The 144,179-nt window shown below is 36.2% G+C and overlaps 1 protein-coding gene across 3 annotated transcripts; it reads right to left on the reverse strand.

The window, feature by feature from the left end:
• Positions 1–323: 323 nt before the first annotated feature.
• LOC132110063 (5-hydroxytryptamine receptor 4-like) lies at positions 324–100,904 on the reverse strand. 3 transcript variants are annotated; one of them, XM_059516647.1, is made up of 8 exons: positions 100,568–100,904; positions 84,400–84,481; positions 66,090–66,203; positions 57,587–57,787; positions 42,243–42,396; positions 37,227–37,783; positions 24,203–24,287; positions 324–968 (listed from the first exon to the last, which is right to left on the reverse strand). In XM_059516647.1, the coding sequence occupies exons 1-7, from the start codon at positions 100,641–100,643 to the stop codon at positions 24,224–24,226; spliced, it is 1,248 nt and encodes a 415-aa protein (XP_059372630.1). In that variant the 5' UTR covers positions 100,644–100,904; the 3' UTR covers positions 324–968; positions 24,203–24,223. The 3 variants fall into 3 exon arrangements, with proteins under 3 accessions (XP_059372630.1, XP_059372631.1, XP_059372629.1); XM_059516648.1 differs by lacking the exon at positions 24,203–24,287 and adding an exon at positions 36,422–36,515; XM_059516646.1 differs by lacking the exon at positions 24,203–24,287.
• Positions 100,905–144,179: the final 43,275 nt, after the last annotated feature.

Raw genomic sequence — 144,179 nt, forward strand, 5'->3', positions numbered from 1 at the left:
ACAGTAAGAAAATGGAGATTTTATGCTTTCCTCTAGCCAGATTTCATGGCTAGAAGAAAAGCAAGTTTTTATCTAGAAGTTTTGACTTCTTTTCTCAGAATTGTGAGATATAAATTTGCAATTATAAAGTCCAGCTCTGAGGGGGAAAGACTTGCAAATGAATTGCGAGATACAGAGTTGCAATTACAGGAAAAAAAGTTTATATCACGTAATTCTTATTTTCTTTTACAATTGCAAGTTTATATCTTGTAATTCTAAAAAATCAGAAAAGTGAGAAAAAAATGTCAGAAACAGGATTCCAAATTTTTTTGAAAAAAGGCCTGTTGTTTTTAACATTTAAATTCATGTGACAATCCTATACTAGATTCATTATTCAAATTCATTAATGGAACAGTTAAAAAATAGAAATTGGAGAAATCGCTCAGCAATGCACCCAACTCTTAATACTGTGGTATTTTTTCCTTTATAGAATAAAAATAAATCTTTCTTTTAAGTGTCATCTTAGCTGTTCAGCACTTGTGCCGTAGCTTTCAGGAAGTGTTATTCGGACTCTAGAGCTAATAAAAGCCTCTCTGGATAAAGCTTGAATGATGTGTTTTTGGTTTGGAAATAGTATTCCAGGAGAACCAAAAGGAAACAAACACATTGGGAAAACCCTTACCAACATTCCTTTGCAATGGAAATTTGTATCCTAAAATACAGACCAGATACCTTTGGCAACATTGTTCTTTCCCTCATTGTTCAGCAGCTCTTTGAGCATATAGTTGAGTCCAGCTCCCCGTTCTCGATTCGTTGAAGGCTCTGGTCAGGTCTGAGCTGCAGGCAGGGCGGTGAGAAATGGCACCTTCCAGTGATGTTCCTCATTAGAGGCTGGCCTGTGTCAGAAACATGACTCCTGGGACTCTGTGTCGTTCTGTATTGACAGTTTCTCCTGTTCAGTATGCTTTCCATTGTGAAGAACTGAATACCTGGAAGGAATAAAACAGGACACAATTTCAAGCATACTGTCACAATGTCATAATAATATCTTTACAAGCTTTTAGATTTATGTTCAAGCTAAATGAATTATCATTTAAACCATACAGTGCTGAAACATTGGCTTGACTAAAACCTTCCAACACTGAGAATATTAAGAGCACTTCTGATGGTCAAAGGGTAGATTCCCAGAGAATGTAAGAACTGATAAAATATATAACGTAAATGTAAGTCACTTCAGATAAAAGTGCCAGGCATATGCATTAAAATCCATGAACAGTAGAGTAACTGAGATAAACCTTATATCCAGGCCCAACTTCCTGCTTTAACAGGAAACAAAACTGCTCGTCAAGCCATTTCATGTAAAACACAAAAGGTACAAAGCCGTCACTGGGGCAGTATCCCAAGGTACAAAAGCTAAGAGGTACATCTTATTTACCCCTAAATAGAACACGTGGTACCTTAAAAACTGTACTTTAAAAGTACATATTAGTACCTAAAGTGTATATATTAGTACCTAAAGTACACATATTAGTACCTATAGTATACTAGTACCTAAAGTTTATACAGTGGGTACGGAAAGTATTCAGACCCCTTAAAATTTTCACTCTGTTATTTTGCAGCCATTTGCTAAAATCAAGTTAATTTTTTTCCTTATTAATGTACACACAGCACTCCATATTGACAGAAAAACACAGAATTGTTGACATTTTTGCAGATTTATTAAAAAAGAAAAACTGAAATATCACAAGTATTCAGACCCTTTGCTGTGACACTCATATATTTAACTCAGGTGCTGTCCATTTCTTCTGATCATCCTTGAGATGGTTCTACACCTTCATTTGAGTCCAGCTGTGTTTGATTATACTGATTGGACTTGATTAGGAAAGCCACACATCTGTCTATATAAGACCTTACAGCTCACAGTGCATGTCAGAGCAAATGAGAATCATGAAGTCAAAGGAACTGCCTGAAGAGCTCAGAGACAGAACTGTGGCAAGGCACAGATCTGGCCAAGGTTACAAAAACATTTCTGCTGCACTTAAGGTTCCTAAGAGCACAGTGGCCTCCATAATCCTTAAATGGAAGACGTTTGGGATGACCAGAACCCAGAGCTAGCCGTCTGGCCAAACTGAGCTATCGGGGGAGAAGAGCCTCGGTGAGAGAAGTAACCCAAAGATCACTGCGGCTGAGCTCCAGAGATGCAGTCAGGAGGTGGGAGAAAGTTGTAGAAAGTCAACCATCACTGCAGCCCTCCACCAGTCGGGCTTTATGGCAGAGTGGCCCGACGGAAGCCTCTCCTCAGAGCAAGACACATGAAAGCCCCCGTGGAGTTTGCTAAAAAATACCTGAAGGACTCTGGTCTGATGAGACCAAGATAGAACCTTTTGGCCTTAATTCTAAGCAGTATGTGTGGAGAAAACCAGGCACTGCTCCTCACCTGTCTAATACAGTCCCAACAATGAAGCATGGTGGTGGCAGCATCAAGTGGGGGTGTTTTTCAACTGCAGGTACAGGACGGCTAGTTGCAATCGAGGGAAAGATGAATGTGGCCAAGTACAGGGATAACCCTAACACCTTCCAACAAGACAATGACCATAAGCACACAGCTAGAATAACGAAGGAGTGGCTTCACAACAACTCTGTGACTGTTCTTGAATGGTCCAGCCAGAGCCCTGACTTAAACCCAATTGAGCATCTCTGGAGAGACCTGAAAATGGCTGTCCACCAAGGTTTACCATACAACCTGACAGAACTGGAGAGAATCTGCAAGGAGGAATGGCAGAGGATCCCCAAATCCAGGTTTGAAAAATTGTTGCATCTTTCCCAAAAAGACTCATTGCTGTATTAAATCTAAAGGGTGCATCTACTAAATACTGAGCACAGTGTCTGATAACTTACGACCATGTGATATTTCAGTTTTTCTTTTTCAATAAATCTGCAAAAATTTCAACAATTCTGTGTTTTTCTGTCAATATGGGGTGCTGTGTGTACATTAATGAGGAAAAATGAAAGGAAAGAAATAGGAATAAGTGAAATAAGTGAAATGAATAAATGAACTTAAATGATTTTAGCAAATGGCTGCAATATAACAGAGTGAAAAATTTTAGGGGGTCTGAATGCTTTCCATACCCACTGTACCTAAAGTATACTGTACATATTAGTCCCTAAAGTGTATATATTAGTCCCTAAATTATACATATTAGTCCCTAAAGTGCATATATTAGTCCCTAAAGTATACATATTAGTACCTAAAGTATATATATTAGTCCCTAAAGTGTATATATTAGTCCCTTAATTGTATATATTAGTACATAGAGTATACATATTAGTACCTAAAGTGTATATATTAGTCCCTAAAGTATACATATTAGTACCTTTGGAAAGGATACTACCTCAATGACAGTTTTGTGCCTTTTTTCTAAAAGTGTTTGCAGAATTTTGTTCATTTTTGTATTTCCTATGGAAATCTCAACCTCTTCTGGATTTCACCATCTTCAAAGAAATCTTATGACATGGTTTGAAACTAGCCAGCAAAAAAAAAAAAAAAAAAAAAAAAACCCGTACACACTGTACATTTAAGTATCTAGACCGAACTACAGTACAGTGTGTCTCTTGCTTTGTTAAAGTACTGAAGCAGAACACATTGCCCTGTGATTGCTTCTTTTCCTTTGTATCCACATCAGCCATGAACCTCCTTTTCTTCCAGGCCAAAAAAAAAAAAAAATCATTACAATCTCTATTCATAAACAAGCAAACTAAAGGCAATTCCTGTGGAGCAATTGGGCATGAAATTTACCTGAAAAAAAAAGGAAAACGTAAAAAAGAAAACCAATGATGTTCCGGGATTTAGAAAGGAAACATGCAACAAGCTTTCAATGAAGCAGAACCCAAAATTGCTGCCACATTGCCGCTTTATAAATGTACTGTCGGCCCTGCACAGCATGAGATATCTGTCAAATTAACATGATCTAGTGCAAACATACTATAGTCCCCAATACACTCCAGTAATAATGTCTTGATCATGCTGGTACATCCAGTCTAGACATTAGCTGGCCAGATTAGAGGCAGAGCTCATTAATTTACATGAACATGAGCTTTGGGACACACACACACACACACACACACACAGAGGCAGGATCTACATCACTCATTCTTACAACTTCATTCTTAATTATTTGTACCAGACATCAGGGAACTGCAGCGCTAGTCACCGAACAGAGCCTGAAGACCGATGGAAGAGACAGCAGCGCCGCAGGGTTTGGTTTAACCCCTAGAAAGTATTTCAGGAAGTAGTGATGTTTATTTGCCTTCACTGAGATTATACAGAAATCCACATTTAAACTGAGGCCTACAGCAGTTGCCTTTACTTTTCTAAACGAATTCCCAGTAGAAGGCTGAAACAATGTTCATTTCACACCAGTCCTGTGACACGATCTGACGTTTCATTAGGTTGTGTCAAAAATAAACTGCAACGTCTATCTGTCATTTACCTAAAATTTTAACTGTTGCAACTTTACATATACATTTTTACCTTTATTTATACACTATTGTTCAAAAGTTTGATATCTGTAAGATTTCTGTTAACATTTTTGAAAATAGTCTTATATCCTCACCAAATTTGCATTTATTTGATTAAAAATACTGTAAAAGACAAAAATAGTGTGAAATGTTATTACAATTTAAAAGAACTGTTTTCTATTTGAATATATTTTAATATATAATTCATTCCTGTTATGCAATGCAAGCATTTCAGCAAGCATTAATTTTATAATCAATGTTGAAATGCAACAGCTGTACTGCCTTATAATAATAATAATAATAATATATATATATATATATATATATATATATATATATATATATATATATATATATATATATATATATATATATATATATATATATATATATATATATAGATTTGTAAACCAAGATACTTTTTTCAGAATTATTTGATAATTATAACATTCAAATTCAAACCATTTATATAAGATATTATTATTTTTAATGTGTTTCCATCCCTTTTGTTTTACATTTCTTCTTTTGAAACTGTAGAACAGTACAATAAATAAATATACATGAAAGTATATAAATACTATATATAAAGTTTATTCTCATAAATGCCACCATATATTGCATTGTGGTTTATTAGCTAGTGTATTTTCTGGTTGTATTTGCTTCATGTGACAAACTAAATATTTACACTTTACATAAACCAAATTTTTGATACTAGCATTTTAATGATAGGCAGACAATGAAATATTGTCTCACAACTTTTAAAATCACCACAACAAACCACCTGTTTCCCTGTTGTGCCATCTGCACTCCTGCTTTGATGGTCTTGCTCTAATTTATTAAGCAATAAATCTCCTAATTAATGTATGCATGCTGTCTGCATTATTTATATGACTTTTTAATTAACACAATATTTGGTTATCAGCCAGGAGACACAAAGTTCCTTAGCTCCCGAGCCATGGGGTTTGCACCTAGACTTCATCCAACAGTAAACATCTGGAGCAGGGTTTCCAATAAGTGCAACAACAATATGCCTTGCAGGTCCAGATGGCCAAGCAGCAGCGACGACTTCCCAGGCATCAGTGCTTCTCCACACTCACTGACGTATGAAATAGGCAGCAGCTTACCTTAAATGCCTACAAATTCAGATCCGAGCCGTGCCATTAGCTCTGGAGCAACCACAGCAACCAGAGCAAAGAAATGACCAACCAACAGTGAAAAAATATGTTCAAGTTCATCACAAATACAGGGTTTGTTTGACAGTGATATGTGCACGATCACACCACTGTTTTAGATGAACAGCAGACTCTGAAACGTGTGGCAAAATCTACAGATTTCCTGAACAAATGGATGGCATTTCAACCGGAGTCCGTTTCGATGTGCATTGATTTTCAGTACAGAACTGAAGCTGTCAGAAATGCCATACATGGAAATATGCAGAGCTGATTATTTTGCGCTGCATCCTACAACAGACGTTCACAATAAACAGAATAATGATAAATAGCCTAAAGAAGGAAGCAACGGCTCTGCGTTAGATGACTTTTATAGAAACTTGTTCTAAATACCTTGGCCAGGTCTCTCTTGTAAAAGAGATTCTGAATCTCAATGGGACCTCCTGGTTAAATAAAGGTATAAAAAAAAAATAAAAAAAAAAATAGTATTGGCCAGATCAATCTTGAAATATCAATAATTCTGATATTGATGGTTTATTAGGAGGATATGGTTTATAATAATTTCTTTCTTTACATTAATACACACTACTATTCAAAAGTTTGGCTTAGAATGCAGTAAATACTTTCATTCAGTAAGAACATATTAAATTGATGTGACAATAAAAAGACATTTCTAATGTTACTAAAGGTTTCGGGTTTTCAAATAAATGCAGAACTTTGTTCATCAAAGAATCCTGAAAAATCAGTTTCCACAGAAATATATATATATAAAAAAAATCTTGTGACACTGAAGACTGGAGTAATGATGTTAAAAATTCAGCTTTGGTCACAGGAATAAATTACATTTTAATATACATTCACATAGAAAAGGTTTATTTTAAATTGTAATAATATTTCACAATTTAACTGTATTTTTGATCAAACAAATGCAGCCGTTCAAGCAGTTACTGGCATTCATATTTTTATTTGTATATTTGTATGTTGATTTTATTTCCTTTTAAGTAAATCAGTTTGAATTACCATTGTGTTTGAAATGTGCTGAAAAAAATAAACCTGCCTTGCCTTAGTAACTGTCTGAAATGAAAATAAATGCCTATGCCCACAAGAAATAGATTTTACTTAGCAAGAACAAAACCAGAGGAAATATATGTCCCAGCTGCCCACTCCAAATCTACACAAGACAGAGAGAGAGAGAGAGAGAGAGAGAGAGAGAGAGAGAGAGAGATTAGTTAATTCTTACTTCTACTCCATTGTTTCCTGACAACATTTAAGTCAGAACTTTAGCTGTGCAAGTAACAGTCATCTGGAGTGCAGAAAAGCAAAAGTGCAATGCGTGAAATTCTGTAGAAATCTGATCCATTATAAGAATTTAATAAAAGTGTCAGCAGAACAAAAAAAAAGTGCACCAGCTAATTGCTCAGAGAAGTTCTGGATTGGCTGTTATAATCAAAAACTAAATGGCATCTTGCTATTTATAATTTTTTAATAATAATGTTTTATTTTAATGTAATTCATTTTCCAATTATTGCCTCATTCTGGGGTTTAATGAATGTAATGGACACAATTATCATGATCAAAAAATAAATATATACAAATAAATAATGAACTTTTCTATCCTTTCAATGAGGTTTAATGATGGCCTGCCAGAATGAGGACTGACATGTCTCTTTACTGAATAATTTTGTTTGTAGGGACAATTCAATGTTTATGTCTCTGTTTTTGTCTACTTCAGTCAGTGTCTGTTGTGTCTGGCATCACACTGATGGGAGGGTTTTGATTGTTTTGATTAGTTAAATCTTAAGTTATATGTTCAAATACCTGATACATTTGGCATTTCCTTTTTTTTTACTAAAACTATCATTTTCCAAAGCTGAGTGCATGAGTTTGTGCAGGCAAATGTTGGCACAAAAACCAAGAGGCATGAAAGTTTTATCTGACTGCTGATACAAAAGGTCTTCTTAATTAAAATCCACTCGTCAGAATCAAAAGAGTACTGACTAAAATTAATGCTTCCAATAAATAACCTGTATCTCCACAGCACATCATTATAAGCAGAGAGCTGCAAGACAAACTATCCTCCTGTTTAAAACACATATATCTCATGCAGGTGCTGATAACAGAAGATTCATTTAATTGGAGACCTAAAGCCTGTTTATAAAGATCTCTTATCTGATAAAATGACCTTTCTGCGATGCAGTTTGTGACATGATCATTTCACTTGGAGAGAGAAGAGGCAATCCAGGAAAATTTCCCCTCACTGAACTGTTCATGATTAACCAGTATAGGCAAGACAAGAGAACTTTCTTTCGTGTCTGATAGCATCTGCAATTCCAGGCCACTTCACAGGAAGAGTGGCTAGGCAATCTATTACCAACTTATCTATTCAGACATATTCCAGTTCACGTCAGGTCAGGCAGAGCACTACAAAATGAGTCCAATCTCAGAAGAGCATGACGCATCGCAGCTCTCGTTCAGCGACAGACTAACAGGCCAAGAGAAACACCACTCACATGCAACTTTATGACATCTTGACATGAACTGAACATGGAAACATGTTACCATGCCTTCAGCATTTACTTTTACCATTCAGGTAGTGGAAAGAAAAGAGGAAGCCTATTAAAAACAAAGGAAATCAAGAGTTTGGAAACCACCATCACCACCATTTTGGACATCACCAACCAACAACGACCTGATCGGCAGAGAAAAACAGCAGTAGTTGATAACAGACAAATCATAAAAGCTGTGACAAAGAACCCTAAAATATGTGTCTGTAAAATCATGTCAAATCAATGTCTTAACTCCACAGCAAACTGAGCAATTTTGTCTTTACTGTTCAAATACTTATGGAGGGCACTGTGTATGCACCCCGCATTAACAATAGGGCTAGGCGGGGCTTAAGCCCCGGGGCCCTGAGCAAGGAGGGGGCCCGTGATTGGCTGTGGAGCAGATTGACCACTAGCCATCTGCTTGCAAAAGCCTTACCACGTCCCTCACAAATTAGCCCTGTTATTTAGTGGCGCTTTGCCGTATATTCCATGCATTATCATGGAATCATTATCATTAATATTATAGTGACCGTTCGCAGAGACCCACCTCGTTTAGTTACTTTGTGACAAACCAGGCCACTCTCACGAGTTACACACATCATGTTCTCACTCACGCAGTGAAAAATACATCATGGGGGAAAAGACTAACGTTACACTAAGTGATTACGCGCCGACATACAAGAGAGAGCTCAGAGCAGCTTACTGGGTTGCCAACCGTTCCATATTTGACACATAAAAGTCTTGTTCCATATTGAACTGATACAGAACGCACTTTGTTCCGTATTTTTCAGAATCAATTCAGTGCAAATCCATGACAGACACACACATAGCTTTTAATATATATGTCAGACTATTAACGAAGACAGTTGTAGGCTCATACAAGACATTTATAAATTTTTTTTAAAAAAACAACGGTGCGCTAGATAGGCCTACTAATTTCTCCCGTTTGTCTATGATCAGCGTAGCGTTGTTAACATCTTGGAACATCATCAGAGAATCCCCTTTTAGGTTGTTTCAGTCATTGTGAGTCACGTATCTTAGCAACGATGACGACAAATGACAACGGCGGGAAATGTAAAAATGACTACCTCCGAGCAACCGGCGAAAAAGAAAAGAGCACAAAAATATAGAATTGAATGGGAAAATAACTACCCGTGGCTGGAATGCGTCAGGGACAATGAATACAAGGCCAGTTGTACCATATGCCGTCGCGTTGTTTCGGTTTGTCATGGCGGAGTGTGTAATATTAAGCAGCACGCATCAGGCGATAATCACAAGAGGAGCGAGAGGCTGCGGGCGCAGGAGGGAGCGAGGTCAAGGTTCCTTATCTGTCAGATGACTCCAGAGGCTGATATGGTTGGCTATGTAATCATGTGGATTTTTAAAACTCAAATATAGTTGATAAGAAAGTGATTATATTAAAAGAGATAGTACAGGTTTAGCCTAACATTCCATATACATCTCCCCAGTGTCCCCCTTGTTGTGTTCCTCTCTCCCGCTCCCTAATAATGTGGCAATCATTTCTGATGGGTTTCTTAATAAGGTATCTGGAGGAGGGAAATAATATTATTTAATTAATAATAGTTTTTTATGTATTATTGTTTTGCACTGGAAAGAAAGTTAATTATAATGGCAGTATAATTATATAAAGATATTTTCTCTACACTTCCTTAAAATGTTTTCTAATTAAATTGCAAATATTATTTTTTTTGCACTGGAAGTCTAATTCTAGTGAATAAGTTTGCACAAGGCTACAGAAAACTGATGTGTTTATTTTTCTTCAAATGCAGTCTAAGCCAATGAGTTTTGAATGTTATATGTTGTATTTGTTTAAGTTAAAATTAAAACGTATTATAAACTAAACAAATCCATGGTTCATTGTTGGCAAAATGATCATGATAGTGTTTAAATTTCACATTTATGTGGTTCAGTCTTGTATATTGATTAGGGCTACTTTGCTATCCTTAAATATAAAGAATTATATTACTGGTTAATGGTTAATATAATTCTTAATGGATACTGGTTAATCATGAACAGTTCAGTGAGGGGAGATTTTCCTGGATTGCCTCTTCTCTCTCCAAGTGAAATGATCATGTCACAAACTGCATCGCAGAAAGGTCATTTTTATCAGATAAGAGATCTTGATAAACAGGCTTTAGGGCTCCAATTAAATGAATCTTCTGTTATCAGTAATCAGTAATTAATTATCCTAATAAATTGTATTATAATATGCTATATTTGTGTTGAATTTATTTGTATTGTATAACTATGTATTGTATAATTGATTACTTTATACAATATAATATTATTCAGTGCTTTAAGTTTTTTAAGTAGCTATTTTCTTAATTGTATATTGTAAAGGAATTGGCAACTGTTATTCTGAATGATTCTAGATTATATTTATGTACGCACGCAATGACTATCCATCATTACATTTTTATATTTATGTAGCCTACACAATAATTTTCTTTCACACTGTAATGTGTGTAATAAGCAAAGTCAACACGCACTGTGGTCCCAACCAGAGGCGCATTTTCTACCAATGCGCTCTTTAAATAACAAAAATATATTGCGCGATTGACTTTAGACCAGGTTTAAGTTGGTCTATGGCGTAGTCTATTTTCAGCTCCTTAAAATAGCAATGCGCCTGAACAAATCTCTTTTTTAGACCAGCACGCCCATGGGTGCACAAATGGGCGCAAATGCATTTGCTAATTAAAAGATGTGACGCTGGATGGGAAAATGCGAACGCGCCGTACTGAAATTAGCAAACACACTTGCGCTGCGCCTTGCTTTGCATTGCGCCGGGTGTATGATAGGGCCCTAGTCCTCCACTGTCAGCCAGATGGTAATGTCAATCCAGCCGGATCATGCCATTACCTCTGCCGGCACGTATACATGTGTGTGTTTGTCTTCCCAGAACTGTGTGAGGCTCCTCAAACACACGCGCACAGATAAGAGACCTGATTATTGTGCAGCTGAGTGGCACCAGAAAAGGACCATGACCTGATTGTTTTCTGAGAGAAATCAGACACTGATATGCAGTGGAGGAAGCTGGCGGCAGGACTGAGAATGAGACAGAAAGCAAAAACTACTAAAGAATCGGTGTCAACATTCACCATACAGGCTTAACCTGTGTGCAGGTCCCATTTTGCCCACAGTGTGCATAGTAAATTACAAAATATACACTTAATGATCCTACAAGGGCAGAAAACAATGATCTGCACCCCTCAAGAAAAAGAAAACAATATATATTTTTTATTTCAACGTAATGAATGAACTATATTTTAGTTCAATAATGTTAGTTATCATTTGGTAGGGTAATTTATTATATTTCTCAAATAGTAATAATCCATTTATTACCGGTTAACTACTTTTTGAACAGACCTGAAAGCAAGATTTATAGCATAAATCTTGATTGCTCTGAAGCACAGACTTAAGTTTGGTCTGAAAATCTAAATGAAAATCAAGGGCATATATCTAAACAAGTTGTGTTCCAAATTTGAGGTTGATATCTTAAAAAGTAAGCTTTTTTATTTAAATGAAACGAATGTACTGTATTTTATTTTTTATTTAATCATTAGTATTTTCAGGTGATTTTATAGTGATTTTACACTAAATTAATTTAATAATTAATTTATTACCTGTCACAAACCTAAAAAAAATCTAATTCCCAAATCTAAACTCACAAATCTTGAATGCTTTGAAACACAGATTTAGTTTGGTTTCAAAGAAGACCAAAGAAAAAGAGAAACTAAAAAAGTTTACAGAAGTTTATTATCATGAAAAATGCACAAAAAATTAGTCATAAATCTAAACAAGCTGTGTTCCAAATTTGAGGGTGATATCACAAAAATAAGATTTCAAACAGCAAGTGGAAAAATTTACCATTACGACGAAATACAAAAATTCTAAAAAATCAAAATGTAATTATTTTTTGTAAAAAATGAGAGCACTAGAGGGTTAATAAACATGGTATAATCGGAAACCTTTAAAACATATCTAGATTTAATCAGTATAAAAACGCTAGAAGTCTGTGCATATTTCAAAGTAAGTCTGTCAGAACTCACCGAAAGAACCAAGACCAGAAGGGAGTCAAAATCTCGAGGTCAATGTCTGATTCATTTTTCCATGATATAAACCATGCAGAGCAAAATCTACTAATAAGATTGCAAGCGTACCTCTGGCTAAAGTTACCAGAAGGACAGCATCAATGCAGAACTCATAATACCTTTCTACAACATGCACGGGATTGATCTACCCTTCCAATCTCAGCAGGCCACTCTACATACACAGGATTATCCAGCAACTGCCCCAGGTAAGAACCGATGAATAGCACATGAATAATGGAAACAGCTAGAGTAGTGTGTTATCAGTGAGGAAAGCCCTGTAAGCAGGAGAGAACGAGAACAGCTGGTGTTTACCTGTCTGTAGTGTCTTAGATGACGACTTAATCTTAGCATTTAGAATTCAAAAGCATCAGTGTTTGTTCTGCATTTGTAATGTCATTTAACCAATAAATTCCTCACTCTACAAGCATTTACAAAGCATCTTCCATTGTTCTTTATTCAAGTGTTTATCCTCTAAAATCTAGTTATGCTGTCTACATTAATTTAAACCTCTGTTTGTTAAACCCTGACTCATTTGTTTCTGTTTTTATTAGGGCTGTTAAAGTAACTAAAGTAATGCTTGTGATTAATGTGTTTAACATTGGGAGAAATAACACAGTTAACACATTTATTCCATTAGACATTATTTACTGTAACTGAATCATTCTGTTCAGTGTGATTTCTCCAACCATTCTAAATGTCCAGTTTTTCCTTCGCTGTGTGATTATTCCATTTTATCCTTTTGGAAACATTATGGCAGTGTTAAGGCCTGTTCACACCAAGCACAATAACGATATATATAAAGATAATGATAAAGATATCGTTCTAAAAATTGTTAAAGTATAGCAGAGTCCACACCACAGCTATAATGATTAAGTCACAGAGAAACTATATCGTTGGAATCACTTTCAGAAGGATTTTTTTCTAGCCGATGAACGATATAAACACTGAAAGCCAATCAGAATCAATCCTACTATCATGAGCTCGAGAATTTAAAGCGACAGACGAGTGTGTGCTGAAAATAAACAGACGATATCGTTCACTGGTGTGAACGCTAATATCTTTATCTTCATAGTTATCTGTAAAGTTATCGTTCTTGGTGTGAACAGGGCATTACTTTTGAATGTTGTCTGAACATTCTGAAAAAAGGCAACATTTAAACAAACAAACAACCAATGTTAGATGAATGTTATATGATATATGAAAGATATGTAAATAATGCTTGTGCTAAGGTTTTGAGAACATTAAAGACCAGAAAACTTTCAATGAATGTTCTATTTATGTCACTGGAAGAACGTTCAAAAGTTTCAAAAGTCAGCCAAAGTTGTTGTTAGCTAAACACTGTCATTTATAGAACTGTTTGTTTGAACACTCTCAGAGGACTGTACCTTTACAAATGTAAGATTACATCCATAGAGTGTGAGGAAAGTGGTTTTATTTTTGAGTTATTGCATATTGCTTAACCTGATTTCTAGGAATTTTAGGAGAAACATCTGAGACAAAATTGATACTTATATTAACCAGAGCAGCTTTGGAGAGATAAGGTTTTTCCTTCATAGAAAAAAAACAAAATAAATACATAAATACTATATTCTCAGTCATTACTCAGATGTAGCAAATACACGTTTGTAATAATACATAATACATTACTTAAAATTCAGTTCCTGATTTCATAAGTATTTTTATTCCTGTTTAATCTTTCATAAAAATAAAGTGTTTTCAGATTTTTTTTATTATATACATCCATGACCAGGTGTGTTCCTAAGAAGTGTTTGTGTTTTAACCATCAGTCAAGGATCATTTATATTCAGTCTTCCTCTTACACAAAAGCCAGTGATGCAGACGACAAAACAGCTTGCCATTTTCTAGAAATATTACATGAAAGCAGCAAAAAATACTCTCTGTACAGTATATTCATCCATTGCTATTATGAGATTCAAAAGGCCTTCGAGTTTATGATTCAATCAATTAATAAGTCAGCCCTTTATTTTCAAAAGAATTGGCTTGGGAATTTGGGAGACATTTTAGACTATCATGTCTATTATATTTTCAGTGAAATTAATTATTAGAAATCTAATAATAAGCTAAATGAAGCTTGATGAATCTATTGTAGCTAAGTGTTTTTCATTTCTGCATTTCAGTGCATTTCCAGAGCACAGGATGAAATATTAAATACAGCAACAAACATCTTTCAGAAGAGAACAAATAAAGATATTTACTTCACATTTGATTGAAATTGGTCATTTGCTGAATTATGCTGCATGATTATTATCTGCTAGCTTTGAGATGTGAGCGTGCCATCAAACACAGATCATCTTATAATGGCTTGTTTATTCTGGCTGTGGCTTTATAGCACAGCAGGACAGAGGCACCGCCACATTATTACAACACTCACAGACCGAAGCCAGTCAGACCATAAACACATCAGTGCTCGAAACTTTACATCTTACAGCTGTGTGCAGACGCTTACATCAAATCACAGAGCTTATAAATGTGCAGTGTATGCAAAATGTTTAAATGTTACAATTTAAAATAACGGTTTTATATTTAAATATATATTAAAATATATTTTTTAAAATTTTTTGCAAAGCTGTATTTTCAGGTCGGTTATTAGTGGTGTACAGTAATTATATTTCTTTTGCATTTCTTTTTTTTTTTAGGATTCTCTGAAAAATATAAAGTTCAAAAGAACAGCATTTGATTTATTTATAGTTGTTTTTTGTAAAATGAAAATAAAAAAATCACATGAATCAATTACATTAATATTATATTCAAATAGAAAACAGCTATTACAAATTGCAATAACATTTCACAAAATGATGGTCTTTTTTTGCCTTTTTCTTTATCAAATAAATGCAGCCTTGGTGAGCATTATTTAAAAAATAATATATATATATTTAAAAAAAATAATAATAATAATATATATATATATCTATCTATATATATATATATATATATATATATATATATATATATATATATATATATATATATATATATTTAAGTATTTCGTAATGGCAGTTAAATTATTTAGTATTATTATTTAATTATTTAGTTAAATGGCAGGTGGCATGACCATGAGAACCTCAATTAGAAGCATAGCAGTGGTTTATGAGAGTGAGAGAGCACAGAGGATCGTGCAGAAATTAGAAAACAAACCATCAACAAGCTTAAAAGTTTGGCTCTAAATCCCAAATACTGCTAGATGAAAACAAGGAATGCCAGGCATGGCTGGACTTCTCTAAGTGCCCCATTATTCTCATGCAATGATTGCTGTTACATAACTTATAAGAGCTAATAATAGAGTTGCCTCTTTGTTTTTACTTTATGACCTGATATAGAAACAGCACTCAAGCACACCAGCTTTATCAGGGTTCGTCCCGTCCTGTCGAGTTAATGCACTCAGGGGACAGGCACAGCGCTGAACGCTTTCCAGACGTTTACTTTTAACTGCTGAGATTTGAGAGCACTTTGAGCTGTTCACTGTGAACAGACCTAATGTTCAGCGCATTGATCTGCTCCTTGAATACTCATTTGTTAGCATTAGGGAACAAAACAGAACAGACACGGGAGGTGCCTTTTTGACACGTGTAAGTATTAAAAGGGGCTTTGAGTATGTATAGGGGGGTATATAAAGGGGAAAGCAGGGTAAGCACTCCGCTGTTTTACATCTGCTGTTGCCTCTGTAAGAAGAAATGATAATTATATTGTAAGGTGTCTGCTATCAACATCAGTTATAAGAAAGCATCTATAACACAGGGTTAAGTATTATACAAAATTTTAGTTCCTTGACAAGGATGCACTGAGTGATCAATAGTAACATTTAAAATGTTACAAAAGATTTCTGTTTCAAATACTGTTCAGTGGACTTTCTACTGCAGCAAATCAGCAATTATACTGATTTCTGAAGGATCATGTGACACTGAAGACTGGAGTAATGCTGAAAATTTTGCTTTAATCACAAAAATCAATTACATTTTACAATATATTATTGCAATAACAAAAAAGTTATTTTAAATTACAATAATATTTTACTGTAACCACTGTTTTGGATAAAAGTATATGGCCATGTGACAAAATGATACACACTTTGTGAAGTTAAGGGTGCGGCACATCTTACCCCACTGTGTCCTGCAAGCACGTGCTCATTAGGAGAGAAACACGAGCTTGTCTCATGGAAACAAATACCCACACCTCGTCTAATGGCCAGATTCAATGCTGGTTATTAAAAATGATTAAAACCGAGTTAGAGAATAGTAACTTAAATTAGAGAGCATCGATAAAAAAAAAATCATTAAACTAAACTTTTGGATTTTCTGTGGCAAATGTGAGTGCAAAACACAGCTAAGGTGCTGAGATACATTTCAAATGAACAAAAGAAACAAGAACAAATTAAGAAACAGATACAAACAGTTTAAATGAAATAAAAGCGAGACAGAAAGGTGGAGATGCTCGCTGAGGAGCGAGATGCTGATAGTTCAGTGCATATGGCAGTACCATTCAAAGAGCTATGACAACATGATGCTTATAGCTCTGGAAATGGCGCTGCTATCTGCACCACACAAGATCTTCCTGACCCTCTTCCTCTGGGTCTCTGCTGCGTCTCGGCCGTGCAAGAAATTCACCAACAGCCATGAAATAAAAACACAAATCACACACGGTGCACTAAAACTGCATTGGCTTTTAAGAGTTGATTCCTGAAAACTGGCCTATTTCCAGCTGAGGGGGTGGAAATCAAAATGTGTGCTGGCAGATGGGGTTATGAGTACCAAAATCCACACTTTAATCCAGCTGTTTATGGACGCAAAACACACCGAGCCGAGTGACATCATTTCTGGAGTGGAATAATATTCCTGCCTGAAGCCACTCTCAGTGAGCTTGTAATCAAATAAATGAAACATTGAATAATCAAATCATTTCAGCTCTCTTACCACTGTATAAATATTTTATTAGGCTAATCCAATTAAACCACCGATTACCACCCACTGCTGAAAGTCATTGTGGCACGACAGTGAAATCATCTTCCTCGTTCAAACAAGAGCGACATGTTTCAAGATTAGTTTAATCAGGCGAATTTAACACGTCAAAGCAGAAATAAGATTAAAATAAATATATAAAATAATGTGATAATAACATATTTATACTATCTAATAAATTAGTTATTCATAATAACAGTATCTAAAGATTAACTATCTAATAAGTATATACCAATAAATATATGAATATATCATTTTGTTAATAATTAATAGGGCTGTAGCTATCGAATATTTTAGTAATCGAATATTCTACCAAATATTCAATCGATTAATCGAGTAATCGGATAAAATTTGTTTTTGCTTAATTAAAGTGTAATATTAATTATGCAAGAGAAAATAAGACTCCTGGGTCTCTTAAAATTAACAGCTAAGTTTCCTTTTTTTAAAAAAAATATTTTTATTTTTTAAATGAATAGAATGCAATGCATACATCAAAAATAAACATTTAATTATTACCCATTGTTTCTCTGTCTGTACTTGTACTGTGAACAATGACAATAAAGTTGACAGATGAATTAAGTGCATTTAAGTGCCATTCAGTTGGGGTTTTAAATAAAGCATTTTCTGAGATGCACATTAAACATTAAACACATAAAACATGAATTTAATTTATCTTTTAATTATTGAAAATTAACTTAACTTTTTGGTAAACTTAGTTTGGATTTACTATTAAAAAAAACATGGAAGAAATGTTGTGAGATTAAACCTTAAAAAAATAATGTTTGATTTTTTTTTTTTGTAGTAGTAGGCTATGTACATTCTGCTGAACAATAGTCTTTAACCAGACTTTTATTTTGACGGGTTGACGTACCTTTACAGTTCTGTGTATGTGATGTGACAGTAGTTTTACTCAAATCAAACGGTCAAATGCTCATGAAGTGACTGTCAGAGCAGTTCTGGAGATGTTGTTCATGTGTTCATGTCCTTATTTAGTGAGACAGCAGACGCTGAAATTACCGCGAGCATCACGTGCGCTTCAGTGTGTGTGATAAAGGAAGACGCGCTTCTGCTCCATTCATTAACAGAGACACGCAGAACATGCAGGATTCATATTTAAATAGACTGCGACCTATTTTTGATTAATTCATTAAAAATTTGGCAAATTCCGTGCCATTCCGCGTTAAACTGTAAATTCCGTTTTTATGACTGGATTCCGCGATTCCCTCCGCGTTTTCTGCATCGCGTAAATCATAGGGCCCTAGTTGTGGTATGCCAGCTCTATCTTGCAATGGACACACACCACGACGTTCTCTTTACGTTTGCCCGCGCCCTCAAATCAAAACACTGCTGACTCCTTGCAGTGTGAGATTTCGGACGCAGCGCTTGTGTCTCCTTCCGCTTTGTGAGTGACGTAAACACGTTGTGTCACATTAAAAAAATCATTGCGAAAGAACCTGAAGTCAGATTTACCTGATTGCTTCGAGGCAGAGGAATTTGCCTCGATCATTTTTTGTAATCGAGTTACTCGAGGAATTGTTTCAGCCCTAATAATTAGTACATAAACAAAAGTAAAAATAGGGGGATATTTGTTAGGAAAATGTGCTTGATTGTAATAAAGATGATATCACAAAGCAAAATACATTTCCTAATGCAAAATAAAAGTAGCTGTGAAACAGTGGTGTAATTGCAGTAATTAGATGAGTTTTGATCACTGGGTCAGATCCATGTTCTCTCAGTTTTTCATGATCTACAGTCAAGACATCAAAATAGTCTCACGTTTTGAGGGCTATGGGTCAAAGATGAGTCAAATTAAATTTACTAGTGTTTTGATATGTAACATGAACATAAAAGTGATTTTATTTAAATAAAAAACACATTCGATGCAAGTTTAATGTTTCAAATATCTTTTGAAAATAAAATGTCAAAATATGGATGAATTGAAACACACTCATTCTTAAATATATTCCAGTCTTAAGTCTCTGGGGTGTATTTGTAGCAATAGCCAAAAAACATTGTATGGGTCAAAATAATTTTTTTTTATTTTATGCCAAAAATCATTAGGATATTAAGTAAAGATTATGTTCTATTAAGATATTTTGTAAATTTCATAACGTAAATATATCAAAACTGAATTTTTGATTACTAATGTGCATAAGAACTTCATTTGGACAAATTTAAAGGTGATTTTCCCAACTATTATTTTTTTTTTTGCATCCTCAGAATCCAGATTTTCAAATAGTTATATATCTGCCAAATATTGTCATAAACTAAAAAAACATACATCAATGGAAATTTTATTTATTCAGCTTTCAGATGATTTATAAATCTCAATTTCGAAAAATTGACACTTAAGACTGGTTTTGTGGTCCAGGGTCACATATTATATACAACCCGAATTCCGGAAAAGTTGGGACGTTTTTTAAATTTTAATAAAATGAAAACTAAAAGACTTTCAAATCACATGAGCCAATATTTTATTCACAATAGAACATAGATAACATAGCAAATGTTTAAACTGAGAAAGTTTACAATTTTATGCACAAAATGAGCTCATTTCAATTTTGATTTCTGCTACAGGTCTCAAAATAGTTGGGACGGGGCATGTTTACCATGGTGTAGCATCTCCTTTTCTTTTCAAAACAGTTTGAAGACGTCTGGGCATTGAGGCTATGAGTTGCTGGAGTTTTGCTGTTGGAATTTGGTCCCATTCTTGCCTTATATAGATTTCCAGCTGCTGAAGAGTTCGTGGTCGTCTTTGACGTATTTTTCGTTTAATGATGCGCCAAATGTTCTCTATAGGTGAAAGATCTGGACTGCAGGCAGGCCAGGTTAGCACCCGGACTCTTCTACGACGAAGCCATGCTGTTCTTATAGCTGCAGTATGTGGTTTTGCATTGTCCTGCTGAAATAAACAAGGCCTTCCCTGAAATAGACGTTGTTTGGAGGGAAGCATATGTTGCTCTAAAACCTTTATATACCTTTCAGCATTCACAGAGCCTTCCAAAACATGCCAGCTGCCCATACCGTATGCACTTATGCACCCCCATACCATCAGAGATGCTGGCTTTTGAACTGAACGCTGATAACATGCTGGAAGGTCTCCCTCCTCTTTAGCCCGGAGGACACGGCGTCCGTGATTTCCAACAAGAATGTCAAATTTGGACTCGTCTGAACATAAAACACTATTCCACTTTGAAATAGTCCATTTTAAATGAGCCTTGGCCCACAGGACACGACGGCGCTTCTGGACCATGTTCACATATGGCTTCCTTTTTGCATGATAGAGCTTTAGTTGGCATCTGCTGATGGCACGGCGGATTGTGTTTACCGACAGTGGTTTCTGAAAGTATTCCTGGGCCCATTTAGTAATGTCATTGACACAATCATGCCGATGAGTGATGCAGTGTCGTCTGAGAGCCCGAAGACCACGGGCATCCAATAAAGGTCTCCGGCCTTGTCCCTTACGCACAGAGATTTCTCCAGTTTCTCTGAATCTTTTGATGATGTTATGCACTGTAGATGATGAGATTTGCAAAGCCTTTGCAATTTGACGTTGAGGAACATTGTTTTTAAAGTTTTCCACAATTTTTTTACGCAGTCTTTCACAGATTGGAGAGCCTCTGCCCATCTTTACTTCTGAGAGACTCTGCTTCTCTAAGACAAAGCTTTTATAGCTAATCATGCTACAGACCTGATATCAATTAACTTAATTAATCACTAGATGTTCTCCCAGCTGAATCTTTTCAAAACTGCTTGCTTTTTTAGCCATTTGTTGCCCTTGTGCCAACTTTTTTGAGACCTGTAGCAGGCATTAAATTTTAAATGAGCTAATTAAGTGGATAAAAGTGTCAAATTTCTCAGTTTAAACATTTGCTACGTTATCTATGTTCTATTGTGAATAAAATATTGGCTTATGTGATTTGAAATTCCTTTAGTTTTCATTTTATTAAAATTTAAAAAACGTCTCAACTTTTCCGGAATTCGGGTTGTAATAATGATCATACTAAATTAGATTTTGAATGGGTAAAACCTTGTGATTTGAAGTATAGTGGAAAAGACTTTTTAAATGAAAAAAAAAAAAAAAAACTATTAATACACTGAATGACATTTTAGTGGGTGTCTTATATTATGTTTTTCTCAGAAGAAATAAAATGAAACAAGACACATTCTAATGTATGTAAAAAAAATTGCTAAAGATGTACCTAACTATTATTGCTTTGATGTTTGATTCAAGCATCAAAACAATAATAGTATATAGTCAAAGCATCATTACTCCAGTCTTCTGTGTCACATGATCCTTCAGAAATCATTCTAACATGCTGATTTGCTGCTGCTTATTATTATTAACATTAAAAACAGTTGTGCTGTGTAATATTTTAATGGAAGTGCAATTTTATTCAGAACACAGAGGCAGAAGGCAGCATGTTAAATAATAATAACACACGCCAAACATCTTATTAGATGCACTGGTCTCTCGGCTCTGGCTCTTCAGTAACCTGCTTGGCCATTGATTTACTATAATAACAGTCAAATTACCAGAGGCTCAAGGCTCTGAGCGTTTCATAGCTCTGGATACATCAACCCAGACGATTAGAGGAATATTGATGCGTGTTGTGTGTTCACCAGAGGCCCTGCGTGACGCTCCTCTGAGGTACGTTTGAGCGTGTCACGTTCAACCAAGTCAGTTCGTCCAGCACAGGGACTCAGGGAGGAAATCATTCACTCTCAATGCTGAATTATTATGTTGTGTTATGCTAACACAGACCCTGCTGCCCCTGACTTCCTGTTTAAAAGCCGTCTTCTCAATTTATCGCACCTATTGATCTTTAGATAGTTGTGATCTGAGAAGAAAGCGGTGATGAGGCATCAACACGGCATGAAAACGGGAGAGAAACTGCAATTATTGCCAAAGGATAATTTAGTGAAACCTGCGCGAGAGGAGTGTGCTCATTAGGAGGAAAGCGGGAGTCTGTCTCAATGGAAATATGTGACGAGCACACGACATCTCAATCATAACGCTCAGATCTGTTTTTAATGCTTTCATATAGAGGTGGGCGATATGAGCAAATTCTTGTATCATCATATATGAGTAATGTATGTCATGAAAAGCTGATAATTATATAGTTGATTTTGCAGGAAATTAATGAAAAATGTGTTTGCTTGTTAAATCCACAACACTTTGGTTTACAATTAACATCAGTTAATGAATGAAACCAATTATATGTAACTATTTAAAGCATTTATTAATCTAGATTTACATTTATTAATAAACATATGTGACCCTGAACCACAAAACCAGTCATAAGGGTCAATTTTATGAAATGTATACATCATCAAAGCTGAATAAATAAGATTTCCATTGATGTATGGTTTGTTAGGATGACAATATTTGGCCGAGATACAACTATTTGAAAATCTGGAATCTAAGGGTGCAAAAAAAAATTTAAATAATGAGAAAATTTCCTTTAAAGTTGTCCAAATGAAGTTTAGTTTTGATATATTTATGGTTGGAAATGTACAAAATATCTTCATGGAACATGATCTATACTTAATATCTTAATTATTTTCGGCATAAAAAAAAAAATCCATATTTTGACCAATACAATATACCTGTGCTTCTTATGACTGCTTTTCTAAATTATTACAATAAATATACATTATATCTATTGTTCACTGTAAACTAAATGACAAATATATAAAAAGTTTATAATTTTAGATTATATATTTTTACATTTATTTATATTAATAAGAATATACAGTAAAAATAGTAATATTGTGAAATATTTTTGCAGTTTAAAATAACTGTTTTGTATTTGAATATATTGTAAGATGTAATTTATTCCTGTGATTGAAGATTAATTTTCAGCATCATTATTCCAGTCTTCAGTGTCACATGATCTTCAGAAATCATTCTAATATACCGATTTACTGCTCAAATAACATTTCTGGTTATTGTCAATGTTGATAACAGTTGTGTTGTTTAATATATTTGTGGAAACTGTGACATATTTTATTCAGCATTCTTTGATTAATACAAGTTCAAAGGCTCTCACTTTTGATCAATTTAATGCATACTGAATAGAAGTCTTAATTAATTTAATAAATAAATAAATAAATAAATCTTACTGACCCAAAATATTTGAACAGTATTTTACATATAAATATAATCAATAATTAATTAATCAATACATTAATGTTAATAAATGAATCCCTGGGTATTTAAATTATTTAATATTGCAATATTTTGCGAACAATGTATTCAATAAAATATTTACAATCTCTTTTGCCCTTTATATTTGAACTCAGTTTACAGTACACAAAACAAAAGCGGATTGTAACCACACATCATAATTTTACAGTAATGCAGGCAGATGTGATGTGGTTTCTTCATCACTCTCATGTCTAAATAACATCAAACAGTCTTATAATGAAAGGCAGTGCACTTACAGCACATTTACTGAGCTATAAAAATACACCACAAGGTCTCATATCCCTTACCCCCAGCGTCAATAATATTAAAAGTGTTTTTTTTTTTAATGGAAATATTATTTCAACCTTTTGAATGTACCATAAAGAACATAATGATTGGGCTGCATGATTAGCAACTGTGATCCACATGTATAAGAATACTGAATGAACCACCATTCATAGCAGCAATGGTAAACAAAAAAAGCTTGATAATGAAACCGCCATTATTTTCCAGGATCATTAAAGCATGAAGATGTACCTAATGTAGAATAAATCTGCATATACAAATACACAGTTAAACGACACATGCATTGCAAACCATTAAGCTTTTTAAATGTAGATACCACGCTGAACGAATGAGGCGAAGTCAAGTGCTAAAAGAAACCTTGAAGTGATGAGAAAAGAAAAGAGTGTGTGTGAGTGTGACAAGGACTCACTTGAAAACTCCCCACACAGCACTAGACAGGAACAGGCCTAGTATTGCAGAACCAGAGGAGCAGTTTGGAGGCAGAGGAGCAGCCGCTGGAGAAGAGGACGACAGGGGAAGCACACAGAGAGGAAGAACAGCAGGAAGAGGAGGAGAGAAGAGGACAAGCAGGTTATTTCAGTCCTGACTGATTCGTTGCATACTTTTAAACAACAACAAACACTGTAGGAGAGAGGATAAGATCATATATATATACATGTGCCTTGGTCAACAAAACCAGTCTTAAGTGTCAATTTTTCAAAATGTAGATTTATACATCATCTGAAAGCTGAATAATTAAGCTTTCATTGATGTATGGTTTGTTAGGATTGGACAATATTTGGCCCAGATAAAACTATTAGAAAATCTATCAAAAAGGTATCTGAAAATTTTGAATCTGAGGGTGCAAAAAAATCTAAATACTGAGATAATCACCTTTGAAGTTGTCCAAATGTAGTTCTTAGCAATGCATATTACTAATCAAAAGTTAGGTTTTAGATATTTACGGTGTGAAATTTACTTTAAAATTTAATTTAATTTAAAATATCTTCTTGGAACATGATCTTTACTTAATATCCTAATGTTTTTGGCATAAGAAAAATCAATAATTTGACCCATACAATGTTTTTTCAGCTATTGCTAAAAATATACCCCAGCGACTTAAGACTTAAGGTGTTGTGGTCCAGGGTCACATATATATTATATATATATATATATATATACCAATTTTTTTTTTTTTTTTTTTTTTTCTTCGGCTCATTTGGAAAAATGGATTAACCAAAAATAAAAAAAATTGGCTCTTCTGTCAAAAAGGTTCCCACTTCGCTTTAAAAAACTCCAAACCCAAAATGTGTTCAATAACAGTATGAGCTTTCCCAATTATAGACAGACATTGAGAGAAAACACAGAGGAGAAAGAAAGAGAGTTATGTTATAATTAGGAAATTAGTTTCACTGTAACAAAATGCGGGTGTTATTCTTTGGGGTGTCGTATGTAATGCTGTATTGTAAATTAATTAGCTGAGAAAGTCTGAGGTTACTGTAATAAACCAAGAAATTGGCAAGAAGCAACCAACCAGAGCACATGTCAGTTGGGCATGACAATGAACAAACTGGGACAACTTTGATACTTTGATACTCTGTTAGGTCAACACTGGACATTTTTTTTCAATGTACACAAAGAATATGAGTGCTACTGTATCTCTCAATAAGAGATGACGTTTATCCCACTTTATGCAAAGTAAACACCTCTCACTGAACGAGAACTTGAAAACTCACGAGCCTCCAGGTTGATAGATTGCCGTGGCTTTTATGTACCATGTAAACAGCTCTTTTCCTGGTTTTAAGTAGGCGACACTTAAAATACACAGTATCTATGGTTCCTTGTTTGCTGGCTTCATAATAGGCTCATAACATAAATTACTCAAACACAGATGCTCGCAGTGGACCCGAGAACCAATAGATGAATCACTGAGCCGCCTCTCATAAAGGTTACAGATCAACATTCACTCTCCTAGCTGGTGATAAGGATGCCATTTATATATGTGTGTTTAATGCAAACAGTGCTGACGCGGAGAACCCCTGTCCTTAAGAAGTCTGCCATCAATAAATACAAGTGCAAATCAACTATCCCTGCAGGAATCTTAAGTCAGGCATAATAATAAAGTGGGCAGATGCACACCGCCAGTGTGAGTATGAGAACTGTGAAGGGTGAACTGTGGGTGAATCTATCTCAGACGTTTCGGATGATTAATAAATCAGAATCTATACAAATATTTACCATATTCTGAAAAACCTAGTGTGTTAACCATTGGTTTGATCATTCACTATAAAAGCCATTGGAGTGTCTGGTGAAATGTGCATTCAGTTAATCTCAATTCTTGCTAGCGCAAGCACACTGACAGCACCAATCAGAATAAAACTCACTAAAATGACAGATATTGTTTCCTTCTCAGTGGGCATTTTGTTTGATCTGCCTGTCAGTCCTTGTTTCATTTCGAGGAAGTTTATTTTCGAAAAGCAAAGCACTGGAGGCGCGCTGCTGGCCTGCATAAGAGCTGACATATGCGTGGTGTTGTTTCAGTCTGAGGTTTGTTAAAGAAAACATCCTGTCCTGAGTGAGACAGTGTTGAGAGATCGCTAATGTAACATAACATATGCTTATTATCAAAATTCAGAGCCAAAACGGGAAAGTACTTCATCAAGTGCAACAGCAATACGATGGCTTGAAGATAAGCCCATAGACGTGACCCTCTGTGACTCATACTGTACCACATGAGGCATGCTTCCATAACCCTTCAAATTGTGCAAATTGAAATTGTGAACTGAAAATATCCATAATGGAAACGCGTCAAATTGCAAAAATACTCATATATCTCAAAAAAGTTTTTATGCTCACATGAGGTGGTTTTTCAGGCAATGCGAAAAAGAAATAATTTCGCAAAACTGCAATGGAAACGTTATGTACACGCATTTGCCTCCTTTGAATAAATATAGCCAAAATTCATCAAAATCTGTTGCCATGACTTATCGCGGAAGGCAAAAGGCTCCATTTTAGTTGCATAACATTGGTTAATGGAAACAGAGTCATTTCACAATACTTTTTTATCAATATCGCCAAAGTTTTGCGCAAATCTGTAATGGAAGGCGCTGCTTCAAGTCGAACAAACCTCTTTACTCTTGCGTGTTACATGACAGAGTGTAATCGCAGCCTTTGTGGTAGAAAAATCACGTTTTTTTTCTAGTGCTGTCAAACGATTAATCATGATTATCGCAAATGCAATTAATCGTTCAGCCCTAATTCTGACGACACCCATTAACTGCAGAGGATTCACTGGTGAGCAAGTGATGCAATGCAAACCAGAACATTATTTTCTTTTGGTATGGACGCTAATATGGTTATCTTTATTGTTATTATTATTGGTGTGAACAAGCCTTTAATTAATCCACAATCAAAAACACCTTAACAGTTTCCCTTCATAAAATGCACGGCTAGTACCTCAATGTTAATGTAAAAAAATTTACAAGCAAGCTGGGTTGTTTTATAGAAGTTGTAGACAAGAATCATAACTTTAAAATATGAGGCATGAGCTTGAACTGCCATCAGTTTGAGCATAAAGCTCAATTAGACTGAGTTTTGAGTTTGCTTCTGTATGACTGATAACGTGCACAAAAGCCAGCTGTCATTGGCATATCTGCGTGTTGTGCTGAGAAACACATGTCCATCACTGCAGACACGCATGCAATCTCTCTCACTGAAACTCATATATTACTGCAGCTCAAGCGCAGCTAACGCGTGAAACTGCTGTTGGTTTTAGTAACGCCACCCGTGTCTTATATAGTTAACGTTCGCTTCACATGCACAGTGAGCTGAAGTTTGCACAGGTCAAAGCTTTTCCAAACCCAAATCTAATGAGCTACCTTGCGGTCTTACCTTTGCAGTGCTCCTCACCTGAAGTGCATGGGAGATTAATTTCATAACTGCTGCCAATTGAGCTTGACATTAGCATGAGCTAAGCTAAAAACATTACACTTATGTGAACCATTGTTTGGAACAGCCTTTTCCTACCAATGATGATGTCTAGATAGGAAGAGCACTAGGTTTTAGTGAACAAGTCATGTTTCTGTTAAAGTCAATGCATCGCAAGCTTTTAGTATAAACATCGTTGCCTTATATAAGACCGCTGTAGTTTTGTCATCTAGATGGTGTGTCAGGGTGAGGATAGGACTAATCTTTCAGAAGAAGACAGCTTTAAACTGAAATGTGCTGACTGCTTTATTGTGATGTGCCCTCAGACGTCTAAAGGATTGATATCTCAAGAGAACAGCAGCAGACTGCGCTGAGGCTCATGTATAATATGTAGGTTTCATGCCTCCCCAGACCTAATTTCAGAACCAGCTCAATGCCCTCATCTCTCACAAACCACTAATGTGCTGAGTGCATAACGTGTTTATGGATCAATGACAAATAAAGATGCCCAGGACATTGGCAAGGTGAAATCCTTCAGAAATCTGCTTAAAAGCATGCATGTGCTAAGTTATTAGGAATTACATATTTGTTTTCATGTTGGTTTCATACATATTAATTGACCAACTAGTAAAAATGTCTAAAATATTATTTCCATGCACCTTAAATATTATTATTGTACACCATATTCAATTATTTAATTTATTCTTATGATTTATATTTATATATATATATATATATATATATATATATATATATATATATATATATATATATATATATATATATATATATATATTTATATGCTGTATATATATAGTGACAATATTGTGACAATATATTTATGCCTATTTATTAAGATTTGTTTTTAGGATTTATATTATTAATGAATTAATTTATTTATTTTTATAAAACCATAAAAGTTACACCACTTACAGATTTCAACACTAAGCTCCCAAAAACAACAAAATTACCTCTAATTTAGAAACTGAATGTTCATCATAAAAGACGACTGTATTCAACTGCCTGTGTGAATTTTTAATGCATTTTTGAACAATCTAGACAAATACAAAATAAGTGTCACATCACTGACTCATATTTAATAGCTCTACATGTTTATTTTAGCAGTAGATTTTGACGCACACTATCAGAAACCCTTCCTCTGTAAGCCAACCATAATTTCACAAATAAATCTTAATAGATGTGATTTATGGCAGGCTGTTAGAGCCAGAGACCTCAGTCCAACACAAACAGTCTCTCTGAGAGCAGCAGACATTACATGTACTTTTCTGCCTGGCCTTCAGAAGATCATCCTCACAGAACCGCAGTATGTTTTGAATTAGACGTATGTGCCATTGTCCTGAGAGAGTCACACTCAAAGAACAACTAAGAATCCACTCGATCAAGTACAGTGCTGATGTTAGATCAGGACTCTGGAGTGTTTCGAAGCATTCATGACTCCACATTTCTCCTATAGCGAGTGCTAACTCAGTAAATATTTCTGCTTTCCATGTGCTTCATCAGTTAAATAGCAGAATCAAATTTAAGGTGAATAACACAACAGGAAAAAAAGTTTTGGTTTGAGAAGCTTAGACTACAGTGAATATGAAGTGAATAGCTGAAGTGTGTGTTTGAGGTCCTTTAAATAAAATAAAAATTACATATAATAATGATTTTATATTTCATATACCGTATATAGAGACGCTATAATGCACAATGCCTAGACTATGCATTTGACGATGTTGAACGAGGATTTACAAATTAAACCCCAGCTATTAATCCATGATTGTTTAAGACAAGCAATAAACTGATAAGAAACTGCTTCGTCATGCACGTAATCAATAATGTCTGACCTACATCCCCACTAATAATTCATTAAAGTAATGCAGCTGACGGCCATTATTAACCATACCACAAAACAAATTAGAGCCGTAATGTATGCATACATACAGTATATATAACAGATATAGATTTTATTGGTCTAGTATGCTTGAAGGATATTCAGTGCCCTCAGATTGTAATCCATAATAATATGAGATGCCTGTTGTGGATCTTTGCATAATTTTGGAGTTTAAGACAGTGTGAAACAAAATATTGGGACAATTTTCAACAACCCACCCTGAGGAGACGGGATCTAGGGAGCTGGAGTGCCCTGGTGTATTATTGTTACTGCACCAATATTTAAGACAATGGCAAATAAGAGTGTTTGAGATGATGAAAATAAACAATCTAGTTCAAATTACAGTACATTTGTCAAGTTTACTCTTCGTATTCATGTTTATACTTATTTTAAGACCAAAAATGACATTTTCCACTTAAGGGTCAAGTAAATAATATTTTGTTTCACACTCTCTTAAATGTACAAATCCTGCCATAAGGGATAAATATATATATATATATATATATATATATATATATATATATATATATATATATATATATATATGTATGTATTTTTTTTTCTAAATTTCAAAGTTTTCTTGAGGTTATATAATTTTATCAATAAAAAAGTCAAATAATTGGATATTTAAAAATCAGATTCTGTCATGATGGTTATAACACAAAGAGTTTAATGTGGCAAACACATACAAATAATAATAATAATAATAATAGTTGTACAAATTTAATAATAATAATTATAATTCTTCTTCTTGTTGTTGTTTCTTGATAATAAGAAATGATAAAAGTACTACACTAATTTCAGCCTTTTTAATTTCACATTTACGTAGTTACCACAGCTAATGTTTTGTTTTTTATAAAAAATTCATTTTACATGCTAAATTTAAACTTTGGTGATTTAAAGAGATATGAGAGGTGATTTCCAGTCTCATTCGGCATTCATTTTTAATTTATTTTGAATAAACAAGGATTCCGAATAGAACAATACGTCATTGAATCATTTACCTTATAGTGCTGATCTTTAACAGCAATCATATTTAAATCCATGTTTGATATGCTAATTATAACCACTAAGACACCGAGACAGAACCCAGAGGAGCCTTCGATACCCAGATGAGTTGAACATCTCCATGTTGAGCTGTGGGTTAATTAGTGAATAATTAAGACGGAAGACAGCAGGCCTGTGTATAGATGTGTGTGTCGTCTGTGTTAATCTGTCTGGATCCCTAAACTCAATTGCCCGTCCCACAGCTCCTGCCTTCAGCGTCTCCGGCTCTCCAAAGCAGCTGCCCCTGAGATCCCAGCAGACTTCACTCCAATGTTTATCAGCCAGATTAACATGTTGACAGCCCTGCCATTTGGAAACAGTTCCACGATTTATGTCCCGGGCAGGTTTCCAAAGGGCTGTGAAAAACAAAGAGCGGCCGGACAAACTGGAGAGCCTTTACGGTCATTTGCACAGCCCGATCTGGACCCGTTTTCGGTGGGACATGTTTAGACATGTAAAAACTTCTGTGGTGGAGAGGCCTTTGGAGACGTTCAAGCATCTGTGGGTTCCTTGTTCAAGCCAGTGTCTCTGATCCTGTGTATCTGTATATAGGAAGGCGATGATATCTTGTTTTTTTTTACATGATAGTGTTATGATAGCGCTCCTGCTATCTGTATTAGCTCTAGTATGAAAAAATGTGCTGTGTCAATGCAGTTGATTTGACATTAGATGAACTACTTGCTTGTTTAGTTAAAGATGCATCAATGATTTCGGTTTAGAATGATAATAGGGGAACAATAGAAACTGTTAAGTTCACACGTCTCGAAGCGGAACAGCAGTCTCCGCCAGTTTAAGCAAACATCCTGTTTGCATTGTTTGCAGATAATGAAGCAACCGAAACAGCTGCTTTTAAAAGAAGATGTATTTGATTAACAAGTATTACAAAGATATGTCCAAAACCATCTTTCTGATTCATATTTAGTGTGATGAGAGCATAAATAAATATGTGCATCATTTCAATTATATTTCTCACTAGTATATTTGAAATTTTGGGATCAGTAAGATTTTTTACGATTTTTAAAGAAAAAAATGTCATACAAATATAGTAAAAACAGCAATATTGTGAAATATTATTACAAAGAAAAATAAAGGTTCTCTATTTTAATATACTTTGAAATTAGTACTGTCAAACGATTAATTGCGAATAGTCACATCCCAAATAAAAGTTTTTGTTCACATAATATGTATAATGTGTATATTTATGTATGTATGTATATAAGATTTTTTTTTATATATATATAAAATGTATTTATATATAATATAAATTATATGAATATAAATATATACATGTAAATACATGTAAATAATTTCAAAATATATGCTGTATCTGTGTGCTTTTATATATACATAACAAATATACACAGTACACAAACTTATACTATGTAAACAAAAACTTTTATTTTGGATGTAATTAATCGCGATTAATCTTTTACTCCTGTGATGCAAAGCTGAATTTTCAGCATTATTTCTCCAGTTTTTAGTGTCACATGATTCTTTTAACCTTAATTTGTTTTCTTCAGGAATCTTTAATGAATAAAAAGTAAAAAACAACAGCATTTATTCAAAATATAATTGTTTTGTAGCAGTATACACTACCTTTCAAAAGTTTGGGGTCAGTATGTTTTTCTTTTTTTTCTTTCTTTCTTTTTCTTTCTTTCTTTCTTTCTTTCTTTCTTTCTTTCTTTCTTTTTAAAGAAATTACCACTTTTATTCAGCAAGGACGTGTTAAAAAGTGATAGTAAAGACATTTTGTTAGAAAATATTTTGAATAAATGCTGTTCTTTTTTAACTGATTCATAGAATCCTGAAAAAAAAAATTAAAAAAATGATCTCAAACTTTTGAATGCTAGTGCATGTATTTATTTAAGTGTAAACCTTTAGAAAAAAGTGCTTCATTTATCCAGTCTGAGAATGGAAAAAATGACATGAAAAAAAATAAATAAACAGCAGTAAATTGCGACATGATGTCTGTGACATGTAAATGACAGTGACATGCCACTCAGTAATTGCTGTTCCTCTAAGACTCCCACTGTTGACAGCACAGTGTGTCTCATTCCCATGAATCATCTGGTCTGAGGGCTCATGGAGAGACCTGGAGCTGAAAGGACACTGGAAACTGTCAAAAACACATTATTATGACCATGTTAAACTAAGGTGTCACAGACAAGGGAAATAGCAAATGACTTTTCTGGACATACATATTGTGTGGGGCCGAAAAGATTTGAAAGTAATAAATAATCAGAATAAAACCAGCTTTTAAATTCAGTACAGCAAATAATATTGTGATGAAACACTATTATTCAAAAGTTTGGGGTCAGTACATTTCATTTACATTACCAAAAATACAAGTGTATAATCAAAATCATATTCACAGTCATGCGCCAAAACATAATTACAATCAAACTTTACAGTTTAAACGTATTACATATTTGGGAAATTAAAGAGAATGAGTTTTTGACGTATTAGAGTATGCAAATTACATATGTAAATGTGCTTAATCGTCATGAAAATTATATCAAGATACAACAAAAACCTCAAAATAGCTTAATGTCTTTAAGTTAAATAAAATATTAAACATGTTTCTTGACAGTTTTCAGAGTCAACCGAGCTCTGCTGACCAAATTCCATTTAGTCTGTGAACTAATTTCCATTACTTCTGGGAACAACTTCCATTTCACTCGTCCTCTTTAAATGCACAAACAAAATGCTAGATTAACTGGCGCATTATGGCTGCCTCGCCATGCAAAGTGTAGAGTGAGATGGCCAAAAACAAAGACATTGTCTAAATGGCTGCTTCCATGGAAACAGAATCCACAGATCTCTTTTGACAAAAGTGATTTAAAAGACTTGCAACATATGATTAGAAGAAACAGCACACCAATATTCAGCGAGTGCTCATTATTACCACCACTAAAGAAACCATCAGAACTGTAAGAACGAGGTCAAAACCAAACAGGCTCAAATTAAACTTTTCGGATTAAAAATCTGACAAATCTACATTTTTGAAATGATCTCCCTGTTTCTTATTTTGCAGAACTGGCAACGTGTTATAGTTTCCAGCAAATGAAATCTAAGAGAAACTCTAGTAATGTGCAACAAAGTTAAGCTGCTGACATACTTGGCCTCTGTGAGAGTTTTTCTTCTCTTCCCAGCAGGCCGACCACTAAATGTCACCAACAAACCATGCATAAAAGTACTCTTACGTAAAAACAAACTCTAACCATAAATTATTGAAAAAAACAAATCATTCATCTATTGATAACAGCTTTTGCTTTCATTTCACTGCTTTGAATTTACTAAGGCTCAAGTTCTGCATTACAAAAATTCACAATAACCGATTCAAATAAACATATCTGATAATAGATGATTGTGAAAGACTAAAACCACATGAATGAATATGAGCATGTTTCTGAAATACTGTAATGAAGCGTTAGGATCTGTAGAGCACAATTAGCAAGACAGCCTTTTATAATGCTGTACACATTGCTTGAAAAACAAATGGCCAGGTCAGCCATAAAAAACAAATAATAATAATAATAATCTTTAATCACAAGAAAAAAATATTTGAAATGAAAAAATGGTCAGCTGCTCCCACACTGACACTATATGTATGGCTCTCAACAACACAGTGTTACATCATATTAATATCTTTAATATATGCCCTTCACTTAGCATATAGTATATTTATTTCCATGTCTGGTTGCATTAATAACAACAGTCAAATCCCTGCAATCTAGATTTCCCTTGAGAGATTTGACCAGCTGGCTTAAATCCTTAATCTTTGCTGTATCAAAAATCACATGCTTGGTTTTGTGGTTAGATCCTGAGAGAGCTGTCCTCCACTGACCCTCATCCTCTGATCTCCTTCATCAGAGCTGTCATCAACTCTGAAGGGTCAAATCATGACAGATTGAACTTTTATTTTTAAACAAAGTAATATTTTGAAACTAAATCCCTAGTCAGGTATGGTATTTTTATATGGGCAAGTGGGAAACTGTAAAAACGATCCAAATTTCTGGATAATTTAGCTAAAATATGAATCTGTCTATCTATGATATTGCTTTTTCCAATGAAAAAATCACCTCGACTGAATCGGGTGAGAAATCTAAACAGATCACGCACTGTTTATAAGCAAAAAGAGAACAAAACAAAAGTTCTAATTAAATATGTCAGTGGATTTTGACTTGAGAGGAGAACAGAGGATGGACTTTTTCACTGGAGGAAGCGTTATTATGAATAATGGATGCATATTTTAGCTGGAAGCAATAGTTCAATGTTAAAATGCCTTGGTAATGGATTTGTTTCTTACAAACATGCACCTTTTCACTTCACAATATATTAACTGATGGAGTGGAGAGGAGTTGAGTGGATTACTTGTGGAATATTGTGATGTTTTTCTCAGCTGTTTGGACTCTCATTCTGGCGGCACCCATTCACTACAGAGGATCCATTGATTCAATGCTACTCTCCTCCAAAACTGTTCTCATGAAGAAACAAACACATCTTGGATGGCCTGAGGGTTTGTTTATGTCTGAGTCAGTAAAAGAGAGGAAAATGGACATAAAATACTATTTTTGGCTCGAAAGACATTACTAATGGACCCCTGTAAAATAATAATAATAATACTGAATATTGTGACATGGCCAAACAACAATTTTGGGCAATCTTTACACCACAGTCTTGAAGGACAGAAAAGTTCTGTTTTAGTCTGTCTTAGTGAAACAGTAAACTTTCTCTGTCAAGAAATTTCTGCGAAGAGTTTAAAAATAAAGCAGACAGGGAGCAAAAGAGTTTTAAGGGTTCTAGCAGACTACGTTCGATTTTCTGTTCCCATGTGACACATAACAGCAGAAGCTTCAACATACAGATGTTCATGGTGTGCTCTTTTCTGAGTAAATGCTGTTAGGTCAAGGAGGAGGCTAGCAAGCTAGAAAGGTCAGATGAAGTAGTGCAAAGGAAGAAAATTAGACCTGACAGTAAATGTAAAAGGTGTACAAAATAAGACATGGACTTATGACTTGCTGCCCGTTGCTCCAAGAACTTGTACAGATGACCACAAAACATCAAATATAAGTCAATACAACACGCAAACAACCAAAAGGGGTGGTATATGAGAATGAATCAATCTAGAAGTCCTCTACTTTACTGAAAGTGAACACCTTTAAGTGTGTTTTCATACTAGGTTTGAGTTTGATTGCTCTCCCTGTTCCCACTGGACTACTTTTTCTTTTTTTTTAGGTCAAAACCACAGTATATTTGCATCATCAGAAGAAAACAGCATTCACATCATCTAAACACACACAGGTACACACCAAAAGGGCTAGTTTAAAAGCATCGCAAATTAAAGATTGATTACGATACAAGGATTTTTTTAGCAGCCTTCCTTATGGTGATTTACATCATTTACAAGTGCAATTGATTATCGAAAAATAAAAGAAATTTAGGATGAACACTTGGTTTTATGTATGAGTTTGTTGATTGAAGTTTTGAATTGTGGGCATTAAACTAGAAAATGATTGCAAGCTTGCAGTGGATTGTGGGTGAGATTTACGTGGACTAAATTATAAAAAATTTGAATTAAGACATTGTGATTAAACATATAGGCCTACATGGATGAATCTTTCAAAATAAGATCCATGACATGAATTTACAATTTTTTTTTTTTTTAAATCTCGTTAAATCATTCCCCCTTTCTCAAATCAAGCCGATCTCAGATGGCCCTCCCACGATAGTTTGATTGACAGTAGCGTTTCAGCCCAGACTGGACTGGTGTCTTACCTTAGCTCCTCTCTGAGTGACTGTCATCAGTCTGCCATTGTTTCACCGCCGGAGCAGAAGTAGACAAGAATGACTCCTAAGCGATTGAGGTTTTCTGTTGTTGGATGTAATAATGAACATAGCAGACGTCATTTACTCCCGACATCTGAGCTGAAGACAGCTGAAGATGCAGTGGAATATGTTTGTTTTTGAAGGGAATGAACCCTCGATCTACATAAATGTGTCTATGTTCGCACTTATATATTGATATGACTTCAAAACAATATAACATGCTGTGAGATTTAAAAACTGATACTTTTGAACATTAGCATATCATATACAGCTTCATGTTTTCTAAGGTTTGCCTGGTAGCTCAAGTGATACGCTGTTGCACTTTTGAGAAGAAGCACTCCGGTATAAACACTGTGAAGCTACAGTTTGACAAAACAGCTCAAACTTTTGCTTTTGTGAGTGCTATCGGGTAACTTTAATGTTGGGTTTGGTGTAGAGGGTGTGTTATTTTCCTACACGATAGAGCATTAATCTTTTAGGGACACTCCCTGGACATGTGAATTATGAACCGCTGCAATGCGTACCAAAACATAAAAACACTACAATATTTGCCCGTACCAGTGTAATAAAAACATGGACATGGTCATGTACTGAATGCACGTTTTGTGGTCCAGGGTCATATATTTTCAATGTGCCTGGCTTGATTTTGTTGATGAGATTAACACTGATTGACGGCACCATTACTGTTTCTGACCACAATTTGTTCTCGTTTCATCAGAACCACATTGGTAAATATAACACTTTTCTCACTTACTTCAGGACGTGTGTCGAGCCGTTGATCTGCGTGGCTGTGCAGGTCGCTCCAGGGCCCAGGATGGAAGGTCGGCGGTAGCGCTTGTGTCCGCAGCAGAGGATGATGAGGAAGGCACGGCGAAAGGACTTGTTGAGGAAGGCGTAAAGGATGGGGTTGAGCATGGAGTTGATGTAGCCCAGCCAGAGGCAGGCCACCCACAGCTGCTCAGGAACACTGTAGTCTATGAAGGGGTCCACCACGTTCGTGATGAAGAAAGGGGCCCAGCACAGGCAGAAGCAGCCCATGATGATGCACAGAGTCTTGGCTGCCTTGGTCTCGGTGCGCATGCGGTGGTTTCGTTGGTGGTCCGCACTGTTCGCGTTTCCCGCTCCTCCGGCCCGCTGCAGCATGTTGATCTGTCGAGCGTGTGCTCGCGCCGTGACATAGATGCGCTGGTACGCCAGCACCATCAGGATCAGCGGTAAGTAGAAGGCCACGACTGAGCAGGTCAGCGCATATGGCTTGTTCACCATAAACACACACACCGTGGAGTTGCCAGAGAACTTCCGCTTCTCTATCTGTCAAGAGGGGGATGTTGACACATTCAGATCACACACACACTAAAGAATGTACACTCAAAAAAACAGATTCCAAAAGCGGGTTTTCTCAGCAATTGAGGAACAAAAAGAATTATTAAAATCTTAAGAACTTTTATCCACAATAAAGAACCTTTTGTGCAATTGAAAGTTCCATTTCAATTCCTTGATGTTAAAGGTTCTTCTTGGAACCACAGAGAAACGTTATTGTTATTTATGGTTATTCAAAGCACCTTTCAGTGAACAATTCTTCAAAGAACCATGTAAAAAACATATTTTGAGTTTAATTGCTGAATTGTGTTTCTTTCTAAAGCTGATTTACAGCAGAATTTGTTTCACACTGATTCTTTTTTTTTTCAGTTTATTAATGTGAAGCTAAAATATAGAAAAAATCTGTATTTTAAATTACACTTTATTCTGATATTCTTACAATAAGTAACTTTGCTATAAGTAACTACATTTCAACTAACCCTCATTAGACTATTATTAGACTGTTAATAGAATAAGTTGATATGCACTTGCAAAGTTACTTATAGTCAGTAAAATGCCATCAAAATAAAATGTTACCATACATTAAGCGGACAGTCTACTAATCTTCTAATGACTGCTAGTTGACAAAGTTACTTAAAGTTAGTAGAATGTCTAAAGTGAACTGAAAATAAGATGTTTCCAAATTGTATGAAGCATTATATAAATAAAGGTGACTTGAAAGAATCTAAAGAACTGGTTTTCACCATAAAGAACCTTTTGTGAAATGGAATATTAAAGATTCTATCACAGATTCCAATAAAGAACTTTCATTTTTAAAAGTGTAGGATGTTCTTTCACTAGTCTTCAGTGCTCAGCAGCTTCTCCCTCTGTGTCTGTTCATTAATATTCAACTCCGTGTGTCTTTGGCTTCAGGGAACAGTCATTTGAGGAGACATATTAAGAGCAGAGATGACTACTTACAATACTTCATCTGGTCAAACACAAGCACCTTTAGGTGTAAACGAGACCTCGGCTAGAGGGCATGAGTCTGTAAATATCTAGCTCACAAAATACACTATTTTAATCCTCAGCACTTCATATTAATAAAACATGCTTGGCATTCAAATCATGTGAGGTATGGCACTATGTTAAGTGCATGAAGTTTGTAACAAGTAAATTAATTACACATTAAATTCAGATGCATGATGTCCTCTAGTGTTGAAAGATTTTGAAGTCATTCAGGGCATGATGATAAACCATCATGTGTGATGACCTTTGACCTTTACTTATAATTCTATATGAATGTAATCTTTATGACAACATTTACACAGCAGTTGTGACTCTTCATACTTATTACTGTTCTTTGGTTATTTTGGCGAGTAACATGCACATCCAACTCATTAAATCCACACAGTGTGAACAGACAGTGACGTCACTCTCTTGGACGCTGACAGCTTTTCTGAGGAAAATCACAGAAACAGAGGTAAGTGTCTGTCAGTCTCTAGCATGCTTTCATCAGCTCTGCAGGCTTCATGTAATCCATGTACAGTGCAAAGCATAAAGACAGTGCTGTTTAAAAGCAGCAGCTTTGATTTAGAAAACTTTCGGGGTGACTAAGATTTTTAAGTTTTATTCTTTTATTAAGCAAGCATGCGTTAAATTTATTCCACAAGTGGAAGACATACATGTATAATGCTTAGCAGCAAATCAGCATATTAGAATGTTTTCTGAAGAATCACGTGACACTGAAGACTTTCAGGTTTGCATCACAGGATTAAATTACATTTTAAAATATATTACAATAGCAAATAGTTATTTTAAATTGTAATGATATTGTAAAGTTTTTACTGTATTTTTCATCAAATAAATGCAGCGTTAGTGAGCATGAAAGACATTAAAAAACTAATTCCACTCACCCCAAACTTGCACATCTTAAATACAAACATCTTTATATAAAAAGCATGCTTCACATATTTTATTGGCTGGATAAGCCATTAAAAAAACACAGAGAACAATGTCAGACTGTTATCCCATTAAACTATGTTCCAGTTAGAAATGTTACTGTATTTAATTAATGTGCAATTAGTGACATACATTAGAAAAACAGTGGTTAACCCCACAATTATCTTGAACAATAGCTAAGACTAAAAATTGTCATTGTAAGTGAATAGAGCTTGATGAGAGAAATTTACAGATATTATTTTATCTGATCCAGAGCAGTAAGGATCATAAATTAAACACATACACACAAACATTTTTTTTTAAATTTTTTATAAACAGCCTAGTGCTGATTTGATCCACAGAGGGAAGTGCCATGATGAGAGCTATTTATCACACATTTATTCAACTGTGTCTCTCTCCTGTCTGCTCCTCCCAACACTCTCAAATCATAACACTGAGCCCTCCAAGCTCTAAACCCAACACCGACACTACCAATAATAAAAAACTCATGAACTGCAAACATATCTCTCATCATCAGTATAAGACTTTTTTTAATAAGCTGGACTTTGGCCCATGCTATTGTTGTGATTCAATATCAAACTGCTAATTAGTTCCTTTGAGAAGAGCTTTTGGTTGAACGGGAAGCTTGACTCATTCACATCTGTGAACATGTGAACTATAGGTAGACATTAATGTAACGCTTGTGAACCAACACAAGAGACTCCAGAATGCCAACTATTTACTTTGAAAAGAATACTAATTCATCTGGCCAACTATTTACTTTAAATAAAACACTAATTGATTGATATTTTAAAATTGTATATATATATATATATATATATATATATATATATATATATATATATATATATATATAGGGCTGCACATTTATCATAGTTCGTATTATTATTAGTAGTAGTGTTGGGTAGGTTACTTTGGAAATGGTTACAGAAATTACCCCATTTCAAATGTTTGTGAAATGATTTCAATCACTTTATTAAATTAGTGCAACTGATTACATTTGATTACTTTTCTAAATTTCTAACAGATGTTTTCAACTGTTAATCATTTTCAAACATTAAAAAAGGAGGCAGGGTTAACTTTACAGTGCTACTCAACACAGAGTATGTCAGACTTTCCAAATCCTTCATCAATTGAATTAACATTATAATCAATTCATTTTAAACTGCAGCCACCACAAAATCCGATTTTCAAATACAGATTGAAAATCATAACATAAAATAGGTTAAATTCTTTGCATAGCTACGACAGGAAACACTGGTATCTAACAGCGCCTTGGAAAGAAACCGTTAATCTTCTGTCTAAAATCAAGCATATAAATCCAGAAAGGAAATTAAACAATTAACCATGTGTCCTAAACTCTAAAGGACTAAACATTTGTGCATCAATTTATTTTAGAGAAGTCAATGCAATTTGGGAGAAAAATCAATTAAAATTGTGTGCGCGTGTATGCGCATGAAAATATTCAAATGTAACACCCTTTGTTCATTAATATTTTAACAAGTACACACATTTCTTTCTCAGTAACTATAACTGATTACTGTTACTTTTTTGTAATTAAATTAAGTAATGCTGTTACATGTAACTACTAACAGTAGTAGTATTAAATTGCTTTAAAAAAGATTAAGGACCAGATTGTGCAAGTGCAAACTGTCTTTTGGGGTTAAAATAGCACTGGCAGGATTTAATAAAGACATGCAGTAAAGAATTAGCGCTGAAAAGATGTGAATGTTTGCACCTTACCTTGAATATTGAATATGCATTTGTAGGAGTTAACATTTCAGCATTTATGGGCATAATAATTGTTTTATTTTACACTGCAAAATACAACACTATTAATGTGTCTTAAATTCTCAATTTTCAAATGTTTAAAGCCACACTGAGGTTCTATATCATGATTTCAGTTTTATTTAAATTAATTGTGTAGCCACATCTATTTATTTTAACTTTGTGCTCAGTTCAATTTTATGTATTAGATGTATTAATACATCTGGTCAGTTACCAAAGACTGATAACAGAAATGGTGTCACATGAAACTCACAAGAGAAAAACATTTCCTTTCTCCAGCGTGACTAATTCTGATGCATCAGTCTTCACCCAGGGCCATTTATGTTTGTTTACTGGTAAGTAATGGATTAAGTTCCCTACCTGAGACTGTGGCATTTAATTTTCTCCTCAATCATCCCACCCCTCAAAGCTGGTCTTTACATTCTGCAATTGCTTTCCTAGAAACATGCAAAGTGGCTTGGCTTCTATGCATGGATGCATAATTGCCTTTTGTAAAATGCATAGAAAGCAGAGAAGATGCCTGAAAAAAACTATGTATGCGTCACAGGTTTCCCTCATAATCACTCAATGCACATTTTATAGGGCATTTTAATAATCTATGCTTGCCCTGATTGCAAAGTGAGAGAATCAAAGAAACATCATTATTACAAGAATCAAAGTCAGACTGCCTTCGCAAACCTCATCAGCACAAACAGTCGACCATCAGATGGATGTGACTCACCAAATCATTTATTCCAATACTGTTCCAGCCTTGCATTATGGGTAGGAAGGAAATAACGCTCGGGATTATCCAGCATCCTCCGATCATTAGAGCCACTCTTAGTGGTGTCATCTTATTCCTGTAGACCAGCGGCTGGCAACAGATGGCATAGTACCTAGAAGCAGAGGTAAAGAAACTGCATGTTGAATACTATTCATATAGTTCATACAAAATAATTAAGATGAAATAACTGTATATAAACACTGCTAATTGTACATAAATGTGGCTAAAAATATTAATGTGCAACCACAGGTATACATTTTCTTGGAAAATGCATCTTCAATATGCATGTGAAAGACAACAACCTTGAAAAATCTGAAGGATGATGACGTGTCAGTGGCCCTGACTTACAAAATATCAACCTATCAAGCATCTGGAAGACAAAAGAAAAAACACATTCTGTCAAGCTGCTAGAGCTTTTTAACCTTTCTGATCTGCTTTTCTATTCAGCTTAAGGTTGTCGATAAAATGACACTAAAGGTGCAGTGTGTAAGAATGACAGCGAGCAGCTGACATGTTTTCCAGTCCAAATTCAAAATATTGGAGAGCGTTGTTTTTCTGGACTCTCCTCCTCAAACTCGATGCTCACACACATATATATATATATATATATATATATATATATATATAAATATATGCTGTAGTATAGTCAGAAAAATTGCAAAATGCATGCCTTTTACTATAACATTCTGAGTTACCAAAGAGTCCTGGAATCACAACGCCATAACCAGACCTGTACAGAATTTATTTGAAATCTAAATCTTTATTTATTATAAATGTCTTAACTGACACTTTTGATCAATTTAATCCATTCTTTGCGGAATAAAAGTATTAATTTATTTTTTAGGAAATCGTACTGAACGTACACTTCTAAATAATAGTGTGTGCTGTATAGTCTATGACAAGAAAAAAAAAAAATCACACTTCTCTATTACCATTTTATTCCCAAGCAATACCATAGATTGACTGGTCTCTACAGAAAACCTTAAATAGGGTTAATAAAAAAAGAAAACTTGTGACTGTTAAATAAACTACTCTCAGATTGAGAGGAAAAATAAAGGTGAAAATTTAAGTGAATCCTTGACCTGCACAAAACCTTAAGTCTTAAGTGTCACTGTTTTTTTAAATTGAGATTTATACATCATCTAAAAGCTGAATAAATAAGCTTTCACTGATGTGTGGTTTGTTAAGATATGATAATATTTGGCTGAGATACAACTATTTGAAAATCTGGAATCTGAGGGTGCTAAAAAGATCAAAATACTGAGAAGATTGTCTTTAAAGTTGTCCAAATGAAGTTCTTAGCAATGTATATTGCTAAATAATACGGTAGGAAATAAATTACTCAATATCCTAATCATTTTTGGCATGAAAGAAAAAATTATGTAGCTATTGCTAAGAATATACCCCAGCGACTTTAAGACTTTTCAAGACTGTATTCCAGGGTCATATTTTTGCTTGATAGTAACAGTTTATGACTTGTTGAAGAACTGAAGATTTAAGGACCATACGCTGAAAGGTCTTGACCCCTTACACAACCTTTCGCCCTTCACTTCCAATCACGTTCGAAGCCTCACACTTTGCCATCTTTTGCACATCGTGAGCAGAGCTTCGGATGAACATTTTGTGCCTTGTGGCTGTCAAGGAAGCATGTTCAGAGAGGTCTGCTATCTCAAAGACAGAGAGGACAGACTTTACTCACAATCCCTAAACGGGACAGGTCTCTCTTTTTCTCTCTCTTTAACCCAGATGTGTCAAAGCTTCAGTCTGTGTGTGTCGAGGTTCCTGTTTACATGCATGCCTCCGGCCATACAGTCTAACCCAAGCATGTGTTCACCACAGCATGTTTAGAGCAACACCATGCTCTACCCCAATGTGTCAATGTGACCTCTGACCCTTCAGGTCAGATTTGGGTTTTATTGTGCTTGAAGGCATCAATGCATGTCCAAATTGTGGAATTCAGTTTTTATAATTCCATTTGGTGGTGTAAAAATGACACATTTCACCTATCTGGAAACACAACAGGTGTTCTGAGTCATCTGTTCTGTCTAATTGACAAACATAACCCCACTAACATGCTTACATTACAGTAGGTCCCCAAATAACATCCTGATGCAATTTATTGACTCTTTATATGGGTGCATTTGAATGGGACTCACATATCATTCTTCTGTAACGAATTTGGAAAGGTTAGGGCTTAGGAGGTTTGCAGCAGTGAGAGGAAGTATTTTTTAGCAGGTCAGAAGCACTGAGCAAGCATTACCCACAGTCTTAAATCATTCCCAGCTTGTGTCAGACTCTCTGCTGCGATCCAGCACTGGACCCTCTCCGAATTGCACATTTGGTCATTTTATTAGAGTTGGGACAGTTAAATAAGTTTTAAGGATCTATGTTTTCCTGTTCAAAAGATTGGGGTGGGTAAGATTTTTTTTAAAGAAGTCTCTTATGTTAACCAACGCAGCATTTATTTAATAAAAATTACAGTAACAACAATAAAATTGTGAAATATTATAACAATTTGAAATATCTGTTTTCTATTAGAATTTATGAATGTAATTTATTCCTGTGATGCACAGCTGTATTTTCAGCATCATTACTCCAGTCTTCAGCGTCACATGATCCTTCAGAAATCACTCTAATATGCTGATTTGCTGCTCCAGAAACATTTCTGATTATTATTCATATTCAAAACAGCTGCTTAATATTTTTGTATAAATCATGATAATTTCATTCAGGATTTGCTTTGAACAGAATATTTATGAGAACAGGGTTTCATTGAATTAGGAATATTTTGTATCATCATAAAAGTTTTTAGTGCTTTAAATAGTTCACTTTGTTTTTCATTGTTCTGCAACTTTACCCAACATGTCTGACTTTGAAGGTTGTACACACCAGCATTTTTCATTTAATTACACAGCGCCTGTTTTGAATTGGATCATTTTGGCCCACAATAAAAGTCATGCACTCTCTTAGAGTATTCCCATTTCTCAAAACAGCTGAATTGGGACAGCATTACTAAGGCTACACATAAGCGTAATGGGCTTCTTATTGTTCTGGATGGATGCATTAACTTCAGCCAGTGTTAATAAAATGAAACATAATTAAAATGAGGTGACACAATTACAGCAATTGCTTTAGGGCCTAAAGAACAATATGTAAGATGCTCATTAAAATAATCACATGCCCAAGATGTCCTCAGGGATTTGGTCCTTATATTTTCATGTGCATCTCTGGCTGATATTAGCGAGTGATAAACAGATTACCACCGCTCGGCCTTTCACACCTACATCCAGTCTGCTGAGAAGAATTCTGGCTGGAAGACTTGCGATTCTTGGGCTGACTGTCAGCCATGGTCTTTTGGTACTTTTGCCAACCACAGCCCTGTCAAAGATGGATGTCACAGAGCCACTTCTGTGTATGTGCTCAACCAGCATATTGATTTCCCACCTAAAGATTTTAGATTTCTCATCTAAAGGGATGAAAGCAATCGCAGTGGAAAAAAAGCAGGCAGGCTTGAGACAACATTATAGTTCCAATGAACAGTGTCAGCTCTGACTCACACGGTGCCTGAGGCGAGGGACGGACAGCCTTTATTTGATTAAAATAAGCGATCAACTACACAGTAAGATCCAAAGATAAGATAAAATGTACTCTGGGTGAATTTTTTTTTTTACAGATATCACCATACTTCTGCAGCTGATTGCTTATGTTAAGAATTGCGAACACATGCTATATTACAAGTTTTCTGAAATGTTGTTTGTATGTGAAATTGATGCATTATCTAATTAGATGTGCATTAATTTGCATACATTTACAAAACATACAGACAGGTTCAAAATTCTTGTTTCATTTGCTGATATATTAGAATCAAAGGTTTTTACAAAGGGGATTTTGGATATAATTTCTTTTTCACTTCATAAATATTGTTATCAGCCAGAAAATTTTGATTTAATTCTTTTTTATTTTATTTAACCAGACCATAACATAAAAACAGTGTGAGACAAATAAGTAATCACAAAAATTACATTATAAATTACAATATGGAGCCACTTAAAACAAAAGGATCTATTTGTATAATTTTTACTGGGATAAATCATATGCCTTCCCTATATGAAAAAAAAATATTGATAATAATATAGTCAAATAAAATAATAATAAAAAATTGTAATGCTAATGAAAAATTACCCAACTATCAGTAACCCCTCTTTCACACCGCAAGCGTGAGCGGTGCGCGAGCGGTGCGTCCGCTCAACTAAATCGTCACTGCAGCAGCAGACTCTCGCGAGTATTCACACTGGAAGCGTTTAAGTACAGCATCACAGCAGCGGCTGCAAAGCGTGTTCGGCAGACAGTATAACCATTTCAAATTATGGGTATAATTCTTTCAACATTTGTTTTTAGAACAATACACCATACTTTCAACCAAAACGATTAATTAAAAAGTTTAAATGGGTAAAACAAAATACGCGCTGCTCGCGCGCCGCTCACGCTTGCGGTGTGAAAGAGGGGTAATTCTTCACGTTTTTAAGAATGTTTTATAAATGTTGTATAAAATCAGGCGAATGATAAAAACCAGTCTATAAAAAAATCTCTGTCAAAGCATTCATAATGTACATACTGTAGGAATAAAACTGTAAAGTGCAAGTGAAAAAAAAATTATTTTGAGAAAACAGCCTTTTAATTATGCAATCTACAGATGCAGATAGATAGAGTGCAATAAAATAAACACGTAAAACTACATGTCGGACGTTTTAATTTCAAGAGCCAGGTATGAAAAGCCAAAAAGACCCGAAATCTTCGTCTCATTGGTCATATATGTGATTTTCTGTAATCATAGAATTAACATTTTTAGGTAATTAAAAAATAAAATAAAAATGAAGTAAGGAATTATTGATCACCTGCCCCATCAGGCCATCGCATGGCTTTCCTCTAAAAACACACTGAATTTCAAGAAGCACTGAAGCACTGTCGTCCATATGGTGCCCACTGGTTTTATATTTGATCAGAGACATGAAATCAGACCGGTGATCAGAATCCACAATCTGCAGTGAGTTTCTGCACAACTCCCGAAGCATGTATGAATGATCAGTCGTGCAAACGGGTTTCCTTGAGCGTCCAGGCCCTTGGGGGAAATAGCATCAGGAAAGTGTGCGTGAAAATCCAATTCCAAGCTTGGCTGGCATCGGACAAACATATGATGTGGAGAAATTAACCTCCAGCCAAATGAAAAGCAAACATCTGGGCTGAACGGACAGACACACACTTCTAATGACTAGAAGCTCACGAGCGAGAGCCACCTATATCACTGCTCTCACAGGCTCATGCCTCTGCTGACTGTTTTCCTCTCTGCGGCTCTTTCAAGATTCAAGCTTCATTCATAAATGGAGGAATGTGAATGCATCAGAGAAGTGAGAGAAGTGTGGCTATTTTTAGTGGGTTTTATAAAGTTTATAAACTATTTATACAAAGACTCTATACTGTCAAAGTAGCTTTAGAGATCTAGTAGTCTGGACATAAAGCCCATGTGACGTCCATATAGACTGAAAAAGATCATTCTTGCTGGCAGTAAAATAAGTCTGGAAAACCCACAATCTTTATTGTTGTCAAATAAAATTTAGGACAGAAAAGATCAAAGTTCTTTGTTCTAAAAATGGAAGCTGTGAAACAAGGGGAAAGTATCACACTCATGCTGTTTTGCCAATAAAAATGACACATACTAAAGGGTGCATTTGTATTTAAATGATAACGACCTTGAATGAAATCTTACAGGAATGCATCAGCTTAATGAGGAACAACACTGCAGTCCCACTGCGCAGCAGTCTACAGCATTTCATAACCGCTGCTGAAAGACTTCCTGACAGCTCCCCTGTTGCTCTTTTGTTCTCTGTGTGGAGAATGATCAGGTGCGGCACATTTCATTTCTGTAGTGTCATCTGCGTCTCTTTCTTCAATGCTGCTGAAGTCAGCAGTGAAACTACATTTTTAGCAAGATTTCACTTTTTTTTGGTGAGTTGTGAATTGATTGATTCGTGTATTGATTCTAGTGGCCTCAATGCAGTCAATTGTGGAGGATCAAATTACTGGTAAAAACTTTAAAAGTGGCTTTCGGACCACGATAAGGAGGGCTGAAGGTCAAGTTCAGCCTCAAGACGCATCACAATAGTGATAGTTCATTGTCAAAACTATAAATATATTTTATTGCTGTAACCTTTGTAACCTCTGTATCCCTGACAGTATAGTATATAGTATAGTATAGTACTATATAGTATGGCACACTTTTTTAGACATTCCAAAACTTGACAAATGCATTGAAGTTGCATTTCAACATTCAGTACGTTAACATGGACAACAGTATTCAGATTTAAACATGATTAAGACAATACTCTGATTAGGAATCTACCATGTAAACAGAGATTTTGATGACCTTAATGCAGGTAAAGTCATGCAGTGTATATGTACACACCTTAATCACATTATTACCTTCTTATAGGACTTTTCAACTTTTCATTTCTCGACAGGATACACACATGGCAGCAGTCAATAGACTGATGGCAATGAAAGAGCATGGCTTCAACAACGCCCTTGCATGTTTGCACATATAGCATGGCAAATAAATAACTTGAAGCTTTCGTTAAAAATAAAAAATGAAACACCAAAAATTTATATGGCATCATAACGAAGACAAACAAGCCAGATCTCCACCAAGCAACACACTGATCTGACAAATTCCAACAAATGTGCAGCTTCAATATTTAGCTGTTGGTTAACATTAATTACAATGTTAACTACTGACAAGATTTTAGAAAGATTTAGTAACCAATATTCATCAACAAATGTCTAAATAGACATACACACACGACTGGTCTAAATTGTTAATTATGATTTGCTGGAACGTGTCCATTAATCTGTTGTTTGACCTCTTCATATTTAAGGAGATAACTATATTTTCCAATGTCAGATATCACTTGTTATGATTTTCAAGGGTGTGTAGAATTTAGTAGGGAAGCTATGAGATGACCCTGTCAATATCCAGTGACCAATTAATTGTCCCTAGCAATAATTTTGATCAAACAAATAATGTCTGTTGCCTGCTGTTATGTCCCCACCAATGCCAAAATCAAACCTACACCCTTGACACTGTGCAATCATTTTATGCACATAGCCATGGATTATTCATGCAAATGAAACATTTAACAAACCTACAAATGTAACAAGACATACAATGTTATTGTATATGCATTCTGTAAAGATAAATTTCAACCAGGACTGAAAATACTGTCATCAGAAGACACATCCATCCATAAAATAAGGTATATTTAATTTTTTTTTGCATGAAATATCTCTTTAATATCAGCTGCTGTTTTGCAGTTTTTAATATCTGTTGCAGGTTTGCTTCTCAGGTAACTTTATGCCACAAGGCAAAGGTAACTGTGGCAGGCTGACACTGTGTTTTGTGCCATGACTCTAGTGTGTGTCATTTTCTGCATGGTTTACTCTGATGCAAGCACAATGTAAGTGCTAAACCTTTGGGACAGCTTAGTGCATGCTGTATTCTCTGCACCTGTTTATAACACCATAAAGTATATGACCTTGCTTATCGTGTATATTGCACAAGTCACCCAGGAGACAACAATGAATTTCTCACCTGCTGATACACAGCAATTATCAAGAAGAACTATGGAAGTTTCTAAAACATGTGCAAGTGCTGGCTCGTGACGAACAAATAACACAGCAAACGAGCACCTACAATTAGTATTCAGATAAGAATGAGTCAGATGAGTGGATGCATAATGGAGAGCACTAAATTAAGCATTAAAATCAACAGTGAGACTCGTGCAGTATCGCAGACTCTAAACACATGCTGCTCGGCGCGTGAGGCTAGAGTGAGAAATGAAAAGAGACCGCTACTAACCCGAAGGCTGAAGAAGAATTAAATGGGAGAAAACAGCTTTTAAGAACAAGGCGGAGTGCATTTCACACAATCTAAATTGAGATGACATGGCTATTACTGCTGTATGTGCTAAGTGAGCGTCTGAAGGACACCCAGCCAGCCTCACTGTCAAAACTCAGAAGGGAAAATGACTTGAGAAATAGCTGGAATATGTGCCATTTCCCTCTCACGAGATTCATGACTGTAATAAGTGCCCGAGTCAACTGGATCCTCTTCATTCCTGCGCACTCAGGAAAATATTAATGTTCTTATTATTAAATCATTAATATATATATTTTTTTTAATTAAAAAAAATAATAAGAATTAATGTTCTTATTATTAAATCCCCCTCCTTGAACTGCCACCTTAACGTGGTGGAGGGGTTTGAGTACCCGAATGACCCTAGGAGCTATGTTGTCCGGGGCTATATGCCTTTGGTAGGGTCTCCCAAGGCAAACAGGTCCTAGGCGATGGGTCAGACTAAGAGCGGTTCAGAAAACCCTTATGAAGAGATCATATCATAGGACCGTGACGTCGCCCGGTATGGCGCAGCCGGGGCCCCACCCTGGAGCCAGGCCCGGGGTTGGGGCTCGTATGCGAGCGCCTGGTGGCCGGGCCTCCCCCCACGGGGTCCGGCCGGGCTCAGCCCGAAGGAGCGACGTGGGGCCGCCTTCCCGTGGGCTCACCACCTACAGGAGGGACCGTAAGGGGCCGGTGCTTAGAAAATCGGGCGGCAGTCGAAGGCGGGTCCTCGACAGCCCGATCCCTGGACACTGAAACTAGCTCTAGGGACGTGGAACGTCACCTCACTGGCGGGAAAGGAGCCCGAGATTGTGCGTGAGGTTGAGAGGTTCCGACTAGCGATAGTCGGGCTCACCTCTACGCACAGCTTGGGCTCTGGAACCACACTCCTCGAGAGAGGATGGACTCTTCACCACTCAGGAGTTGACCATGGTGAGAGGCGGCGGGCTGGTGTGGGTTTGCTTATAGCCCCCCAGCTCAGCTGCCATGTGTTGGAGTTTACCCCGGTGAACGAGAGGGTCGCTTCCCTGCGCCTTCGGGTCGGGGATAGGTCTCTCACTGTCGTTTGTGCCTACAGGCCGAACAGCGGTGCAGAGTACCCGGCCTTCTTGGAGTCTCTGGGAGGGGTGCTGGAAAGTGCTCCGACTGGGGACTCTGTGGTTTTACTGGGGGACTTCAACGCCCACGTGGGCAACGACAACGACACCTGGAGGGGCGTGATTGGGAGGAACGGCCCCCCTGATCTGAACCCGAGCGGTGTTCAGTTATTGGACTTCTGTGCTAGTTACAGCTTGTCCATAACGAACACCATGTTCAAGCATAAGGGTGTCCATCAGTACACGTGGCACCAGGACACCCTAGGCCGTAGGTCGATGATCGACTTTGTGGTCGTTTCATCTGACCTCCGGCCGTATGTCTTGGACACTCGGGTGAAGAGAGGGGCGGAGCTGTCAACTGATCACCACCTGGTGGTGAGTTGGATTCGATGGCGGGGGAGGAAGCTGGACAGACTCAGCAGACCCAAACGTACTGTGAGGGTCTGCTGGGAACGTTTAGCCGAGTCTCCTGTCAGAGAGATCTTCCACTCCCACCTCCGGCAGAGCTTCGACCGGATCCCGAGGGAGGTTGGAGATATTGAGTCCGAGTGGACCATGTTCTCCACCTCCATTGTCGAAGCGGCCGCTCGGAGCTGTGGCCGTAAGGTCTCCGGTGCCTGTCGAGGCGGCAATCCCCGAACCCGGTGGTGGACACCGGAAGTAATGGATGCCGTCAAGCTGAAGAAGGAGTCCTATCGGGCCTGGTTGGCTTGTGGGACTCCTGAGGCAGCTGACAGGTACCGACAGGCCAGGCAGACTGCAGCCCGGGTGGTTGTGGAGGCAAAAACTCGGGCCTGGGAGGAGTTCGGTGAGGCCATGGAGAAGGACTGTCGGCCTCGAAGAGATTCTGGCAAACCGTCCGGCGCCTCAGGAGAGGGAAGCAGTGCCCTACCAACGCTGTTTACAGTAGAGGTGGGGAGCTGTTGACCTCAACTGGGGATGTCGTTGGACGGTGGAAGGAATACTTCGAGGATCTCCTCAATCCCGCTGTCACGTCTTCCATTGAGGAAGCAGAGGCAGAGGGCTCAGATGTGGACTCGTCCATCACCCAAGCTGAAGTCACCGAGGTAGTCAAGAAACTCCTCGGTGGCAAGGCACCGGGGGTGGATGAGATCCGCCCTGAGTACCTCAAGTCTCTGGATGTTGTGGGGCTGTCTTGGCTGACACGCCTCTGCAGCATCGCGTGGCAGTCGGGGACGGTGCCTCTGGGATGGCAGACCGCGGTGGTGGTCCCTCTTTTTAAGAAGGGGGACCGGAGGGTGTGTTCCAACTACAGGGGGATCACACTTCTCAGCCTCCCTGGGAAAGTCTATGCCAGGGTACTGGAGAGGAGAATCCGGCCGATAGTAGAACCTCGGATTCAGAAGGAACAGTGTGGTTTTCGTCCAGGCCGTGGAACACTGGACCAGCTCTATACCCTCTACAGGGTGCTGGAGGGTTCATGGGAGTTTGCCCAACCAGTCCACATGTGCTTTGTGGATTTGGATAAGGCATTCGACTGTGTCCCTCGCGGCGGCCTGTGGAGGGTGCTCCGGGAGTATGGGGTCCGGGGCCCTTTGCTAAGGGCTATCCGGTCCCTGTACGACCGGAGCAGGAGCTTGGTTCGTATTGCCAGCAGTAAGTCAGACTTGTTCCTGGTGCGTGTTGGACTCCGGCAGGGCTGCCCTTTGTCGCCGGTTCTGTTCATGATTTTTATGGACAGAATTTCTAGGCGCAGCCAGGGGCCGGAGGGGGTCAGGTTTGGTGACAACACGATTTAGTCTCTGCTCTTTGTGGATGATGTTGTCGTGTTGGCCTCATCAAGCCAGGACCTTCAGCATGGTGAAGAGAGGGGCGGAGCTGTCAACTGATCACCACCTGGTGGTGAGTTGGATCCGATGGCGGGGGAGGAAGCTGGACAGACTCGGCAGACCCAAACGTACTGTGAGGGTCTGCTGGGAACGTTTGGCCGAGTCTCCTGTCAGAGAGATCTTCAACTCCCACCTCCGGCAGAGCTTTGACCGGATCCAGAGGGAGGTTGGAGATATTGAGTCCGAGTGGACCATGTTCTCCACCTCCATTGTCGATGTTGTCGTGTTGGCCTCATCAAGCCAGGACCTTCAGCATGCACTGGGACGGTTTGCAGCCGAGTGTGAAGCAGCTGGGATGAGAATCAGCACCTCCAAATCCGAGGCCATGGTCGTCAGTCGGAAAAGGGTGGCTTGCCCTCTTCAGGTTGGTGGAGAGTTCCTGCCTCAAGTGGAGGAGTTTAAGTATCTTGGGGTCTTGTTCACGAGTGAGGGAAGGATGGAACGGGAGATTGACAGACGGATCGGTGCAGCTTCTGCAGTAATGCGGTCGATGTACCGGTCTGTCGTGGTGAAGAAAGAGCTGAGCCGCAAGGCGAAGCTCTCGATTTACCGGTCAATCTACGTTCCTACTCTCACCTATGGTCATGAGCTTTGGGTCATGACCGAAAGGACAAGATCCCGGATACAGGCGGCCGAAATGAGCTTTCTCCACAGGGTGGCTGGGCGATCCCTTAGAGATAGAGTGAGAAGCTCAGTCACCCGGGAGGAGCTCAGAGTAGAGCCGCTGCTCCTCCACATCGAGAGGGGTCAGCTGAGGTGGCTCGGGCATCTGTTCCGGATGCCTCCTGGACGCCTTCCCAGGAAGGTGTTCCGGGCGCGTCCCACTGGAAGGAGACCACGGGGAAGACCTAGGACACGCTGGAGAGACTATGTCTCCCGGCTGGCCTGGGAACGCCTCGGTGTCCCCCCAGAAGAGCTGGAGGAAGTGTCTAGGGAGAGGGAAGTCTGGGGTTCTCTGCTTAGACTGCTGCCCCTGCGACCCGGCCCCGGATAAGCGGAAGAAGATGTATGTATGTATGTATTATTAAATCACATGCAGTAGATGCCAGGTGGAGCGTGAATGCAAGAGGTGATACATAGTAACAGGAAAGACAATGAACAGAATTATTATTAATTTTTTTTTAAATAAATCACACAAATAACTTCATACGACTTAGTATGTACTGCACAAGTTACTTTGATGTGTTTATGGTGTTTTTTGACTGTTTTTAGAGATTAACAAACCCTGGTCACCTCTATTTTCAGTATCGGGAAGAGAACAGCTTGGACATTCTGCTAAGTTTCTCCTTTTGTTCCATTCAGGAGCTCTGTCTTGGAAGTTGACTACATACAATCCCACACATTTCTGCATGTCGCATTATATGATGGCTCCAGTTGTCTGTCTAAAATAAAATTATTTTATACTGAAATATCTCTTGTGAAAAATAAGTGCACTTTTACTTCAAATCTTAAAAACTGTACTTGCAGATAATATAATTTTAATGTAATGGCAATTAATAAAATGCCACTATAATAGTGTAAAATTAAGAAGTACAGTACATTTTAAATCATTTTGTTATAATTGATTATAATTTGAACCTTGGTGTTCAATATCTAATCAGTATTACACTTAAGTACTAAACTGCAGCTTCATGATTACAGACTATAACAATATATTTAAAATTACATGACACAAAATGTTCAGTAGAAATGACATGAAAGTATATTTTAGTGTACCATAAATTATTTTTAAACATAAATAATCTATGTAACATAAATTCTACGTATTTATTTTTTTAAGTTCAACTAAATGTTAAAGTCAAGTATAAAATTTTCTTCTTTTTTGATTGCCATGATTTATTTGATTTATATTAAAGGGCTAACAACTTGAGTGTGAGTAAATTATTGAATTTTCATTTTTGAGTGAACTGTCCCTTTAAATAAGTTTTTACACAATGACCATTGCATCAAATGCAGCTCATGATGCCTTAAGACAGCTACTAGAAGATATAGAAGCTAAGATTAGTATGTACAGACTGCAACATTGGAAACATAGGCCAGAAAAAAGAGAGAGATAGAGAAGTACATGTTAAACGAAGAAGGAGAAAACCAAATATTATGAGTCCCCTCCTCTCGCTTTGCCCTCATGCCTCCTTTAACAAGCGAGGCACTGGAAGGTGGTCCGTGTGACTTCAGGGGCTGAGTGACGTAAACCAGGGAAGAAGCTGAGCACTCAAAGCTCATCCTGAATATCAGAGCTGAGGTCTAATGCATCACTCTGGGGTAAAGGCCCAGGGCTGAAAGGGTGGTTCACGCCAGAGGGAAGTGCTAACTAAGGCTTAGAACTGCTAAGTGGAGCAGCTTCACAATGTGCCAGTGTCACACAAGACGCTTGAGACACTAAACCACATTTGAGCACCTCTTTATATTCTCCTTTTATTATTCAAGATGGAGTGTTTGCTTCCAACGCCAGGAACGAGGCCAAAAAGTAAATACAATGGCAAAGCATGAAACGGATAACAGTTGAATGCCCATTCACAGAGTTTAGATGAATTATCAATTGAAGTTATACACAGAAAAAAGACAAGCTCAGACTGAGAAAAACATGGCAGGTTTGATGAAAACTGCTCCTCTTGGGGTTTCTGTATTTCTTTGTTGTTCGTTCTTGCAGATATTATACAGTAACTCTTTAAAAGAAACAAGCAATAGCCAAGCTGATGGAATTACAAGCAACTTTTAAGTTTCACAAGGAGCAACAATCATTTATAAAACCTACAGACTTTTGTGCATGGTCAGTCATAAACATCCAAAACAACAAGAATTGTTTATCTATATTGTCACCACTGTGCCCTTGAGTAAAGCACTTAACCTCCGGCTGCTCCAGGGGATGTTCAGGGAAGTTGCTTTGCATAAAAACAATGCATTTTTATCTTTTCTGGGCTATCAAATACACTGATCCCTTGTAGGGGATACCTTTTCAAAATAAAGGTATATATTTTCATATATAAAAAAAATTTCAATATATATTTTAAACAAATGTTTAGACATGTTTCTATAACCTAAAACCTTATATTTTCATTGTGTATTATTTAAATTAAAATGATTAATTCGTTTAATACAATTATTAAAAGCGTTATCATATACAAATGATATAACTGTACTTATGTCAAAACTAATAAAATGTGTAATTTATTATAACATTTATTTATTTATTTTAATATTCACTTTCAACTAGACTGGCATTTTTTGTCTGTATACTACTATAAAGTATACTGTATACTAGGGGTTGCACAGACTAATCGAACTAGTCGACTTAAATGCTCTGCCATGACGCACTAAGCTTGACGTCGACTAGTCGCTGGTCCTATATAGGGCGCAACAGGATAAGAAATATCTGAAGGACTTCCACAAATAAATGTATACCCTGAAAGCTCTACAAGACATGTGTGGTTATATTACTGGATGCTGGAAATTGAACAGACAGTAGATCATACGTCACATGCAGATCTCGTGCACACAAAATCATTCAGCACGGAAATATACTGTCAATGTACTGTGTTTCTCAATAAAATAGCTTCGAAACTGAAAAGTTCAAGCATATATTTCTTAACAACTAGAGAGATGCTTCCATGTAGAAATAATTCACACATGCAATCCCTCTAACTAATGCATTCATATAAATGTAATCTTTACTGCTCTACTTTATCTATATCTGATTAAGAACGAGCAGAAATCTGTGAGAGAGAAATATAACAACCCAAAGGCAAAAGAACTGATAAAACTGAGCTGTTATAGGAGCAATAGCCTGTGGGCAGCGCTGTGTCATAGCTGTGCACGAGGGGTTTCTGACAGCTCCAGACTTATTTGTTCATTAATGACTTTATCAGCAACTAGACAATTTCCACAAGAATATGCAGCACTGTCAACACTGATTATAACAAAAAATCTTTCTTAAACACTCAGTGCCTAAAAAAAGACTTGTTTTTTCTCTCTCTCATATGTTCTCTGGACCATCATCTCTTAGTGCTCATCTAGTCTGAAAACTTCTATTTACAAATTCTAAAATGTTCAGCAACTAGATGCTTCTCAGTCTTTCACATTTCACTTATTTTGAACTGTTTGTCTGTTGCTGGACTTTAAGAGTTTATGAGGTTCGTTATCACAGTGTTGATGGATGATTTACTTGGCAAGGGACTTTGTGTGGCCGCACACAGATCACCATGGAAACAGCATCCCTACACAGTCCGCAGAACTAAACTCTAAAGTGCTAGTCCTCTGTGGCGAAACAATTTACGGCTGCCATGACAACAGCATCCGCAGTCGTGTGTCAAGACTATACGTTCACGGAATTTCAATTAATAGCACTTGATTCATCTGCAACCAAGATATCTCAGGAGAGTCCTGAAATGAAAGCAGGTATGTTTTTACCTGTCGAGAGAGATGCAGCACAGGTGTAGGATGGAGGCGGTGGTCAGCAGCACGTCCAGAGAGGTGCGGACCAGGCAGAAGGTCTCTCCGTAGATCCAGTTCTGATGGATCAGTTCTATGGCACCAAACGGCATTACCAGCACTGACACCAACAGGTCAGCAAACGCCAGCGAGACGATGAAGTAGTTGGTTTTGATTTTCCTGCAGGAGAAACAAAAACCTTATGTTAATTTTTCTTTTTATGAATTCAGCTGAAAAAAAGCAATTGTATAACTACACATCACATCATAAAAAGTGTAAAAACAATACAGTATGATGGGAAGTCACTGTTGGTTTCAGTTCATAAAACTATCATCTATCAATAAAACTATTGAATCATTCATTCAAACAATTTGTTCAAAATGGCTGATTCATATAGAAACGTGTTACTGAATCACTGACTCATGAATGATTCATTTAAAAAAGGAAACACCACAGTGTTGCACTGAGATGCATATTTTAAATAAATATTTTCATTGGCAAAACAGAAAAAATCTTAAAGTATCTTAAAAATGTAACTCACTCTCACTAATAAAAAATCAATATCACATTTGAGATTGCGCTCATATGCTGATATTTGGGAAAACTGCACATTTGCTTGTGTGATATTACTAAAACATATCATGTATAATAAATATAAAAACAAAAACCCTAACAGGGATATTTTTTCCATATTTAAACAAAACACAGTGACTAAAACAAAATGGTTTCTTATTTGGAAGAAAATGTAATTTAAACTCAAAGGTATTTAGATATATTAACTGTAATATAGATAAATTATACATTTAATTAAAATTTGTTATTAAATTAGATTTTGAATTTAAATTAAAATATTGATATTTAATTTAAATATCTTATTTTAAACTCAAGACTCAATTAAAAAGCAGACATCGCAAAAACTGCAATTCAAAAACAAATAAAAAAACAATTCACAAGATGTGTTATTGATGAGCAGAAATTCGTAATCACTATCAAAGCAGTTGCTTGGAGAAAACAGTAATAAGATATCTGTTGAAGGTGTATGTGCTATGTGTGTGGTACAGTACGTTGTTGATAGGTTGTCATAATGTTTGCTCCCCTTGAGACTCTCCAGAGCTCTGGGCACTCTATTAATGAGTAATAAAACTCCCGCTTGAGCTTCTGAACACAGATCTATATATAGCTCACTGAGAAGCATTAATAGGCTGAAATCATTCATGTAACCATAACATGGCATAAAATCCGCATACCACCAGCTGCCTGTCAACAATATGCATGTCTGAAAGAATGGGAACTGATTGGTTTTCATGCACATTTGACGCCAATTTTGAAGAATGAAAAGCAACGGGTATTTGATAATTACGCCATCAGATAGTTTGTCAGTTTTTACAAATCCCTTTTTGATGCATCATTAAAGCAATATGCCACCAGATGTTCCATTTGACCCTATGGAGGGCAGCCTATTTTAAAGGTGTTTTTCATTACCGTTATGACATAACATTTGCCGTGTGACTCGATCTTTGGGTCTTCTTAGCAACATTGAAAAATGTAGATTATTTTTCCCATTACTTCTATTATCAGAAAAGCATTACATTGGTGGAGTGGAAACATGCCCTTTGAGTGAAAGAATCTGGGCGGTATGAGACAGGATAAGAAATTTATAAACCAGAGGGGTGTATAGTATGTGAAAAAGAGGAAGGAATGTATGAAATGATGTGTGGCATGACGTTTGAGGAGATAAGAAGCCTAGCGCTGCCTCCAGGCTTTAGAGACATCAGAAACCAAGAGATTTACAGAGCTCCCTAAATGCTTTCTTCTCTTCTTCACAGTGAAATAGAGTTCATAGGATACACAACAATGTGAATGAACTTAAAAAAAATCTGCCATTATGCAACCTATGAAACATAAAACAAATATACAAACAAACATATGAAAGGAACATTCCTGTTCAAAAGTGCGGGGATGGCAATATTTTTTAATTATTTTGAAAGAAGCCTCTTATTCTCATCAAGATTAAAAATACAGTAAAAACAGTGAGATATTATTAGGATTTTTGTTTTATTTTATTTTTTAATAGTGTTTAAAATAAAATTTATTTCTGTGATGCAAAGCTGTATTTTCAGCATCAATGTTCCAGTCGTCAGTGTCACATGATCCTTCAGAAATCATTCTAATATTGCTGCTTAGGAAATATTTTTATGGAAGGTGTTTCAGGACAGTTTGATAAATAGATGAATTTAGAAATAGAAATTTATTTTTTAAATGGAAGTCTTTTCTAACATCCTATATGTTTTTACTTTCACTTTTGATCAATGAAGCTTAACAAAATAATATTTATTTTAAAAAATTAAATAAATTATCATTATTAATAACAATAATAAATCTTACTGACCCCTAACATTGTATATAAGCCTTTTTATTTAAATTGTCAATTCAAATTGTTAATTGTTTATTACCCCCCCCCCCCCCCCCCAAAAAAAAACAGTTTCACTACACATAGACGAGAACAAGAAAAACAACAGATCATTTTGAGTCTGACAAACTCATTACAAGAATGATAATGAAATCAACAACAACGGAGTTAATTAAATGGGTAAACGTTGAAATAATGCAACCATATTATTTATTCTTCCATAGTGCATGCTGGGAATCCCAGCAGTCTGAGAAACCTGCATCTGTGCAGCTAATTAGAACTTTAAAATCCTTGAAGTATCTATTAAAATATAAAAGTTGCTTTGGCATGCATCACTTTTGTTATTATTTAAGTCTTTGTAACTTTGTAACAGCAAGTAAAAAAATACAATAATTATGCTTTTGGTTATTGTGTCAGCATTAAATATGGCACACACACTGAAAAAAGACATTTGTTTGTAAAGCTGGTTATTTACATGCTTCAAAATACCTTCTTTTATCTTCCACAGAAGAAGAAAAGCCATACAGGTTTGTACTGAAATTAGTGTAAATAATGACAAAACTCTTTCTGGCTGCCTCATACAGTATATCCGTCTCTAACCATACTAGTGGCTTCCTTAGAAATGCACATTTGTGATGTTGTTGACACTTTATAGACAGTCTGAGATGATGGTGATACGGTGAGATATGATACAGTGTGGGTGGAAATCTGGAACTTGAGCAAACAAGCATTGTTCTTTCCTGTCAGACATGGACTATTTCTGTTAATAAAGGACTCAGAGCTCCATTCATCTTTCATTGATGCAAAAACAACTGCATAGTTTCCCAAGAACCAAGCAGGACTCCAAAGGAGTAATTAACAAGCTGCTAATTAACCACTGAATTGAAACCCAAATATGTGTTCATGAGCTGCTGAACTGGTAAACTAATAAAAAAAAACAAAAAAAACACGCTGTTGCCAGAGACGAGCTTGTACACTCGATCTAAACAATTAACCATTAACCTGTGTATTGTGTGTCAAAGACAAGATGACATGCTGGAGAAGTGATCAGACGCCTGTTTTAAGACATTTATCACTACCATCATTTCATTCATTTAGCGGACACTTTTATCCAAAGCGACTTACAATTGCTATATATATTTCAGAGGTCGCATGCCTCTGGAGCAACTAGGGGTTAAGTGTCTTGCTCAGGGACACATTGGTGTCTCACAGCGGATTCGAACCCGGGTCTCTCACACCAAAGGCGTGTCTTATCCACTGCGCCAACACCACCCCATCATGACATAATGTTCAGAGCAAGCCTCCTTTTCTTAACAGTAAAAAGAGTTTCTAGGTAACCCTAAAGAATGTAGATCAATTTTCTCATGACTTTAGAGAAAACATACTGGTTCCTCCAGTCTTGAGAGATGAAAAAAAAAACATACAGAAGCGGTGGAGGAAAAATCTATTCACAAGGAATCGCGATTCAGTCTCCTAGCGAATCGCAATGATTCACAAATCATTCTATGGAGCCATTATAGGGTGTAAGTAAAAAGCGAGCGCGCATCCAAAAGCAATTTCATTGCGATTACCTAATCGATTTCAATTGATTCAGTATAGTTTATTTTTTATATATATCAGGTACAGTACATGCCAGATTTTCTCAAGGAAAAAAAAAATCTCTTAACTAATGATGTAAGTTATATATGAGAGTCAGTTGGTACTACATTATTATAATATTGAAGATTAAAATTGACTGATGTTAAAATTGCACAATGTAGTTTTTCTTAATAATAAGTTACTATTACATAATAGAATTTCTACTTCAATTCATTTTTTTATGTAAAAAAAAATGGTGGCTGACATAAAAACTTTTTTCAAACATAAATTAAACATTGAAGAACAGCTAAATTTATAATGAATATATTATTAGGTGCATATATTTAGCAAAATCCCCCTCTCTACAGTTTATTTTTCTATCTGACTAATGAGTTTATGGTCACCGGATCTGTTTTTCTGAGGTAAATTTAAGAATCAATGTTGTTCTGTAAAAATTAGAATCCATTAATATTAAGATATCGATATTTTGTACTGTATATTTTATTCCAAAGGTCACTTTCCATCCTATTATTGTTTCGTAAAATCCTTTAACCAACAAATGCCGCATTTCCACCGAAATTACCCGGAACAATTGTACCAGGAACTTTTTTCCCCACAGACCCGTTGCTTTCTGTGTTTCCACCGCGGTCTATAGTACCATGAAGAGTAGGCAAATAGTCTGGTGATGTAGGTCTCTGCACGTTTGTCAGTACAAAGCATGAGGATTTTGGACTTGCATCCTCGGTAGTTCAGACTTTGCGCATTCAACTTGGGAGTGTGATGCAAATCCATGAATTCTGCAAACAGCAGTGTACTTGATAACTTCAGTCAGCTCGACTTGGCTACTGCAATTTTCCTCTCTGTATATTTACAATAAAACGAAAAAGGATATCAAATACCATTGCCTCCTTTGGTTTTCATTTAAACATAATAACAGCTGCAGAAATGTACTTAGTTCAGGGAAATGTGTATATATATATACATATTATGTCAATTGCCTCTTTTTATTTTCATTTTAACATATAGATAAATTGAATACAGACAAAAGATTACCTGTTAGATTCACCCAAAACTAATTATATTTTAAGTTTTGCCACTAGAGAGACATCAGAGCCAGCAGCACATTTCAGAAGGACAAGCCGAGTAGAGGCTGCTCTCGGCGGATACATGATCACTAATTTACTGCTGATCGCGTGGAGCTGACCGTCTCTGAAATCGCTGAAATGCTGTCTTTATAAATAAACCTCATATTTGAACTACATTCCCGCCTGAAATACTTTTCAAATTACATTTCATGACACAATAACAGTAATATTTTGAAAATGATCCGAATAAATGGTGGTTGAACTCAACCAATGCTGCGTGAACTCAACCAATCAGAATGTTTAGCGCCCAAGTCCTGCCCCCAAAACTTCCGGAACTTCGAAAAACTACCACCTCTCCAGCAGGGACTTTCTGAGGGGCATTTTTTACCCGGAACTTTATTTAGTTCCTGGTTCCTGCGGTGGAAACACACCGAGTACCAGCCCAAAGTCCCTAGTTCCTGGGTAAAGTTCCTGCGGTGGAAACGCGGCAAAAGACATCCTCTTCCAGGAAGTGACATCACTTTTAGTCGGAAAACAGTATGGATCTAATTAATTATGTCATGTTTGAAGCATTCGCTGGTTTATAAACTTCCCAATTAAAACAAAACATTCCATCTGTTTGAAAAAATGATAAGAAAATCAGTTCACATAGGTAAGTGAACCCAATCCCTCACGGAGCCAGGGGCGTGTCTAGGGGGAGGCTGGGGGAGGCAGTGCCTCCCCTAGGATAAGCCCTGCCTCCCCTGAGAAATCATCTGTCCATCTGATGATAAATTAAAATTTACAAGATTGTTTTGTGCATATTTTTCCATCACTAGCAGGTGGGTCTGACCCAACAAAAATCCAGTTTGGCGCTGTTGGACTGTGCGCGCATGCTTCAGGCGTACAGGCTCAGAAAAAGTGCATCATGTGAGAGCAGAACGCCAATGAAATGTTTACCTGGCAGAGCTTTAAAAAAGTGGCGTGTCCACAAGGGTGGCACCTACAAATGAGCTTTGCCACCCCAAAGCAGCGTATGGTATTGAAGTGCATTGAGAGCGGAACAGCCTGATTTTGACTGAAACAGGTTTTTTTTAGAATTCTGGTTTCCGCTCGCTCTCAGAGTGCTCCATTACTGTTCTGCTTACAAGGAGTGTACTGCACGCACACACGTACAGACACATAACGGATCACTCACACACGCTGCCCTGATTTGTTATTTTGTTGAAAAGTTATAGCGAAAATGTATTTTATATTGTTTTGAAGTAATCAAAATCCACAGTGCATAAGTAGAGAGACGCTGCACAGACAGGCAGGACTAAATTACTGTAATCGCGCTGTCACAAATGCAATCAAATAAATGTAATTTTACTGCGCTTCTCTGTATCTGATTTAATAACCGATAAAATAACAGATGAAAATGTAGCCTACTATTATTTCATCCTTCCAACCACAATTTGCACTTCAAAAAGCTGCAATGATAGATTTAACTTTTAATTCTGATAACCTTTGAATCGTTTAATGTAGTAGGCTACACTTAGCCTACTTTATTTTTTTTTGCTATTGCTATTATCATCATCATCATAATTATTATTAATTCCTACATTCATTAATTTGGTCTTATCAGATCTGCTCAAGGGCTATTAAGTTAAGGCTACTTTTATCTAGAGAAAACTGCACTGCATTTAACATACAGGCTTCCTTTTTTGATCAAACCCATGATTCTGATCAGTGGCGTGCACAGGGGGTCTCGAGCCCCTGCGACGCTAAAGTGCCCTCGCGGTCCGGTCTGCCCCCTGTCCTTGATTTTAAATGTTTTTAACGCTCCTGCTAAATACACCTCTTGTACCTGAAAATAAAACACTTTATTTGTATAATATATGTATTTGTTATGTGTATCTTTGTTCTCAGTGCTTAATAACAAAGATAAAATAATGGCAAAGATTTGTATCTTCACTCATGCACTTTGGCCTGAATATCTGCCACACTTTTTCACATTTTGTTACTTTAAAAGGCTTTATAATAGGGAAATTAGTTTGGCTGTGATGCTCAAACAGCTTGCAAAATAGAAAAACTAACATGACAAAGAATCATGATTTATAAAAAAAAAAAAAAGAAAAAAAAAGATTTGTTAAATTTTTATCAAACCCATACAGACTCCAAACCCCGTGAAATATTAATAATATTTGCCTATGGCAAGCACCACTAAAAATAAATAAAATAAAGTAAATTAAAAATAAATTAAAAAATAAAACTATATTTAAAAAAAGTGATGTTGCCTCTGCTAATCATTTCAATAAATTAAATTTTTATAGTTTCACAAAAATAGCTTTTATTTCAACTCTCTAAATCTGCTGTCCCCCTGTAGCCTAATATGTTTCCTTTTATCTAGGCCTGCATGTTTTCATTTACATTTATTCATTTAGCAGACACTTTTATCCAAATCCACTTGCAACCATAGAATACCATTCAAATACTGTTCTCATACTGTTCAAATGAGCATATATATATATTTTTTTTTTTTACCTGGGGCCGCATTACCAAAGAAACTTATAAGAGGCTACAAGTAGCTCCTGACTGGCAAATTTAAGAGAAACTCCTAAAAATAATGGCCGTGTCACTCATAACATTAGACTCCTATGTTTTACTAAGAGTAATTCACAAAGCATTTTAGCCCTAAAAGTAGCACCTACGTCTATAACAGCTTAGAAGAAACAAATTAATTTACCTCTTGTCTATATACAAACGTGACTTCAGATTCATTTAATAAAAACTCTCTTGTCCTTCTCGTGTAGCACGTCTTCTCACAAGCAAACACCTGTCACTCATCATCAGGAAATCACCATGAGCTGTTATATATATGAATCTGTCAATAATAATAATAATAATGTCATCATCATATCATTAATGTTGACCTGGTTTAACTAACTTTTACAGTATGTGATAGCCCTATAGTCTAATAGGGGCCCTGTGCCTATCTCTGGGTTCCTGGCTTAGAAAAAGATATGCACTAAAACAGATTGTGTGTAGTATAGATTAATTTTGCACCAATTTTTTCAAGTATTTATGTTACCCCCCAAACATGACATCCTGGTAACCCCTCTGCACGGAGCACTGAGAAATTTTAGCTCTTTATCTTTAATCCTGTTCATTTTAAATAAAGTTTAAATGTCTAAACGTGATCTTTGCTATAGCTTATAATAGAAGCACTTGAATTCGGTTTTTGAGTTGATACCGCAAAACAAGAACGGCCTGTGCCACTCAGCTAACGTTTAAACCCTGGAAAAGCAGAAAATATCCATCTAGTAAGAACTTCCTTGAAGTCATGTCAGTTCACGATAGCTGCACAAGTGAAATGCTAAAAAGGGCTGTTTTCCCCAGGGCTGACAGATAAATGGAGAGCGGTGGTCGGAGACGGGCTGTTTCTGACCTGAGCTGCCGGTCTTTGCAGACGGCCACCATAACCAGCAGGTTTCCCAGGACGCTCATGAGCATGACCAGTGACAGGAAACTGATGAGAGCAATCCTCTTCGCCAACCAGTTGCTGTGGGAACAGAGAGAAGACACAGACTTAGTGAAAATCATTTGATCGCATGCAACGATGATGACACTGCTTTGACACAGCCTTGAAGGCGATTCAACAGGACTTACAATAGATGATAAGACATTTCAGTTCCAGAAGACATTCCAGGTGCATCATTGTGAGTAAAGAAATGCATTTAATTGCACATTGAATGCATTTAAAGTAAGTTTACGGCTAATTATTAAATGTTGACATTTAAGAAAGCTTTCGCCAGCTCAATTCCCATGGAAACTGCAGCGTAAAAGCACTGGTCAGGAATAGAAAGCACATTGCCCACACAGTGTGACCTGAAAAAGATAATTCGTCCTCTTTTCTTTAGGTTTCCAATGACGTAGATCTCACAGATGCTGTTCCTAATCACTGGTGGATCAATACCGATCGGCATTGATGTTCAAATTCTTTCTGCCACATGCATTTGTTTCTAGTTTTTTATTTGCATTCAATTTAGATGTTAGATTGCATTGTAAAAATCATATTCTAGTATACAGTAGAAGCAGAAAAATCCTCAAAATGCCTCTTGTACCTATAAACTCTAATGCAATTCTCTTCCGACGCAGTGTTTTCCCTCAAGATTGACACTGACTATGTAATTGTAGGCTGAAGGCTGTTATTGTGACTGCAGGCGTGAGGAAGAGGTAACCCTCCGCTGCACATTACAGACTAATGAACGGCAGGGAATTGGAGATAAAGAGCCGATAAACCGATAAAGAGTTGACACTTCTGTCGTTCATGAGCTATAAAGCTCTACCTGTCTAAAACATAACAGAAATTCAAAGTTATGTGGGTAAAGCTTTATAATAAGTATGTAGTAAGAACGTATTTACTAATCATTTGCTAAATGTTTGTTTAAAGTAAATAAAGTTTATATTTATATGTATGTATATATTCATATGTAGTGTCTTTTTAATTCATTGACAAAGTAATTAAGTGTTATTTTTCATTTAAAAGTTAGACAACGCTTATTAATAGTTCTCACTTAGATAAGGTCATGGTAAATCAGAAAATGCATTAAATGAACTATTATTGGTTTGCATTTACTAATTAACATTAATATTATGGGTTTGTTAAAATAAATTATGCTAAACGTTAAATATAAACATTTAAAAGCATGGAAACCCAGCATGTGTGTGTGCTTAATATATTTGCAAACATTTTAAAAAACACTGAATATGAATGTGATTCAATTAATGTCTAATTTGGAGGAAAAGGAGGCATGGAAGAAGAATTGTCTCTGAAATGAGGCGTGAAGCCTTATATGTCTTTGAAATATGACTGGCAGGATTAAATAAACACACTCGTCTAGAATAAAATGAAGTTTTATTTCAATATCATCGAACATAAGCCTAGAGTCCACAAAAAATCCATTCTGCAATCAAGCCTCTTTCTTTCTTTGCAATCTAACAAACAAAATGGGTCTCTGTTAGTTACGAATTACACGTACTCAAACCAATTTACTGAAATGAATCTATCTTCCAATGTTGCATACAAAAGAAAGGACATTTTACTGGCATTCACAGAATACATTTGCATTAAATTACATTGCTTACATTGCAATGTTACATTGTTGATTTATTTATTTTTTTTTTTTTATGTGTACGTGCTTGATAAATGTGTTTGATCTTTTTCGAAATTATATTGGGAAAATACTGGCTGAATATATGACTTCCAATTAATTAACCCCAAACAAAAGGATGTATTGTGGTAATTATATCATAGGTCTTCATTAGAATTACTAATATATACACAAACATATTTAATTGCCCTCACTCAATGTCAAGAAAGACAAACAGTTTTTTGCTGAAAAGTCCTTCATCCAAAAAACTGTATATGTATGCATCTGAGAAAAACGTGATTAATTCAAATGCGGATGTGCAGGAGAATCAGCAGAGCCAAGACATAAAGCAAACATTATTCCCCAGAGGAGACAGATATTCCCCACTCAAGGCATTATGAGTAATGAGCACAGAAATGACCCTCCGATGGTTTTGTTTTAGGACCTGGTATAAATTATGCATTGCATTTGAGTTCATATTTTCACACAGTGACATAGTTTTTACACACTGCCTCTTTTCAAAGCTTTTTATCTTTTAATAACCCTTGCAGTATAAGGCATGTTAAGCTTGTTATTTTCTCATTTATTGAACATTCAAATGTTCATCACTCATGTCAATAACTTTAAGTAGATTTGCTCACTGAAACCTGAATGGATACATTTACAATACTGCCATATAAACTGTAACGCAAAATCTCTCATTGTCATTAATAAACCGATAGTGTGCTACTTTTGCATGTTTTCTTCACCACATCAGGATATCTTATGCTTTATTTTAAAAATATATTTTACCCAAATTTCCTTCGTTAAAGATGATTTACTAATAAAATTATGTTAACGTGTCTCAACATGTTATGTATTTTTTAAGCCTGTTTCAGTTTTAAATACATTCAACAACAGAACAACAAACTTTTTTTGTTTTAAAATATAATTTAAAAATGTGCAAATGTTTAACGATTGTTGCCACAACTGATACAATTCATGTTAGTGAAATTAAATTAGGACAAATTAGATGTAAAAAATACATGGCCTGAAATGTTTGACAGTGTGCATATGACACGCATTGCTCAAGTTAAAAAAAAGTTAAACTTTTAAACAATATGCGGTTGCACTTTATTTTACACTACGTGTACTCACATTTATTTATAGTGTATTTATCTAAGAAAGTTCTGGTAATACAAGGTAACTACATGGGGTAGGGTTAGGTTTAGGGGTTGGTTCAGGTTTAGTACCTAGTTATTGTAATTATTATAATAAGTACATAATATGTACATGAGGAACAGAACTGTAAAATAAAGTGCTACCCAATATGCCCTAAGATCCTGTGTTATTTTTTTTTCCATTCCACTACCCTGCATCCTGCCTTTTTGAAAAAAATAATTAAAAATGCATTCTCTGTGAATGGCCCTTAATGCTGCATGACCAATATACATGAGACAATATATATGACAAAATCTGACAAAAAAAACAAACTTTTTTTCCAAGCTGCTGAGCTGCACACTGGAAGAAACAGCTTGTTACTGGAAAAAGCTACTACAGTCCTTACTCTTGTCATGGAACTAAATGTAAACATTTTACAAAAAAAAAAAAAAAAAAAAAAAAAAAAAACCTATCTAATATATCAAACCAAGTGAAATCAACCCAGATATCACTCCAGACCGAGGCTCTGGATTACAGGGAATAATGTTTTAAACAACATGTAGTTTCCTTAATATATCGTCAGGAGCCACAGGTAATAATTTTGTCTTGAGTTACAGCATTTTATGAATCACCAAGGACCATGCTTTCAGCTAAAAATCTTATTTACTCTTCTACTGAAGAAAAAAGACACCTACATCTTGGATGGCCTGAGGGTGAGTAAATGAACAGCAAACTTTCATTTTGGGTGAACTACCCCTTTAAGTTCACACAGATGTGCTGGCAAAATAAATTGCAGTTCAGTTGTAGTTCATCAATTTAACTATGAACATGATCCAGTCACAATCTGGCAAGCAGGAATGACCACAATACTTTATTTAATTTTGAAAAGTATATATCTTGTTTTCTTAAGACCTCAAAAATAATTTGCATATGGTTCTTTAATGAATGCAATGCAATGACAATGCAATGTCTGTTCTCCCAGCCCTGTGGAATGTTTAATCCATATTGATTGAAATCAGCAAAAGAGCGGAAACCTCAGAGACACTAGAATCAATTGGCGCTCGCTCACCCGGTATTATGCATGGTGTGTGCGTGTGTGTGTGTGTGTAATGACTGGTGAAACCTTTGACCCCGAGTATGTAATTGAACTGAGGCTGCAATCAGAACATGCCGGCTCAATCAAAGCACTCAGTGAGCCGACCTTAGGTCATTCAGTACAAGATGTCCCTTTGGTTGGCTTTCACTGCAAAACACCACATTTCTAGACAGCATGATGGAATGCATTTGTGCAAGCTTTTGTGTCACAAGTGCATATTATATCCTCAAAGGGCCTTGATATAAAATTATACATGTAACCAAGGTATGACAAACTAAATTCAATGCCTTTAATAATGTCAATAAATATAAATGAATTATATTGTTCCTTTTTCCACGAGAAAACTTTTTCAAATTTGGCAAAGATATCTCATTCTGTTCAGGAGATATAGGTATTTTACTAAAAGTGTCCCTGCCCCCTTTGAATGTTTTGGTGTCCCTTTGCCACAATGAGTTGAGAGTTAAAAATTTGCTTTGATAATTATTGATATTCACTCACCAGAGAATCTTTCTGCACTGGTTTGGTTCCAATCAGGCGAAAAACCTAGGACTAGTTCGCAAAAGTAGGTTTTGCAAAAAAATGTGAATACCCAAAAAACTTTGCCAGGCTCATGATCTAATCTGGGGTGTGTGTTTTTTTCCGGAATGAACCAAGGATTCCAACGACACTTGAGCCTGAGAACGACTGTTTAGGACTTATGAGCGATTTCATACTTTTGGTCGCTGTAGCGCCCCCGTCAGGCAGATTGGGGCGAGCCTCAGTCACTTTGTAGGTAGTGGGAGTACTACCATCCCTCCAAATTTCAAACCTCTATGACTTACGGTTTGGTCTGCACGATCAGTTTTACGTGGAAATCGCTCATCCATGAGCATCCTAACAATTAAAATAGGGTTTCAGCACTATGCGCTAGACATAGTGCATAATATATTATAAGGTCTAAAGGTTAAAGGTCTTACTGAATACTTTTGACACTGGCTCCTGAGTTTCTGAAAGCAGAAAGACAGACTGACATCTGCTGTGAGTCATTGGAGGGACTTTGACATGAATGGTCTATCTATAACATGAAGTCATGTAATTCGGCCAAATTATATTTGAGCCTTACATTTCCTTTTCAGTGTGAGTCAAGTCAAAAAGTCCAGACTTGAGACTGAAGTGAAAACATGCTTTTTTTCCTCAGAACAATGGCAGCAGATCAACTTAAACTGAAGTCATCCTCAATCTACTTATTATATAATCAACTATTTATTATATAATTGTAAGATTCATAAACACCACTATTTTAAATGACTATTACTTTCTCCGGAAAAAAAAGCATGTCTAAAATTTTGAGGCAGCCAAAAAAGTGGAAATCATTTTTTCTACCTACAATCTCGGTTTTATTTATTACATACAGAGACATTTAACATCAGAAAGTGAAGTTCTTCAGCCCTGTGTATTATTTCTATAAAAAAAAATACCAAAAAAGGATAGGAATGCTGGTGAAAAAACACAGGTCTCTGAAGCTCAGCACTGCAGCGTGGCCATTTCGAGCGATTATATTGTCTGGCACGTCACGTATTCAGCCCTACCTGTTGTTATTCTGTCGCTAGTGACATGAAGGTTCGAAGGAAATTTGTCCTCAGTCGCCAGGAAAGCGCTGACAATCTAAACTTGAACTAAGGCCCTTTATTTTCATTAATTCTCTGTACAAACAGGCATCAGCCTGTTCTGATTTCACAGCAACACTCGTGTAGAACAAATATGCTGATTAAAAGCACAAAGTGCACGGTGTGAATTTACAGAGATCAATGAACAATTGACCCTCGCAGAAGCAGCCATTTGCAATTCTAAATATGCAACGGCGAAGCGAATTCTTCCAATAAACCATAATATGGTCAGAATCTGTAATTTTTTTTTTTTTATAAAACAAACCAACTTTCAGATATTCACAAACTCTTGCAAGGTTTTGTGAGAATATTGAATGACTTATATCACATGGCTCTAGAATCATAAAATGCTTAATTTTAATGTATTTAGTGCAACAGTGCCTGTCAACATTTTTAACGGCCTTGAAGTACTTTTTTTTCTTATGGTTTCCTAATGATTAGATTAATTCTAATCTAATGTTTTTTTTTTTTTTTTTTTTTTTTAGAGGGTTAAGAGTTCTACGAGTTATATACTATATTTAAGACTATGTACTTTATATCTTTAAGAAGGGAAACAACTGCATCAAATCAAACCTATTTAATAAAAATATTAAACTGTTGAAAGATGTTATTATAACTATATATCCAACCAGCTACAAGGAGTCAACAAGGAGCAAACAGGTAAATAAAAATCTGACAAAATGACAAAGGTATAATGAACGTGTTAATAAAGGGGTTAAGAACTAAGCATATATACATATATATGGGAGTTTAAGGGAGTAGGCAGAGCTAAAGAACTCTTTTGGCATGCTTTGCTCACTGCGACTCTGATTGGTAGAATTTTCTGTACAGAATTATGGGTAATGTAGTTTTTCACCATGAATTCCTCTATTAAACATGATTATTTTACAAATATGTTAAATTAATGCAAACACAAGTTCAACAAAAGCATATACAACAACAGGTCTGTTTTTAAAGGTTTATCAGTTATTGTTAAAAATCTATTTCCCTATGGAGAAAATGAATGCAGTTTTTAAAGTGATTGTATGCCTTTGTTTTCTGCAAAATATCTTTACTGGGATTTCTACATTGCCTAAAAATGTCTGGATCTTGGCTTTGTTTCCCTATTGTTTTTAATCTTGCTGAAGTTAATGACTGAAATGTAGTTTGACCAATAGCATTCAGGCTCATTGTATATATTGACCAATCATAGCATACAAAGGCGTGATCTAAAGAAAACAGTCAAAACAAAGCAAATATACATAAATGTAATATTTATGAGGACTGTAGAGGGAAAATGAATGGTTAAACAAAGCCAATAGTCTGACATTTTAGACATTTTGTCCAAGAAAAAGATGATGTATGGTCACTTTACGTATTGAGAAAATAATTGAATGATGGTATATGTACAGTAGTTTTGTCACATAAGCCTGACACCTCATAAAGCATATAAATTAATAATATTTTTTAGCTTTCCATACAGTACACAATAAGCTAAACTGTACAGTTAATATTGACAAAGTTATTTAAATTACGGCACACAACACTTGGCTTTCTTCCACTATGATTCTTTCATTGTCATGACCCCAACTCAGAAAGCCAGGGAAATTTTCATTCACCTTGCAAACTTTGCCCAAAGCAAACTTTGGAAAACATCTTGCAATTTTTTTCTGACATGCCGTCCCAATCAATCATACGCTGCTAGCCATGGCCCTTGCTTATTCTTATTTCATATTTGACAATTGCCTCAGTTCTCTCCAAGACCAGTAAGTGAAAAGACACCCTGCAGAATCCGAGAGAAATCAGCAGTGACCATGCTGAACAAATCATCCGTGGCTTTTGTAGCATCCATAGTGACTATGCATTAGATATATTGCACAGGTCATTGTGTTTCAGACCTCATTTGGCCATTGCAAATAGAATCATATGAAAGGCCACACACACACGACATGACCTTTAACACTGGGAGTGAGGGCAAATACTCTGCTACAGTATGCTACAGTAAATCAGTGCCGATCCTATATAACGCATGTTATAATATAATAAAACAAAGTGTTTTAAAGGATATAAATTCAGTCTCTTCAAGGTTGTCGATCACATGATCTACACCAGGCTGGTTTCACTGGAGCACCGCGCTATTTGCTAAATTCCTCAGGCGAAGTATTTCAGGTAAATGAGAAAATACACACGAGACCAAGAGCAGACTTTAGGAGCGCAAATACGAAGGCTCGCTTTCCATACATATAAGGTGTAATATAATTTCCCAAAATGTATTTGCAGATGAACTCTCCGCATCCCTGAATGAATACATCATTTCAATGGAATAGAATTGCTTCAATCTCATCCAATAGGCTTGCTTTGGGAAACATGTTTCCTGATTATTATAAATCATCAGTTATTTATTTATTTTTTCATCTCGTTCTGTGGGTTGACAGTAATTAGATGGGATATCTATTAATAACTAGCACCTGGGAATGGGTCGGGCTACGTGTCAGTCGTGCTTTTTCTAAGGGCACATGTGACTCTTCCATCCGTGAGGACAAAAGCGTCTTTGGGAGTGAATGTGAACGAGTGCGCATCTCCAAAGGATGACTGGCATGAAGTCAAATGCAGAGCATTTAGGGCTTGTGAGCGTCATATTTCTGAGTAATTTACAGGCATTTGCAGATGTCATGTCGTCAACGCTGAACGTATTTAGAGGGCTGTCAGAAACCTTTACCCTTGATGAGGTGTTTGAAAACACGTCAAAGCTCAGATTTTCTCCCTATTTTGACACATGTTAGATTCATTTTGAACAAGTAAATGTATGTGTGTGTGTGAACAAGTAAATGTATGTGTGTGGCAGAGTAAAGATTTATGTACTGCTGTAGACATACTGGGCCATTCTTCTTGCCATGCGGAGTAAAAGCGTGCTCCAAATCCTCAGTGTTATCTGTGTTACATACAACATCCATTTAGAGATAAACTGAAAGTAAGTCATGTTTATAAATCTGTGTTCTCTGGATCACCACACATGGTTAAAGCAGAGTTAAAGCACAGTTTCATTATGGAAAGTGTATAGTTAGAATTTCACCTGAAACCGATTCAAATTTAACACATTTAAACCCATATTTGTGACAAATTAGTAGTGAAGGGTCTAAAACAAGTAGTTGATGTATTGATCAACTTTTACATGACAGTGTTAATACTGCTCAGAGGGGCTCTGACCACATGACCAAAGCTCCACAAAAAGAAGTATACCAACCCTTTCATAAAGCATACACAACTTCCACTTTTGACATCTGTTAGACTTCAGTAAATTGGTGTGTGTGTGCAGTAGCCCATATATTTATATACTGCAGTAGATGTTTTTGGATTATATAATGCACCAAAAAAGTATGGCAAACATATTATAAAACATATAAAAGTACTGTTTAAACAGTCTATTATTAATTTATTAATAACATCTCTGCCACATATAAATCTTGTTTACAGGACATATTACTGTGTAAGTGGTGACAACTGTAAGCCGTGGGAAATAAGAGAGCTTCATTTTTGAATAGGTACCTAATTATGGGTTATTCAATTATCAAATTTATTGTAAAGTATTGCTACAGTGAGAAATATTCTTATTTATATGTATTATATACAGTGCCTTCCATAAGTATTGGAACAGTAAAGACAAAATCGCTTTCTCTGTTGTGGAGTCAAGACATTTGCAAATATGATTAAAAGATGAATATGAACCAAAACTACAGAATGTCACAATTTATTATTAGGTCTTTCAACACATACATGTTTTACCAAATAAAAAGGACAGCACTTTTAGAGTCCATCTCACTATTTGATGTGAGCATCAGTATTGGATTGTTTTGGGGAGTTTCTGTCTTTAGTCTCCTCCTCAGCTGGTGAAATTAATGTTTAATCTGATTTAAATCTGGAGATTGATTTGGGCAATCTAAGACTTTACATTTCTTTGCCCTGATAAAGTCCTTGACTGAACTGCCAGGGTGTTTTGGGTCATTGTCCTGATCCAATATGAAGTGCTTTCTAATGAGTTTGGTGGCATTTTCTTGAATATTGGTAGCCAAGATGATTGTGTACCCTTCCAAATTCATTCTGCTACTGCCATCATACATTAAGTCATCATTAACATTAATAGGTCCATTTCTAGAAGCTATGCATGCCCAAGCCTTGACACCACCTCCACCAAGCTTTACAGATGAGCTTGTATGCTTAGGATCATTTGCAGTTCCCTTTTTTCTCCACACTTTTGCTTTCCAGTCACTATAAAGGTTAATCTTTGTCTCATTGGTACATCAACTCAGTTCCAAAACTCTACTGGCTCACATTTGTGAAGAATCTTGCCTTTCTATTTTTGGTGCTGATCAGATGTTTCTATCTTGCTGTGTAGCTTTTGTAATTCTGTGTCAAATTTCTTCTGCAGACTGTAGATTGACAAAGCATCACCGCAGCTTTCTGGAGGTTGTTGGTGATTTTACAGACATGTATTTTAGGGTTCATTTTCACAGCTTTTATGATTTGTCTGTCATCAACTACTGTTTTTTTTCTCAGCTGATCAGGTCGTCGTTGGTAGCTAATGCCACCGGTACTTTCCAAACTCTTAATTTCTCCATGCCCTATATTTTTCCTATAGTTCTAATTGACTTCCTCTTTTCTTTTAGTATCCAAATTGCTTGCTTTTCTTTCAGAGTCGGCTTCCTCTTCTTCATCCTGTTTGTGTGTGTCATCATCGAATGCAATCTATTCATATATTCGTATAGATTAATATCTGAAGAATTAATGCAACATGACATGACACTGTTGAACACGTTGAAAGACCTGTTAGGCAACTGTTCCAATACTTCTGCTCCCATCAGATAGGGAGATGAAACTCTAAAAGTGCTGATCTTCTTAGCTGGTAAAACATCTTTGTGTTAAATCACCCAATAATAAAATGTGACATTCTGTAGTTTTGTCTCATATTCATCTTTTAATCGAACGCAGTGTTAGTCCAGTCAGGCCACGGAGGCATAGGCTGCAACCAGCTGATGCGGTCAGCTGTCAAATAGCTCCAATCACTACCACTCTCCTATTAGACACGGGACATATACAGTATACGTGGCACCACTGCATGGTAAGTATGCTCAAATGGCTTGCAACCCTCCCTCCCTCCCCATTATAAGCATAAGCATATTACCGTGCACCTTCTGGTTGTTGTCTCTTTGTTTCAGATCACTAAGGCTTTCAAGTCCCTGTCGGCATGGACCTCACTGCTGAGAGGCACGCATCCTCATAACCAAGCTACAGTATAGATGTCCCACTGCCACTACACGATTACCACTGTTTGCTTTTAAAGATATTTATTAAGTGTCTTAATTGTCATGTATTTCCAAGCTGATGATTCCAGGGGTGGGGGGGGTATGTTCAATTAATTTGGGAGCAAGAACCCCCATAAGGAACCATACCGCCAAAGATAAATTGTGTTCAATGAACTCAAGTAACTTGCCAAAGTTTTCCTATCTGAAATCATATTTACAGATTTTTTGACTGCACAGCAAACAGAACAATTTTGTCTTTACTGTTCCAATACTTATGGAGGGCATTGTATATATATATATATATATATATATATATATATATAAGGGATATTACTTTATTGTTTGTTATTCTGTTGACTCAGTATTTAGTTTCCCACCAGATACCACTGTGACCAAAAAATAAACCACATACTTGCTCTTACTTCTTAAAAAAAACTTTTTAGAAAAGGCATGCAATTTGTTTCACTGGCCGATCTGAGGAAGAAAAATAAATGTGCTCAACAATTTGGGATTAAGTGGGTTTAAAATAATGTTCTGAACTTCTGAACAAACCGCTAGAGATTTTACACTACATATAAGAAAGAGCCAAACTACATAATCAGAATATCATCTTTTGACTTGAACCAGTAAGCAGCAAACTAGTAGTGACTACCAAAAACACCCTATACTTTAAATCATTTAGCAAAGCCCTGGAAGGCACCCAAAACAGCCTCATAACGTAGGCGAACATCAGAAAAAGTAAAAACTATAGTTTTAAAGGTACCCTTCTTCGTGATCCCATGTTTTAAACTTTAGAATTTTACAGATATTATTTATACTCTAACAACAACATTACACACTAACTAAAGCTCAAAGTTCAATACCAAGCGAGATATTTTATTTAACAGAATTCGCCTACAAAAAACGACCCGTTTGGACTACAGCCCTCTAGTTCCTGCAGTAATGACATCACTAAAACAGTTTTTTGACTAACCTCCGCCAACATGAATTCACAAAAAGGGGGGCGTGGTCTTGTTGCGCTCCGATGGAGAAGAAGGAAGATCTGTCACGATCGGTGTTACAGGGAACACAGGAGAGAGAACCAAGTGCGGGTTTGATATTTATTTAAAGGGTAATCCAAAGGGGTAAACAGTCCAGGCAGGGTCAAAACCAGAATATCCAAATCCAACACAAACAAGACACGAAGGCAAGGCAAGGCAAGGCAAGGCGACGGACATGAATAAACAGCAACATTAAACAAGGACTCCGTAACACAGACTCAGACAGACCGGGTATAAATACACAGAAGGATAATGAGGGAACAGGAGACAGGTGGGGAACAATCAATACTCAACAGGAGGAAGGTGACCAAATAAGGGAACAGGAAGTGATAAGGTGACAGACACCGTGAGAAAGGAGGACCCCTAGAAACCCAGGGAACACAACCCAGACACTGTGACAAGATCTGCGTTTGTGTTTGCCATGTTGTTGAAACACTGTTATTTTCATCTCGGAGTCCAATCATCTTTGTTTGGGCTTCCCAGGGACGCTGTACTTGAAGATTAATGGTTACAATTTATATTTAACTCGGTTCCTGAAAATTGTAATCCAAATGTAAAACTATGTGCAGCACATTTTGCTGAGGACAGCTTGCTGAGGACAACTTCCTCAATCTCAATCAGTTTAATGCCGGATTCGCAAAAAGATTATTCTTGAAAGATGGAGCAGTTCCCTCTTTGTCTGGAGAAGGCGTTGTTAATGGACCCCGACCAGTAAGTGTATTTTATTATTTAAGTTGTTGCGTTTAACAGTTTCTGTAACTTACTACACAAAGGGCAACGCTGTTTAGCTTTGTTAATTAGATGTTCGGGCTGTGCGGAAAAACGAATGCGATTTTCATGCGCATCTCGTCAGTAAAAACGCTCCTTTGATTATAAGTACATCTCCAGCACATGCTTCTGCCCACTTGCTTCTCAAAACTACTCCAAAACGAGTCCAATCGCGTTACCAGGAGGTCAGCATGCTCTAAGCTGCTGTCGAATCACAACACAGGAACCACTGGCCCAATCAGAGCTCGTTACGTATTTCTGAAGGAGGGACTTCATAGAGCAAAGAAGTCATCAGCACGTTTTTATGACAGTGAAAACAGCAATATACAGATAGGTGAATTGTGTGAAAAATACTGTGTTTTTTTACATGCGAAAAATGAACACATGATATATTGCACACTGTAAACACAATCAAAGCTTCAAAAAAGCGCGAAAAACGGGACCTTTAACAGAGAAGCCTACATTAATCAACATGTTGCTTAAGACTATAAAGTGTTGGAACAACTTATCTTTTGATAAGCTAAACTAAATAGTTCCTCCAAAATCAGCATCAAAGACTCGCTGCTGTTTGTTTCTGGCCATGTTATCATTAATTCAGCTGGAAATCACTAGGGCGAGGTGGACTACATGCCTGGCTGGGTTTGTCGCTGCAGTTTCCTGTTTGAGCAGCGCTGGGTTTCCCCGTCCCCTGAGAAGAAGAGCCAGCTAACACAGAAATGTACGTAATACACCAGAGACATTGCACCTTTAGTTATAGAGATCATATAAGCAGTGCTAGTCCTATGTAACACAAAATGAAACTGTATTGTATGGAGTGTTGCAGACGGGGGCATTGTGAACGACTTCTCTCCACTGCATCTCATTAAGAGCAAGTCAGGTCGTCTATATCAAAGACTCATCGCCCCACTCATAGCAGCAGTTCACAGGTCGCTTCAATAGTAAAGTTCACAGCAGCGGGGTAATTTGCAGGTGTAGTTGCAGGGATCAAAGGCTGTGGCATCTCTAAAATAGCATGTCTGAACATGTTCAAGCAGAGAAAGGAAAGAAGAGCATCCTCTTGTCTGAGTCATTCATTCTCAATTTATTATACGCTTCAAGGCATCTCTTCCACTTTGGGCTGTGTGCTCTTTTAGAAACTTAACTTCTACTGAAACACCTTTCACACTGCCAGGATGTTATTTGTCTATTAAAAAACAAGAGTGGACAATACCTGCATTGCAAAATAATTCTGTCATATTTCTGAGACACTGTTTTCTCCACATATCAAATAGCATCCTGTGTGGAAATGGTGTAAATGACAGTGATGAAAATGACATTTTAATAACTTCTGGAATGAAAAAACCTGACTCCTTTGTGTGGCTAAAAACTATTTAATTTCTTGCATTTAGCAATAATAATAATAATAATAATAATAATAAATACATCTCATATTTCACCTTAAGCTCTTTACTAATACTGTTGTTTCCTTAGTAACCAAGTATACTAACTTATTAAAAAAACAATGAATTGTTGATCAAACTTTCATGAAGGGAAACGGTTAGTCATCATGGATGCCACAAACAGTTAACTTGCGCAAAACCATTATTTAGAAAAAGGTCTGGGAGAAGGGTAAAAAAGTAAACTACATAGGTAGCAAGTAAATAAATAAATAAAGTTGTAACTACTGTAGATAATTGCACAAATAACTAACTAAATAAATACATAAATAAAGAAATGTCATTGTAAGTAAACAAATAAAATATCATTGCAAATAAATAAATAAATAAATAGATAAATAAATAAATATCATTGCAAAAACTCTCCAAAATTGTCCAGTGTGATCTGCAAATAAAATAAAATAAAATAAAATAAAATAAAATGTTTGTTTTAATAAAAATCAACCCCTGGGAAATAACAGTGCCTCAAATATACTGAAACACCCATTGACATCGATTTAACTCCATCTTCATGCAAACTGGGAGTTACCTCTCACGATGATGCAGACGACAGGCTCTAATGATAAAAGGATTTTTAAATTTAATTCTGCAGTGGTCCCATCATTATTTCTAAATTTATGCCTGCTCTGATTAAAGTTACCTCATGTTGATAGTCTCAAAACACAACATCAAAGAATTCCTCGTCTAAGCATGCCAAAGACCCAGAATAACCTCTGCCGTCTACTTTAGCATAAACTGCAGTCACTCTCAAGACACTCTGGAGAGATTCTTCAAGAGGAGTGCTGATCCAAAGTGCCATACACAGTGACAGAGGGATAAGGAGTATGGCCTTCCCCAGAGAGAGGGACATTCTGCAGATAAGCTACTCAGAGGAGGAGGATACTGCCATGTGGTTTGTTGTGATATCGAGCACATGGTGATATCAGCGATGCTTGCCGGTATGAATAAAAAGGTTTGGAGAGACAATGCGTCCTCCACGATGAAGTGTTATGCTGCGGGTGCAGTGATGATCACACACTCATACTGCGGTGTTGTGTTTCCACAACGGGGATTTGACAGTTTTGTTAGACATGCTAGAACTCCCACTTACGAGAGCTGGATTGCCGCCAGAGCTTGTCTTGCTTTACCTATACTTTCATTTGGTTCGTAAGGTTCCTGAAAAAAATCCCTGTCTTTTTCTCACATTTCAAATTTCAGTAGTTGAATTTAAAACTACTTCTGCCAGCCACCGGTTCAAATATTAAATTCACAGTTTAACAGCTGAGCCCAAGCCTCTGTTAATAATTCAAATACTAGTAATGAAGGAACGTTGAGCTGCCTCATTGAAAGCTTATTGTATTACTGTATTAAAAGCTTACCATATTATGTAGAGTATAATAAGAGAGATACATCTGATACAGCGTTAATTTTTCATCTAAATCTCATATTCACAATAAAACATTAGTTTGAATGTATGCCAAGGTATATCTTTGTCGTACTATCCTTTCATCTGTTAAGTGATTTGCTATCTGTGTCTTACAAGGTGTTGTTGAAAGTAAAAATTACTCCCTTGTAGGGCTGTAGCTATCGAATATTTTAGTCATCGAATATTCTACCAAAAATTCCATCGATTAATCGAGTAATCGGATAAAATGTTTTTCCTTAATTAAAGTGCAATATTAATTATGCAAGAGAAAATAACACTCCTGAGTCTCTTAAAATTAACAACTAAGTTTCCTTTTTTAGAAAAAAAAAATGATATTTTGTAAATGCATAGAATGCAATGCATACATCAATTATTACCCATTTTTTCTCTGTCTGTACTTGTACTGTGAACAATGACTATAAAGTTGACAGATGAATTAAGTGCATTTAAATGCCATTCAGTTGGGGTTTTAAATAAAGCATTTTCTGAGGTGCACATTAAACACATAAAACTAATTTAATTTAATTAAATATTTTAATTATTGAAAATCAACTTAACTTTTTGGTAAACAAAGGGGATTTACTATTAAAAATAAAACATGGAAGAAATGTTGTGTGATTAAACCTTAAAAAAAATAATGTTTTTTTTTTTTTTTGGTAGTAGGCTATGTACATTCTGCTGAACAAGTCTTTAACCGGACTTTTATTTTGACGGGTTGACGTACCTTTACAGTTCTGTGTATGTGATGTGACTCAAATCAAACGGTCAAATGCTCATGAAGTGACTGTCAGTGCAGTTCTGGAGATGTTGTTCATGTGTTCATGTCCTTATTTAGTGAGACAGCAGACGCTGAAATTACCGCGAGCATCACGCGGGCTTAGGTGTGTGTGATAAAGGAAGACGCGCTTCTGCTCCATTCATTAACAGAGACACGCAGAACATGCAGGATTCATATTTAAATAGACTGTTCCGGCTTAATATTTACAGATATTAGTCCATATTGTCATTTGATGTAAGTGCAATGACCTATTTTTGATTAATTCATTCAAAATTTGGCAAATTCCGTGCCATTCCGCGTTAAACTGTAAATTCCATTTTTATGACTGGATTCCGGATTCCCTCCACGTTTTCTGCATCGCGGAAATCATAGGGCCCTAGTTGTGGTATGCCAGCTCTATCTTGCAATGGACACACACCACGATGTTCTCTTTACGTTTGCCCGCGCCCTCAAATTAAAACACGGCTGACTCCTTGTGTCTCCTTCTGCTTTGTGGGTGACGTAAACGCATTGTGTCACATTTAAAAAAATCATTGCAAAAGAACCTGACGTGAGATTTAAAATAAATTAAAAGAGGCTTCGAGGCAGAGGAATTTGCCTCGATCATTTTTTGTAATCGAGTTACTCGAGGAATCGTTTCAGCCCTACTTCCTTGTTTACAACCCTGTTTCAGTCTCTTTCAAAATAAAAGTCTTTGCTAATGACTAATAAGGGCAGTCTCTTATTGCCATATAATGACGAAACAATGCAATTAAACACGGACTGCTTCTCAATACCAAATACTATTATGAAATACTACTATTATTTGTATAAAATATTATTAATTGAAAAATACATTTAATAAACACCAAAAGCCATTTTAAATTTTGCTAAGCAATTAAAAATAAATAGGCAGCACTCTGATACAACACTGAATTTAGATTAAATATAAAGCTATGAGAATTTGTCCTCAACCAAAACGATTTGCTCTGGAACAAATAATCGATTCTTGAGACCAAAGATTAGATTTATCCAAAGTTAATATAGTATTTTAACCACTCTATCAGAGATACATCAGAGCCAGCAACAAATTCCAGGAGAATTGACTGCTCTCAGCGGGTTCATAAGTGCTGAACGTGTCAAAAAACTTCAAAGCTAATTCCCAAATAGTTATCTGTATAAACATACAGTATATGCGAAGTTTAAAAAAACTACATTCTCACCTAAAACATCCAGTGACACAAAAACAGTATTATTTGTAAAATTATATTGGGTTTGATTGTCCGCTATGACAGTCACTGTGAGAAATGCCTCAAGTAGAGAGATACAAATGGTGAAACAAAATATTACACAGCTGAAAAGACCTCTCAGCTATCAGAACCAAAAGTAACTGTTTTGTATAAAATTCCTCTCAAATTCATAAATGATCAGTTATTATTAAAACCATTATACCTTTACTCAGCACTCTTGAGTGTCAACATAAATATAACAGCCCGGTAACACTTCACTGACAACAACATGAAGACCACTGGACACTGAGCGATGAGGAACACACACTCAGTGCTATTTATAAGCATCATTACTGTGTTGTTTAGCGCTGTGAGACTCCAGTGATGTTACAGGAGACTGAGGGTTTGTAGGCAGATACCGGTAGAGAGAAAACTGATGCCAACAGAGGAAAACCACATTTCCTCTGTCCTGCTGAGCAAACAGGCCCGAATCCTCTGGAGACTTTCAAATCCCCTGATGCTGAAGTAGATTCCCCAGAAATCCCAGAGAGACTGCATTCCTGTAATTTCTGAAGCAACCAGTGCATTTATAGCAGTGACATTTCAAAAAAGGAGATCGCTGAGGTGAACATATGGTCGTATGTCAATGTTGCGCCAAGCAAGTGAATTCATATAAAAGCCTCAGGCAGGGTTACAACACTTTTTACTGATTTATGCATGAAGCATGACTATTTATAAACCATCCTGGGCCTCGAGGTTGGCTAAAACATGCTAAAGGAAAAGACAGATGATGTTATTGGTGCTCTAACCTCTCATTGGTATCTACTTCTTCCATCTCAGGCATCTGGCCGGTGGAACTCAGATTCATGTACCCGTAGACGCAGAGCGGCCCTGCGAAACGAGGAGAAACAGAGGTTACAGTGATGGAGCGGTCAGGACACAGCATCTGTTTTAACTCATAAATTATCCGTTTATTTCACGCTGGCTGTTGTCATGATTTGCTGTTGTAGTTTTCTCTATACAGATGACAAAAATAGCTGCTCAATGAAATCGGGTCAGCCTAAATTTAAAAGGAAGGAAAATACATCGGCGGATGCTGTGTGTTATCTATTAACCCCGGGATCAATGTGAGAGACCGGCTGTAATGTGGCAGGAAAAAATATTACAACTGTTGTTGAATTTCAATTGAATGTGTTGTAGAGGAGGGTAAAATGAGCTCGGCAGCCTGTTTATGCGAAAACAAGGAACGTGCTAGAAAAGTAAGTCCCTTTCATGGGCTTAAAAGAGAAGAAAATGAATGCATAGTTTCTGGACCTTTTGACCAATTAATTTAAATGCATTATTAATGAAATTTTTAGTTCTAGTACATAAGGATTTAAAAAATAACTTTACAAAGAATGCACTCAAAAATAGCGTATAATGTATATTCACTACAGAAATCTCTATGGACTTGGAAATTAAACATAAAGGTTTTGTTTTTGCATGGGAACCCTGCTGATAGAATCTCAGTTGTTATCGGTTTAACTTAGATGCTCAACAAACACTGCTGATTGCATGGGTGTGGAGAACACAGAGTTAAGAGTTTCTTCAAGTCTGTTATGAACTCAACCTCCAGTCCCCCAAACGATAAGTTCAAGGCTTACATAAAAACCTTTATGGCCATATTTAAAACCAAGTTTTACTCTGCATGGTCAAGGTAAATTAGGTCACTTACTCTATTGCATCATACTTTATGATGACACATAATCCCTTGAAAATGAATATAGCCTTTTTCCATGATTGCAAAAGGTTGTAAATTTAATGTGTGCTGTTAAAAAAATGTTTTGCAATGAACTATGGAGTTTTGGAGTTTTATGGGAAAAGTTACAAACAATTTTGAAACGAGTAGAATCCCGTTTACAGGCCTTCTTATTAATTACTAAGGCATCCACAAACAGTGATTGACTGTCATATAACTCTGACAGAAATTCAGTAATATTAGATCCATAATGTGACTGGGTATCAAAGCATGTGTGATCAAAGTAACTGGAAGAGCTGTGTAGGTTAGCCATCTCCCTATAATATTAAGAACATCTCTGTGCTTCACAGAAGAAAGACGTATAGGTTTGGAATGTCATAAATAACAAGCTAGGAATAATAATAGAAACTTAGCTAGTTTTCCTTTAACCCAACTTGAAAATTTATGAGGTTAGAAATACCATTTGTGGATCATAACAAAATTAGCTCTTTAGACTTCCAAGGGCACTTATGAGTGGTTTGATTTATTCAGCTGGAGAGAGCTGCATGTCAAATGAATCGTCTCCTGTTTTCTTTCACATCTGAAGCAAGGAGATTTGTAACTGCAATAAGTGTCTGGGTTCGGCACATGCACAGACATATAAATCCATGCTGGCACAATAACAGGAGCTCTGCAGTTGGGAAGCATGCCCACGTGAAACACACACACACATACACAGACAGAGCAAGTGAGAGGGTCTGGTAAAGGTTTACAGCAAACGTGGCTGGACTGGTGGGATTCTCATCATCATCAGCTCTGCCTGAGAGAAGAATTCCAGCATAAGCCCACCAACATGGATGTTACACCTCCAGACAGGACACAAGTCTCCCGGTTAGTGGCCAGTTAGTCTGTGTTTTACATTCTCCTGATGTACAAACAGGCACATGAGGGGCTCTGCTGACTCATATACCCACTGACACCCAAAACACTGCAGTGTTTCCTTCCTGAACAAATCATTTGAATCAATGATTCGATGATTCATTCATTAAAACAGTCGCTTGCTTAATTCCTAAATTAATACATACATAAAGAGGATATGAGTTCTGACATAATCTAATAAACATAGACAGAAGTGAATAAATGACTAAAGCTAACAGCACCTGATCCAGCTTGCCAAATGTCATTAGTTTCAGCACAACACATGTCAAACATACGCCAAAGTCATAAAACAGACATGGCTTCTTGTAACTCAGTCCCTTTCAATTTTTATTTGCTTGCAAGTGACTTCAAAAGCCATTTAAAATGGGAGTGAATTAAATAAACCGGATGCTTATGAAATCTGAAAGCTACAAAATGTGTTTGGCCCACAAGGGCTTTCTAATCTACTAATCTAATAGAGTGGCACGTAAAAATGGAGAACACTCCAGAGTATACTCAATTCAGATCTTTTAGAAGCAAATCTTGACATAGTCGATTCAGAAAAGCAGGACATATCACACAGCACAGATAAATTTAAATATTACATCTTTTAACCTCCAAGTAGAAGGGTGCAGAGGATGTTAAATGTGGAGGTGTCATTGCTGCTGTTAAGTGATACCGGACAAAGAATAATATTTCATTTTCTGCAGTGATCAATGTCTTATCTGTATAGATATGCAGGATCATTGTGGTGAAAGTTTTCTTCTGTATGTCTTTATCTGTCTCTAGTTACATGGGTGGAAGTAGTGCCAGTTTCAGGCGGCATGCAACAGACTCTGGCACATTTTGATATTGCAAGCTGGTGAAAAATACTAGCTTTATTCTAAATGGCTGATCACATGTTGATTTATATATTTTTAAAGGAAAACTGCCCCTGAACATGCTTAGCCTGAAAATTTCAACTGATAGACCAAAATTCAAGTTGTTTTTGTCCTTTTTGCAAACTGGCTTGTCATAATGAGATCAAACATCATTGGTTCTTGTGTTGTATGCATCAGGTTTGAATACTGTTAGATGGCCCCTTCTGCTCTATGTGGGCGGTGCTTTGCCAGTATAAACTGCAGAATTCATATTTTACGCAACACAAGACATGGCTGCATGATATAAAGTCAATATGAAACAGGACCTTTCACTCCTTTTTTTCCAAGTGAAACAGGATAGTCAACAAAGAAAAAAAACAACTCAATTGTATCTATCAGAACTTGACAGGGTCATGAAATGTAGGTGTTAGTAAGAGGGAAAAGCAAGTTTTTTCACGATGTCAGTTTAAAAGGAATGATATTTTGGAGGCAGAGAAAAACATAACATTTTAATAAATGATGATTTTAAAATTTGTAACAGTGTGCACCAATGTTTATCTTTAAATGGACCTGAAGGTAGTATATACATGTATAAAAAATAACAAACATATAATTTCTACAAAAATATTAAACCGCATTTCCACATAAATGTTTTCTTTGAGCAGCAAATCCGCATATTAGAATGATTTCTGAAGGAACCACTGAAGACTGGAGTGATGATGATGATGATAAAAACAGGAATACATTTTATTTTAAAATATAACATTATTAAAGTTTTTCCTATATTTTTGATCAAATAACTGCAGCCCTGGTGAGCAGAAGATACTTTCAAAAAAAAGATCCCAAATTTGTATTATATTTTTTTTATATCAGCACCAATTTTTCAAAAAGTACAAGACACTAATCAGAGCAACATGGATTCTTTTACGTGGATCACAGATACATGACTCCTCTCAGGTAAACTCAATCTCCTGGCTCAAAATTGAAGGATCTTTTGAAGGTATTTTCCGAGGCACCCATTGAAAACTGAGAGGGCCTTTCAAACTTTCCTCCATCTCAATAAACCAGGCCTCGCTGAGTCAGCCCTCTCCAGTGGGCAGCTTGAATTAACACTGGAGACCGTCTCCCAGATGTGAGGAGGGTCTCCAGCACCTGCGGTTCTCCCACTACAGCGCTCTGTGAGTAATGGAGAGAGAAATGAGCGCAGAGAAACGCTCTCCTTTCCAAATGAGACTCATCATTATGCTCGAGGCTGTGTAACGCTCCGAGGAATTTCACATTTCATTTAAATGCAAATTTTGGGTTTAATGATCATCTGGGGCATCTACTCTTTTAAACCCCTGCATCTGCCGATTCTCTGGCATGTATTTTTAGTGCCATTCATTTGTTGTTGGTTTGCTCAGATTAAGGCGAGTTGTTCTATATTTTCATTTTTCACCTTCACTTTTGTTTTACTAATTGTTTACAGTTTAATGCCATAAATTGGACATTTCTAGAAACATTTCCAAACGTTTCTCAGAAAAGTTCGATTAAATGGCTTGTTTATTTTTTATATCACTTGCTGAATAAGAATCAATGTTTTGTTAAAACACATAGACGTGTGTCTGCTCGGGAACTGTTATGTAATATCTTTTCGAAGCCGGTCAATAGTGTTGATTGCTGTAACGGGAAATAAATGATGGGAGATACATTTCTCACAATAGCAGGTACAACTTAAACTGCACTCGAAAAACACTCAGCGTGCTGTCAACATGTTAAACTACTCCACGCAGCTATTACTGAGCAGTGACCACCAGTTCTTTGAATGGTAGGAGAAAAAAAATCAGACATGAGACCACTTTAATATCTCAATTATGTCTTCTTGATGCTAGTGAGATCAAATTGAGAGCAAAAGCATCTTCTTAGCCATATTCAATATCAGCATTTACACTATACTTGGCGAAACAACCCAAGGAAGACGTACTAATCTGGGAAAACTTCCACCCGAGGGAATAAATCTGTGCACTTACATGACAGACGCTAATGCATGTACAGTATCTGATTAATATCAGATTTATTTCCACATATAAATAAGGTCTGAAACCGATCGGAGAATGTCAAAATCCATGTTTTTCCTGCTTACCTGTGCCACATGGGAGGAAAAAACAGTTCTTCTGTTACTTCTGTTAAAAACAGTTAATGAACTATGAACGGCGGCCGTGCTTTTCCTTGTTTCATTTAAACATCATCTTGTTCTTCAGTAAAATGTAAAATTCACTGTCCGTCTTGGTGCTAGAAATTGTTTTGTACACTGTAATGTATGTAAGATAAAGAGGTAAATTTTTAAATGCTTTCTTTAAAACGCTGTCCTCTTCTTTGTTTATGCAGTGAAAAGCTATTATTCATGCGATAAAAACCATCTGGATGTACATTATCCCTTACATTGTATATGATTATACATAAAAGCGCAATAAATATTCTGTGAGGACTTCCATTAGCTATGACTGAAAGTATAAGATGACTCATCCCCAGAAAATCTGACCTAGATGAATTGGAACACTTCATCTGGATTTTAGAAATGTATGTAAATAACTGCAAGTGTGTTAAATCCTCTACAATTCTGGGCCAAAGATGTAAGTCACTGAGAGCCATTCAAGTTGATGGGAAATAAAAATGCATTTTTCCAGTTTAAACACAACTTTGAAATATTAAGCATTAATATATGACAACAGATTATGATAAACCAACAGAATAAGATTGATTATAAATAGAATAAAAGATTTGAAACATCCTCTGACAGCATATGCTAAAACATGGACATTATGTTTATGGGAAATAAATACAGTGCAGTGCTACTCGCCAACTATATATTAGGTATAAAAATGGCCTGTCAAAAGCAAACAGTAGCACAGCTAGGTTTTCCAGTCTGAGATTAAATACAACTTCAACTTATCTTCCAAGTAAAGTCCAGATAGGGCACACATCTCTGCCTTAAAAAGATTTTTATAAGACTTTCAGCATGTAATCTTGCTAAATTAGCCAGTAACACTCAAGTGATTTCACAGATTCTGCTTCTTTCTAGAAAGGCTTGTAAATAGCCCTGCCTTGCACCAAAATCAAGTCATTTCTCTAAGAACAATATCGTCACTGTCTCTAATTCAATAGCGGATGTCATGGTTTTACAATCTTAACACCCCCTGGTATTTTATGACCAATTACCAGCCGTCCGGGTTCCTTGATGTGTCAGAGGATGAGAGCAGAGTCCAAGGACTCCCATATAGTGTAGCGTTTCCTTTGCACAAACCACCGTCACTGACCACACACTCTAGTGTAGGCCACAAGATTATCAGAAACACAACCTCTGTCTGTGTTTCAAAATACTACCTACCTAGAGAACATATGAGGGCATTAAAGATATATTTGAAATGTTCTGACAGCACTTTTGAAGCAAGCAGGGTGGAATCGTAGAATCCAGACATAAAAGTATAATTCATTGTAGTTTATAATGTAAATTATCACCGAATTTGGCAAATTTTGGATGAATAAATCTAAAGTAGCACTGTGCATTGAATCTAATTGTGATTTGGATTAGTATCTGTGGAATAATACAACAACACAAACGCTACTGAAATATGAAGTCGGCATATTGTGTGTCTGTGTGAATGAATGCCGCAGTTTTGTCTTCTTCACACACTCAGTCACGTGTGACACTTGTGGTGTTTTCAGCATCTGCCGTCTCACCATATACTGTATGAAGACAGTCCATAAACTTCATATCTAGAGCTGATCTGAGAGTCACTTCATGGGCATTTCATCATTTAATTTGAGAAAAAATATCGTCATTTTAAATACTGCTCACAGAAACCTGTCAAAATAAATGTAACATTTTAACAGAAATACATTGCTATTTTACAGTAGTATGTACTTCTCAAAATAATATTAATAATAATAATAATTATTATTATTATTAAAACTCTGTTTTTAAGAAATAATCAGTTTCACCATTTTCCTCTGTTTTAATTTTAACTGTAAACCTGTAAAGTTTTGTTGTGCAAAACTTTGTCTGCCAAAGATTATCATATGTTTCCATTTTAAAAGATGTACTTATTTAAAAATATCTATATTTCGTATTTTTTTTGCCTTCATTTTGACCTCCATTTCTATAATAAATTTGTTTTGAATAATAAATCTGATCAATAAATCCAGAAAAACTAAAAAATATACAGATTAAAAAAAAAAAAAAAATCTAATTAATTTCATAGGACCCTACAAAGTTTTGTTAAACCTTTAATAAGTTGTTGCTAATATATATATATATATATATATATATATATATATATATATATATATATATATATATATATATATATATACACGTTTCATGATTTTAATGAATTAGGCATAATACTACAATTAAATGTAACCTTTTCTCACCAGAGTCTAGAAAAATGTAAATGGAAAAAACATTATTTAAAAAAAAAAAAAAAAACAATTATGGAAAAAAATACTGTATTTAAAAGTACCCAAGCCTAGTGGGCTACCTAAGTAGACATAATATTTTGGGCATCATAGCTCAGCCGCTTCCGTCACTGACCAAATCTGAAACAGAATTTTTGGAGGATAAATAGAATGTTATGATGCTCAACAAATGCTGTTTGGCTGGAAGCTGAATGAGCTTTGAAACAGCCACTGACTGCAGGGACTCTGAACTCTATGAACATGACAAGATCCAGAGCAAAGAAAAACTCCACGTAAGACTCTAGGTGACGAATTATTCATCAGATCGGTCAGTCAAGCAAGTCTTCTCAGTGGGTTTTAACTCAAGATGGACTGTCATCCTGTCCTCAAAAGCCCAGTGAAAGGCTTTTCAGAAGTAGAAACACGTTACTTTGCATCTTGCAGTCGTTTTATAGTTCATTTGGTCAACACAAGGGAGTCCTTGCTGTGATAAATTTACTTTCTTGTGCATGAACTCAAGGCAAGCTGTTTATTTTGATCTGCACCCACTTACGTATATGCTGAACTGAAGTGAATGCTTTCACAGATTATATTCCTCAAACAGACACAAAAGTAAAAGCCTTTATAATAAAATAAAATTATAAGCACAGACAAATGGGATTGTTCCAATGCCGCAATTGCTGCCTTGGGCAGGCAGAGAAAATAAAATGCTGATTTGAAATGAGCATGCTGATTGTCTTGCATCTTAAATGGATAAAATGGATATGGTGTACCAAAAAAGTAATGCTCTCTCAATGTCCTCTGGCCAGCTTATAACCTTGCAAAGTGTGAGAATGAATTAGTGTAGTCAACAAATTTCCTCTGAGAACACACTCATTTTACTATTCTGTTAATCAACCGAGACTGTTAAGCTCATCTGTTATTTGATCCACTTATTATTTGCAGTAAAGTGTGAAACCAAGATTGAAGTAATGTAATTCATGGAATTGGTTGAAATTAATTTCAGAATGTTTGCAGTCATCATTTGCACACAACGCTCTGTCTAGGGTTGCCAACTTTTTACAACCAAAAATGGGACAGGAAATGGAAAACTGTCGGTATGGATATGTGGTTACCTTGAAAGGTGCTGTATGGAATGTTTTTACTACTAAATCACAAAAATATCTAAATATGTTTGCAGAGCATTGTTATTCTACTTTGAAATGTGTGTTCCTTGTCAGAATGTCTGTTTTTGTTTTGTCCTGTGTGATTCTGCCCACTGCTACTTTACCCAATAGTATTTCAACACCCTGGGTTGCCAGATGTTGGAAAACAGCATACTGAAGCCATGAAAGCAGGCAAATGAGCTGGGCGAGTGATTTCAGATTATACCCGACCAAAAAGGCCCCGGCATCCATCTAAAAAGCTGTGTGACCAGAAGAATATTAAAACGTTGATAAATCGCCTCATCAATTTACAGACTAAGGCTCATCATCAACCTGGCAACCCATGTGAACATCGAGTCTGAGGAGAAGGAGTGGGAGAAACAGCGCTCTTTAATATTTTTAATTTGGACTGCAGAACCTATTTCAACCTCTAGTTAGTAGCTGTCAATATTACATTCTGCATCTTTACATGTGGTGGAGATGGTGAAATTTGGCGAAACATGCTGAAAATTGTAAATAATTTATCATTGAGATAAAATTCACAGGTAGCACTTTTAATCCAGAATTTCACAAAATAAACAGCTTGTGTGGGAAGAACACACAAAAAATTAAATTTTGATATTTAAATAAATGTTTCACTGTCTTCACCAACACCTAAAATTACAATTTCTGAGGCAAAATTGTAATTTGTGGATCAGAGAATCAGTTATTTTCGCAATGTTCATATGAAATATTAAAAAATACATAATATTTCAATATACAATTTTATTATAATACATATTTAAAGGGGATAAGCTAAAAAATGGATATCTGTTTTAGTAAAAAATCAACACAGGACAATTTGCAAATTAGCCAAATTAGGCTTGTCTTTATTCACATCGATCCTACAAATTAGCACAGATTTGAGAAATGACTATTTATGTGTCCCTATATAACGTTTAAGCAATCCTTTATTCTTTTTCACCAATAACTGCAGTTATTGTAAATGACTTTTGTAATTCTCTCTCTTATTTCAATCCATGGAGGGTTTAAAAATAGCAACCATGTTCCTCAGCTCTCCTACCTACTGAGCTGAGATCTCAATTTGCAGGCATTGAAGGTGAGCTCCTGCCAGTTTCATACATCAGTGAACGAGAAGAACCACTGACGTCAGGACAGATATTGCTCTAGCTAACCTGCATGCATTGAAACAGCAGACTGAAACCAGAGTGATATTCTGTGATATAGTTTAAAATCAATCCTGTTGAAATTTTACTCAGTAGCTTTACTGCAGATGTTTAGCTTGTGTAGTGGAGCTCAGAGGCTACATGGATATATATATGCTTCTAAACCCATAATCCTCAACTGAGCGTGACCAAAGAACTCGCTGTTACCATGATGCACTGCAGATGACGTCGTTCTCCTGACTTCTTTTCACGACTTTCTTCAAAACAAAGTTAGTGATGTTGTGATTCATCTCAGAGCTGCTTGGTTTGGTTCATGGCTTGTAACGCTTTACTGAAGAACTTACTGAAATGGAGAACATGAATGAGAAAAATACTTCCAGAACAAAGACAGCTGGAAAAGTGGGCGATACTGTAGGCACTCTATTGTCTGCTCGAGTCTACCTGCAAACCTCAATACTTTTTGACTGAGAATTGGTATCTTTGAAAGTACATTCTGAAAATGATTCCTCACAGCAACCAGTGGTTGTGTTGTGGCCCTTTACTTACGTAAATGTGCAAAGTGACTGAACATGACGATCTGTTTGACAAAATGCATGAATGTAAGCAGGAAAGAGTTATCAGCGCAGATGATTCTTCTTTTTTTGTTCAGAAACAGTTGGTACTGATGTAGCTAATTCATTATTGTGGCAGTCATAATCATAGTCTTAGTTATACATGTTTCTTCTCAATGAAGAAGGGTACAGCAATCAAAGAAGCACTGCAGATCTATTTTAATACTTTAGTATTTCAACGTGTTAGACCAGAAATGTTATATAACAAATCACAGAAAACTCTTTTGTTACCTTTCCTCTTTAGAATAACCAAAAGGAAACACCAAAATAATTTCTATGCATTATTTTTTTCCATTTAAATTGGATCAAATCTAAAAAGCATAAAGTGAAATGATGCAGGCTTCCATAGTAATGCTTTGAAATTTGGAGTTTACAGAGAAAGATTTCAATATATTTTTAAGAATCTCAATGATTTAGTAGGGATGTGTGGAAAAGCAAAAGCATCCTTTGCTTTAAAACAAATCATCCTCACATTAAACATTTCAGTAGGATCCATTCATTAAATCAAGTTTGTTTAAAAGAATTTGCACAAAGTGAAAAGCCTGACAAAATAGGCCAGTCTGCAAACCCTATTTGTGCTGCACATCCAAATGGATTTAATGGATGAAGCCCAGAGGGGGGAAACAGCTTAGGGGAATCCATTTTCACGTCGTAAAGTGGGCTGTAGCTCTAAGTGTTTATTTTCTGGAGTCAGCGGGTGCGGAGGACGTGGTGGCATCTCTTATAGGGGTTATAAAGCTGGCGCACTTCTGCCAGGGTAAACTACGATGATTTTTCTCTTGCCTTTCTTCAGAGGTAAATACTTCACAGTTTGCTGTCTGGGTTTCATGCACTCCTAGTCTAAGTGTCAGATGTGGAGCTTTTGGATTGCTGCAGACCTGGAATTCAGACTCTGTGCAAACTCGTGTGAAGAGCAGACACGGCAAGAGGACTTGGATGGATTGTGGAGCGCTGTTTTTGTTAGGGTTAAAGCCAGGCTGCTTCATCTGATCTAAGAGTGGTTGCAGACGCAAAGCGATGTGCAACAGAACTGCACGGCACTGTAAAACAACACACAGGGATCAGGTACAAGCAGTTGGAGGTGCCAGATTTATCAGGTAGCAAGCAGCTGCCTAACTCTAACTACAACACCCCGTGGCATGGATTTACATATCACCCTGAAATAATGACTTTTCTTGGAATCAGTTGAGATCATGTCGGCGCTTTGCTCTGCATTAATTAAAATGCAGATGCACAATGCAAGAAAAATAAAATCACCTTCAAGAAGAGGTCACCTTCAAGAAAGAGCAATCGATTATGTAGCGCACAAATGGCAAGAGAAAGTACTTGCAATAAAAACAAAAAGTGTAATTACTAAGGTCTACTGGTATTGTGCAAAACAAATATTATCCTTACTATGTCAATACCCCACTCATGTCAAACACTTATTGACTGCTGCCCCCATAAGTCATCTCGCATACTTCTGTCTCCTAACCATGCAAATTAAAGTAAGATTTACAATAAGATCTAAAGCATACGGAACGTTTTAACATTCCTGAACGCACTTATAAACTGTAGATTTCTTCAGCTGAGTCCAGAGACGACTGACAGAGATAAATCAGCGTCAGGGTCGGCCACGTTTACGCAAACCAGGAGAGCATGCAGAAGCGTAAGTGCTTCGTTCCTGGGTTTGTTTTCTGTCCACCGGCAGGCGAGAGCTGACAGCAGCAAGCTTGTGTTTTTCCAAGTCTCCTAAGTAGTGTTGGTGCATGGCAGAACAGCAAGCACGGATCGAGTGAGACTTTAGTTAAAGCCTATTTTTTGATAAACAGTTTAAAAATCATTTTGCAACTCCTAGAGTGTTTTACAAACAAACCTTTCCTGAACTACTATGCACACTGGAAATCAATGTCAAATACTTAATTGTCTAGTTTTGCATCTCTCTTACTATTGATTTCCATTAAGCACATGTTCAAAACAAACTCAAGGCTTTATCTTGGAAAATGGCCCGGTATTTGCTACCAAATATGTCCCATCGTTTCAGTTCACAGAGAGATCTAAGTGGATGTTTTTGAGCCAAAATTCAAAACATATGACGACTAACTACACTCAGAACAAGAACTATTTGAAATTGTTAAAGTAGTGGCATAATTGTGTCCATAAAACAACTGTGCTTAGTTTGTACTAGTCCAGTGCTGATGTCTCTGAGCCACTGTAAAAATGTACTTTCTCAGAAATAACTAACTAGATCCTTTTAGACCCCCTCCTAATAACGGTGCTTTTGTGGCTCCAGCGCTGCTGGAGAGGGTCTGCTGTGATCTTCTCTGATATGCACTGTAATGCTGCTGGACATCATAAGGCTAATGAAGAGAACTCAAGGTGTCTCTGTGGGTTCATGCCTCCTGTGAGTCCCTCTCTAATACTGTGGCCATCAGTCCTCTGAGATCTCACACTAGGTGCCAGAGCCCATGGATTTTTTCAAAGCTGCACTACTGTAAGTGACTGTGAAACTGTAATAGGAATTCTTGTTCAGGAACACCGATAACCCAAAGGACAAACAGGCTGTTAAGCTGAAGGAAAGTCAACATTACATGAACATTTACATGTATGAATATATGTATTTTAAAAGTGAAAGATGTAAATAGAACGAACTAGTAATAATTTTTCATTTCCTCATAATTTTGCAGCATGAAATGATCCATAATGCTGTTATTAGAAACCTAATTTTTTATGATGTTTTCTGTGAAATCAAGAACAATAGGCTGCTAAATTTATGATTACTTTTTGAAACATTATTTTACTGTTTTTCGGGGTGTCCTAATAAAAGCACTGAAAAGTCCAAGACCTTGCATGATTTGTTGTAACATAAACATCAATTATTACTCTAATTTATTAATTAAAAAATTATAAATTGGAATAATTCGTAATAAAGTAATACATTATTTTATTTCTATCTAAATTCTGGAAAAAAATTTTTTATTATTATTATTAATAATAATAATTATAAGTTTTACTCAAATAAAAGTCAACAGAAATATATTAATTTATACCAACAACAAAACTATTTTTTATGGGTTAAAGAGGCGGTTTCCCTAAAAGATGAGATAATTTACTCCAAACCTGTATAATTTTTTCTCTCGATGAACACAAAAGAAGATATTTTGATGCATGGTAGCCATTGACTTTCCTTATATTTTATCAAAAAATATCTTCTTTTGTGATAAGCAGGAGACAAAAATTTTTGTGGGTGAACTATCCAAATAAATAAAGTAAAAAAATATATTCGGACAAACAGAAAGTGAAGTGAGAAAAAACACAACCCTTTGTTTACACTGAGAAAATTGTGTTAAGTCTGCAGTAATTTAAACACTGAGACCATTATCACTGCTCTAACACACTGTGATTGACAGCAGTAAACTGGACCTTCAAGTTTTTTCTCTAGTCTAGACCAACCAATGATCTTTCGACTACAAGCTTCTTGACACGAGGCACAGAGAATGAAATCACTCCAATCACTTCAGTAACCAAACTCATTAATCCTACAGCTTATTATTCCAAATTGAGGCATGTTTAACATGGCTCCCATTGAAAATGGACAACTTTATTTAATGGATTTACACCTTGTGCCCAGAAATAGATAAAACAAAAGAGATAATTGATTCGGAAGCTTTGGGAAATGTAAAGCGAGCCACATGATCACATGAGCTGAGCTTCACCTTTGTTTTAATGCTCTACTTTGGGCTAAAAAGAGCGTATCGATCTTCTGGCCAGGCCCCCTTCTAAGCCATCTATCAAAACACATCCATTCCATGCTTTGGACGCCAATATTGACTACTGCACTCACTATTGCATGAAAGCGAATTAACCTATGAGCTCTCTGGATAAGTGATGAACTCCTCCCACTGCTAGTGCTAACGGTCGGAATATCAGCACAACTAGATTTAAGACACACTACCCGAAACATCCCACAAGATGATAATTGAACATAAAATGAGAGTTTTAACCGAACATATGACACAGACAAGCTGCGTGTATCCTTCCGGGTACTGAAAAAGCCCCCAGTTCACGATATTGATGCTTTTTTTAATAGGCTATTCTTTTTTTTTACCTGCAGCACGGAGGTGCAATAAAAAGTGCTGCTTCGTCATTGACAAACGTGACATTTGCAAGTTTTGTTTACTATTGGACTGTAGGGAAACCGTCCACCTCATCCAGGCTCTTTTTGCTTTAAGTCGTACCGTGTACAAATGAGTGAACTGTCCAAATGACTGAAAATAAATCACAAACAATTTCAGACTTTTTTGCAAATCCATTTGTCCAACTGCATCAAAAGTGCGTTTCTTTTGTGAATCTTTATGCATTTCAGGATTGCTTATCTATGAAAGCCCATTTCCACCACTGAATGGAAGATAATTGTGAGGTAATTGCGACGTTTTCTCGTAATTGCGAGTTTACATTTTCTACATTTCTACATTCTACATTTTCTTTTCTAAAACTGACATCATAACATGCAATAGCAATTTTATATCTCAGAATTAATAAATATCTTATTATTATTAATAGCAAGAAAAAAGATAAAAAGTCGCAACTACCTTTTTTACTTTCATACTTAGCAATTGCAAGAAAACAGACAAAAAATGCATAATAAATAAATAAAATAGCTACAACTTCTAAGAAACCCTCAGTTCTTTGAGAGCTCCTGAAGTCCTGTGCATTTAGTATTGCATGTTTGCTGAACACTAATAGGAAGAGAAACATTGCTGTTGGATTTCCTCATTTGAATGCTATCTGGATGACCGTGAGTTCATGGAGGTCAGAGTCTTTATTCTTAAGAATAGACTTGTAAGTCATCCGAGTCTTATTAATATCGACAAATCGTTTTTCTGGAAGTCTCATTTAATCATGGCATGACCGACATGGCATTGACCAAGCATATTCTCAGGTAGCAACAGCCAAAGTCTGTGTTTGTTTTATGGGGAACGGCACTGAAACTTGCACCTGATAGTCATCTCATTGATTGGAACATCTAACAGAAATTACCTTATTTACAGAGCTGATTATTCTACAGGTTGTTAAGTTACATTCATATAAGATTATATAAGAGTTCATTCAGAAGGACTCAAATCCTTCTACAGTACCACCACTCTGTGAGGTTTACAATCATTTCTATATCAAAAACACAGAGGAACAACTCTAAAGTGTTCATTACTTTCTTCTCTCTCTTTCTGCGTCACTGGAGAACTTCATAATTACAAATCATGGAGAAGGATTACCGCCTGGTGATGGTGAAAGAGCGTTTTCCAAATGTGACAATCATGAAATTACCTTGCCATTAAATTTACCGAACTGTCAGCATCCAGTCAGCACAGCTGATTATTTAAATGTTGATTGTAAGCCACTAAATCCACATTAAAATGCTGAACAGAGAAGTGAAAATTAAGACATGTTTGAAAAAAATAAAACAGATATTGCTATGCAACCTCGACTAAAAACAATAATAACAGAATGACACTATGAGACTCTGTTCAAGTGCCTGATGTATCATTACAGCCTCTTAATTTTTAAATATCATAAAGAATCAATATTTAATGGAAGCTGTAATTAATCCACATTCTATGAACTTGAAGATCACACTATCTTGGGCAAGGTACACACGTCCACTCTGTCAGTCCATGTAGATGCATAACTTATGTCAAATATGAAGCTATGTCTGTTACATGACATTTGTATTTATGAATAATTAATGATCTGGAAAGCACTAACAAATACCGTGTTATATCCAAGACACTTGCTGAAAAACGATTTCTGGTAACAAATGAACATAAATATGCGTATTGTGTGTGTGTTTTGATTAAGAACTGTGATAATTGTTTCTTTTTAGAATATGAATAGGCTAAAGTAGTTCGGATTATGCATATTTCTTATACTCCCCAATCATTTGTTTCATAATGCATAAATGAGCGCATAATTTAATATATAACTCCCATATAAGGACACTTCTCGCTTTTGAGCACTATGTGATTCATAGCAGTTCAAAAACATTTCGGTGTATTCATCTCTATTACAGAAAGCACACAGATGCATTAATAGTTTCAGCATTTCGGGGCAATTATAAAGCGCGTGAATGATGAATGGATCACTCACCATGTCTGTGAGGAGCGCGCGGGTCAACACCATGGCACGACTCTGGATCCTCCCGTGGAAATTCACATCCTAGCATGGAAGAGTGGCGCTTTAGGAAGAAAGGGACAACTTCTAGGCTTCACCGGAGTTTACTGAACGTCCGCTGTCGGCGATGGGCACAGTTGCGGGAGTTTAACGTGTGAAGGCGATGTCAGCGCAAACTAGTTCCGTGGCTCAGCGGTCAGTCCAGGAGAGCTGTGCGTGAGCGCCCTTCAGTTCGCACAGTGAAACGCAAACTGAAGTCTCAGGTCCCTCCTCTTTCACACCACTTCCACCTCCAAAGTGTCTATTGCCCTTTTCAAGAAACGCGTGTCCGGTGTCGTTGTCATGCGAGTCAAGGAGCACGCGCGTTTGCGTTACAACTAGCGTGCAGTGTTTACACCAATAGCCTACAACACATAATCAGGATAGTATTTTAACAATCACAATGCATTACAAACTTTTACCCCGTATGCATACGATACATATAGCCTTGTCAATTAAAAATAAATAATTATGAATGATCATTTAGACGTTTGTGTGAAACTAACCTCAAGCTGCTCCAGAGGATCTGCGACTATAATAATTCTTTAAATATAAAAACATCTGCTATATGACAGCTTGCTTATTTACTAATTTAAATAGCAAGCTGCAATAAATAGAAGTATTAAAGTAAATATATTTAGATAACAAATGGAAAATAGATTTTCCCATTTATGAACCTCCATACACTCTCAGAAAAAAGGGTTCATTGGGGTGCTATAGAACCATAGGGTTCTTTACTCAACTCCAAAGAACCTTTTATGCTAAAAAGGTTCTATAATGACAAGAAAGAACCCTTTTGGCACAAAAGTTCTTTAGGCTATTATTCATTCATATATTACATTATTCTGCAACATTTTGTATTTGTAATAAAATTATTGTTTGTAGTAACTTAATATCACATTTTAATCATGCAGATTTTTGGAGAAAAACTGAAATGGCACTCTTCGTGTGATATTGATTAATTACATAAAATTATATACATATATACATTTTTGTATCCCCCATATCTTGAATTTTGTGATCATTCACATGCATTCATGAATGCATTTGAATACACCGAATAATGCAGTGAAAGAACGCACTCAAAATGCACACGCGCTACGTGCACTAGTATGACTTCATCATGTAACTTTACATTAGCCTAGATGCGTGCACTTTTTAGGCACGATTTGTTTAGTTTTTTTAATTTACTTGATAATGTTAAAAGGCACATAATTAAAACAACAAATACGACTTCACATATCACACCTAAACACGCATTTGACTCAAATGATTCGCGAACCCGCTACAAACTCCCGAGCTGATTCAAATGATTCGCGAACCCCAAACTGACTCAAATGATTCGCGAAACCGCTACGAACTCCCGAACTGATTCAAATGATTCGCGATCCCGCTCCGAACTCCCGAGCTGATTCAAATGATTTGCGATCCCCAAACTGACTCAAATGATTCGCGAACCCGCATTGAACTCCCGAACTGACTCAAATGATTCGCGAACCTGCTACGAACTCCCGAAATGATTAAAATGATTCGCGATCCCCAAACTGACTCAAATGATTCGCGAACCCGCTTTGAACGCCCGAACTGACTCAAATGATTCGCGAACCCGCTACGAACTCCCGAACTGACTCAAATGATTCGGGAACCCGCTTTGAACTCCCGAACTGGTTCAAATGATTCACGATCCCCAAACTGACTCAAATGATTCGTGAACCCGCTTTGAACTCCAAACTGACTCAAATGGATCGCGATCCCCAAACTGACTCAAATGATTCGCGATCCTGCTATGAACTCCGGAACTGATTCAAATGATTCGCGATCCCCAAACTAACTCAAATGATTCGCGAACCCGCTTTGAACTCCCGAGTTGATTCAAGTGAACCCACTACGAACTCCCGGACTGACTCAAATGATTCACGAACCCGCTACAAACTCCAAAATTGGTTCAAATGATTCGCGAGCTCCGAACTCCCGAACTGACTCAAATGATTCGCGATCCCGCTCCGAACTCCCAAACTGACTCAAATGATTCGCGATCCCCAAACTGACTCAAATGATTTGCGAACCCGCTACGAACTCCCGAACTGATTCAAATGATTCGCGATCCAGAAACTGACTCAAATGATTCGCGAACCCGCTCCGAACTCCCGAACTGACTCAAATGATCCGTGGACCCGCTCCGAACTCCCAAACTGGTTCAAATGATTCACGCTCCATACAAACTCACAAAATGACTCAAATGATTTGCAAACCCGCTTTGAACTCCCAAACTGACTCAAATGATTCGCGAACCTGCTACGAACTCCCGAACTGACTCAAATGATTCACAATCCGAAGTTCCCATCCAAATCAAATGACACCGCCAGCGCTACTATTGGCTTAGTTCTCTAATTTCATAACATTTACTGATTTTAAGATACGAAAAGTATGTTGTTAACAAATAAAATATCAATATTTCCATTCCGAACTGCTTTGCACGTCGAAACATCCACAAACATAGGTGAGCAGATCACTCTCTCACTATTTGATTGCTCTAGTCTTTATCCACTCATCATCATCATGCACCAATCAGAACACACGAGAACTCTTTGACCACAGCTGCTGTGCTTCAAAATCTCTTGCAGCACTGGTTTTCTCTGAGGTGGTCGGATCACATCAGCTTGTGGTTAATCTTGCAGATCATGATTTATATCTACTCTTCCTCTCCCTGCAGTTTGGTAATATAAAGATTCCTCATTTGAACTCCCACCTCTTCTGTAGGTTTTATTGTTCTGGGTCTGAATTTGGGCTCCTGGGGTCTCAAAAAAGAAACATTTTCAATCTCCAAGGTGAACGTTATGACCACATGTTTGGAGATTGAAAATGTTTATTTTATATAGAACCATAGGGTTCTTTACTCAACTCCAAAGAACCTTTTATGCTAAAAAGGTTCTATAATGACAAGAAAGAACCCTTTTGGCACAAAGGTTCTTTAGGCTATTATTCATTCATATATTACATTATTCTGCAACATTTTGTATTTATAATTAAATTATTGTTTGTAGTAACTTAATATCACATTTTAATCATGCTGATTTTTGGAGAAAACCTGAAATGGCACTCTTCGTGCGATATTGATTAACTACATAAAATTATATAAATATATACATTTTCTAACCCCTATATCTTGAATTTTGTGATCATTCACATGCATTCATAAACACATTTGAATACACCGAGTTCACATATCGCACCTAAAAACGCATGGAAAACGTAATTAGAACTAGCTACTAAATTAGTTAAAAATCCCTATCCATATACGGCTATGATCAGCTGTTCCTTCATTTTGGCTGAGCTTTCAACGTTGTCACGGTAAAGGATGAAGCTGATTCCTCGATCCGTCTGCTGATTTAAATTGATGTTCTGACGGAAATATTGTTGTGGTAAGTCAGATAAATATTTTTTTTTAAAGTAATTTACTTTTTATAAGTTTTAAACCCATTAGTAATTAAGTTGTCAATGTTTCTACAGCGATTTACACTAAAACACAAAAGAGCCTGAACCGCGACAGTGTCACAAGTTGCCTTACATCGGTAAGTTTTGTTGTGCTTGTTGCAAACTGTTAAATTTTGTGTTTTCTGATCCTAAGCTTAGTTTTTAACTGCAGATAGTGCACACTCAACTGGTAATGAAGAACAGCCCTACAGAACAGAACAGAACAGCCATACAATCTGCAGTATGAGACATACGGCCAAATCAAGTTTTTTATTATTCTTGACATCCATGAATAAGTCATGTGGGTTTGGAACAACAAAGGTAAACAAGTAAATAGTGACAGATTTATTTATTTTTTTGGGGGTGAATGAATGCTTTAATTCTACTGATAAATGATTTTCAGTTATTTGTTCTGTAACTTCTAAATATTTTCCTTATATGAACTGTCTTTTGCTCATTTCAGCAAACAAAAGGTGGAGGTTCAGAGAATGATCTGAACTTGAGTTCCAAACTGTATGACGTTCATTGTGATGAGCAGATATTTGAGATGTCATAGTTTTAAAGAATTGACAGCCACGATCACTTGATTGCATGTAGCTCTGTGAATGTGATAACAAAATTAAATAAAAATGTCTTGCTCTTGTAGAATAATGTTCTAATGGAGAATGTTTTACTCTTATTGACAGTTGTTTTGTAATCAGGAGAAATACAAAGATGTTAAAATTGAGAGAGGGCTGCTCAGTTTCTCACAAAAACATTTGCACAATTTAAATGAAAGACGTGGAGGCAAAAAAACACTGATGCATTTTTTTTTTTTAGCAACCGGCCTTTAGATCTAGCATTCTGCATGCTTTAAAGCAGATACAGAAATGATGTAGCTTGAATGAATAGCATATTTATTTAAATTAACAACAGAGAGAAAGTGAGAAACTGCATGTGTGAATGTTTGTGTAGTGTCTCTTCAATAATCAAGCTGCAAGTTTAGTTAAATCAAAAACAGAAAACATTCTCTAAGTTATTTCACAAATAATTTATATGTTTTCCAACTTTTTTTTTTCCAAGGAATCAGTAAAGCCAACTCCGGCTATAGTTTCTCATGAAGCTTCAAACCCCCTCCATGCAAAAAGAGCCAGCATCAATATGGAGGGTTTCAACATCGTGAGCGCAGAAATGGATGAGTGCCTCTTTGCTACTTATTTGATATTCAGTGTGGAATACCCCAAGCACATCACTCACATGATGAATTTTGTTGAGCAATACCTGTTTAATCTCTCCAGAAGCCACTGTCCCAGTGCTCAAAATGTATTATCAATTATTATAATACTTTGATATTTCGTAGTGCTAATGTAAATTTGTAAATATGAGGCGTTTGATGTTATTCTGAAATGTTGATCTGAATTTGAATCTGTAATTACAATTCTTTATGAGTGATATTAATGTAAATTTGTAGATTTGAAGTACCTGATGTTCTGAAATGTTGATCTGAATTTTAATCTATGTATTCACATTATTTATGAGTGATATTAATATGAATTTGTAGATTTGAAGTACTTCTATATCTGTATATTTCCATTGTGAGTTATATTAATATGGATTTGTAGTTTTGAGGTACTTGATGTTGTTCTAACCCTGATGGGAATTTAGATGAATCTGTATATTTGCATTGTTTATTAGTGATAGATTTATGTAATTTTATGATGGACTTATTTTGTAATATGTAGATGTAGATGTAGATGTAGATGTTCTATGCACTTTGGGTGTGCTTTTTTCAGTATTCATGGGTGACTTTTTTATGTGAATTACATTTTTACATTTTAGGGTCTTGATGTTTGTCAATTATATGAAATATTTAATCCGGAAAGGACAAAAGAAATAATCATGAATGAACCCCTAAAAGGTTCCATATAGAACCTTTTTCCTGGTTACAAAGAACCCTAAAGGGTTCTTTTGATTGAACCCTTAAAAAGGGTTCTATATAGAACCTTTTATGGGTTCCAAATACGTAGCGCCTGATATAACCTTTTAAGGTTCTATATAGAACCTTTTCTTCTCAGAGTGTAGTATAGAGGTAGGCTATTAATATGATGAAACTGTATTAAAACAGACTTTACATGTAAAAGTTGCACACTAAAAATGTATCAAAATTTACTTTTCCAGAACAAACACTCATTATACATTTCGCTTAGGAGTGGTATTAAGGGAACTGAAAACAGCACACAACTTAACAGAAACTTGAACCAGAGACATCAATAACATGAAATGTCAGTCACTATCATTGCAGTAAAACATGGATTTGCTCTACTCCCTTGATCCTCTGTATCTAACCTTTTTAATCTCCATGTTTTACAACCTCTGTCAGCGTCTTTAATCTATATATAGCTTTAAAAATGCATAGGTTTAAATAAGGCATGTCAAGCTTGAAAGGCCTGGTCCAACTACTATTATTACATACTCACATTATTTGACAGAAATAAGTTATAAAATCTTGCAGAGAAAATATAATTGTAATATCAAATGAATCTCAAATCCAACCCTAATGAAAAGACCAGCATAAGTTGTGCTTTGAATGCTGATGTGCTATTGTCTTCACTGTGGGTGTTTAACCAGCATAATTTAAACTGAACCAGCACAGGAATTCATATTTATCTAAGATATTTTAAAGCAAGAAACGGGCACCTTTTTATAAGAAAAACTCTTACATGAAAATAGAACATAGAACCACCAAGGTCCCTCATAGTCTTGTCATCAAGAGCTTGTTGATGTGGTAAAGAGTCAAGAGGGCATGAGAACCGGAGGTCTCCCGAAATTATTTCCTGGAGGAATGAATGATATTTTTGAAAAGACTTCATTAAGACAGCATATGTTTTCCCATGAACTGAGCCTCACACATTTTTCTTCTCGTTTTTTTTTTCGCGTTCTCTCTTTGTAACCGATATTGCAATCCAGTCCAGTCATCAGCCAGAAAAAAACGGCACACTGTCGTGCCATATATAAATTGGATGGCACTTTTTACTAAATCAACAAAAACAGAGAGGCTAGTGTGCTGAGAGAGAGCAAGCTCTGCTTACAGTAGCATTCATTTCACTTTATGTTATGAATAGGACTATGAGTACTGTAAACCTTCACCTTAGACCTGTAACATATCCTCCTGCATAAAGCATATAATTCTCTTGCATTCAGGTCTTTCTGCTCTGTCATGTGCAGATCCGAATTACTTAGGCACCTATTCATTGTTCCTGTGAAATCTCACTCCCACTCTTCCAACGGAGTGGCAGAAATTTTTTAAAAGATTCCTCTTCAAAACAGTCACTTTTCTGTTCGGCATCCTGGTACAATGCCACTTGCATTACTAGAGAAGTGTGCAAATGCTAGTATTTCTCTTCATTATGGAAAATAGGTCGACTGCTTCCCTCTAGGTATGTGTAAAGCCAGCACATTCAAAGGTTAGTCATACATCTTTCATGATTGTGTGTGCACCTGTTTGTGCCCACATGAAGTATATATTTCAAGTTTGCTCTTGAGCTATCTTTATACCACGAGACAAAACAAATATGATAAGAGTTTTATTTTCTTAATCTATTAAACCGATGCCAGTTTAAGGTCTGAAAAGTCAATGCAATGGTGTGATCTATTTATCTGATAAGTTTTCCGTAGGAACTTTTAATTTTTTAATTTTAAACCTGACTTTAAATCTAAAGTGGCTGGTCAGCACATCAACAGAAGTAATATATTGATTATTAGCAATTCTGTGTCTCAATAAACTCAGTGGTGCACACATCCGTGAATACTTAATTATATTATCGGCTAGTATTATATATTTAACTGCGCATGCTAACAGCAATATTTCACAAATGTCAAAATGAAAATATATTATAATTATAATTCTGTCATCATTTACTCATCCTTATGTCATTCCAAACCTGTATGACTTTCTTTCTTCTGCGAAACATAATGTTGGTAATCAATAAATTTGGTGACCGTTGGCTTCCATTGAATAGAGAAAAAAACCCTGACATTTCTCAAGTTATCTTTTTTCTCCAGCTACGTCATCCAACTTCCAAAGTAAATAAAATGCTGCACAATAATGGCCTGTGAATGCAGATGCTTACAGTAACACAATTTGTGTAGGGATGCACAAATTTTAGTCACGTATCGGTTACTGACTTCTAATATCGGCCAGTATTAGATATTTAACTTTGCACACTGTGCAATTCTTTATCAAATCTCAAAACAAAATGATATCATAATTATAATTTTGTCATCATTTACTTATCCTCACATTATTACAAACCTGTAAGGCTTTCTTCTGTGAAACCCAATATGATTTGAAGAATGTTTGTAATTGGCTTCCAGTGTTTAGAGATAAAAACCCTGACATTTCTCAAGTGTCTTTTCCCCCCAAAAGTTTTTATTTATTAATTAATGTTTTTACTATCCATTTAACTCTGAGAAAGAGCTGTTTCCCTTCAACATTTCGCTCCTTAGGGTAGCAATGTGTTAAAGCATAACAGCATAACATGTTCATCAATTACTGTCCTTAAGCAATTCCTTGAGATGTAGTTCAGGTCAGTGAACCCTGTCGTTTAGCGAGCATCTAGTTAATATCATCTCCTAACAACCTTCTTAATGGATAATCAATAATGACTGACATTTTAGAAAGTGCTCCATCTTCAGCTGCTTCCAGACACAACTTAGCCCTTGACCCACATGTTTTATTGACTCAGAGTTAAAGATGTCGATATTGATGGCAGGCTGCTCGGTCATGCCTTTCCTCGCAGTGGCCGGTGTCAGAGTGCACGGGTTTGGTCCGGTACGATTCCTTTGATGGACGCAATCAGGGGCTTGTGATTTGCTTGAGATGAGAGAAGTTAGTGACTCCCCAGAGAGAATGAAAGAAAGGTCGGGGAGCATAAAGGAAGAGATGAGGCTGAGAAACACTTCTCTGGGTCTTCTGCCCATCCATGCTATTACCCACACCTGGCTAGGATTTCAGAGAAAGCTTCTGCCAATGCTTAAGGCAGCAAATATTACTCCTGAACCGTGAGGGTTTGCTGTACCCAGAGGAATCAAGTCTAATTCAGAAGATATGCTGTGCAATATTACTGGATTTAAGTTCTCCTCGCACTAGGGACAAACAAGAATTATTTAAAGCTCAGTTGCTTGAACTTGTTTGGATGGCTAAAATTTTCCATCTTGCTGTACTTTACGAGCTCTTAGCTTAAGATGCACACCGAGCACAAAGTGGAAAGCAAACTGGATAATGTGTTTGTGTGTTTGCCGAGACTATTAAGTGACCAAGTGGTTCTTTCTTAATGATATTTAATGTCTCACCCAGACAAATGCATCATGGGATACTGGCTTTTAGCTTATCTACATTGCAGCCATTGCACTTTTATGGAGCACCTTGCCTTTTCACAAACTTCACTTTGGAATTTGTAACAACATTACATTTACAGGGTCTGCCTATATGAAAGAGAAATAGTTATAATAATAATTACATAAATTATATAAATTAAACATTATATCAGTATAAATCTAGTTTTGATCTCTAGTAGACTATCCTAATTTACATTTGTATTCACATTTGCAAATGTATTTTGGTATATGAAGTGTTAAACTAAACATTTTTTCAATTGTAAAATATATTTCAATGACCATCACAGTTTACATCATATATAATCAGGGTATTTTGGCATATTCTGAAAGTTTAGATGAGGACATGCTCACTAATTAGCAAATGTGATATTAAGTTTATTTTGCAGCGGTAAATAATATGCAAGAACTGAATTCCCACAGTGCGTCTTAGAAAGGATAAATCATGAAAAATAAACTCATAACACCATCCACAAGCCTGCTCCATGAGTCAGACGTGGACTTTGATGCTGGATGTCTGTATGTTTGCATGATCATCTTTTTTTCTCCTGAAGTTCACAGCTGTGTCTGTGTCCAGATCTCTGGTCTTTTAAAGTTAGCAGATCAACATCAAACAAATGACAACAAAACTGCTTCTCTATATAAAAACCGGCCTCAGCTTCTCAGCATCCACCCACTCATCTTTGTATGTGTGTGCATCTGATCCAAATTGATGTTGTTGCATATGCGGTGTGTGTCCGATACAAGTCTGGATGCCAGTAGACCTTTTAGTAGATAGATGGGGAAAAAAAAATAAAGCTTTTGATGAACTAATATTACTGTACAACGTACTTGTCCTTCACTCAAAATACAGTAGGGAGTCTGACAGACCACTATAATGAGTTGTTATTTTGCTGTTTGCCGTTGTCATGTATGGTCCTGGTAGGTCAGAGTAGAGGTCTAATTAAAGTTTCAAATGCAAAATGATTTATGCAAATGCAGTGGGAAGGGCACAAGTGAAACAAGCTGAGTGTCCTTTCTTGCAGTGCAATAGTAACAGAGAGATTACATGATGAGATTCGTAAACTGGGAATCGAGGTTGTATCATGACATTTAATCCCTTTATAATCATGTGTTGCTAAATGTTATTCCTCTAAACACTTCTTATAGCATGTAGGATCAAAAGGTAATTTATTTCATATAATTCAAACAGTTTTTGCAAAACCAAACACTCTCACAGTGCAAAATATACTGTAAATACATATATTAGGGATGTGCATCTCTATAACTGAGGCCAATGCAATACACATCTCGCTGCATAGCCAATGATTCGATGCAGTTAAGATACATTTGAAGCAGCTATAGGAATTAGGATATAAATAAATTGTTGTAAACCAATGCAAATATGTTAGAAATAATGCATCACGATACAAATGCCGACTTGTATCCAATCCACACTAAAATCGATACATTGCTTTGTTGACTCTGATTGTATTGATTGTGCCGATGCAGCAATGCAAATGTGTACTCAATCTGTGTATTCAGATTGATTTCTGTCATTGATTTCATGTGACACTGAAGATTGTAGTAATGATGCTAAAAATTCTGCTTTGCTTTGCAGGAATAAATTAGATTTAAAAATATCAAATAGAAAATAGCATTTTAAAATTGTAATAATATTCAACAATATTACTGTTTTTACTGTATTTTTTGATCATGTATATACAGACTTGGTGAGCATACGAGATGTCAATAAAACATTTAAAAATCATAATATTTTCAAACTTTTTACACATACATACACATTACATATATACAATTGCAATCAAAATTATTCAACCCCCTTGACCTGCAAGACATTTTGCTGCGGAGAACAACATTTTATCAAATCAATTCAACAAAGGTATTAGTAAAGTATTAGAGAAAGTTTGTTAATACACTTTTGAGTGATTATTCAACCCCCTTTGTGCAGAATCTTTAATTCTTTAAAATCATCATTAAACGCTGTCTGTAAGTGTTTAGAAGCTTCTGTCACCTCTCTACTACAGTCTTGGCCCATTCCTCGCCTGAAAAAGCTTCCGGATCACTGATAATCTTTGGTTTTCACATTGCCACTGCTTTCTTCAAATTCAACCAGATATTTGCAATGAGAATTAAGCCTGGAGACTGAACAGGTCACTCAAGTACATTCTTTGGCTGATCCCTGAACCAAGCGGTAGTAGATTTGGATGTGTACTTTGGGATGACTGGCCTGCAGGAAAGTCCATTGATCATCAGCTTCAGTCTTTGCACCAAAGGCATCACAATTCTTTTCAAAATGGCCTGATACTTCAAAGAATCCATGATGTCCTTCATACAGTCATGATTTCCACTTCCTTCTACAGTAAAGAAACCCCATAACAGGACTGATCCACCTCCAAGTTTGACGATGGAGATGGTGTTCTTCTGCTTATGAGCTTTGCCTTTTTTGCATGAAGGCCTTACTTGTGTTCTTCTTACACACAGCATTGAAATGGTTTTCCTCCTTTCATTGGGTCATCTTGCAAGTCTTTGGCTGTACATTGCAGGTTTTTCTCAGTTGCTCTGATTAAACATTTTATGATATTGTGCTTTTTCTTCGACACCCTCAAAGGTTTTCTGTTAAAACACACTTTAAGCTAAGAAATAAGGCTGAAAACTGTGTCTCTAGGAACTTTCAATGTCTTTGAAATCTTCATATAGCCTTAGCCTATCTAAAGTAATACAATATTTATTCTCTTTAGCTTTTGTGAGATCTGTGTTGACATTGTTGCTACTCAACTTCAACACAAGCATGGGCTAACTGTATGTGTAATGAACTAAAACTTCCTAATCATCGGGAAGAAGGAGGCGGGAACCGGCGGACAATCATATGAAACTTTAATAACAAAATAAACACAAAACAGCGCACCAGCCCCTCACGGACGACTGGTGCGCTCAAATAAAAATCAACACACAACTAAAAGCCCAGGCCTGGTCCTCTCTCGTCCTTCAATGTCGTCGCTCCAGTTTTATATCCTTCCATCTCCTACGTGGGACTCGAGACCGGCGGTGGGTCGCAGGTGCCACTGATTTGCCCAATCATTGCCGGCCTCCCTCCTTGTTCCCACGTCCCTCGGCCCCGCCCCACTTGCCACAGTATGTGTAACAGCTAATTCTGTTTTTAATAGAGTTTTAATTTTGATTGCAACTATATATAAAAACAGGAAAACATTTAAAAGAGCATTTAAAAAGTGTTATAAATAGGTGTTCGACAGAGGTGTTGATTCAGTAATAATGGCAAATTCTGTAAATTTTAACATTTTATTTTAATATACTTACTTTTTAAATTGGAATAAATTACACTATTTTAAAATATTTTTCTAAGTATTCTTCTGACCCCCCTTAAATTTTAAGCGATACATATTATACAATTGTTGGCAGAAAGTATGTAACCTGTGAGATAACCCTGACTTCTTTTTTTTTTTTCATAAGATTTAACCAAATTTGTTCTCCATCTGAGATATTTAAAGATATCTCTGTTGAGGTATTATATTCTTTAGGGTGTTATTTATTCGTTCCATGTAACACTGTCTCTTGATAAGCTGATTTTCACAATGTCAATCAATCACTGACAGAAACTAGTTCAATCTCATTTCTTCTTGAAGCCAGTCGATTAGGGAGGATGGCAAAAAATGTACTCAGTTAAATGATAATATTCCGCATTCATTCAACACAACTGACAAAAATACTAGCACGGTTAATATGAGAAGGGAGTGACATACTTGATTACTCATTCACTGCAGAGCTCGTTCGTTGTGTATTATGAAGTCTGTGACAAATAGAGACTGTCACAGTCTGTCCGCAACATTTTCGATCATTTCAATGTTCAACCGTAACTCAGAACACTGTTTCTTTTATACATACTTGCAATGCTACATGCAATTACAGCAGGCGGATCAATGCATTCAATAAGAAATTACAATCCCACATGAATAAGCAGTCATGTCCCTTTAGACTTCTAAGTAACTAATAGAAAATGTACAAACTTTCTGCCTATAGAAATGCAGTTGCTCAGTCTTTTCCAGTCATTTCACTGGCACATTCTGTTGGTGGGCAGCAATGCATGAGGATAATTAACTCAATGAGCTAACTGTGCAAGAATGACTAAGTTCTGTACAAATACCTTCTCTTTATGAGGCCTGTTAGCTGCACACTGAGTTTACATAATTGTTCGAGAAATTATAGTCACCCCACGTGCACTTTCAAAGACTGCAGGTATATTCTGCTAGGACATTGTTAGAACACCTTGAACTCTAAAACACAAAACAATGCAATGTTTCTGCAAAATACAAATGGAAAATTCCTTCATCTCAACAGAACATTATACTCTGTTTTTACAGACTTTTTATAGACGGTAGTTTTATCTCACAAATCTGTCTTGTTTCCTGAAATTCAGATTTTTCTTCGACTGCGAGATATAAACTTGCAAGTGAGAGCTATAAAGTCAAATTCTGAGGAAAAAAGAAAAGACTGACTATTTTCTTACAACTATAAGATTGCAGGTTTATATCTTGCAATTCTGAGGAAAAAAGAAAAGACTGACTATTTTCTTACAACTATAAGATTGCAGGTTTATATCTTGCAATTCTGAGAAAAAAGTCAAAATTGTGAGTTCAATTATCTTTTTATTTTTTATTCAGTGGTGGAAAAAAGCTTCCAAATATAGCAGACATTAGGTGGTGACCCAAACCCAGTATCAGAATTGTTTACCAGACAAAAGTAATTGATGAAAAACATGATAGCGCCATAAATGCACAAACTCACCAAATGTCCATGACCCACTATTTGAGAAGCACTGTCAGAAAACAAGCACCTTCGAAATTCACCCAATTCAATTTACGTTGACTGAACAATTCAATGTGTGTGTTTTGTTCTCTTTGGAAGAAACTACAGGCCGTCCACTTTTCTTTGAGAGCGAGCCTCTCATCGTCCTTTGTGAGAGGAGTTGGGGTCAGGGTCAGCACAGATGCTCATAAAGCTAGCTGATTTTAAATTGGTTTTTCACTTCCACCGAAAACAGATAACATTTGTGGACAACACAGAAGCCATACAGCATGACAAAGCACAACCTTCACAGGGAATATAGTTGAACGAATATTTATCTATAAAATTATTCGGCAGACAATGCGTTTTGTTCTGCTGAGTTAATTGGGTGTCATTTATCAACCGTGGACAAACAACTGTGCTGATATAACAACTGAGTTATGCCAAAAGACACACAAAGAGATTCACACGACACAAGCCTGGAGTGAGTCCACAGAGGCCTGTCAGGACAAAACGAAACTCTCACACTCCTGAGTTTGTGGAACTGTTAGCTAACGTGAAGCCTGAACACTCAAAGTTACCATAATTTGACATTACAGCATCTCATTCATACCCTCCATATAGGACAGATATCATACTGACTGATATATTCGTGAGCAGTATTCCCACAAGTAGTGGGAAAGTGAGTTATGAAGTCAAGCAAGTGCATAGTTGTGTGAAAGAACATGATAATACTGGCATGTTATGCAGGGGAATTGCAGCAAACCTCATCATAATTCAGCTCTCAGGACAGAACATGATCTTACGACAAATAAATATAAATTTATGGTTAGAAAAAAAAGAAAATAGGCAGTGGGATTATGTGGCTATATCAGTCTAGATTAACAATAAATGTTTTAAATGTACTGATTGCGTTAACAAGCAATGGTTGGGGGTTCGAATCCCAGGGAACACATGATAGGAGAAAATTGTTAACCTGAATGCAATGTAAGTCGCTTTAGCGTCTGATCAATGCATACATTTAATTAAAATTTAACCACCACCACAATAATAAAAGTGGTACAACACAAAGCCACATGATGAATCACTGTAAATGAAGCACTGTTATACTGTTATAAAACACCGTCATTATGGTAACTAACACACAACACTAGAAAACTAAATCAATCTAACACAAAACACTTTAATGTACATTACTGATAATAAAAATAAGAAGAAAACATAATGAGACTCTATGTTAAACAGGAGGTTCTGGAAATTTCCTTTTTACTGTTTTCCATCATAAAGTTATTTTGTAATTCATAGTTTCTATTTGCAAAAACAATTTACCATTACCATTAGCTAGAGTAAAATTACATATGATGTGATGTTAAACCATTTACAGTTTTTTTTACCATATTTGGCAGGTGTCCTTTGTTTTACTATACACTCACTGCAAAAACAATATTTTTATAAAGTGGTAAATTAAAGATTACTGGAATACGTTTAACAATAAAGCATTATTTTAATGTTTATATTTCAAAATGTTATTCTTCATTTAATTTTACTTTCTATTTCTTTTTAATTAATTGTGAAAATTTCACCACCAATTTTGTTTTGGTGTAGCATTTGTACACATTCTGTGACAAATACAAACATTTTAAAGCGCAATGTTCAAAACGGACAAGTGCACAATGGCAGTAAAAATGTGTCAAGTAAATAAAACAGCTTTATTAGAAATTAAAACATAATACTTTCATGTTTCAGTTTCATGTTTCAATACATCAATCATAATGAAAATATAAGGAACCACACCATGATTTTGCAGCTTTGACAACTGCAGCTTCATTTTAAAATCCCTTTAAAAAAAGAAAAAAAGAAAAGAAAAAAAGAATGACACTAAGAAAGCATCTACTGAAATATACATATTGCTTGCAGAATACACAGTGACTTTAAAGCATATGCTGTCAAAAGAGAACCTGATAGTTACAGTATTTACAAGCAGGGGCTAAAGCTAACCAGACAGACCTGGCACCCCTGAGCTTTGTGACAAGTGAACATTTGCATAGTTTATTATGAGAGCCCCTTATGCTATAAAAACATCCTTCATCTAAAAGACAACAAGCACTACCTGTTGAAATAAAAAAAAGCTAATTACACTGTCTTTTGGCACCAGCTCAGGTCACGCAGTGCTTGTGTCTTTATTATATTATACGTCTTAGTCAAATTCATTAAACCAAATGAACCACTCTCCAATAACAATGACTGATCAAACACATGAGGCCTTGGAAGGTTCTCAGATGAATTTGCATATACATCAAAGAAGCTAGAATAGACTTAATGTTTGCAGTTTAAATTATCATCCCTTTTATTTGTCATTTTAAACTAAAGAACACCTGCTTCAAATACTTCGAAAGACGCTCAACAGAAAAGAGAGAATTATCACCTGAACTCTAAACACTCATTTAAAAAAGAACATGTAATGTCTCCACTTTTTTAGATTAGCAACATGAAGTTTCTATACGTCCTCACCATAATCTCTTGAAATTGAGCAAACATTGGAACGACTTTAAACGTACAGTACTGCCAAACTTGATATCTCAGCGAACCGGCTGCCGCTGCCAACTCTCGCTAATTTGTATTCTGTGCAAATATTTCCCTGGAATCGAACCCTCAGGTGACACAGGTCAGGCTGGAAAATGTGATCCGCTGAGACTCTGATCCACTTTCAAACTTACAGAAACCCCAAGAAACCCAAAAATCAAGACTGTGATTTTCTGTGACCATGCGCGTAATTTGCACGGGGGTTACGGGGGTCATGACCCCCCCAAAAATCAGATCCAGCTAATATAACCCCCCCAATATCATCACATCATTCAGATTAAAATAGATATGAAATATTCAGAATGAATACTTTTGTTCATTTTCTTTATTAATTTCATTTGCCAGCAAGAAAGATAGTATCATATTTTAAATAATCTGTAATGTACCCCCCGCCCACCGCACCGATTTGGTATTACCAAAGTCTCTGGTATTACCCAACCCGCTTTCTGCACCAAGTTTGTTCACTATTTTGCGCAGTCGATGGGATGACTGGTTGGAGAAAGCTGACGGAAAGATGAAAAGGACACTGAAAGGCAGCCAGACAACGATTTTTTATTGTTTGTCGACACCAGCCAAAAAAAAAGAAAAAAGAAAAAAAAAAGAAAAATCCTGACCGAACGGAGGTACCCTTAAGTTAGCTGTTAAGTTAGCTCAGCGTTTCTCAAAGTGTGGGGAATAGAAACGTGACAAACAGGTTTTGTGCCCATCTTTTAAATTCCGTTATTTATTGACCATACACTCAAAACAAAGACACATTTAAATGTAAGCCTTGACGTTACTTAACCTCTTCACACGTAAGTTTAAAAGTATTTCAAGGCTACCGTTATTGATCGTAGTATCGCTTTATGGTTCCCATGGAGACGCGCCATTCATTGCTTGTCACACCGTAGCCACAATAGTGCTGAATGACTGATGATCTGCTTTTATTTCCTTTTTTATTCAAAATTTCACAAATGTGTTAGCTATAGCAGGATATATCTGATATTCCGATTGTCAAATATGTGCAAGTGGATGTGTTTTGTTGTTCAAACACCTTTATAACGATCGCATTACTTGAGCTGTATGCGCAACGTATTTTAGGTATCTATCTTATTAAAATACCTAAAAAAATACGTACATTATTAGGAATTTACCACCTCTGGTTCAATTTGAGATTATTTTTATTTTTGTTTGTTTGTTTGTTTTTTTGTTGTTCTTTTTGCATGGATTTTGCAAAGTGTCAAAATGAATCAAAGCACAACTAGGTTAATGTTAGTCCACACTTGTATTGATGTTATCAGAAGCTAAATGCAAACACAATTATTATTATTTTTTAATCTAATTTTGAGTCTTATTTCATGCAAAGTGATAATATAATTGCACTTTCATTTTCTTTATTTGAAATTTTTTAATGCTGTTATTTGATGTTAAGTTTTTAAAATGTGATGTTAATAAAATACATTTTAACAGTTAAACTTAAAGCCTAGTTTATTAACATTTTGTTGGGGTGATTGGGGACAGGTGGGGCTCGGAACCCTTTCCTACCTCTGAAGTGGGGAATGGCAGAAAAGTTTGAGAAACACTGAGTTAGCTGATGATTTGTTTTGTTGACTGGAGTTGGCTGGCTAGATGTTCGTTTGCCAGTGTCCTATGAGGTAAAGCCAGAGGGTGCCAGGGACTGTGTAGAACCAATGTCACTGAATTGTAACTGCTGTTTGCTCCAATACAGTCACCCGTTTTGGGGGGGATTGCATAATTAAATTATGCAAATTAGCATGTTACCTTTTACACAAGAAAATAATACAATAAATTAATAAATAAATAAATATGCCGCGAGTTTAACCCCCCCAATGGTAGACCCAAAGTTACGCCCTTGTCTGTGACTGTATATATTCTGTGAAAACAAGTCTTAATATCATATGCATGTTTATCCTACACAAGTTTGCTTTTTAGAAAAAATGCTTCTTGTTAAGAATGTTTAGATGTTGTTGTTTTCTACAGTAATTTCACAAGGCTGTTAGCTAATGCTGACTACTCAACATTAAAAAACATTCAAAATTGTGCAATACGAGCAATAAGCTGAGTGCCTGTGAATGAAAAGTTCTGTGTGAGTGTCTTAAGGCATCTCAGAGGCTGTTAGCACTGTTACAACTTGGCAGTTGATCTTGTCTGTCTCTGAGTAAACAGGCTGACAAGACTAATCAGGTCATGTGGCTTCAAACTGCAGGGAAGATGGAGAGAGAAGTCCAGACATAGGCTGCCTGCATGTCAAACAACTATACATGTGCGGCTAACACAAGCTGAGTGTTTAACACAACAGCCCGATTGCTGCTACTGACCAAATACAGACAAAAAGAAATTAATCAAACAGAAACGCTGTTCAAAAATTGATCACAGCTAATGCAATAAACTCCGAGGTCTGACAAATGCAGATGAGATGTGTCAGTGGGTAAGATGCATTGCCCTCTTAATTCATCAAAATGCTGAATTTTTGCCATGTGACCATAAATTAAAAATCATATCGACCTGCCTGTGATGAATCGACACATGGAGGAAAAGTGATAAGCTTTATGCTGAAAACTGTTTTTGAATATCAGCAAATCTTCTACATGATGTAAAATTATTTGAAAATGTCATATTATACAATAAATATACAAAATAGCATTAAGATGTTTAGGGTCAGTAAGACTGCAAAAGTGCATTTGTTTGATCAAAAATACTGTATGTGTAAAATGAAATTTATTCCTGTGATGCAAACCTGAATTATCAGCATTCTTACTCCAGTCTTCAGTGTCACGTGATCCTTTAGAAATCATATTAATATGTTAATTTGCTGCTCAAGAAACATTTCTTATCCCCAAAAAAAAAAAAAAAGCTACTTAACAAATTTGAGAAAACTGTGACACACTACAGTTCATAAATTTGGGCTACATATACATGAGTAAAAAGACAAAAAGAAAAAGAAGTTAAGACATTTACTTAGCAAGTACACATTAAAATGGATCAAAAGTGAGAGTGAAAACATATATAATTTTACAAAAGATATCAAATAAATGCTGTTCAATGAACTTTCTGTTCATCAGAAAATCCTGAAAAAAATACACAAAAATATTAAGCATTAAAATAAGAACAATTATTAATAACTGAGCACCAGTAATATTTGAGCAGTACATCAGCATACACTGAAAAAATAATTCTAATTTAAAGGTATTTTAAGGCAAGTGGTTGCAATCAATCAATTTATTTTAGCTATTTAGCAAAGCATGTTTATTTAAATGTAGCTAAAATAAACTGATTGCAACCACTTACCTTAAAAAACAAATAATAAATTCAGTGAATCATTTTTTTTTTTTTCAGTGTACTAGAATGATTTCTGAAGGATCATATGACATTGAAGGAAGTAGTGAGGAATGATGCTGAAAATTAAACTTTGCATCACAGGAATAAATTATATTTCAAAATACATTAAAACAGAAAATACTTATTTCAAATTGCTATAATATTTCAAAATAGTGCTGTTTTTACTGTATTAAGAGACTTCTATTCAAAACTTCTGACCGTTAGTATAAGTACATATACATATACTTAATTTACTTGCATCTCCTTTAAAGGCCAAAAGTGGCACAACTTACCCCACACTGCCTATTTGCACTTAGACATGACCTTTTTTGCATAAAGACCATTGCAATTTCAAAACCGATGGTTTTACTGTCCCTGCTGTTCATACTAGACATTCTGTCCACCCACACTTACCCTCAATGAGATCCATAATGTGAGGAACAGTCACTACTTAACCCTGATCAGGAATGTAAATGCACAATAGTACTGGAGCAAGCAAACTTCCCATCAGAGTAAAATGCACAAAGGCGCCTTTGACTCCCTGTTGAGCACTTGTGTCTCTCCTTGAGGCATCCAGACTGAAGCATTCACTCCTTTACCATCTCGAGGGGATAGAGTTTCTTCGGTTGCATTTCTAACTCTGACTCTCTCCTCACTTTCCAGCTAGACAAATATTTTGCTACGTAGATGCAATCATTTTCGAAAGAATTGCAGGAAACGATTTCTGGAACTTGACATGGACCAGAAGTTTACAAAGTGTCTCAGGCTCATTGTAACATGTGATTAAGCAGTCTATTGCTGAGAGCTAGTAACATGATTACAGCACATATTATTCCCACAGACAAAGACTCAATAGTGTGTGGGTAGGTTGCAATGTAGGTGTAGAGAGCGAAATGAAATGCCACCACCTGTAGATATCTTTCAGCTTGTAGAAGGCTGGAAAGTTATATTATGAAACCTGGTATAATCATGAACTCTGCAGGGAGTGCAAAGACTCATTTTTCACACATCTCTCACACACGGACCTTCATCTGTCCTACAGCAAAAATTCACCGGCATCTGCTTGCCATCAAAGCCATTTATTTCTCTCTAGTCTTGTCACAGCTTCAGCAATTCAATAATACTTTACATTAAGACTTCATTTGAGTTAACATGAACCAATGAACAACAGCCTACTTCTACAGCATTTATTAACTTCATTTAAAAGAATAGTTCAACGAAAAATGACAATTTGCTGAAAATGTACTCACCCTCAGACTGTCCAGGATGTAGATGAGTTTGTTTCTTCATCAGAACAGATTTGGAGGAATGTAGCATTACATCATTTACTCACCAATGGATCCTCTTCAGTGAATGGGTGCCATCAGAATAAGAGTCTAAAGAGCTGATAAAGACATCAAAATAATCCACATGTAATCCACACCACTCCAGTCCATCAATTAAAATCTTGCGAAAAAAGTTGTGTGTTTGTAATAAACAAATCCATCATAAAGGCATTTTAAGTTTAAACCAAAATAATCCATAATCGTATTCCATAATGCTTCCTCCAGTGAAGAACTCCATCTCCTGCTATCCTCTCACATCAAAATCCATTTGTTTAGAGCTGTTTTGACTTGTAAACTGTGTTTGATATGTGCATATTTCTCTCCTGATTCAGACGAGATACCTTTTTCACTGGAGAAAGCAATATTAGATTATGGACTCATATTTATCAATGGTTTAAAGTTAAAATGTCTTAATAATGCGTTTATTACAAACACACAGATTTTCACCTCACAAGACGTTAACTGATGGACTGGAGTGGTGTGGATTTCCTGTGAATTATTGTAATGTCTTTATCAGCTGTTTTGACTCTCATTCTGACGGCACCCATTCACTGCAGAGCATCCATTGGTGAGCAAGTGATAGAATGCTAAATTTCTCCAAATCTGTTCTGATGAAGAACCAAACTCATCTACATCTTGGATGGCCTCAGGTTAAGTAAATTTTCTACCAATCAACATTTACTAATTCATTGTTGAATTGAGTCTTTTATATATTCCCATTAGTCAATAGAAGAAACATGAACAAACAATAAATAAATTATATTTATAAATAATTATATGCATACACATATAAATAATTTTTTAACTGTCACCTCTATCTGATATCACTAAAATGTGGCTCTCATGTGAATAAGACGCAGAAGGAAAGCAACCTTGCTGGGAGGAAAAGCAGCATGGGTTTATGTGTGTGTGGTGTGTGTTTTATGAGCAGGGGCTATAACTACAACCATCTGAACAAGGGTCATGTCTTTACAAAAGCTACACGCGTCCACCACTGGCGGGCTAAGGAAAAAAAGTGTTTCTAATGTATCCCGAGCCCTTGAGACATAGCTATTCATAGTCCATTCAGCCAAATGTCAGTGATGCAGGGTTACGTACAGGTCAGTCTTCTAGTAATGTCTCGTTCCTTTGGGTTAGTCAAAGTGAAAAGAGCAAAGTGGGTCTGTGTTTTGATGAGGAACTTGTTGTTTATAGGGCTTCAAGAATGCAGATACCTGCATCCTGCATGTTGGAGGGCAGATTCCTGAAGCAAAGTCTATTTACATTTATATTTAGACATTTACCAGACGCTTTTATCCAAAGCGACATACAAATGAGAACAATGGAAGCAATCAAAATCAACAAAAGAGCAATGATATGCAAGTGCTATAACAAGTCTCAGTTATCTAAACGCAGTACACATAGGAAGGTTGTTGTTTTTTCCAATCATATAATAAAAAGAAATCAGATAGAATAGAAAAAGAATAGAATGATTAGAGAAGCTAGTGTGTTTTTTAAAAGAAAAAAAGCAGTTAGTAAATAGAGTGCTAAAGGGGAAGATATTTTTTATATTATTATTATTAATTTTTTGTGTGTGTGTGGAGGGATATGTTAGTTATGTGAGTGAGTGAAGATACAACTGCAGGAGAAATGGTTTGAAGAAGATGAGATGGAATAGGATCAAGCGGACAAGTAGCAGGATGATTAGAAAGGATGAGTTCGGAGACACTTCTGCCTCAGAATGTGAAGAGAAGGTTGTGAATGAGTGTATTTTTGTGTAAAATTGTGAACTGATAGTTTTAATTTTAGTACTGAAAAACATGGCAAAGTCGTCACCTGAGAGAGTATATGAGTATATGAGTCAGCTGCTGTTCTGGGCCTGCATGCCTTGCTTGTTTTAAGATGCTTTTACATTAGAGATTATGGGTGCAGAGTAAGAACAAGTCATTGGTGTTTGGTGATGAGCTTTTGGCTTTAATTTGCATATAAAATCATAAACATTTTATGTGCAAATTTTTATAATTGAAACAAAATTGAAAAAAAAGAGGGACCATGAAAATTGCACATTATTTTTTATTTTGCACTGTCCTGAATAAGCTAGCCTATTTCACATAGCAGATGTTTACATACTCAACAAGACAAAAAAAAATGTATTTATAAAAAAATGACCTCAATGAATCTTAATACAGTGTGTCATTTCCTGGATGATCCACAACTGTTTTTATATTTTGTGATAATTGTTCATGAGTCCCTTGTTGGTCCTGAGCAGTTCAACTGCCCGTTGTTCTTTAGAAAAATCCTCCAGCACCTGTACATTCGTTGATTTTCCAGCGTCTTCTGCATATTTGAACCCTTTTCAAGTGACTGTATGGTTTTAAGATCCTTATTTTCAAACTGAGGACAACTGATACGCATACACAACTTTTACAAAAGGTGAAAACATTTACTGATGCTCAAGAAGGCAACACAATGAATGCATTACGAGCCAGGGGGTGACACTATATATACACATTTGCTGTGTATATTTAGTTCAGTCATGAAACTCTAGATGGTGCATGCTGACGGGTTGTTATTTTAACTGATGCTTGCTGGCTAGCATTCACTTGAGATTCTTGCAGCGCGCTTTCAGAGTTTCTCTGAAACCCTTCACCTTCCCCACCTGTGTAGATCTGCTACGGGTTATTTTATGTTATTCGTGCAGCAGCTGCATGTCTTAAATACTCATGGAACAGTATTGCCATATGCATTGACAATAGCAAGTTCCTGTACTTGCTTGCAGCAGCAGCAGCAATTATCTACAACTACAGCAATAACTAACAGCAGCAGCAGCAGCGTAGCAGATCTATTCTAACAAGAACAAATACATTAACATTGTCATATACTGTACGTACATCAGCATGCTAAAATCTTCAGAGGGTTGCAATGATTGAAATATATTTAGACCTGATGAAATATTACTTTTCGTTTAGATTACTTTGATGTGGGTGGAAAATGGCTACATTTATTCTCAAGTTTGGTAGCAAGTTTTTTTCTTTAAAATATTGTTCTAAATGCTTCTGGTTTTACTAATACTAGATAAATAGCCTTTGATCTCACTCTTTCTGAAAATCAAAGCACTTTTTGAACAAACCAGCCTGAAGACATAAAGAAAATGTTCATAAAGAGTTTGAAAATGAAGTTAAAGCCACTCAAACCTAAATGACACTCAGCTAAATTAGACTAAATGTGTCTGTTCAATTGCATATAGTCTCTTTGCAATAGTGTGGTTTGGGTAACTTTATTTCTTTCCTGATCCATGGACTATAGTTACTGAATGCCCCTGCGCAAAGTTTGAACATTTGGTGATAAATCCAATGTGACATGAATAGAACAATGGTGCATTTTTGTCTTTAGTCATTACCTAGATACACTATGAGCATACTCTTGGCGTTAGCTACTCACATTGATGGTGCAAGTGTACCGCGCTTCAGTCCTTAAAGTACTATGTGAAAAGAGATCAGCATGGGCAGGAAAAGAGGTATAATCATAATCGGCTACACACCGAGCAATACAACCAAAACAGCCTTAAAGCAAATTTGGGCACTTTTCTGAGCCACAGGAGAAGCTGAAATCAGGCATTCAAAGATCTGACAAGGAGCCTCTGACATTTCTGGATAAGGATTGTGGATAAACCATTCTCAGTTCATCACGCAGTCTATGTGGGAGAATCTGTGTGAGTAGACAAGCCTAAATGTCAAGGGTCTCACATCAAAGCCTCATTTCTTGTCCAATCTGACGGGCTTTACTTATACCAGAATTTCATTATGCCAGATGAGGGCTGGTTTGTATGGAAGCCTGTTTCTACCACTGAATAAAAAAATAATAATAATAATAATAATTTTAATGCAAAAGTCATTTTTTTTCTCACAATTGGGTTATATAACCTTGCAATTGCAAGAAGAAGAAAACAACTCAGAATTACTTTATATCTAATAATTCTGACTTTATAATTTGCAACTGCAAGTTTTTCATCATGCAATTATGCATTCATTTGCATGTTTGTATCTCATAGTTCTTGTGGGGAAAAAAGCAGAATTGCTTATATCTTGCAGTTCTGACTTTATTTCTCAGAATTTCTCAGAATTTCTCACTTGAATTTCTATCACAAAATTCTGACTTTTTAACTTGCAATTGTGAGTTTGTAACACACAATTGTAAGAAAAAAATCTGAATTACAAGTTTATGTCAGCAATTCTGACTTATATCTCGCAATTGACTTTATAACTCGAAATTGCAAGTGTATATCTAGGATTTCAGACTTTATAATTGCCAATTGTATGATTATATCTCTCACTTCTGAATTTATAACATTCCAATTATTTCCAAGATTTTTTGCAAATCTAACTTCTTTTCATGCAATTGCAAGTTTATATCATACAGTTCAGAGATAAAAGCCAGAATTCATAGATGTAAAAGAAAAAAAGTTGTAATTACTTTTTATATTGTTTATTCAGTGGCGAAAACAGGCTTCCATAGGTTTGGCAGGAGGGTTGATCAAGCGGATAGTTCAGCCTGCGCTCCCAACAGTTCCCTAGAGGAATTCAAAAACCAAGACACAAATGCTCATTCTTTATCCCAGTGAATGACAAGACACAATACAAAGACAATCTGTGATGCTTGGTTGTTATGAATGGGCCACTTATGAATTTACATGACATCCTGCTGTGCGACAGGGAGAAGAATATTATTGGATTGCTCAGCGAACAATATGGACTTGTGGGGGGGCTTGGTAAAAGGGCAGCCCACTCATGTCTCAGACCTTTAGTCGGCCAGAAATAGCATCAGTAGGAAAGGGATTGAAGGAGGCAATTAATATGCCAGGCGCTAAACAAACATGTTGCAGTGGCTTCTAAATGTTGTGTTTGATATCCACAGCTGCTGAACACATACGCCTCAATGAGCCTTGCTCTATCAAACAAACACTGCATCTTTGATAAACCACACAATTACCCTTTAAAGGTCTTCATCTGACAGACATTTTGGTTTAATTTACCTCCTCTCCCTTTATCTGCAGTGTTTGTCTCATTAAATGGTTCATAGGGTGAAGACCCTTCGCATTGGCCTCTTTAACAGATGAGGGAGTGGGATACTACGAATTCCAAGCAGAGCCAAAACAAACACTTTGTCATTAGGCCGTTGTGTCATAAATGGGTACTTGTGTGCCAGTCGTGGACTGTCAGGTGGATTTGAACTGGAAGAGAATGGATGACGTAGTTTCTAAATTTGAATTGGCTGCACATTGGGTATTAGGAGATGGTTCACCACATTAATCATTTTCCCGGCACCGGTCCTGCACCTCTTTGTCGACAGCATAGCAATGGCAATTAGGAGGGCAGTTTAATTATTGCTGAGATAACTTAGGACAGAGTTGCCAGAAACCTGCTGTAGAAGTTGTGGGGGAAAGCGCCATGTGCTTTGTGTAAATTAAAACTTGAATAATGCGTTCAGAAGCAATACTATGTTTCCAGGCACTCAAACATTGTTCCGCTTTTTTCTACACTGTTTGCAAGACATTAAATTGTCACTATATTTTATGGGCTGAGTTGTGCTACAGGGTCGTAGACGGCACGCACTGGGTGTTATGACCATTAATCATATGAAAATGTTCAAACTGACATTGAACACTGAACAATTCAGAAAATCAAACATACTGTGTTGCAAAAAAATGCTGTTTCCTTCTATCAGTAGTAGTATTATGATATTATATTGGGACTATATTGACAAATGGGTCAAAGGGATCTTGAGTAAAGACAAAAGGAAGGAAACTATTTTTCTTTCATTGAAAATAGTTTTTACGGTCTCTTATCATACTTGAGAAAACTTAAGAGCCCCCATTACACATAATATCATCATTGTAAAAAAAAAAAAATAATTAAGTAAATAAAAAAGGTTACTGGAGAACAATTTACAAGAAAATACTATTCAGTTTTACTAGTTAATTGTAAAATTCACTAGCAATTTCTGAGAGAAAATTGTTTCTACAACTGTTTATTTCTGTTGAGGAGCCTTTTGCAAGTCTCTTTGCAGAACTTTGCTCAGATTGCTGGATCCTCAATCATGAACTGCTCTTTTCAGCTCCTGCCACATCGTCTCTGTAGGATACAAGTCAGAAGTTTGACTAAAAACCACTTCAGATCATTTTGAGTGTTGGATCAGTGATCTGCTTCCTAGTTACATAGTTTAATCTCACACACTGATGGACAGATATTCTGTTTAGTAACAGTCTGGTATTTAGCAGAGTTCTTGTTTTGCCTAGATCCCAGTGCAGAAGAAACATCTCATAACTAGTGGAGTGCCGCATTCGCTTTACACCACACTCCTTCTGTTTCGATTCACCTGCCCATATAATGTATATTCTCAAACTTCTTGTGGATCATCCAGCTGGTTCAGTGCAAACACAAGAAGAGGTTTGATGTTCCTCTTGGTGGGCAATGCTTTCAGTTGCTCTGCTCATTCTTTTTCTCATGAATGAGTCATGAATACTGAAGTTAGCTGATGCTAGAAATGTCTGCAGTTCTTTCAAAGTTTTTTTTTAGATCTTTTGAAATTTTATTCAAATAAAAGCTGCTGATTTTGCCCTGAGGGCCATTCTGTCCTGTTCTCCTTTCTATTAACTATCTCTGCATCTCTCTATAGCTTCAGTAGACCTCATTACACAGCATCATAAACCCACTTATAAAACCTCATTCTGAATTTCATTGAACGGCTCACATCCCCATTTGAACTCTATATCATAATAGCTGTCTGCTGGTGTTTTTGCAATTGTGTAAGTGCATTGTAGCATGTTTTTGTAATTAATTAATCACAGTGTTGTGTAATTCATAATATAAATTATTTGCATTAACTCGCTCTAAGTTTATAAATGCAAGGTCAGCCGAGAGCTCGGGGATCGTCTTGACATATTCACATAAACACATGAACTGCATGCTTTAATCATTGTTATTTTTTGTGTTATTTTAAAACATAAAATTAGATAAATGCACTTCTTTTTGTAAACTATATCTTAACTTTTTTTTCTTTGATGCTTTAATCTTTGGAATATTTCAAACTCAAATGTATTTTTACATTAAAGGATGATTCAGTATTTTTTACTAGAAAGCAAGATATAAACAATAAATTAAAAATGTTTAAACATTTATTATCAAAGATAAAAAGAAATAAAAATAATAATAAAATAACTGTATTTATGAGCACTTATCACATTTTGATCAACAGAAAGAGAATATGACCCTTAATTTGAACATTTACTGTCCTTTAACAGTCTGAACCTCTTTAGGAAAATGAAATCTGCCATAACTAATTCCATTTGAGTTCTGCTTAAAATAATCAGTTATTGAGTTCATGTGTCTCTTTAACTCTTTATATTAAGTACTGTGAACTGTGAGGCAAACCTAGATTTTCAGCATCATTACTAGAATCTTCAGTGTCACGTGATCTTTCAGAAATCATTCTAATACACTGATTTATTATCAATGTTGAAAGCAGTTGTTTAATATTTTTCTGGAAACTGTGATAGTTTTTTCAGGATTCTTTGATGAATAAAATGTATCTCTTGACTTTGATGGTATTTAGTTGTATTAACTCATTTGTACGGTGGCCGAGAGAGCTCAAAATGCTGCAACTTAAGAAAACATGCAAATTGAAAAAACACCAGCAAATGAAGAAAACAACATCATCAGTTTGACAACACAAGTGTTGTAAATCATCACAACACATGCATATAACGAAATGCGATGCAAATAATCACAGCACATGCATATAACGAAGCGTGCTGCAAACCTTCACAACACATGCAAAAAAAACCTCACCTTTCAGTTCACCAACAACTCCACTGACCAGGAAAAACTGCACGATAAGCAAATCCCAGCCAGGTCCGACATTTTTTGGGGTCTCCTTGAAACATTTCCATTGTGGTCTGTGCTATTTGCGGCGCATTTGTTAATTTGCATGTTGTGAAGGATTTGCAGTGCGTTTCGTTATATGCATGTGTTGTGAGATTTTGCAGCGTGTTTTTCGTTATAAGCATGTGCTGTGAGGATTTGCAACGCTTGTGTTGTCAAACTGATGAAGATGTGTTTTTTTTCAATTTGCATGTGTTTTCTTAAATTGCAGCGCGTTGATCTCTCTCGGCCACCGTACATTTGTGACCCTGGAGCACAAAACCAGTCATAAGTAGCACAGGGATATTTGTAGCAGTAGACAACAATACATTGTTTTGGTCTAAATGATCGTTTTTTCTTTTATGCCAAAAATCATTAGGATATTAAGTAAAGATCACTTTCCATGAAAATATTTTGTAAATGTCCTACCGTAAATATATCAAAACTAAATTTTTGATCAGTGATATGCATTGCTTCATTTGGAAAACGTTAAAAAAATTCTCAAAATTTAGATTTTTCTTTTTTTTTTCACCCTCAGATATTCAAATAGCTGTTTCTTGACCAAATATTGTCATATCCTAACAATCAATACATTAATGAAAAGCTTATTTATTCTGCTTTCATGTTATGTAGATTTTAAAAATTGACCCGTATGATTGGTTTTGTGGTTCAGGGTCACATTTTCTGATTGCCATTGTCCCCAAGCATTAGGTTTTGTGTTTAGCTCAAACTCAGGGCTTTACCCTTCGGCTGAAGGTCCAACTGACGCTCCATTTGATATGCAGGAGTTAATGGCTCAGATCTGGTGTAATCAGGAAGCAAACAAACGAATGCATAACATAATGATCTTCCAGTAAGGCCAGGCCTACTATACACAAGCTCTCTTTAAGACTCCTGCTATTTATTTGTCACAAACCCAACTATTTGTATGTACATCTAGTTCAACCTTGAATCACACTGAGGTCTTTCACATTACGCCTGCTGTTGGGTGTTTTTTCTTTTTTATTTCAGACCAGTGGCATATGTCAGTTGAGATAAGAGAGGCTGAGTCAAGATCTAAGAGATGGCAGCACTCAGCTCAGAGGAAAAATGTTGTTTGCAGACATCACAAAGGAAACGACAGACAGACCTGGACCTGGCGATGTGAGGTCTTGTGCTTGTATTTTAAACTATTTTTAAAAGCTGTTACTTGCACAGAATCTATGAAGATTTCAACGTTTTATCAAACTTTATTGGATAATTTAGTGTTGGGTCAAGCTGTGATGAAAATATTTTAATTATGCTTAATTTTGTAATTATCATTCTTGCTTTTTACTCATGGTCACACAGTTGTTTATTCTTAAATTTGCATTTAAGACGATATTTTGATTGCCACCGGTAAGCTGATTAAAAATCATACTGTTCCTTGTCCTAAGATTATTCATAACTCTGCAAACCAGAGCCCCAAACCCGCCATGACCCCCAATGGTGCCTGGAGCCATTCGGACAGTATGAGCTGCTTTCACAGCATTCAGTTTGAGGATAAAGCAGTTTCCCACGTCTCTGATTTTCACATAATGCTCATCTCACAGCATTCAAATGGGAACAGAAAACAGACTCTGATTCAGTACTGGGTTTTAATTGCTCTTTAATATGTTTTTGTCAGTAAGGATGCATTAAATTGCTCAAAGATGACATTGGCAGAGACATTTCTATAAACAAAAGACTCGAAGTATAATGATTTCTACAAAAATATATAGCAGCAAAACTGTTTTCAACAAGAATAGCAAATCAGCATATCAGAATGATTTCTGAAGGATCATGTGACACTGAAGACTGGAGTAATGATGCTGAAATTCACCTTTGCACCACAGGAATAAACTACATTTTACAATATAATAGAAAACACAGTCATTTCAAATTTTAATAATATTTCACAATTTTACCGTTTTGCTGTACTTTTTAATACAACTATAGCAAGCATAAGAGATCAATTAAAAAAAATCCCAAACTTTTGAATGGTAGAGTAAATATTATGAAATAGTATGAAAAAATAGTATGAAATTTTAATTAGTAGGCTATTTAATAAAAAAACAAGTACATTTTAAATGTTAATGTTTTAAACAATACAGTTTGCTAAACAGCAAAGAAATTAATATTTGCTTAGGCATTAATTGATCTGCTTATTAAAATTATATATATATATATTCAAATAATTTTTATTTAATCTTTTTTTCAGGATTTATTTATTTTATGAGTGAGTAAGTGAGTGAGTGAGTGTGTGTGGACAGATAAATATATCTGTATATTACCATACAAAATAATCTCTCGATTGTGTATGTTACCCTCGTTCCCTAATGGAGAAAACACCACAGGATTTTGGCTAGTGGATTTTGCATACTGTTTTATTAACAAGTTTTGGGAGGAGCACGATCAGATAATCACCTTAACAAGCACTATACAGGTATATATATACCTCCAACTTACCTCTCTTCCACAACAGTTGTCCAGCATCCCGCCTTCACCCCAACACTCATAATCTAATTTCATCCCATTCTTGTGATGGTGTGGTGGTGGGGGGGTTCTCTGGGTTCGGGCTCTATCCTGAGCTTGGAGCCCTCCCTCCGGACAGCATGCCAAATATGCTACTAATTGCTCTACCATATTATATGTTAGTGCAAACTCGTGAAATAGGCAACAGGTGCATCCACTCATTCAGGTTTTATGCCTCCCACATCTCTGGGTTGCCCCATGTCAGGGCCACTTTGCTATCTTTTTAGAGGACCTAGGGGCCAGCTGGGACATGGGGGGTGCCACAGTCCTTTGAGAGGCTCAACGCACTAGTCTCAACGGTGTCTCAGCCTGGGGCGGAGGTGCTCTCGAGGACACAGGGGGGTGCCCTGGACAACGAGTAGGCTGAGGCACGGCCTGCGGTGGAGTGGTTGCAGCTGGAGGATCACGCCTGGGCAATGGGAGATGGGAGTGTGAGATGGGAGTGTCAAGAAAGCGCACTTTGTCGACATTTCTCTTCTCAATGAGGTTAAGCCAAAGATGCCGCTCTTGGGCCACAAGCATGGACATCACCTTCCCAAGGGACCGTGCCACGACTTTCGTCCCCTGGAGGGTGAAGTCACTCTGTGTGCCCAGTTCCTGTATTAACCTCTGTGAGGTGAAGTGGCCATAACTAGTCACCGACAGACGGGAACATTTCGAACACAAAGAAAACTGGTTTATGTTTTCTCAGTTTAAAGTGACCATTCCAAAGTATATCATTTACTCACCCTCAAGTTGTTCCAACCCATATGAATTCTCCTGTTAAAAAAAATAAGAAAGATATTTTGAGGAATGTTGGTATCCAAACAGTTTTCTATCTTCTTTTGTGTTCAACAGTGGGTGAGTAAATGATGACAGATTTAATATTTGGGTGAACTATCTCTTTAAGGTTTAAAGAAGACTGTTATATTTATATAAAAAAGATACACAGCAATAACAGATGTCAGGACTTAATGTTTTGTGCATTTGTTCAGTTCCGCAAGGCAAAATTCAACATTCGTCAGTCACAGCGACTTGTGGGCAAGCAAGTTAATTTCCTGTCCTGATTGTAACTTATTGTGTTACTGTCATTTCTCACGATGGGTTTGCTGGTGCTACATAATCACATGATTGACCACTGAAGATCATTTCAGAATTTAACTAAATATTTATCGCCTTTACATTGCATAGAGCAATACAGTAATTACTTTAACGTGCTCTACAGTGTTATTGCAGGGATGGACTTGACATTGTCAGTATGTTTTATCTCTAGCGTGTGGCTAATCTGAGGATGATGTCCGTCAGTGAGCACTGATTTGTAAAGCCTCCTCTTTGTCAGTCCCATCAGGGCTGGTTAGCATCAGCCTTTGGCACTTGCCGAGGGTCTCTTGCCACTTGCCATCCCTGTCAATCACAGCTTACTGTCAGACAAGTCGAGTTGCACTGACGGCTGTCCTTGTGGAGGAGGAGAATATGCATCCCAGTGTACACTGCAGATCTTAGATGACCTCTCGCTGCAACACAGCTTTATCCTGCCCACTGTATGAACAGATTTATATCCTTCAGGAACTGGACTCTGGGTCAAATGAGACTGAAGTAACCCTCAGGATCCGATATGTTGCCTCTGCTGCCACAGTAGACCATTTAAACATGTGCTTATCCCTTCCAAATTAAAAAATAAATAAATTAATTAATTAAAGGGATAGTTTACCGAAAAGTATTTCTGTCATTATTAATTTCGCCCTCATCACACCCCCTGACATTAATTTGTCTGTGAAAAAAAAAAAAAATGAGCTTCAAATTTCCACATGATGAAACTGGATTGTGAAGACTGACATGGCCTAAAAAATTAATAAAAAGGTAAATACAGACTGAAATTTAAGTTTTTGTTTAAGTTTTTGTTTTTTTAATCTTGTTTGGTCATCAAGGTTTTTTTTTTTTGTTTTTTTTTGTGAATTTTTTTTACAAAACTATATTAAATTGCTGTGAAATCAATGTAAAAACACCTTAATTAATTTCACAACAAAATGGAACCACCTATAAATTCCAGCAGAACATTTATTATTAAGAGACGTCATCCATTGTGTCCAAAACATTTCAACATTTACTTTCCTTTATACAGTCCAAAATCAGATTTCCTTACAATTTACTCAATTTAAGTTGTTGTTAAAGATCAAAGCAAAAAAAATATATAATAATAATAAATTAAAAAAATAAAAATTATATATATATATATATATATATATGTATATATAAAATATATATATATAAGCAAATAGGTTTCACAGTTAGATAAAACAGAGATGGGGTGCAAACTCATCAGCAAACATTTTATGAGAGGTCAGTACCTTCATACTCAAGTCTTGAGGGGATCCAATATGAGATTATGGAGATATGAGAATAAATTCAGCTCTTTAACTAAATATATATTGTGCATTCAGGTAGATGGTAATAATTCCAGTTTCACTTCTTTGAGAATAAAATGGTGATCCTTTGACCTCACAGAAAGGTATATGGGAGCCTGTAAATTAAGGGACATTTTCATATTACTTTGTGTTTTTTTATATTATGTGCATGGCTCAATGAGATCCATTAATGAATATGCCTTTATCTAGCATCTGATGACCTCCAGTCTTTTCTCCAGTGGCTAAATATTCCCATCTGACTATGGACTATGTGAGATAAAGTCTGGCCATGCAATAGTGGTGAATGAAGGAATGAAGAATGGTGAATGCTTCTGCAGGAGTCCTGATTAAGAAACACTTCTGGAGGTACAGTTCTGGAGCCCAGCTGCCTCACAGTAGGGGTTATCTGATGGCCACAGCTGTTCATTATTGAATGCTTTCTTTTTTCTTTTAAGCCCATTTTTTCTCACTAATCTGCATCTGGGGTGCAAAAATAACACTGGTTCCTTTGAAAGCTCCAGAAATATGAAATGATCTGAATTTTAAGTGATTTCTGAAGTGATTTCTGTTCATTCTGAGATACTGACATGCTCGGGTGCTAACGCTCAGCCCGTGAATGAGGCCACTTTGACGGCTGGACTGAAATAGCAACCGCTGTGGAGAAAAATGACATTGTTCAGGTTAGGGAAGCATGCATTCAAAGGAAGAATAGAAAAACACTTCAATCTCCTGCTGGGTCTAGACGTAGTATTGGCTGTGACTGTGGGAAGTATCCTTAGAAGGTGTTGCTTCTCTGCAGGAGGGAGGAAAGGTTGTGCCCTTTATCTTCATGACGTACTGGACGCACTTGGCCGAGCGCCACAGTCACAAAGACTTGGTCCACTTCCCTCACTACTGGAGATCCTCAAACCCAGACATGACCTTCAGAAGGCCTTGTCTTGTGCATGAATTAGTCACTAGACCGCAATATATTCAATCCTACCTGCAAACTCCTCATCATTTCGTGAAATTCATGCAGAATGTTTCTCTGAATGAATGCATCTATCTCTGAAGGGAAATTACCCCAGCTAACAAAAATATATTCTTAAAATGTTTTGTTAATGTTAAAAAAATTAAATGTTCCCTTCATGTCTTCTCCAACGACTATAACCAGATTTTTTATTTTTTTTAATGTTCTTTTATTTAAAATAATGCTAATGTTCTGAGAAGACTGTCTCAAAAGTTACTAACACACATTCTTCTAGTAACATTAAAAGTTATAACAATCTCAAAATAATAGCACAAAAACCTTTATACAGTCACTAATTAAATGTTATTTTCTAAAACATTTTAATTATAATGTATTTTTGTCTAATACTTGCCACTTGTTTCAGAAAACAAACAACATGTGTGTGTGTGTGTGTGTATTAAAAAATAAATCTAAACCGACTCTTTATTATAAAATATTATTATATATATTTTATGTGGAGGCCTATTAATGAAAAATATTTCCCTCTGCCCAACAACTCGCCCCTCTCAGCATTTTTACAGGCCCGGAGTTTGCAGATATTGTATATTATATATATATATATTGTTGTAATACTGCATAACGTTCAGTTTGAATAGGGTGACATTTGGGTCCATCTAGACCATTTCTGTTGGAAAAATATACTGTACATGAAATGTGTTTATTATAATATTGTGTCAAAATATTGTTTCAGTGTTTTCACAGGCCTGTTGTTTCACATGCCTGGTTTTAGTTTAGTGGATATTTGTTAGTAAACCGAGGAAAGCTCAGATTTATGATGGGAAGGGAAGGGAAGGGTTGTTTTTTTCACTCTTTCCCAGAAACATTACAGTATGAGCCTATATGGGATGTGTTCAGTGACACAGCATGCCATTTAGCCATCGCTAACCACTAAGAACCACTGCAAGCAGAAAACAAATAATTTAGCAGGTTTTCAGTCGGCATTATAACAGTATGAACAAAAATCTGAGAGTTTAACATTCCTCGAAATCCAGACGAAGAGCTGATTGAACATCCCATTCCTAAACAAACATATTCTCCACAAAGGAATGGATCTGGCTCAAATAGACACTTGATTCAGACAAAACATTAAGATCAGTTAGTCTGTTGTATCTCTGTCTTTTTAAGGAGAGCATTTACTAGTTAAAGTCATTGTGCTCTTTGCCCTCCTTCATGTAAAATTTACACATCTGCCATAGAAGTCAAGCACTGTCACAGAAACAATCCGACAGTCCTTTTTAACTGCTCTCATGGGAATCTATTCATGTGCCATCTTGAAATGATTCAGAAGGCTTAGCAAGGGCACTGCATACAGTCTTCACGGTGCATTCAGCAGTCAAAAGCCTGCAGTCCCCTGATCAATGCACTATTTGTGGCTCTCTTCGACATACCATTGATGCCTGGCCAAAATGTAGCTCCCAACAGATCAATACCTTGACCTGTTACTAAAATCTGCCATGAATTATATCACACAAATCAGTTTAAGATAAATTGATTTGCACTTCGATGGAAAGTCACTGTCTGGCTTAATTAGGAGATCTTGTTTTACTGGATGTCCCAAAATGTACTCTGAATTCACACCAGCCCGGTCTCATTGGTGTTTGTATAAAGGTACTGTACGCAACTTACTTTTTTTTTTTTTGTACATATGCACATACAGTTTTTGCATGCACATTTCTCTTCTGATTCAGACAAGATGCCTTTTCACTGGAGAAAGCAATATTATGAATAGAGGATATTTGATATAATATGAAGAAAGGATATTTTCACCAGAAGCCACAGTTTAGTAAAAGGTAAAAACGTCTTGATACATTTGTGAATAAGCAAATATGCAGCTTTTCACCTTACAAGATGTTGACTGATGGATTGGAGTGGGGTGGATTATTTGTGTATTATTGTGTTGTTTTTATCAGCTGTTTTGACTCAAATTCTGACGGCACCCATTCACTGCAGAGGATCAATTGGTGAGCAAGTGATGCAATGCTACATTTCTCCAAATCTGTTCTGATGAAGAAACAAACTCATCTACATATTTTAGAGACAGTGAAATTAGTGACATGCCACTTATGACATATCTGAGCCCTTCGCTAATTGTTGCATCATTTAAGATAGTCAGAGACCACATCTAATGTCCAATGTCAGGTTCATTCATGCAGTAGCTCAGAAGCACACTCTTGCACGTCATGTCAATGAACAGTTGCACTCAATTTAACGTAATTATAGGATTCAGTGTCCACGAGTCAGATGACCCACACAAAGGACTAGTGTTGCATACTGGCATAGGATAGTGTTTATTGATCAGAGCCACTGATGCCTACTGAGTGGGAACAATGTGGGGGCGGCAGATTGAGAGCTGCTGCAGACCTTCACAGGGCCTGGAATAACATTTTTATGGGTGGTCCACTTCACCCATGGCCCCTCTAAAAAGAGCTTATATTATGTGGGACCTCAGCTGGCCACTCTTTATGTTTCCAGATGGTTTCTGGATAGATACACACCATAATGCATAAGAATAAAAATACAGACCTGTTCAATCTGAGAGGGAAAATAATGACTAATCTGTCGCTCACCACGTAGAGCATGCATCTCTCAAGCTGGAATCTGGAGTAAAAACAGTTGTCACATAATGCTTTGATTGTGGAAAAGTAATCAGTCTGTTCGGATGAATGTAATGACAGTGAGACATCAGTGTTTAAATACAGGATTTATACAGCTCCAAGATATGAAATTACTATTTTTGGCTGATTGACATTGCACTTGCGTTTGCATGATTTGTAAAAGCACATGCTGAGATTTGTGGGTAAAAGTAGAGCTTTATTGTTAATCTATCAAAGCTTTCGTTATTTTCGTTTATGCACTAAGCCTCACAGATTGATTGTAGCAGCTCCAAATCACATGTGGTACATTTGGAAAATCCGGGCTTAAATACAGGTTCACAATACGGTGAGCAATTAGTTAGACCAAATGGATCATCTTTAGGATTTATTTGGATCTATCTAAACAGACCCAATCTTTTGTTAAATGAAGGTTTGTCGCTCGGTCCTGGTCATGAAAGTGGCTTCTCCCATATGTTCTCTGTCACCAAAATTCACTGTGTATTGAAAAAGAAATAGGTACTATATTTGAACTGCTAACTCTGCCAGCAGAATAAAGTTGCTTTTTGTATATTTAATGTAATATAGTAGTGACTGAGTCACATATTCAGGGGAATATAAAAACAATAACAAGCACAGAGAAGGGATTTAATGGTCATTGTGTGGTTTCTTGATTTGATGTTAATGAATTTTATGCACTTCGTTGGTACTTCTCAGTGCTTGATGGATGATTTTAAGGTAGAATAACTGTAATATAATATTATCACAACCTGTGAAGGGAAAACTGGAGGCTGCACAGCTGGCTATTCCAAATAGCACAAGTTGAATAGGAATGAGAATCAGGGCTGCTAATGAAGTAAAAATAAAAGATAAATATCTTGTTTAAATATATATATAGATAAAAGTAATATACACTACTATTCAAATGTTTGGCATCAGAAAGATATTTAATGTTATTAAAATATATCTCATGCACCAAATGCACCAAAGCTGATTTTATTTGAAAGTAAAACAGCAATAGTGTGCAATTTTATTGCAATTGAAAATAAATATTTTCTATATTAATAGAAATGTTTTCATATATTATATATTTTATATATAATTTATATATAAAATGCAATTTTAAACAGCCTTTACAATACATATTTTTAATAATGTGGAAGTCTTTATTTTAATTAAAAGTTTAATTTAATGCATCCTTTTTGATTAACTAATTTCTATATTAATTTCTAGATTAATTAATTTCTTATATTATATTATATTATATTATATTATATTATATTATATTATATTATATTATATTATATTATATTATATTATATTATATTATAATTTCACACAAAATATGATTACAGGGACAGATTATGGATTAATAAAGGCTTGTTTTTGCGTGGTTCCTTACTATATATATACTAGGCCATAGCCAAAAACTGCTTTTCCAAAGCTTGCAACTAATGCAGTTTGAATCACATAACTAGTCTTTACAGTCAAGTTTGAATACTTTAATGCATTCATTCTGAGTTATGAATTTTATATCAATCTTACAGACCCTAAACATCTTATGCAACTAATTAAAATAAAAAAAACAGGAAGAAAAAATATGAATAGATCTTCCATTTTGTAATATTGTGATAATATCTTAATTTATGACTCAAACTAGATCCTAAGTCATCTGTACATAAAGCACCATGACTCAACATACTGTCTAAATGTCCCTTACCTTATTAAAAGTAACAAGAGAGACAATATATATCTATAGAGTGAGGATGAATAAACCTGTGTTGCATATCCTTTCAAAAAGCCTTTAGTGAGCTGCTTCTTTTGGGTTTTTCATGCAAGCGTATTATAAGCCAGACCAGACGTCTCTATGATCAGAGACATACCACAGAGAGTCTGTGATCGTGTGCTTCTGGAGGACCCAGATATGAACACTTCCTTGGGCACGGCGATGAATCATCTATGACTTCACCTCACCAAATACCAGTGCAAATTGAGGAGAAAGAAACCTGTACCCACTTCGTGTAAGGACAATACCTTCGGCAGTTAACAGTGGTGATATGCGACAGAGCAGCCAACTCTTCAGAGAGAGACCTCTGACACGCTGTTGTTTCCCCACCACCCACCCAATCCATTAAAGCCCATTGTGGACAAGAATGCCAGTCGAATACCTGTGCAGATGCTATCTGGCCCTTGAGGAGGATATCTGCCCGGGATGTTTTTCTTAGAATTCAGATTTAGTTGTCATCGACACCAGCCAAACCGTCACTGCCCAAAAAGTGTCATGACGCAGAAGCAATTTTGCTGTGTTTACCCTTGCCTCACACAGACAAGGACAATATGACACATTAAAGTGATGGCTCACAATTCAGAGAGAAAGGAACAACTAAACAATAAATTGTGTGGCATAAGTGCAGACTCAAAGCCCCACGGGAACCTACAGTACAGAATGAGTTTATTTAAATCATTTCTATCATCATATTTCAGACACACATGGTTCGAACTTATTTATAATGTGAATATCACTGCTTCATCATTCTGAATAGTCTTTTTTGGACTGGCTGTAGACTTATTGGAAAAATGTATGTCAAGATCCAAAAACATACCTATCCACACAACGCAATAGTTAAATCCATAGTGCATGATTTGTAAACTAATGTATTTTGATGTTTGATGTTCACACAACCAGCTCCATACACATGGCTTTTCTGACATAGTAAACTTGCTTGGTAGCGCACCCAGTAAACCACTTTACTTGCAACGCAGAGTCTCTTAAAACACAAGTCACACTAATAGAGCACAAAGACTTGGTAATCTCACATCAGAAAGGTTTATGATAGGGTTTAACGAAGGTGCCACATTATTTTCAAATGCAATTCAGCATTAACCTTTTAGTGCCACTCATCAGATATTTAACTCCAAGCTGCCACAATAGACACAATAATCAACATCATAAAATGTTTCCAGATACATGTTCATCTATTTCAAATAAAACTAAACATGCTTTTAGCACCACTCACTAGACATTTCACCTTGAAAGTATTGCAAAACATGCAAAAAGCAATATCATTTGTCAAACCTTATATTTTCCCCCTGCTTCTTAAATTTACTTAAGCTAATTAAAATGAATTAAACGACATAATTGCTGAACATCTGTTTACTTAATTTGACTGTACATTGTTGTAGAACATCACTGCTGGTATAATCAACACCATGCATGATCTATATCTTATTGATTTTATTGTTATGCTCTTTAAACACATCGTTGAGTTACATATCTTTAAAACATATGTTAAAATTCTATTTAAACTCCCATTTAAGCCCTTGAGATTCATTTATTTTAAAGTTTGTGATGACTAACTTGTTTCATAGCTGTTACATTGCCATAGTCTTTGCGCAACACGTACAGTAGGATGAAATCCACCCTAAATAATTGAGTAGATTGTATAGGTTTCTTGTTACAGTGCAGAAATATTGCCAAAAGCACATATTTCCAGTGAGCCTTGAGGCTGTTTACATACCACTGTCCTAATGTGTTTTCTTGTACCATGTATGCACAGGGAAGAATCATGCAAAAATGAGTTTCCATCATGTCCTGGGTTTGATTGCACCTATGACACATGATCTTCGAGGAAATGCAAATTTGATTGCAACCGTGTCAAATATAATCATTTTGGAGATGCGTGAGAGAGGTATTCCTTGGACAGCAAAGTGTGTGTCATCAGACAAAGAACAGAACATCATGATCCAATGTTTCAAACCCTAAAGACCAGGTCGGGATTTTGAAGAAGTTACGGCTATAATAGAGAGCCATTTCCACCTGCATCCAGCTTCAGAAGAGAGCCAGTAATGAGACTGCTTGGAGCGACTACTAATGAGCACTGGGGACTTTCCATTTCAGCTTGAACTACACGTATAATAGTCTTTACCAGCCAATTCGCTCCGAGTGCTAGAAGTTAAAGCTTGTGATATACTGGCAACAGCTCCAGCAATTCACTAGATAACTCAAGAGGTGACTTGTCATTTCACAAGGAGGAAATTGCATCACAACAGATTCCCCCGCATTTAGTCAGTATAACAGAATGAGCGTCTGTTTGTTCCTGAAGTGGATGGAGTAAACTTTGGTCCTCGACTATAAATCAGACTGAACTTTTGTGGACAGAGGAACATTTATTTATTTATTTATTTGTTGTTGTTGTTGTTGTTGTTTTAGAGACATTGGGCAACACAAACCGTTTTAAGAAAAACAATATTAAAGTTATTTTTAAAATATATTAATTATATATTATTTTAGAATACCATTTTATAAATTTTATAAAAATTATAATATAATTAGTGCTGTCAAATGATTAATCGCGATTAATCGCATCAAAAATAAACTTTTTGTTTACAGAAAATATGTGTACTGTGTATATTTATTATGTATATATAAATACAAAGAAATACAAACAAAGAAAAAAATTTATGTTTATATATTAAATATATTTATATATAATATAAATATATAAACTTATATACATGTAAATATTTTCAAAATATATACTGTATGTGTGTGTATTTATATATACATAATAAATAATACATTACACATATATTATTTAAACAAAAACCTTTATTTTGGAAGCGATTAATCCCGATTAATCATTTGACAGTGTGGTATCCTGAATAATTATCATAATCATAATTATTATCAGTTTATTCTTGTGTACATTTCATGCAGAGGTGGGTAGTAACGAGTTACATTTACTTCGTTACATTTACTTGAGTAATTTTTTGGGGTAACGAATACTTTTCGGAGTATATTTAAAGATGGGTACTTTATACTCTTACTTGAGTAAATGTTTGGGGAAAAATCTGTACTTTTACTTCGTTACTGTGGGCGACGCTCCTCTCGTTACTTTATCTTAATGCAATAAATGTTATAATGCTTCAGTTTATTCCAAACGCGCCGTCTACTTTTCTCTGGGCAATGAGCGATGCCCATTCGCGAATGATTCATTCTTTTGAGTCAATTCTGTTCAAAGGCTTGATCAAACCAATTGGCAAACGAGTGAATTGGTTCATGAATCAGTTTGAATATGTCGTTCAGTTCCCTGCCGCACGCGCTGAGCGTCTGAAGTGGTTCACTCGGAGTTGTAACGTTTAAGAACAGAAAGAGCGTTGAAAACGTGGCTGGAACTGTACTGAATTGAAATCTGCAAAGGTTATTATTTGCTAGCGATGGAGATCCTTATTAGATGAACACCGCGTGTGCTGTCTACTGTTTAACAGGTAATAACTTGGGCTACATTCGATTACAGTACACGATACCACTGTGACATTAGTTTGTTGTACGTGTGTGGCTTATAACAGAGGGGAGTCAAGTTGAATGCAGCTTCCAAAAGACAAAAAATAGCCGATTAAGATTTTATTAATTTTAATACAATCACACTGGTGCAAGTAGGTTCAGCGAGTCATATTATCAGCTGCTAAATTCAGATCTGTGATTGCTTGCTGGCGCTGAGCCAGAGATAGATGCGTTTTTACAGCGCTGCGCATTATAACCAATCACACATGATTCTTTTGAGCTTATTAAAGCATTGGCCAATCAGAGGCGTTCCGATGAGTCATCGCTAAAATGCCGGTGCTTCCTTCACTCGCTCCTGACTGAATACCTCTTTCAGGCGAATTCTCTCGTCAGAAACAACAAAGTGCAGATGTGTGTACGAATCTTTAATTAAGATCTTGATTTCACAGTGTTAACAGTTTCAGTGATTTTAATGGGAGTTTCTGAGAGTGATTGAAATCTAGACTGTCAGTGAAAATTATCTTTAATAATGTAAATGTTATTTGCTCTCTTTCTGAACAATGAAAGATTAGTAGCAATATTTATATCACATTAACTTTCAATGTTAAATTCACATTTAATATAAAGTCAGTCGTATTAAAAATATGCTATGGCATGACACCTATATCTGTTACTTAAGTAAACAGACAGGGTTTTATAATAAATTACATAAATTGGAGTAAAGGCTGATGAAATATATACATTTATACACACACACATACATTACATACATTTTATCTATATATCTAAATAAAAATAGACTCAGTATATATGACCCAAAGTAACTAGTAACTAACTACTTGAGTAGATTTTTTATCCGATACTCTTTTACTCTTACTCAAGTAACTATTCAAGACTAGTACTTTTACTTTTACTTGAGTAAATATTTCTAGAAGTACTTTTACTTTTACTTGAGTACAGTTTTTGGGTACTCTA

This window comes from Carassius carassius, chromosome 29 (genome assembly GCF_963082965.1).
Source record: "Carassius carassius chromosome 29, fCarCar2.1, whole genome shotgun sequence".
NCBI classification, from domain to species: Eukaryota; Metazoa; Chordata; class Actinopteri; order Cypriniformes; family Cyprinidae; genus Carassius; species Carassius carassius.

Excerpts from the sequence above, each read along its gene's own strand:
- LOC132110063 (XM_059516646.1), bottom strand. The coding sequence starts at position 100,643 with ATGCTAGGATGTGAATTTCCACGGGAGGATCCAGAGTCGTGCCATGGT. Across the intron at positions 66,204-84,399 it reads GAAGTAGATACCAATGAGAG|CAACTGGTTGGCGAAGAGGA; the intron begins GTTAGAGCACCA and ends CTGTTCCCACAG. Across the intron at positions 57,788-66,089 it reads TGCAAAGACCGGCAGCTCAG|GAAAATCAAAACCAACTACT; the intron begins GTCAGAAACAGC and ends TTTCTCCTGCAG.